At 40.5% G+C, this 119,567-nt stretch overlaps 1 protein-coding gene across 1 annotated transcript; it reads right to left on the reverse strand.

Annotated features, from left to right (window-relative positions):
• Positions 1-46,342: 46,342 nt before the first annotated feature.
• Positions 46,343-109,803, reverse strand: CD109 (CD109 molecule). Its single transcript, XM_009895767.1, has 32 exons — positions 109,796-109,803; positions 107,654-107,729; positions 103,829-104,059; positions 103,562-103,687; positions 94,225-94,264; positions 93,500-93,584; positions 90,561-90,657; positions 89,351-89,486; positions 88,361-88,470; positions 86,427-86,666; positions 85,968-86,069; positions 85,811-85,873; positions 84,179-84,355; positions 82,753-82,905; positions 81,923-81,997; positions 81,427-81,487; positions 80,737-80,872; positions 79,742-79,859; positions 76,871-76,984; positions 76,439-76,657; positions 74,706-74,850; positions 73,525-73,701; positions 69,328-69,409; positions 67,282-67,510; positions 66,580-66,745; positions 65,281-65,471; positions 62,121-62,276; positions 61,970-62,035; positions 55,345-55,481; positions 49,961-50,117; positions 49,438-49,540; positions 46,343-46,512 (listed from the first exon to the last, which is right to left on the reverse strand). Exons 1-32 carry the CDS (start codon positions 109,801-109,803, stop codon positions 46,343-46,345), a joined length of 4,146 nt encoding a protein of 1,381 aa, XP_009894069.1.
• Between the last annotated feature and the right edge of the window lie 9,764 nt (positions 109,804-119,567).

The raw sequence follows: 119,567 nt of genomic DNA on the forward strand, positions 1-119,567 counted from the left end.
CAGCCTGGGGAGAAAGACATCTCCTGCACACCATTCTTCTCTAGGAATAACCCAAAGCTCATGCCACCAATGCCACCTGAAGGTGCCCAGCACTATTAGGAGCATATTCTCCACTTTGCCTCGCAGAGAACTTTGTTTCAAGCATACCCCAGATTATTACTAAAACAACCCCAATTCATAACCCCATCAATTTAGCTGCATGCTACATGTTAGAATGAACAAATGTTCTTCTGCACAGGTCAAGGAGTAAAAGCTGGTGCTGAAACTGAGCTCCAGTGCTGTAATGTGTTTCAGGCAGAGGTTTCCTTAGAGCAAAACCTTGACTGACTTACTGTGCTGCCTTACTTGTATTAGCTGCTTTGCAATGAAGAGCAGAATGCCTGTTAGCGGTTTCTTCCCTTAGCAACACCGGATTTTGTTGTTCTTAATGCTATCAAATATCTCACTGCTTTTTGAAAGAGTTCCCAACTTCCATTTTACTCAAATGTGACAGATCTTGAAAGCTGTTTAAGCCAAGCCTATGTCAGAAAACAAGCCCAGCATTACTGAAAACTTTTTACTTTCTTCAGTCCAGCTATGTGCCATGACATCAGCTGAAAGCCTCAAAAAGGATTACTAGTCTGGAACTAATGCCAAGCTAGATGGGATCTGTGATCAGTTTAGCATACAGATTTATAGCAATGTTGAATCAAAAATACCAAAATGTCTGGGTGCACATCACAGTGTAAAGAGCCCCAACATTGAACTTTCTTCAGAGGCTTCATTTGACATTGTCCCACCACTAACAAAGGGATTGCCTCAGGCTTCATGTTTTTGTCTTTAGCTCATTCCAGCCAAATTCTGCCCAAACAGAAAAGCAAGTAGAGAAGTGCCTGTTGCCATTCTGTGATGATGCTCCAGCACAAGTAAGGGGACAACTGTTTTCCATTACTGTGAGTAACAAGGGAGCTGGCACTGGAGATCAGAGAGTGATCCTGCAGTCTTTCTGGAAGCTAAGCTCCCCCACGTAAGGAGAAGTGCTCACCCTTAATGCAGTTAAGAGATATTTTTTGCTGCTCACTCACACAAATTGTCTTGCATGGATTTGAGAATTAGTCCCCAGTCCTTTAAAGTATGTGCGACTGGCATAAATGTACAATTAGAGTCTTTCCCATAGATAAGTGTAATTTATATATCTTCTGCACAACAAGGAATGGAACAGCATTGCTTCCTAACAACTTTGTCATCACTCTTGAAAAAATCTGGATCAGTTTTCCAATGGACATGAAAGCATTTATGCGCTCCCCCCCTCTCCCCCCAAACCTTTTATGCAACCGGACTGGGAAAGTCTGAGCCTTCCTTATTGTACAGTTATTCCATAATTCTGTCCTCAGGTGTCAGAATCTTTTCTGGAGTTTCGTGAACAGACAGAGAAAGCTGAGGACATAGATCTTTCAATGAATTTTTATGGACACCTTTAAAAGGGCTATTTTGGTCATATGAAGGCTAAAGAATATGTGCCTTTCTGTGCAAAGAAGAAGGTGAAGTCCTTCTTGAGTGTACATCCTAAGCGACTGAAGATAGCATTTTGTGCTTGATTTCACCTATTTATGTTAACCACAAGCTTGACTAATATGTGGAAGCCCAAATGCTAACTGCAGCAAGCCATGAATTTACAAAAGTTTAAAAGTGGCTGTAGTAGGTAAGAGAGTATTTTTCTAGCCATTGGAGAAAATAAAAATGGTATAGAATATGTAAGATAAAGAATTTAAAAAAAAAGTATTTCCCTAACAATATTCTGTGAACTTCACAGAAATTATTTTTTCTAAACATGGAATTGTTTCTCTTTGTTCCATCTACAAGGATTTCTTCTGCATAATATTCCAAGTTGCTTGCAAGCTCCCAGTTCCTGCACCACAGTTGAACTTGGCTCCAGGTTCAAATACCTAAATTCAGATGTCTATGTGTAGACATTCACATGTGAGCCAGCTGTGTAAGCTTTCCACAGACAGAAGCGTTCTCTTCAACCTAGTCCGTGGAGCCTGCGGAGCTGTTCATCGTGCCCCAGAATAGATGCTAAGGGCTTGATTCATTTGCGTGAAATTAAACGCTCGCCACCTGTTGTATAATGTCAAGTAGGGCACACGACTTCACCAGGTCAGCTTAGTCTGCCACTCCAGAAGGACCCACATCTTCCATAGGGGTATTGCACTGTCTTGTCCTGTGTGGATGTCTCATACATCCTGTAGCACCTCAAGTAATGGTAGATAGCTCAGGCTAAGGCAATCACATTACGATGTTAGCAGCTAGTCTCAAAGCACCATTGATTCTATAACAGGAACTCCCAAGAACCTATATTTATGGGTCTAAATTTAGGTGTCTCAGTCTCAAATGAATCCTACCCTGAGAGATTGATCAGTCTCTTGTGAGGTCTCACTGACCATCCTTTTGACAAAATCTTTCACCTTTTTTACCATATGTTAATAACAGAAGTCAGTAAATTTGAAGCATCAGTATCATAACAACGTATTTTAGGCATTCAATGTCTAGGATGAACTGCTGGATTTTGCTAAAAAATGTGATAGTTATTTTGTAATGACAGTATTTTAATTCTACTCAAAATATGGTATTCCAGAATATCAGGTCAGAAAACTAAAGAAATGTAACACTACAATTAAATATGTTCTACACATGAGAACAGATGATGAATACATCATGTCTCAGTGGGCAGACTGTGCCTGTCACAGAGATAAAATTCTGTAATGATTCTACCAGTAACCATGTTAAGAATGCTGCTAACTAGATTCCATGTGAGAACAAAAGGTTTCAATCGAAATTAAATTGATACAGAAGAGATTAAAGCGGCTTTCCCACTTCCATTAAGACTCAGAAGCACACTCCCATTCCTACCAGAAATAAACATGAAATACATGGAATTTCTAAATGCATGCAAGACTAATTAATAAATCTAATCCAGAATGAAAAATAATTGTATTAGTCAAATTATAAGTTCTCGGAAGTTAATGCACTTAAGCAACTTGGTGGGGATCAGCATGCAATATCCACTGGGACTGATATAATGGAAAAATAATTACTGGATCTCCTGACTGTCCAAAACACTGCAGAAAAGGCCTTGAAAGTGCAGCTTTATTACATCAAAGCTCTTGGTCCAAGCATTTAGCCAACATTGTCTCTGCCAATTCCATTACCAAGTTAGTCACTCACATCACTCCCCAAAAAAGAAAGTCTGCATAACACTGTCTCAAATTATTCAGTACAGGTTTTGACAAATGATAAAGTGATCTTCTATATGCTTTGCTATGTGTGCATGCATAAGCCATTCTTTCCTATCAAAGTTAAACAGTGTAACTACCGCTAAAGCTAAAAGAATCACTGTGGCAAACAGAATAGTATTTAAGCTTTTGACACAACTCGTTCCCACATTTTCTCAGATGTCTCACACAAGCGTATTTAACAACTAACAAAATGCAGGTTTTATTCTGGGATCACAGGTCTGTGAATGCCTTACATTCCTACAGCTCAACAGAATCTCAAATTTATTAAAACTCGTGTGTCCTTTCAAGGTAACACCCGAAGAGATTTCAAAGAATGGTTCCCTGCTTGGTGGAAAAGGGAAGCTTACAACAGCATTAAAAGGTCAAAGGAGATTATGGTATTGCTGTGAGTGAGAAGAGAACAAGAATCCAGTCTAGAGAGAGGAAATGGCGGATGAAAGAGCAGAGACAACAGCTGGTTTGATTAAATTTACTCTGATGTCATTTCAAAGCCATCAACGTGAAGAGTTCATGGAGGGTAGTTGAGGCTCCAGAAGGCTGGTAAAGGGCAAATCAAGGGTGTCCCTTTGGAAACAAGGAAAATGGGAGTCAGAGTTTGGCTTGGACCAAAATCACAACCATGACTGTTTTAACAGTTCATAAATAGCACAAATGATGGAGTCTGAATCCCAGGATCGTTCCCTGACATGTTTAATTTTCTCACAGAAATGTGTCTACAGAGTAACTACCAGATAATAATTCATTGCCAAACTGGAAATCTCAAGCACCATCCAGAGGAATCTCTGCTGGATCTACAATTGTTGCCCTTATGATCTCAAGGTCAAAGAGATCACTCCCACTGAAACTGAACAAGATGCTGGAGTAGGGGAGAGCTGGGAAGGCACAAGAATGATGGTGTCAAGTTTGAGATGGGCAGAAGCTTGAATATAGGAAGTTCCATCTTAACATGAGGAGGGACTTCTTTACTTTGAGGGTAGTGGAGCACTGGAACAGGCTGCCCAGAGAGGTTGTGGAGTCTCCCACATTGGAGACATTCAAAACCCACCTGGATGCCGTCCTGTGCAACCTGTTGTAGGTGACCCTGGTCTGGCAGGGAGGTTGGACTAGATGATCTCCAGAGGTCCCTTCCAATCCTGACCATTCTGTGATTCTATGGGCAGAATGGGAATTCTGATTGACCTTCACAGAATTAAGAGCTGACCTTAAAAATATACAATGCACCTCAGTAAGAATACTGTTACGCTCTTGCTCAACTAGTCAGGGGTTATATCAAAAAGAAAGTGAAGGTTAAAATAACCCACTAATTATGCAAATTTATGTTCAGAGTCATCCACCCAGTAACTAGAAAAGACAGGGTCAGTCTCATGGAAATATCTCCACATTACTGCAGCCGGGACAGTGTGTCCTGATGCTCCATTGCGAGGGACCTTGGGGCAAAATGACCCAGTACAACATGGGTTGATACTACCAGGCTGGCTGAAGCACTCAGACCAGAGGTCCATCTGCTGGGCAGAAACACCCCATGCCACCTTTGTTCTCAACATAGTTACCTTTTCAAGGCATTTATTTTCCTACTACCCACCCACTGTTCTTTGATCCTTTTAATCCCTTTCAGGCATCTCTGCTTTTGAGCCAGTATCTCATGCCACTTTCCCAGGCCATCCTCAATGTGCAGCAGCTTTGTAGTTCCAGTAGACCCAGCTGGCTTTAAGACACCATAGCATTTGAACAAAAAAAGAAGGAAACTGAAGCGTAGGCAACTACAGACCAATACCAATAAGACCACTTCTGCACCAATAGCTGCTGGTAGAGGCACCATTAGTTCCTGGTTTGCCACAAAGTTACACCTTTTAGTGATTACACAGTATATTCCAAGCTATTTAGCAGACCTGTCATTAACAATTACTAAATAGCAGTTCAAAGCTCAAAGAATGTAGTTTTACTGATTCATTTGAGTAAAGAATTGGGTTGTCTGGGCTCCCGTCCTAATATATTTAGCACATCTCAATGCCTGACAATCCTTGCTCCCAGTCATCCATAGCTCCCTACCAAGCCACCATTTCCAATGAAAAGCAAGGTGAAGGAGCAATACCATTCATGCAGATCTTGTCCTAGATGGGGTTGGACCACAAGTGATGTCTACCTGCTGCTGGGAGCTATGAAGTACCTGGAGCTCCACACTTTAGCCATAGCCCCAATGACCCTCTGTTTTTGCACATGGGGAATATGCCTATACTCACAAAGCAAGTCAGGAATGAAATCCACATTCCTAGATCACTAAAGAACTCTCTAAGTCAGATGTAACTGTACCTAGACTCATTCACATACTCTTCAGATCATGAAGCAACAATGAATGCTTTTCTGTGGTGTACGAACCTCCAGGAGAAGACTGTCAGATGTTGCAAAAAATTATCCTACCAATTCATTCCAATTCTACCCATCTCAAACTTGACTCAATCAATTATGTTTTCTGTGGTAAAAATTTGCAGAACCTTCCATGGTCTTCACTGGTAACTACTCAAGTTTAGGAAAGTCCAATCTAAGAAGTATCTCTCTACCATCTTTCAGCAAGCTCTATCCTACTTGGATGCATCAGTTGAATGATATTGAGACATCACATAGATATAGTTTCGAACACAGTAAAAAGGTGTCTGTTTATACCATTTAGCATAGAAACAACACCTACAAATAATCATATATTTTGAGGTTACCAAAATCATTGGTTTCACTATGTCATTTGCAGCATAAGCTATATTTAAAATGGAGAATCCTGTGAATAAAATGAGCAACTATTGCAAGAACAACCATTTAAATTTTAAAGGCACCCATTCTGCCAGAAATGGTTAATACTGAATATTCGAACGCCTTAGCTGAAAAACACCACCATCACTGTTACCAAGCAAGTCCTGATACAAAATCCCTCTTCTTGCAAAGCGTGGTTTTGTATGAAACAAACCAAAAAAAAAAAAAAAAAAAAACAGGTGGAGGAAGGAGCAGAAAAAATCTTCAGTGACGGGCATATGCTGTGGCAATATACTTTAAAACTATTCTGGATTACTCTTTCTACTGTTCTACAGAATTCAGTGTTTTCTCTCTCTTTGTAAGATTACTATTTTACATCAAATAGGAAACACGTTCTTTCTTGTTTTATAAAAATAAGATTTTTGTATGACTAATAAATCCTGTAATTCATACAATATCCGGTAAACAAACAACTTTACACCTTTTCCTGTGGCCATTCAGAAAAAGTAACAGAATATTTTACAGATATCAGGACAACAACTACTGAGAATGTTTTCTTTTCTTGAAAAATAAATAGAAAGAAAAAAAAACGGACTGTGACAAAACAGGAATAAGCATTTCTTCAACACAGATGTCTCATTCAATGTATCAGACTCTTTCATCGTGGTTGAGAAATCTGCTGGAGAGGAATTCACTGATTCAGCAGTTAATTATTTCTTTCCATAGATGGAGCACACAGGCTGAGGACTCTGACCCATGTACATTTTGTTTTTGAAAACTTAGGAACATTTCTCATTGGATTCCTCGTTTTGTTTTTGGTTTTGTTTTTTTCCTAGAGTGAGGGATAAAATTGCCACTGCCCTTTTCTTGCAGCGACAGGACAATTTGTTCTACATGAGCAGAGAGGGGCCTCTGAGCACCAGGATCGGAAAATACCGCAGTGGCAAATCTGCCAGCAACATTGGTCAATGCACTGCAGACTGGAAAAAAAAAGAAAAAAAAAAAAAAGAAGAAAAAAAAAAGTCCAAGTTCAGGTCAGCTTCCCTGACAGCTCGATAGTAGAAGTGGCTCAACCATCAACCCCCTGAGCCACAGGAGCCTGCATTTGGCTTGCAAAGAGCACCTTTCTGACTGTAAGAACAAAATTCCACAAATACAGGTGATGGAGTGTCAGCAGTTCTTCAATAGCTTTTGCGAGTTTGTTACTGCACCCTATTTCTATTACATTCCCTTACAGTTGATCAGGTTTAAGCAACCCTCAGGATGCAACACTGTGAAAATAATGTTTGACATTAATTGACTTTACTTGTTGATATTTCCACTGTTCACAGCAGATAAAAAAACTTTCCAATAGCATTTACTTCAGATCTCACAGCAACATAAATGCAGCATTCAGTCCAGACGGGGTCTGTTACATCCCATTCAAATTGCTGTTGATCAAGAACAAACTCTGAAAAATCATGCCTAGACAAATGGCACACCAATATACCCAGAATTTAGGGAAAACCGGTGCTGATTCAGCATCCACAAATTCTTAGCTGTCTGATTAGTCAGATCATGAGGCCAATGAGACAATTAACATCTAACTCACAGCTTTCAAGCATACGCTTTGCAAAGACAGGACAATGCCTATAAAAAGACCTCCAATTTGAGTCTGGTTTAAAAGTCACCCACTTCCCACTCAATTCTCATAAATACAAAATCATCACTCGTGTAACTTGCAGCTATTTTCTTATAAGCACCAGTTATTTAAAGCATATTTTCTGGCATCACAAAGGTAGCTTTCTTCGTTACACACTGTTAAAACACAGAACATAGAGTAAGTATTTACGCTTTACAATATTTTTTTCATCCAAGGGGTTAACATGTTAAAGATCATACCCATCTGAGGGAAAAGGTGCTACAGAATGATTTACATGCTGAAAGAGAAAATGTCTCTGGGTTCTCTGTCCTTGGATACAAATCAGAATCAATTTTATCAGTTTAATAACCCTTTTTAAGTGTTTCATATGAGCAGCAATGTGTCAGAATAGTCACAGGACCAGATCTTCAGCAACTGCTGTTTCAGAAGACTTTTAGCTCCCCAGTGCGTCCGTGGCAGGCTGGCATGAGCAGAAGTCTTGGAAATACCAGGGCAGAACTGATGCAGCTATTTTTAGCATCATTTCAAGATAGGTTTTAGCTCCTTAGATTCCTGTTACTGTTGAGATACTGCAGAAATCTCTGAACATTTGGTCATGTACCTCGTGCTGATTTCAATAGCATGACATACCCTCTGCTGTATCTCAGGTAGATCCCAGCTGTGCTGTGCTGTGAACACACCATGGAGCTGGGATAACCCACAGAACCATAAGAAGAGAAAAGGAACTTGGGAAGGGGCACCCCAAAAAAATGGAAATCTAGTATATAATGCTCATGTAGGCTTCTTCTGTGGTCAAAGGAGAGCTGGCTACCTGGCTTATGGTGAGTTGAGGTGAAGTACTCTCTGGAACGGCCTCTGTCTCTCTAGCAACAATGTAGAGAGTCTGAACAACTAATTTGCAGTGGATATTTTTAGATGGCTGGAAATAGTGAGATGCATCTCACCTCCCAGGCTGATCATTTCTGGCACAGAAGAACTCACAACGACTCTAACCTTGCTCATTGAGTCTATGCAGGAGACACCTAGGAGAGAGCTCAGGAGTGTACAATGGGACCCTATCCTAAATTCAGGATCCAGCTGAGAAAGAGGAGTGAAAATGGAAGAACAATTAAGTCATATATTCCCTTCTGCCAATTATCTATTCCAAAGACAAAATACAACTCAAGAGCATCACCAAGTGACTGTAGATTAAAAGTGTATTTTAAACATAACTGCAGTGTATATTCAAAGATTTCCCTTTGGATATTTTCAGACATCCCCACCCATTCTCACTCTCTTTTTGATGCTTGGTATTCACACCAGTAGCAAAAATTCTCTACACCGATCCCACAGTAACTTCATTCCTCTAACAATATTTAAAATACAGATTTAAGACAAAAAGCTAGAACACAAGAATAGTTTTTCAGCCTGTCACAAAAACATTTTTCCTGGTCCTGCAAGACATTACAGCCCTGCATGCAGCACTGAGGCAGGTATCAGTTTATCTTGTTGTTGGCTGGGAAACTGGAAAAAAATTAAAGAGAAACTCCCAAATCTGAAGGAAACTCCCAGGATATTATTCTCTCACCTCTAACTAATTTTTCTTTTCTGTAATATTAGTTTGGCTGCTTTCAACAAGTAAAGAAAACTTCAGCAAACTGACAGAACATTTAATGGAAAATCTGTGGAGAGCTGTCTTATGTCTGTGGGTAGTTCAGTTTCCTCTCCGTTAATGCTACCTGAGGGAATCAGTTAGCTGCTTACTACGCTTAGACCTCAATGGATTCTCATGCGGTTGTGCTGTGAGACCCTCAAAATTTAACATTGCTATTCTTAATGGGAATAGCTTGTAGTATAGGTTTGTTGGTAAATAGCTACATGAAAAAACTAATATTACCACAGAGCTATAAAAAAGCTTCAATATCTCTCTAATGGGAAAAAAAGCAAATTTCGGTTTTGTCAAATTGCAGATCTCACTATCTCAGATAAAAATCTGAAGTATTTTTCATTTCTTATACAGTAAGATTTGCTAAATAATGTCATTTTAAATATATAAGCACCTGAAAAAAAAAAAAAAAAAGCTGTTAACAAAAACAAGTAAAAAAGGCAGAGTAAATTTAAGCTTGTAGGGTTCAAATCCTGCTGTCATTGCACAAAACAAACTCTTCCTTTCTTGGTTCTGCTAATAGCCTTTGTGAAACACATCACCTTTGCAGCCGTTCCCAGAGGGAAAAAATGGGGGTTTTGCTACAAAAACCTTTATCACAGTTATTTAGTAGCTGCTATGAGTCCTCACACAATTAAATCTGAGGTCTGATTAAGCAAGGTTGTACACAGGTGTGAGAGAGGAAAGCAGCCACAACAAGTGGCAGCAGAAAGGAAGACTGCTTAGAGGTAAAAACTGGGCTATTCAGGTCAGGCAGAAACAACCTCATGATGAAGCTTGACCTACTATTCGGTCTTAACAGTAGAAGGCATATTTGATAACCATTTCATAGCCGTATCATATGTATAGCCCTGATGCAAAATCTACCTTGTCCTTGTATTGTGACTCTCCCAGAAAACTAAGTACAGAAGACAACTCTTAATTTGGATGATACAGATCTCTCAGCCTGCAATAAAAGAGGTTGAAGCTGTAGTACTGTAACTTAGATTTGCCACGTGTTTAAAGCACATCCGCAGAATTTCTGTGGCTCAGCTGACCTGTAACAACTTGTCAAACTCCACCAATTTGGATGGTTGTCTGAACCCTAAGGCTGCTCTGCTGTGACTTATCTAGTCAGGCACAGAGATTGTTAGGAGCTGCCACACCTCTCCTGACAAAGACGGCACAGTTGGAAGGGCATTACTCATCACTCACACTAAAAATGGGAAGGGGAAATACAACGACATTGTGATTTTTCTTCCATGTTCCAAACAGAACACACTGAGAAAATCCCCTGAAAAAAAAAAAACCACACAACTGACATACTCTATGAAATCACTTGGTATCCTGCTCACTTCTGATTTAATTAACTCAGCTGGACTTTGCCATCCAAATATGAAAAATGTTGGCTTCAGTATGTTGGAAAGTGAGAAATGAATAAGCAATGATGAGAACTCGGCAAAGTGCAAGCAGATATGGTCCAAACCTCCCTGCACTGTCCCAGCGACACAGACTTGCAGCAGTGTGCCCCGAGGCTGCCAATAATGATGAATTTTGGCATTCCCCTGTTATTTTTATATGGGCAAAACAATCCCATTCATTTATTTTTGTGACCTTCTTAGAGCTTGTGTCACAGTCTCCCATTCTAAAAAATTTCAGAAGAAACTGCTGATTCCTAGAGTATTGTTCATAAAAGATAATGTTGCTAAACATTGCCCTGGCAGTGGAAAAGTCATCCTTAAACTCTTTGTTGCCATGGAGTACTATTATCAAATGATAATATATTCTTATTAAACATAATTGATATGGCTAATCAGTAATATGTATACTACACATCTCATTTCAGGCCGTATCTCGGACCTGAATGCTAACTTAAATTCACACCTTGAGTAAGAAACATATTTAGTCTGCCAAGCATTGCTCAGGGCAAGAACAATGTTTGAAAAAATCTCTTGACTTCGGCTTACATCTCTTAGGCATCTTTGATGTTCAGACACGAAATCTTTCCCTCTCAGCCTGGCTTCAACGGAAGGTTACTGCTAGTCAGCCCCTTTCATGTTTCTTTCCAGCTGTCTAAAGGCAGATTGTCCTGGCAGAGCAACTTGTTTCATTCTTAAACATCTATCCAGATATTTCCACCTCTTTTTCTCAGTAAATTCAAATTGAAAGGGGGGTTGCAGTTAATATCTTAGCACCACATTGCAGCTTTTGCATAAAATGTTCCACTCCACTCCCCCGCCTCTCCTTTCTGTCCCTGCAGTCTGCGATACCACAGTGTCTGCCTGCAGGTACACCGCATTTCCCTCACCTCAGCCAGCACTGACTTGTATTAGTCTGTCGAGCAGCTCTGGAGAGTGCTCTGCCATCGCACGCCCCCATCTTCCCTGTTTTTTGCACTCTCTTCCTGCTATCACGAATGAGCCAAGCAGTGCAAACACAGCACTGAGGACCTACTTGAGCTGATCAAGTGTTTTACTGTCATCTCTTTCAGCAGCTGCTTCAGCTCTTCGGTGATACCATCCCTGTGTTTCCACCCACCTCACATCTTTTTGCTAGGTCCTTTTTTTTTATGCGACTGTATTACTGCTTTTCTGTCTGGAGTTGATCTGAGGCGCAACTGCTTGTTGTGGCTGCTTTCCTCTCCACACACCTATGCATTGCTTTCCGTATTCAGACTCGAGATTTGATAATCCAGGGACTGGCAGCATTTTACTGCAGCAGTGTAACAACATCCATACAGTGTTTAGCGATATGGCCATTTTATTTATTGTCCTCAGATGGCCCATCACATCATTTCAGACAGCCCTGAAGTAGGGTCCTGACACTATGGCAAGATCTTCTAGAGTCCCTGAAGAAGTTCCACAGTTCCCCAAAAATACATAATGCAGCAAAGTGAAGATTACGTGTCCCCATTCAGGATGGGACTCAGTCTGTGCTTCGGGGATAGATCTGCCTCAGGCTTTCCTGGCCTCAAAAGAAGGGTCTGGTGGCCAGCAGCTTCTCCCTCAGGAGCCTTCTGTTGATCTAGTCTCTTCATTCACGTTGCCTTTCGGTGTGTAACATTTCCTAATTGCCATTTTCAAGAATGGTTTGATAATCTGCAGAGAAACAACTAGCTGCTAATTGGCTTCCACTGTAAAAGTGGCATTTATCTTTCAGGAGACAGAATTAATGTTCCTCTTTACAGATGCCTCCCTAGAATGATTGAAATATCTTCCTTTTTTTAGGCATTTTTTATCACCTTCAGCTGGCCACTTTTCCTCACTGCAAGGGCAGTACCATATCTTGGTTTTCATTCCTGGACCACTTTTGCTATTGCAGGCCTTGTATTAACAGTTTGGAGACCTATTCCTATCATTTGCAAGGGTTTGCTTTGTCTTAGACTTCTCAGTCTTTCCCCTACTTCCCAGTGCCTGTCCCAAAGAATTCTTCCACAACAGTAATTTTTAAATAAATCACTACCTGGGGACACTACATCCCTGGGCTGAAACACTTCTTGGGTTTCTGTACAAGAACATGATGATGGTTTATCTTTCTGTTCAGTTTGAAGGACCCCTGGGTCCTTCAAAGAAGGATCTTCACCTGACCCTTGTTCTTTCAACTGTCTAAGTTGAGGTGGCCTTAGCACAAGCAAAAATCCACATGTAAACCTTCCAGTTATTTCAAGGACACTCCTCAGGGAAAGGGGTATCAGAATAAATCCTAAAGATAGCTTACATGGAGGATTATTAGCAACACATTTTCTAGCAGATTCATTCCATGTGAGTGGTCAAAAAACACAAAAAAAAGACTCAGATTTTTTTCTGCTGTTTTTATTAAGGATTATTTTCAGAATAAAGTAAACTTTTCCGTACTTCCTAGCCCCAGAGCCAAATCTAAAATAAAAGGATGTAAAAGGAAGCAATACATTTTTGGTCAAAGGAAGAGCCCAAAGTACTTGTGTTGAGAAAGCCTTCTCCCAGATAACTTTACATGCAAAGCCTAACCTTGCCGTCTCGCTAAAAAGGAAATGTGGCTTTGCAGCGAGTTGAACAAACTTTGAAGCCAAAAGCACTATTATTTCCCATCTCCTGGAGGGTCCTGAACTATTATGTGAGATGAGTTAAAGCTTTCTCATGACCCTCTAAGCTAGGGCTCGTGCAACAGCAAAACTGCACAGGGATAGAGCAGAACTGGGTTGTCTCCCTTGTTGTTTTAACTGCTTGATTGCTGTGTGTTCCCAAAGACCTGGGAGAAATAATTGTCACCAGCAGACAGTCTAATGATCCTGAACCAGATCAAAAACAAAGACAACCCACCTGAGAGGTCACAGCTCATATAAACTGTTGCAGTTACAGGGAAAATCCCACTGATGGTTTGAAGGTAAGTGTTAGGCTAGAACAAATTAAACAACAGCTTTCCAGTGAACCTCTTTAAATACGAGTATGTTCCAACTTATGAATAACTACAGAGGACCAAAGGTGTTGTATCATATCTTCCAGCATACATCATGTGTTAAGTCTCAATAGGCAGATTTATCCAATTTTGTTTGATCTCTGCTGTCTGGAACACACTACACCTGTGAGACAGACCCCATGTGCAAAGCAAGACTTGTAAATGAAAGCCAAATGTGGCTGGAAATAGTGCTTGTGAGTCAGAACATGTATTTAGCTAGTGCTTTCTCCCAAACTTTTGCTGCTGATTTCTTTAGGCTCCTTTTGAGTGAGCTATGTGTGAATGGCTTCTTAGGTCTTGTTACTGACAATTTTCTCAGCACTAACCTCGAGTCAACCCCGAGAGACTCAATATATTAACTACCTCTCTGTTTATACCTCTCAGTTATGCCAGCCACTTCTCTTAGAAATAAAAAACTCATTTAATTTGTACAGCTCAGTCAAAGCAGCTTCTTGGGGGAAGATGAAGCTTCAGTATTTGTAATCAAATGTTTCCCTGTCATTACCAGCATAAGGCTGATGGCCACCCAAAACTGTCCCTTGATCTCTCCTGACACCACTACTATGAAGCATGGTATGATGCTCACCACCTAGCAGAAAAGTAAGGTATTTAATATGAGACGGTACATTTCTCAATTTTCATTCATGTATTCTGTAAGGGAGGCGAGTCTTTCAAGCTTTATGACTGAGGGCTCTTTTTTTCTTTCCTGTTTTTCCAAACTTGTAAACACAAATCTGATATACTCTTTTTCTTTACTTTTTTTTTTTTTTTTGCCAACAGATTATCTGTCTCCCAGTAATACAGTATTAAAAAGTGTGGGAGCTATGCAAGCCCATAAAATTCAGCTGCAAATACTGGGTGCAAATTAATTGTACCAAAAAAAAAAAACCCTCTTCAGAAACATTTTTATAACTTTTCTTAAGACTCAGAGTTTCTTTTGAGCATGAAGGAATTGCAACTGGTCATCAAGAAAAGGCTTAAACCCAGAAGCCATAGCAGATTTCGTACTTGAAATATTGCCCAGTTGCCTCTATGTGCTATTCAGAAAAGCTGACTTGTCGTATAGAAACCCCTGCAAATCTGAACTGCCCTTATTATTATTGTCATATGTGTATGTGAAAGGGAATCCCGGTCTTCTGAAAATTCAGGTTCCAATTGAGCAGGGGTACTATGTGTACAAGCCTCCTAAAAGTCTAATTTTGCAGCTAGGAAAGAAAGTACCATTCTGATCTGGGCTCCCAATAATTTCCCCTATTGCATTCCATGCCAGAGGTAAATCTTACATATTTTTCTAGGAACACACTCAATACTGAAGAAGGCAAAAACAATACTGCTGAAGACACATGGAGCAGAATGTAACAAAACAGCCTACTACCCAGACCACAGCATTTAGAAACAGATGACCACATTTTCTTGTGATGCAACTGCCACAAATTCTGCAGAAGTCAATTTGGGAATGAAAGTCAATGTAAGCAATTTACAGTATCACAGCATTGGGAAAGTGTAATGGGAAGAATATCCCAGTCATTATCTCCAATGGCTTTTTTGGCTTTTTCTTGGAACACCTGCAGCCCAAAAAGAATGATCGCTGAGAGCAGGATGATCACAGGAGTTTTTTTAAAATGCCATGTTTCGTGGAATACACTCCATTTGTCCATGTGTTGTTTTTCAGGAAGAAAGGCATTTACTTCAGCTATGCAAAATATTTCAGAAAGAAATTTTTTGCTGTGTTCACATACCTCAGCTACATAAGGTGGGTGTTTCTCTGTCTCTAGAAAATTAGGAACATCATGAACTGAAAGGGGAGGCGTGAGGGGTACAAGAGTTAGCGGGGAGGTTAAACTTTTCTTGTATGCTATTAAGATGTTGCTTAGAAATTTTTGAAGATCTGGTGAACTAAGGTCAGTCAGGGGTTAGATGTGGTAGTGGAAAAATATCTGGCTGGCATAGTCCATGGAATGTGTTGCAATTGCTTTGAAAAAATCTGGAAATCCAAAGCTGAGGAATTTTATAGAAATTAAGGAGTTATTGGCAACATTTATGACAGAAGACAGCTCAGTGGAAATATCCTCATCCTGAAAAACTCCTAATGACATTTCTGGCTCATTTGTTTTTATTGCATGGCAATAGACTGACATCTAGTGGATATGGTCCTCTCAGGAATGTTGGGCCTAACTAGGACTGGGAAGAAATTGTCTGATCTAATCTTTTTTTATTTTTTTTTTAATGGAAAGGAACATTTTTGACTAGGCAAAAACTTTTCTGGAAATTTTTTTCTTGCTTTTTCGTAGGAAACCAAAATTCTTTCATCATTGGCCTTTTTGAAGCATTTCCACCCAACATTTGACATTTTTGGCTGAAACCTAACCTGCAGTTTTCTTCTTTTTTTTTTTTTTTTTGCGTGAAGTTTTAATTTTTTTCAGTTTTGCATTGAAATTTTCCAAGCAGCTACATCCCCACAGTTCGGGGAAACAGAGCAAAGGTCTGCTCCGCATGGAGGAGTCATGGCTGTACAAATGATTGTTTGCCTTTGCTTATCCCTGCAGGCAATCTTAGTTAATATCCTTTTGGCTTGGACTGAGGACACAACTCCCAGCCTGGGTGCCTGTGAAGAGGCTGAGGACTTATCCCCCAGGCAGATTTTCACGGGCAAAATAGGACTACAAATCTCATTTCTTAGCAGCTGGTGTGTGGCAGAATGATGCTGGAGCACAGCATCCCCTGCACGATCTCTGCTTTGTGGCCGAAGAAAAACACATGAAAATTAAAGCCTCTGTTGTTCTCCCCCTCCCAGCAACATGTCCCTTCCCCAGGTACTGGGTTTCTCTCTGAGTGATGACTTTATAAATTCTCTTATAATCCAAGCCATCTTTTCCCCTTGTTCTGCACTTCTGATCTGCTATGTCCACCCTTAGGTGTGATTAATACCTTTGCTTACCAAAGGGTTTTCCTTCTCAAAGCCCTCTCCTGTGGCATGGCAGGGGAGCTTGGCTGAGCCCCACGGCCACCCCGCTGCAGCAAGGCCAGCCCAGCCCCACGGCAGCCCCTGGAAAGGAGCCGAAAGCACACCATGGGGGCGAAGCCTGGCTTCCCCGACATCTGCGAACAGGAACGGTTTGGGCATTCTTGTTTTCTGGCAAACACTTTGCTGTGTTAAACCATGAGAGAGACTAGGCAAGGGAAAGGAAGAGGAGTCAGCAGAGCTGCAAGGTAAAGCCTGGGAGGTCTGCGACCGGCCATGGGATGGCACTCAGTGTGGGACAGCGGGAAAGCACTCCTGGTCTCCATCCTCAGCTATAAAATGAGGACTGTAACTGGCTGCCAGCTGTCTATTGGTTTGATCTGCTGAGCTGGTGAGATACCTTTGTGCCTGACAGAAGAACAGACTAGTAATGGTCATCACTGAATGCCTGAGAAGGCCGCAAGTCCCTCTCCGTACCAGGGAAATGACACCAGCAATGACATCCAGCTATGGGGGTGGCTCAGCAACCCAGTTTGCAACAGTACAGGCCGTGAACCAGAAGACCCGAGTGCCTGGGTGTCAAGTCAGAGGAGGGCTGGTGGGGCTGAGAGCTGCCTGCCATCCCCTGCGCCAGAGCCGTGGGCTGCGAGGGCTGCATAGCTCGTGGAGAAACAAACTCGCAGGACGGCTCTTACTGGCTGCTTTACTCTTTTCCCATTGCAAATGCCAACAATCCAGTATTCAATTGCCTTTACTTCATTGGGATCTCTGCTTGAAAGAAATAATATATTTAATGCTGGGGTTGTAAAATATATACTCTATGGACTCAGCTGTTCACAAAGTCTGAGCAAAAGGGCTTTATTCAGATAGGAAACTGTGAAATACTGGTGAGAAGTTTCACTGAGTTTCTTTCATTCTTCAGATTTATTCAACTAATAATTTTATTCAGCAGACTGATTTGACTGTAAGCCTGTGTTGTTTAAGGGCAGCTGGGACAATAAATCACATCATTCATTACATGCAGTTACTGTTCCCTGCTTTAGAGGAGAGTACAAACAAGACCTGCCTTAGAAAAAAGCACACAAGCATTATACCAAATGACGTAGTAGTTCAACTGATGCATTAAAATGAGTCTGGAAGAAATAATATGTACACTCCCATCAAATTCGATTTGATTTGAGTACATACACATAACAATTGCTGTGGTTCGTGAGTCTTCTTTTCTCCTGGTTTCTGTACTACAGCAAATAGTCTTCCAGGCTTGTTTTGAAGCATTTTTTATAGTGTTATTTCATTCCTGGAACTAGAGGAAAAATGAATGAGGAGCAAATTTCCAGCACTGTTGCAGCTGGGAATTTCACCTTGACGGAGAAAAGCAGTTGGATCCAAGCTTAGACAGAGACCGGCAAGAGGTCTAACAGGTGCTTAGCCACAGTATTTGTAAACCTTCTTTTCTTCAGCCCAAAAAAAGAAACTGAATCTGTCCTGAATGAGTTTTAAACCATAAACAAAGTTGATAATACTATAACATTGCCATTTTCCCATTACTCATTGGTTCTGACAACTCAACTTAAACCATTCTATTCATTAGAATTTGTTGTGATTATTATCTTTAACACGGTAGCCGAAACAACAGTTTGGGTGTCTTTTAAATACTGAAAGATCAACAGTCTCGGTTGACAAACGTTCTTAAAATGTCCTGTCATTTCCCTGGGCAGAGGCAGGAGGTGGTGGCCAAGTGGCTTAGGGCAGGCTGGCACACTGCCCGGCCCCAGGACCAGACATCCCACTACCGCTCAAATTGTCCTCCTGGTGTTTCGCCCCCACCCCCCTTTGATTGCATCCAAAGGCAGATTGTCTTTTCTTCTTGGACCCAGTCCCTGCAGCAGCAGAGTATCCTAATTATTTTTGCAGGCTCAGAGCAGCGCTATTTTGCCATCACGGCAAGGCCTGATGTCAGGCTGTCTGAAGGGCAGCACACAGGTTAAATAAGGCTACTGTGCACGCCGTTTTCCTTTCTCATCCAGGAGTAACAGTGAATTTTTGCGGTCTCATACCCTCCCCGAAAGCTCAGTGGCCTCTTTACTGGTGGCAAATTCCTCAACACCAGTCTCATCAGGGTCGAACAGAAACAGAGCTTTCTGGGCTCGGAAAAAAAGTAGAGACCAAAGCCTTGCCAAATGCTGTGTCTGGTGCAGTTCCTCCCTAAATCCCCCATGGGAATAGGATGGGAAATCAGGGGAATATAATGCCAGTTTTTGCACTGTTGCTCCATCCTCCATAACTGTAAAATGCTAAGATCCGTGTTTAGAGAGATGTGTAAGAAGAAAACGCAGGAAAAGCAAATTTACTTTTCTTTGGTAAATTGAAAGTCTACAAACAGGATTTATCTCACTTTTTTTGCCTCCAATACATTTAACTCCTGACTTTTAAAAATATCCGCATCTGAGCTGGGCTTAAATCAGGCACCTATTTCTGGCAACCCAGTCTGACATCTGCTTTGCCTGTGGACACGCAGCCCTCTACAGAAAATGATCCCCTCCTGATTAAATATTCAGGCTTAGCAGGTGAGTCTCGTCTGCTGCACAGCTTTTCCCTGGGCCGTGCTTCCAGCAGGATGAAGCTCCGGAGGGCAAAGCCCTCAGCCAAGGACAGTACCAGACCCTGGTATGCAGCTCTGGGACAGCCAGCTCCAGCCCTGCCTCCTCCAGAGGGTCCACCCAGACTCAGCCTCAGGGAGCTTCACAGAGCTCTTGAGTTGCACCTTAAGTTGCAACAGAAGCCAAGGAGATCCAGGAGCTCCCACCTGCCAGCCCTGCTCCAAAGGCAGACCTCTCACTCAGACTTTGAAATGGGCCGGGTTGCTGTTACTATTGACTGGAACCAGCCTAGCATTGGTTTCTTGTCGATGGTGTGGACTGCAAATGGCGTTGGCTCTCAGGCAGGCCAGTCTATCCACCCCTCATCAGACAGGAACTAGATACGCATTTGGATCAAGTCCAGAGAGGGTCCAGGGTGCTCTGAGCCTCACAAGATATAAGGTTTAAGTGTCTGGCTTCAGATCACCACACAATCAATGCCTGAGGTGAACTAGGCACCTCAGGACAGGACTTTCCAAAAAAAACCCCAGCACTGAGTGGAAAACCAACAAATCTAACCAGTGCTTTCAGGTCAGGGCCTTCTGCTCTTCCACCGTTGCTTCTGGTACTGCACCATGGTTTTTAGGATTTTCCCCCATTCATTCAGGAGTCATAACCCAGACCCCTGCAGACAGGTGCCTAAATATTTCTTTCTGAAAAAGGAGCGATGGGTCATTCGCTCACCGCCTTTACCTCTGTTCCTCATTCCAACCCCTCTGCAGAGGTGGCAGAAATGAAACCCAGTTACCTCCTCTGCTATCCTCCCACCACACTGTCCCCCACTGAGGATAGGGCACTCGCAAAAGAGGGACTGAGATGTCACCTTGCCAGTGTTATTCTCAGATATATGGAGCACCCGCAGCTCTGAAGGCCTCCAGTTTGCAGTAATGAACAACTATGGGATGTGGCAAGGGCAATATACCAGTGACAGTCTGCTTTAAAATCTCTGTCTCCGCTGACCAGAGCTGTCAGTTGCATTACGTAGCATTTTGGGACACCACGGGGTTGGCTCCGGGTGGGTGATACTGGCTGCTTGTGCCGAGCAGTCGGAAGGGCCGCACTTGCTGCTCATTTCCTGACAGGTGTGTGCCTGCCTTCTGCTCTTCAGTTTTGCAGTTGGGGTGTCTGGTCAGCATCCCCGCCGCCAGGCAAAGATTAGCAACTGCTATAGCAAAATTTGCTTTTTTCCACTTACCAGATGGCTAAAGGATTGTGCGCTTTTTTTTTTGCTTTTTTTTTCTTTTTTTTTTTTTTAAATATGAACGAGCCAACTGTCTTTTTAAGCTTGTGTCATCTGGAGATGAGATGACGGTGCTGTGCTCTGTGCAAGGCAATGGTTCAGCTGCGTTTGGTGGCTGCAGCTAATCAGCTTGGCCTCCCACTTCTGATGAGGCATTTCCCTTCATGAAAGTACCAAATGTGGGATCTATGCAGACTTGGACCGGCAACAGGCTGTCTGCCAGACTGCATTTGTAAAACCAGTCTTAGGAAGCCGGGTCTTTCCTAAGAGGTGTCCTCTTTTCCCCGTGGAGGCTGGTCAGAGCCACCTTACCAATGTGCGATGCTGAGCCCCACTGCTGTGGGAGCAGGAGCACAGCAGGAAATTCTCTATTAGGGCTCAATGTCTTGGAAATTATTTTCACCACCCCCTGAGCCACATGCAGTCATTAGTCTCTGAGAGAGAATCGTGTTGCTCGCCTGCGAGGAGGTGGGTGGGGAACAGAGTGACACAGAACTCTGCAGACAGGAGAGGGCTGAACTCATTTCCTTCCTTCTGATCTAGCTGTGTTTTGGGGCTATGCTCAAGGAAATGCAAGGTGATCACTTTAATACAATTCAAAGTCTGTCAAAAGTGCCAAAGCATTGGGAGCGCTTTCTCTTACGAGCATCTATATAAATAGTCATAAATGGAAAAAAAAAAAAAAAAAGGAGAAGCAGGTTCTCAAGACTTTTGAAAAATGGTTTTCTACCCTCTCTGCTACTGAGATGGGCAAAATCAAACTGCTTCTGAATGCCCAGGTGGGAAATTGCAGCTCCAATTTGTGTCAGTTGGCTTTATAGAACGAAACTCTAGGGAGACATTTTTTATCCAGGAACAGCAAAACATATTCCCCAGTTTGAACTGTCGTCCCAACACTAATTTCATTAAGGCGACAGAAGGGGAATTTTGGGGAGTAAGAACTCCTGTTGTTAGGGAGCAGGAGTGGTAGGGGGATGGTTATTGAAGTGCAACATTAGTTTAGCTGTGAGACGAAAACAGCACAGTGGCTGACATGAAACTTTTCAGAACAGGTTAGACAAATAGCTGTCAGGCACGACCAGTGGTCATGGAAGTAATGGAAATAATGATCAGCAGCCCTGTTTTCTATCATTTCTGGGATGCTCTGTGATTCTTTAGTCAATCATATAGCGCACTTTTTGATTGTGACTGTTGCAAATCTCACAGAACCAATAAAACAGTTGGGATTGTAATATTAGAGCTGTTTGTATAGCAATTGGCTAGAGTAGGGCTGGGAAGATATGTGTGTAAGGGAAATATGTCATATGCCGGGTGGTCCTTGCTCATCCTCCAAAAATGCCTTATGTTCCTAATTTGTTGACTATCTTTATTAATTATCATATTTATTTGAAACCGTTTTAAAAGCATAAAGCATTATGTCAATGGAAAAAGCTACTAGAGGACTGCTGGAATCTTTCCATTTGTGCCTCATCTGTAAAAATTACATCAGAACGAGGAAAAGGAAAATGAGTCAAACAGAAAGGCATGCACAACAGGTGAGGAACAAACAGGGCAGCACACTACTGATCCCCTCTGTCAGCTACAGGACACACTGCAATGTGCCCTGAAGGTCTGTCCTCACTGATCTTGGACCACAGAGGGCAGCGGCACTGTCAAAAAGTCCTGATGGAAAATGCCTTTCCTTTTTATTTCCATGGGGCTCCTATCCACCTGTCCTCATTGCTTACATCTCCAACAGCATAGCAATAAATGGGGCAATGGTATTTCAGGTGGGATTGCTGAATGACTCTGAGCTACCTGAACTATTCTGGAGCTCATTTATTATCCCACTGTTATCTCTAAAGCACAGTTGATGGCATCTCCATGTTACAAATGTGTCTCTGCCTCTGAGCCGCTGCCTCTAGCAGGCACACTCCCATGTTCCCAAGGGCAGCTGTCCCACAGAAAGTGTGTTGCACTGAATTCACCCGTTGTTGGAATTGAGCTGATGAGATGGTATAAAGTAGTATCTTAAAAGAAGACTCACTTCTGGCTGAAAATCAAAAGAAGAAAGTCATCATGACAGACAGCATTGTTTAATTGGTTAGGAAAAACTAAGCATCCAAGACCTTTAAAAAAGCCAGTAAACCACACCATTGGTGATCACCTCTCCTTGGAGTTGTTTCTTCTGGATGCTTTCTGCAGCCCAGCCCATAAACACAAATGAGAAATTTAGGCTGGAACTTAGGAGAAGGTTTCTAACAAGCAGAACAATGCGGATGCAAATAAGATTCCCAACACAAGGACTAAATGGAGTGGTGGATGGCAAACGATGTGGGCTCCCAGACTGTTCTTGAAGGAGTCCAGTCAGCTACTGGAAGGGATTGTCTAATGCAGCTGGCCTCAGATCAATGATCTGGAGGTCCTCCTAGAGGGCTGTGTACCCAGCATCCTCTTGGTCTCAGCGGGATCACCAGGAAGACTCCCACTGCCGCGAGCCTCCATGTGACCGTCCCCAAGAAGACATGGATTGGGCCATCACCTCCTCCCATTCCAACCAAAAGCAGCAGGAGCTACAGCAGTTCAACACTTCTGGAAACCTTGCCTTGAAGTCACCTCCGTGACTTTAATTGCTCTGGAAGCCGGCAGGTGCAATGGCTTTCACCCCTTTCTCCTTCAGAAATTAATTATTCTGATTATGTCTTCCTTGAAAAAGGACTAACACTTATCCTCATGGGGTCTTCAAGCTGATTAGTGTTTAAAAAAAAACAAAAAACAAAACAAAAAAAAACCCCACTGCATAGCAGACAAGTATTAGAATAAATGGTGTGAACAGTAGAACAGCATGTGCTGGGAAAGACAAGCATCCAGGAGGTTTTTCTAGTTGGCAATTATGCAATTTAGCAGACGATGCTGGTGACAGCACAGTACTCATCTGCTCCTCTTCATAAAAACAAAAAGAAAAGCCCACACCATTTCAGCTGGACGAGGGAAAAGGAACAGAGATGTATACTGTCTATACTTTCCAAAACCATTCAATCTGAAGAGGATAGACAGAGCTCAATTGCTGTAGATGATAAAAGAAGGGAAGTGGAGAATTATTACAGATGTCTACTGCAAAATGCTAAGGCTTGCATTGTCTTTACCACAGATGGCAAAAAAAATGAGGAAGACAAAAACTGTATCTGGAAGAACCTAGAGAAAATAAGGACAATGGTCATCAAAGCACTGGTTACCCATTGTTATTTGTTCAGTCCTTCATATTTCCAGAGTAGCAAGATGAGTTACAGACCAAAAAAAAAAAAAAAGGCAGTGAAAGAGATAAACACAGATATGCTTTCCAATTATGTTCTAAAGAGAGTTAGAAAATCCACATGATGGAACTGAAAGGAAAGAAAGAGAAGAGAAGGAGAAAATAAGAAGTGCTGAGAGTATGCCAAAATATTAGTCATCCCTTGAGTCTACCCTGAAAGGTTAGTGTTATTTTTAAGAATACATTCCTTTAAGGAAAAGAATAATTTCCTAGCAGAGGTAATTTCTGGATGGTCATAAACTCTCTCAAGGGAAGCAGAAGCCCCAAAGATGAAGTCAACAAAAGCTAGGCAAAGGAGTAGGAGGAGGAAATCTGCACAGGAGTCCTCGGGGCAACCCCAAGAGTGAGCTGCTACTGGAAGGGAAGAGATACAGAACATCCTGGCAGAGACCAGCTGTTGTGTAGGTAAAGATCTGAGTGGGAAAACATCTGCAAGGAAAGGGAGTAGAAAACAGGTATGCGCTTCTTAGAAAATATCTCAGGTTAGATGGCAGTAGTGTTCTCATTGTGGTGACATGAAGAGAAGGCTGACACACTATTGTTTAGTTTTGGTTTGCTTCATTTGAACCATATGACATTTTAATGTGAGTGAAGGCAGGCCAAAATGTTGTCACCTACCCTGTAGCCTACAATACAGAATTTGTGGATTTTTCAGTTTTGAAAAATTTTCAGGGTATATCTAGCAACACTTAATGAACTAAGGGCTGTTATGGAGACACAAGAGTCACCCCCTCTGGTTCCATACCAGACTCCCAGGCCAGCATTTTCCCCAGGCAGCCTCAAGTTGCACTGGAACCTGACCAGCTCAGTAAAGGAAACATCACTGACTTTGCAAGTTGAAAACACCATTTTTTTTCACTTTTTAATTTGAAAGACTATGTGTTTCACTGCTCTGGAGTTGTAACTGGCAGTGTGTTCCCCTGGAGACAAACGAAAGCATGGTTCCTGAGCTAGATGGTAGGTCTTATCCATCTCAGAAAGGAAAGGAGCCCATGAGCAGAGCTCATCAGTCTGAGTAAGCACTATGCCAACACCTCATCTAGAAGCCTCCAAAGCGACAAGTTTCTGAGAGCTCCTAAGCCCCTCTGTCATGCCTGCAAGTTAAGGCTGCCCAGCATCTCTGGGTAAATCTCTAAGTACCATGACAATTTGATCCATTGTCATCTGGAGAACATACCGCTTTGGTGGCATACCACAGTGGCAAAGGCTGATACTTGGCTCACTGGGACCACTTAATATGTTAAACGCGTTCTATTGCTAGGCATTCTTTAAAATTGGAAAAAAATTAATAGTCTCAGTCATTTGATATGCTATGAGGTAAAGATGCTGTTTTTCAACGTAAGTGGTGACACTTCATATGAGTTCAGGAAGGAAGAAAAAAATCCTGTAATGTTAGTCTATAAATTCAGTTTATCAATTCTAAGTAATGGGTCATTGCTATAATCAATAGACATAGAAACTCTTGAAACAAAGTCATTGTCATCCATCCTAAGACTTGCAGCGAATTTTTTCTAATGTGGTCAAGTTTCTTTTGCTGTCTGCCTTCTCAATAGTTAGCCCTCTTTCAGTCTGTTGTTCAGTCTATAGACAGCTGAAGGGAGGGACTATTTTACCAGACAGTGCGCATAGTGCCACCAAGCCCATTTTCAGCACATTTTAAGTATATTCATATGGTGGGAAATGGTAAGAAAATCTTCTCTGTGCAAGGAAATACCGTTTGGAGCTCCATTGCTTTAGCTTAATCCATAGGGTTAGTCCTGAAATGTGATCCATGTGATTCCTAGCATGGATGGAAACATTTTGCTGTGCAGGGACTAACTTAGGTTAGAAGCTTTAATTTAACACTACCTCACTCACGTTCTTGAGAATCATAAAATCATAGAATACTTTGGGTTGGAAGTGACCTTTAAAGGTCATCTAGTCCAACTCCCCTGCAATGAGCAGGGACATCTTCAACTAGATCAGGTTGCTCAAAGCCCCATCCAACTTGACCTTGAATGTTTTCAGGGATGGCACATCTAGCACCTCTCTGAACAAACTGTGCCAATGTTTCACCACCCTCAATGCAAAAAATTTCTTCTTTCTATCTAGTCTAAGTCTTCCCTCTTTTAGTTTAAAGCCATTACCCCTTGTCCTACCACAACAGGCCCTGTTAAAAATTTGTCCCCATCTTTCCTGTAGGCCCTCTTTAAGTACTGAAAGGCTGTAAGGAGATCTCCCCAGAGCCTTCTCGTCTCCAGGCTGAACAACCCCAGCTGCCTCAGCCTGTCTTCATAGGAGAGGTGCACCAACCCTCTGATTGTTTTTGTGGCCTTCCTCTGGATCTGCTCCAACATGTCCATGTCTTTCCTGTGCTGAGGACTCCAGAGCTGGATGCAATATTCCAGGTGGGGTCTCACCAGAGCAAAGTAGAAGGGCAGAATCAACTCCCTCGACCTGTCTCCCATGCTTATTTAGATGCAGCCCAGGATGCAGTTGGCTTTCTGGGCTGCAGGTGAACATTGCTCACTCATGTCCAAGTTTTCGTCCACCAGTACTCCCAAGTCCTTCTCCTCAGGGCTGCTCTCAATCCCTTCATCCCCTGGCCTGCATTGACACCGGGGGTTGCCCTGACCCAGGTGCAGGACCCTGCACTTGACCATGTTGAACCTCAGGAGGTTCACATGAAGCCACTTCTCTAGCCTGTGGATGGCATGTCCCTCTGGATGGCATCCCATCCCTCAGGTGTGTCAACCGCACCACTCAGCTTGGTGTCTTCTGCAAACTTGCTAAGGGTGCACTCAATCCTACTGTCTATGTCATTGATGAAGATATTAAACAGTACTGGTCCCGATATGGACACCTGAGGGACACCACTTGTCACCAATCTCCATCTGGACATTGAGGGGATGTTATGGAGGGGAAAGAAGTCATATACTTCTGACTTCTTTTTCAGTATTATCAAAAGGGTTCAGGGAAGTGCAAATACTCCCCCACCCCCTGCCAACGTTCTGAAATATCAAAGATGAAATCAGTCTTGAGTTTAAGATATTTTTATTAAATGAGGTCAGGAAGATCATTTAAGGAAAACTATCACAACTCAGAGAATGTGGAATATTTGAATCAAATTTGAACCTCAGCCTACTGAAATTTCCAAGCTTCTGCTAGGTGAGTTAGACGTTGCAATTTTTCTACAATTCCAGCAACGTTTTATGGTCTTTTCCCTAACTTTACAGTGAATTACAACTTTTACAGAATGAAATCATTGCCATAAAGTGCTGAATGATGACATTGCAAAGATATGTAATACATTCATCGTGAAACACTGTCAAAATAAAAAAAAAAAACTGTCAGGAATATCTTGGTTTGAGAATTCACATTCAGCATCAAAACCAAAAAGAAGAGAAAGAGAAAACCACAAAATTCTGAGAAATTTCTGCAGGTATCTCCTGGAATTATATCACCACGATCAATACGCCTTCTTTTATCCCAATGCAGAGGCAATAATAAACCTCAGGCCAAATCAGCCATCTGAGCCATCTTGAACTCTTGAAACTGGGCACTCAGGAGGCCCTTGTGCTTGCGCCTCAGTCTGGCAGTTCTGCATATGTATGTCTGGGGATACACATCCACTTCTCCCTTATTTTCCTGTTGTTTCAAAATTCAGCCCTTGTAAACAAATACTCGGCTGTTGTAACACCTTCTACCTCTGGGCTTGTGAAAAAGTTCAAAATGGTTGTAGCACCAACTGTATCAGAAACTGTTTATCTGCTCGTTCTTGATATCCACACACATCACATACCACATACAGAGCAGTACATACAGCATTCTGAAGTACAGCCAGATGAGCACATGTCTTTTTTACCCATACAAGAATGTATGTTACCCTTCACTCAGACCCAGATATTTCCCAGTATAGTTGGCTGATAAAGATTTTCCCAGCCCTAAAACACTTTGCTTCCTAAGCCCTCACAATGAGGTCAATCTCTTGGAGGCGTAAAACTGTTGGCTTTATTACAGTACTCAGCAGCATGTGTGCTTAAGATGCAGGAGGTCTCTGGAGCTAGCTCTGGGTTGAGCTGCTTTATTATCTCTCCCCAAGCTGCAAAAAGTCAAGTATTAAACCACTGGAGAAATTGTACAGTTCTTATATTTCTAAATTTCAGGGCAGAAACTCGGAAACTTTAATGAAGCTCAGGTTTGATTCAAATTTTCCAATGTTGCTAAATCTGGAATCCTCCCTCTCTCCTCACCACCCTTATTGTTCTTCTGGACCTCCTCTATTTTTGAATCACCTTCTGCATGGCAAGGCAGTTCCAGAATACCGTGGTCATCCTTTCTATTTATGAAGACAGTATTTTCTGAACAGGAGACGGAGCCAGCAATTTTAGGGTGCTTGTAATTTCTTTCATTTCTCAGTTTCTTATGTGATTTTTTCCACACACTGGTTCTGCACATAGAGGTGGAGCAGCAGTCATCCAAAAGGAAGAAAAGCTAATCAGAGAATCATAACTTCTCTTTAATTAACTTTTTCTTTTAAAAAGCACAGCAATTACATCTGCAGTGCTTTGACATTCAGTTACATCAAAACCCTACTGTTTTCCATGGAGATAATTGAATGCAATAATGAAACTTCTCTTATGGGTGACATTTCTTTTTAATCCATTTTAATTATATTTCCAAAATAACTATTTAGCTACATGGGGGATTAATAAAAAAAAAAAGGAAGTTTGTTTGTTTGTTTTTTTAATTTAAACCAAGAGGCAATCTGTCACCCCAAAATTTGCAATCAATCACTTCAAAAGTTTATAGCTGAACCCACCCTGGTTCCTCCTCCTCTGATCCTTAAAATTGATCATGACACCACTAAGGGTCCTACTCAAAGCTATCCTAATGATCTTAACGTGCCCTTAAAGTACCAAACATGCAAAGCAATATACCCCATTTAATTACACCGTTAAAGTTTACAGTCGTTGATGCTTTGTAGCCTTAATGAGATTCAAAGAGAAGAAGATGTCCAGAGTGTTACCTACACCTGGCATCTATCAGACACATACTATGAATCAAGATTTATCTACCTGCTGCTTTCTAGTTGTCTCGCTGTTTCCTCATGTTCCTTCATCTCTCCGCATCCTTCTGTGTCTTCCCTGTTTCATTTGTTGGCAGTGAGTCTTCTGGAGTAGGGACCATATTTTTGTGCCATGATTGTACGAAGCCTGGCACAGGTGGGTCATGGCCACTGAGAAGGACTCCTTAGTTGTCCCAGCTAACAGTAACGATAGAGTCAGTGACAACCACATGTGCACCAAGTCCCGACCTACCTGAGCATGCTGAGGTGACAACCACTCCTCCACCACAGCTTTTAAAATTGGATATTGTGGGTGCATGCCTGAAGTTTCACACACCCCAGGAAAAAGAACATGAAGCAGCTGTTTAATGATCTGACTAGAATATTTTTGGCTGACAAGTCTTCAGTTAGGTTACACTCAGCTGAGGCTGCACACCATATTCCATTATTTTAGCACCTGAAAGACTGTCCAGAAGGTTGATCTGAAATAGAATCTGGTTTCAGAAAATCTGTTTAGGAAATCAGTTCATCATTTCCTATCTGTTACAGGAGGTTTTTCAAAACGGGAATTTGCTGCTCATAGCAGCTGGGGGCTAAACTGCTTCTTGAGTTTTTGAAAATATTCTCTTCGCAAAATCTTGTAGTGAATGTATCTGAAATACTTTAGCTGATATACTTCTATAAAACCAGCTATAAATTATATCTATAATTACATTTAAAGGAAAATCCTGTTTAAAAAATCTTTAGGTACTGAACTGCATATTCTTTCTTTAATTAAGGGATCTAATTTTGTATCAGGAGTCTACATGAGACTTAGTAAAATGCTGGTAAATCATCCAGAAGCTTGAAAGGAAACTTGGTAAGTTCCTGTGGCTTTGGGACTCTGTAATAAGACAGTTTGGGCACAGGATCCAGTGAAAATGGACTGTGGCTGAACGTACATTTTCTCTAAACTAGTGGCATTCCCCAAGTAATCTAAAAAAGTGGGATTTTCAGTCACAAATTTTATGTGAACCTCTTCTGCTTGAGCATCAGCCTCCTTCACAAAACATGATGGTACATAAGCTTTGTATGCTCTACTGTAAGTAATAAAAGGAAAAAAATTCTAACAGTGTAGTCATTTGAACTTTCTACCTCCTTTATTTTCTCTGCTTAACTTCATGTATGGAAACACTTGCACAAAAAATGCCTAGTCTAGTAAAACCAGATAAAATCCAATACAGCATGCTGAGGAGTAGAACTAGAGTTACACTGGGATGTTTGTTGGCATCAGGAGAACGAGGATTAAAAGTAACTTTTGTCACCTGGTTCTCAGACCCTGCCAGGCTCACTCACTAGGCATTATCCAAGTTTGATGATACTGAATGTGCAGATTTTTTCATTTTGACTATTGGCAATGCTTTTTTTTCCAATATGTGAACCAACCAGTAAGTTCTTACAATCGTAGTTAGCTCACTGGACAACACTGAGTTCATTTTCAAAGCAGCAGATCACTTACAGCTCCCTGGGACTCTGGGATTTTCAGAAACCAAGAACTGAAATTCATCTCCATTCCTGATTCTGAAATATTCAACATAAGTACTTGAAGATGGCCTAAAAAATCGAAATATGTGCAGCTGGCAGCTGAGCATTACATCCACACCTTGAGAAGGTGCCTCAGCTGAGACTCATTGGTGGCCTTCAAAGAAAATTCCATGCCTGGCTCTGTCTGTGTTTTAAGTGCTGCAAGGCATGCACCAATTTGTGCTAACGTTTAGATTACTGCTTTCACCAAGAAATAATAATTAAAAAAAAATAATAATAACACAGCGGTTGATTTTTAAAATGGATGCAATCAATTGTTTCCCAGATGGTAAAACAACAATGGCTCGAGGACAGCAATTCTGGTATTTGCTCTGGCCCAGCACTGTGGTTTCTTTCATGGGCATCTGCACCCCAGAAGAATGGAAATACAGAAAGTATCTGGTGAGCGTGCATACCTCATCAACACTCATTTGGGAGATGTTGAGTTGAACTCCTGCCAGGCTATAAGACCTACATCATGGGGGATTTCACAGATTTGGGAGGATTTCAAATGTGTTTATATATGCAGCTGCAAGCTGTAGAACAGAAAATAACAAACTGCTGTGCTTCTACTCAAGCTATACAAATGTGGATATGCAAAACTAGTAACTTGCAGAGGTCAAAAATCTCTCCCTACAGTTATCGCTGCTCCCACGTAATCCTGCACGTTGGTTTGATTTCTCCTCAACAAGTTTGTGCTACCAGCTGTGTTCTCTGTCGCTTTCTTAGTCAGTTGAAATGGTGACAAGCGGCTCTAGCAAGCAGTGCTGCTGAACAACCAGGATGGACTTTCTTCTGTAAATGTTAATGGGATATTCAAAAAGACGCAGAGCAGTGCCAAACAATGTTTTCAAGAGTTTAAAGTTTAAAGATGTCGGGACATCTCTATGTCCTTGCTCGTTCTCTCTCCAAGTTGCCTCTGTGGAGGTAGTGAGTATTCTCACCAGGAAAAGAGAAATTCCCTGTTTGTTTCATTACCCGTGTCATCAATCTCCATCTTGCAATTGTGTTGGCCTCCCAAGGAACAGGGGTTGTTTCTGTTTTGAATAATCAGGCCAACAGTTGTCAGCTGTCATTGCCAACAGCCACATCCAGCAACCAGTGTGTCCTACCGAGACTGATACCCTACAGTAGTCTGTTGCATGGTTGACCCCTTCAAGGTTCAATACTCAACACAGCCGCTCATGGAGAAGCAATTTGTTGATAAATATTAAACAAGCCCCCATTATACTGCACTTTCCAGCAGGCCAGTGAATGTATTACATGTGATAAATATTTAGTGACTTAAATAAGGGGAATTTTTTTCCCCACCACCTCAGTGCCAGGGAACACCAAGAACAGGGCTACTTGCTAAGGAAGTTCATGAGGACTGCTAAGCCTAAGACATCCTAGAAAGGCCCTGACTCTTGGGGTCTTGTGTAGTCCTGGATCCCTGAGGCCCTTGCACAGCCAGCTACTGCACTTAAAATAGGGCAAAACTGTAAGAACAGCAAGAAATATGATTATAGGAAGCATTGGAATGATGCCAGACTCATCTATAGATGTATTTTAAAGGTACTGGGTGTAGACTGGCGCTTCCACCTCACAGCCTGCCTTCAGCACACACTTAATTCAGCGATAAATAGTTCATTTGTTCAACATCTGCTTAGACAAGCAAACATGAGCTCTGGTTTCATGGAAAAGTGTAACTGAAAATCAAAATTGTTCTTGTTATCTTGCTTATCAATCTTGCTTTCTGTCAGTGTTATTATGTGCCCAAGGTATATTCAGTATCATTTTTCTGGTTTTGTAACCTCTAGCGTTTTGATTTTATCCTTGGGGAAGAAAATGGTGAAGAAGCAGGAAAGTTCAGCAGAAATATGATATGGAGGACAAAGCTTGGCACAGAATCGTAGCCACTAATGAAAACGCTCCCTGGGTTGCTTGCTCGTACTCTGTAAAGCTGAAACTGTACCCTGTAATCTAACGACACACTTGTAACCAGCACAAAGTTATCATTTAAATGCCTATAATAATGAGGAGCTTGGCTTTGAAACCTATAAAACCTATGATATGATTCGGCCTCACCTTACGAACAGCCTGGGAAAAAGATAGCCAGTGTATGTTTATGCAACTCAGATCTGTAGTTAGTTTGCCTGCTCATGTTTATTAGGCATAGAAAACCCCTGAAAGACTCAGAAATTCATATCACTGTATCTGATACCCCTTCTTATAGGATGACTGATCCTATACTTTCCAATAAGCCATTTTCAAGAGTGACTGTTTCATTCTGCAAGTACTGTGAACCCTGTTATAAATTAGAAGTCCCATGTCCCAGCAGTCCCACTGTGCTTTTAATAATCAGCATTGACTTATGGAGGGAATTAAGGGCTAGATTTTCATTTACACCACATAACCCCACTGTAACTCCAGTGAGTTCAAAGCAGTTCTTCAGCATTTACATTAGCATCGGCAGAAAGTTACGCCTCGCACATCTCAGTAGGTCTCTTAGAAAAGCCGTCCAATGCTGTGTCATTGCAGCAGAGCCTGTAGACATCAGCTCATAACAAAACAGCACCGGAAAGGACATCAAGAGATGACTTATTCCATCTCCACCACCTAGACAGACTCATATAGACCCAGGTGATCATTAGCAGATGTTTGTCTAACTTGCTCTTAAAGAGCATCTTGCTGAAGAAGCAGGCTGTCTCCCACAGCAGCCTATCCCACAGTTTGTTTGTCCTATTAGGAAAGTTCTCCCTGATGTTTAAACTGAATTCTTTTTTCTGCAATTTAATCACCTGCTTCTAATCTTACCTCACATGGTGACAGCAAACAGATTATTCTCCTCAGCTTTTCAAGATTTTTTGATGTAGCTAGACACAGTTGACAGAGAAATATCTTATCCCACACCCCTACCTCCAGGGGCTTCAAGCAACCCTAATTCATTTCCCTCCCTGTGGTGGCTGCGCTTTCTAGACAACCCTTGTTGTCTGCCCCTGGGAACTCCACAGCCAGACCTCTGGTTTCCTGTCACAGACCTCAACAAAACACGGCAGTGGCATTCCCAGTAGCTGAGAAGTGGAAGCACATCATGCGTCTCCCAAGCTGTATTCTTGTTTATATATCAGAGTCTGTTGTTTGCCTTTTTCCACTGCAGCTTGATGTTGTTGACTCTTGCTTGGTTTATTTATGCTAGCATGTCCTGTTCTTTGACGTCCTTCACAGAGTGACCTACATTACACATACACTGCACGTGAGGCAGAGCAAAAGATTCACGTTCAGGCCAATAAAATGCACCTTGAGTGTATGTAGGAATGTGTTTTGTGACCTTTTAAACAGGTCACGTAATGTCAGTCTGAAAAGTCAGTTTTTCTGCCACTAGCACACAATAAATACTGATCTGTACATTGATCTAGCACCAACAGTCCAACATGAGCCTGATTGAAGTTCTGCTCTTCCTCCCACTCTTGCTTTCCTTCTTCCACAGAGCCAGCCTTCCCTTTGTCTCTCAGACAGACTCACGTCCCATTGCCAAAGGTATATTTTTGGCCAGTGAGGAGGCACAGAGGCTGGCTGCTGCCCCGGCTGGGACATGGCCACTCTCTTGCCCGGACATTGGGGCAGGCCACCTTTGGTCACTGCCCCTCTTCTTGTCACCCCGTGCCTGCAGCTCCCCGGGCTTGAGGAGCACAGGGTGGTTCTTGGTTTTACTTGCAGCTCACACAACTTCTTTTCGACCGTCTCCAGTAAAAAGGGCCAGGTACGAACTTCCTGGGCGCCAGATATTCCCCACCAGTGGCCAGGTGAAATGTGGTAACCTAGAGGTACTTGGGGTTTAGGCTTGTGTTTGAGAAAGTTCTTATATTTGACCTTGTGGAGCATTATCCCAGTCCTACTTATTGCAAACGTAGAAGAATAAAGTCGTCATGAATAAGTGGAAAAAGAATGAAACTAGAGAAGCAGCTGAGGCAGAGCTGGGGAGGTCACACTAGGCTTTGTTTTCTCCATAATGCACTGTTAAATGTCTCATACTCCTTTGGTGAGAGGTACCATTTCGAGACCACACATTGTGCTTCCTCATGAAGAATTCACACCTTTTGGTTTTGGCTTTGCTTCTCCTGTATCCTGTAATAAAAGTCTTCTAGGCTGTGGTTGGTCTCTGTGTACTGGAAAAATGGTGGATGGAGTCTGGGTAGGAACCATGAAAGCTGTAGCATCCCATTTTAAACGGAACAGGCAGAATACATAGCAATGTCAAACCCTCTCCTTACAACTGTCTCAATATAATTTAACGTTGTTAAACATTAAAAGTGTTCACATAGTTATTATTCTAAGATCCAATTAAAACCAGGGAGGGAAAAACAACAGACCTAAGCTGAATGTGAACAACTGACCAAGGAAAATGCACAGGAACAAGACACATTAATCACATTGACTCTCATCTAACATCCAGCCAACCCATTCATCCTTAAATGATCGCTATGGTGATGATGCATAGTTCATTCCTGAAATCAAACTGCAAACTATAAAGGAAGAATCATATGGCACCTTGCTGATACATGCTCTTGTATTGAACTTAGAATACAATGTACAGAGAGATCTCTGGCTTAATTAGTTGCCCACTGAGCTAGAGTTGGCTGCTATCTTTTTTCCCCATATGAAACCACAGAGCTTTCTCGGTACATTATTTCCACATGTGCTTATATTACTATCCCTGCCCCTTGATCCAGCATTTTAATAAGCATTCATCTCTAAAAAAAATATAAAGAAATATCTATCCACTTACCCGAATTATCCCTCAGCCCAGTCCTCCCTTTCCATCAACATGAGCCAGAAGAACCCCCAGGGAAATCCACAGAGTCTCCCTGGTAGGCGGCTGTTGTGAATCAGATCAAGAGGCTCTTTTTCATATCATTTTATTCCTTTTTATTAGGGATAAAATTTCTCATTCTTTGCTCCAGACATATTAAAATCCTCTCTTGCCTAAGTAGCAGCGCCTAAGATCTCGGCTGGTTTCAAGACACCCTGCTAGTGCCAGATGGACATGTGCTACCACAGCGAAGGGAACAGGATCCTGAGGTGTGAAAGCACCAACTTGCACTTCCTCTGCAAGTGGTAACAGGTATTTTAAAGGTGTCCACAGGTCAGAAATAAAGAAACAAGTCAACACTTCTGTAGCACTTACACATGCTTCTGCCCGACACTTCCAGTATGCCGATGTAGGAAAAGATGGCAAGTTTACACCAATATTTACACTTAAACTCAAGTGCTGTTTGCTTCTACGTTTTATCTTGTAGCCTGCACCAAACCCACCTTTCTAGGAACTGGTCTGTAGTCTACATGCCTCATCTTCCCAATTTGATTTATTTAGAGGCAATATCAACAATGAAACCAAGAATTTTCAATATAATGCTTTGATTGACAGCCAAAGTTGATTAAAGATGTTGTTTCATGTTACATTTATACAATCTTGGTTTTGTTCATATTTAATACAAAAATATTTTGAAATTAAACAACTATTGACAAAACTGAAATTCAAATTTCCGTGTAAGTGACTTAGAATGGAGTACCAAGTATCTCCAATCAGACTGCAAAATTAACTTCCTGTTATCGACCACCCTACAAATTTTGAACTGTCTGAAAATCTAACTGTATACGAATTTCTTCTAATAATAAAATACATTGAACAGCATTGTAATAAACTCAGTGGGTTTTGCTTTTCTTACAGGCTTTCATGAACTGTGAATCAGTTTTATTGCATTCTCAATGACTGTAATAAAAGTGTTGGCCTAGAAGATACACTTCTTGGTTTATTAATCCGTTCATATATCAGCTACAGAGACTACAGACAATAGTGCATAAAACTACATAAAATATATTGTAAGGTAAAACTACAAAGCAATCCTTGTAGTCAGGTTGGAAGGAATCAGCGGTATGGATTTCATAAAAAGCTTAAAATTGAAGGCAAATGAAGAAAATAAAACAGGATACCAAATGCAACAAATTACCTAAAATACAAGACAAAACCTAAATGTAAATTGCGAGTAGGAATATAAACACACAGCAAGTTTTGCATCTAAATAAGCCTATTTCAGTATGCAAGTGTTTATTCAAGCACTTGCTATGGCCTTATGAAAGTAGAGTCAATGATAGGGTTCTGGACTTAAATAAATGTCAGAGACATTGAGACATCACATCCACATCCCAGGCAGGATTTACAACAGCTCCTCTGTGAACTGCCACAGTGTCTTGCGCCATTTTTTGGTAGTCTCCCAGTCTAGTACAGGCATTCCTTGCTTGTTTGTAACTAACTGCTTAAAAGCCCCACTGTCAGGCTTCGCACCCTTTCAGTTGCCCACCTACCACAGTAGGATTTCATACTTAGGCTTCTGTGATATTATTTAGCCTTCACGCTATTTTCAGAAACTTGAGTACTGAAGATCCTTTGACTCTTTTTGTTTACATCTACACTAAATGCTCCTTGCTGCTATTAAATCTCTTTATTATTTTTGCTATTATCATCACAACCTCTGTGATAAACTGTTATCCCATTAACCTCTGCTGTCTGTTCCGTACACTAAACCACTACTTTCTTTAACCCCTTCCTTATATATCTCATCAGCGAGGTCCCTGATCATTGTGGCTGCCATTTCCATTTGGAGCCCCTCATCACCGGAGTGCCGTGCCCACGTTGGAGCAGCCGTTCTGGCTGAGACTGCAGCAATGTTGGCTGGAGAAAGCATTGCTTTTCAGATAACACTCCTGTTTACACAACTCAGCATGTTTGCTTCTTTTGCAATAGCTTGATGAATGTTCTCAGAGGCAATAGCTTGGCCAGCGTTCAGGGAATGATCCGTTTGCATCCTGGGCTTTCTTCTGCAGAATTTCTACCTTGTTCATCATTCCCTGGTCCGTGTCTGTGCAGCTGAGCACTGTCTCTCCTGAGCACAGAGCTTTGCTGTTATCTCTGTTAAAGGGAACCGATGCTTTTAGACCGTTTCTGCATTTTGTCAAGGTCAACTTGAATTCTGGTCTCTGCAGTGCTGGAACTCCCTTCCCCAGTCTCGTGCTGCCTGCCTATTTAATAAAGCTCTTTTCTAGCTTTCCAGACAGGACCCCAACACACCCCTGGGAAACTTGACTCAATGTAACTTTCCCTTCTGGGGCTTCAAAAGATCTGCCAGACCTGTGTAATCCTTCCTCCACTGCAACTGTCCATTGTCTTAAGGCTTTCAAAGCCCAGAAGAGGATGGTGAGCAAGTGACTTACCCCATCCAGGGCTCCTTGCACTGGAAGGACTTAGGGTTTGCTCTACAGTGGATAACAGCCCAGTAGTGAGGATGAGGATGCTTCCAAAGACAGGTGTGAAAATTTAGCTGCACAATACTCTATATTACATCCAATTTATTCCTAATGTCTCAAAGTTCAAGGCTAGTTTAAACTCTAGTGCATAAGGTTTTAACTTCTCCTTTGCCCTGGATAAGTACAGCTGTACTCGGTCACAGTATACTCAGAGGTAAAATCAACCCTGGAAGTCATGGCTGTGTTAGATCCCTTTTTTTTTTTTCACATGGAAAATATCTTACCACAAAGGTGGTCACTGTACGAAGCAGCCCCGTGTCTCACAGGGCACATCTCGCGCAGGGGCTTCTCTACCTCTGACGGAGTCCTGGGACTTTCTGTATCATGCCGGGGACTTAAGTCATTCCCAAGAGAAGCCAAAGGGTGCACTGATGGTTCATAACTAACCCTTTCTTCCCCTTACAGTGATATCTCATCTTTCCCCTGAACTTCTTGAGCTTAATGACTCTTAAGGGACTTTCACTAGGATATCAGTTTCCTTAGGCTCCCTCTATAGCAGAAGCACAATAAAAAATAAATACATAAAAAAATAATAAATACATCAGGAGACAATTTAGGTGCTCTGACTTACCCTTTTCAGAAACCCATCTTGTTCCATCAGTTATTTAGACAGTAAAGGAAGATTTGCCTCCTCAGTTAGTCCCTAAGGCCACAGTCCTGTCACTCCTCAGGATGGTGCTGTGTTTACTGGGACTACAGCAACATGCCAGTGACAAGGAGCAAACTCAAATGATAGGAATCAAAGGCAAAACAAGCAAAGGATAATTTGAAAGCATGCAAAGCCTGCAAAGAGCATCCACCGTTTTATATTCAGCATATACTCCCCATTCAGCAGTCACAATCTGCTGCAATTCTTGTTGCTATTAAAAATTACCACTCCTCAATCCCTAATGTGCTAATAACGGGGAGAAAGGAAGCAGAAAGGGAGCAAGGACAAATGGCAGATGTCAGGCAAACATTATCTTGAGCGTAAGGGAAAATAGTTTCAGAAAACAGAAAACCCATGAAACCATCTTCCACTTTGGGAAGTGCTTTCCCATTAAAGGAACATCAGCATAAGTTATGCATTAAGGATAAGAACACACAACTAAAACATATGGCACTAAGATTAAGCAGAGTATTTTTATTGCTTTATTATCTTATCATACTGGGCAAAAAACAATATAAACCCACAAACCTGCAGTTCTTAAAGGAGTTACACATATGGGAGGAAAAAAGCAAGAAACAAGACTGAAAGATTCTGCATCTTTTATCACCTGTTGCCATCTGGAAAGAGGTGTATTTTCTACTATGTCTGGGGACTGCGGAGAGAAATCTAGGTGAGCAAAAACAAATGACAGAAGGCGATTTTTTTCGAAGCTAATTAATACAGTAATTTTACTTCAGTGGATTCTTGATCTGTATAACTGAGATATTTTTAATTCTATCAAAATAAAGCATTTCCAAATTTATACTCCTAGGCTTTACTGTATTTCCCCATAAAAGGATACACACTATTGGCACACACAGTGAGAGATCCTGTTGCAACAAACTTGTACGGACGCAGGAAAAGGCAGGCTTTACCTAGATGGCAAGAGGCTTGCAATCTCACTAGAAGGGAAGAGGCAGCAGCAGATACACACAGGCAGAGGACACAAGAAACAGTGAGGAGATGCTGGTCATCACAATAGCTCTCAGCTCCATGGGACCAATAAGGCTTGTCAGTGCCTACACATGCCATCACGCGAAAAATCACAGCAAAGGAGACCTGCCGGAGGGGTTTGCAGCTGTACTGATCTGGCTGGGAGGGAGTCCATTTTCTTCCTAGTAGCCCATATGGCGCTGTGTTTCAGATTTGTAACTAAAACAGTGTTGATGACAACACGCTGATGTTTCAGCTGCATCAAGGCCTTCTCATTTCTCGCACTGTTCTCCTAGCAAGTAGGCTCAGGGTGAGCAATAGGCTGGGAGGGAACACAGCCGGGACATCTGACCCCAACTGACCCAAGGGACAGTCCATAACTTGTAATGTCATGCTTAGCAATAAAACTGGAGGTACTTTCCTAAGCAGGTGTTGCTCAGAGACTGGCTGGGCATCTGTCTGCTGGCGGGAGGTGGGCAGTCGTTGCCTTTGCATCACTTCCTTTTTCTTTTTTTCCTCTTTTCCCCTTCCACTATTAAACTGTCTTTATCTCAACTCATGAGTTTTTCTCTCTTTGCCCTCCCAGTTCTCTCCCCCATTCTACTAGGGGTGGGAAACAAGTGGGTGCTTAGTTGCTGGCTGATGTCAACCCACCACAGCAGGAAAGCAGTGATGCAGCTTTGTAAGTGCATATAGGAGCATGCAAACATCATGCGTATCTTGACCCCTGGGGTATGCCACCAGTGACTGCTCTGCAGCTGGGCTTTGTGCTGTTGATCACAACCCCTTCAGTCCAGCTGTTCAGCCAGTTTTCAGTCCACCTCAGTGCCAACCCATTTAGCCCACAAGTCATCAGGTTTATCTATGAGGACGTTATAAGAGAAAGCCTTACTGAAGTCTATGTAAATATCCAGTTTCTCCTCATCCACGCAGCCAATCCTCTCATCGTAGAAAGCTGTCAGGTTGGTTAAACATGATTCCAGCTTCATAAATCTGTGCTGACAAGTCTCAAGTGTCCTTTATCCACCCTGAGTTTGAGTTGACAGCTATTTATCCATAAGTGAGACCAAAAAGGATTTTAGTCTCGACAGGCAACAACAGCTTTGAAGGGTCGATCTGTGAGACATCAGCACAGGGATGGTTGCTGAGCTCACGGGTGAAATCGCTGAGAGGTCAGGGTAAAAGAGGTGAGCAAGGCTGAGCAGATCCTGACCTCAAAGCTCAAACAGACCAGGAAGCTCTTCCAAGGGCAGGCAGGAGGAGCAGTGAGAGAATTGTGAGAATCAGGGAAAGATAGGGTCATGGGGGACAAACTTCTAAAGCACGAGAAACGACTGTTATAATAGTTCACCTGAAAAAAAAAATAATTTGCACATCAATTCAATTAGGTTTTTTATAAAATAGTTTGGTATAAAGATTACTTGGATCTCTGTTACTGCCACTGCAGGCCCCATAGAGCAATAAGCTCTGTATCTGAAAGGTTTGCTCCTGTTCACAGAAAGCACAGTTCCTGAGGTTCTCCATGACCACAAAGGGCCTGCCTTAGCTGAGTTCATCACATTATCTTAGGTACTACTTCTGGTGACGTTAACGGCAAAGCTTCCACTAACTTCACGTTGACTAAAATAATATGCTTTTAAAATGTGGTCACCTCTATTTGGAAAAGTCCTAAACAATGGTCACAGTTAGCAGCCTGACCGTTGAAGTCACCATTGCACCCCTTCAAATTATGAGCTTTAAAACACAGGCGAGGCAGCCTCTAAGATGTGCTGAGGATGGGCAGTAGCCCACACAGTACAGAAACTGAGGTCTGCTTACTACAGGTGGCTGTATTGTTAAACAAGCAAACACTAGACATATATTATTACAAGTCATCTTTAATAAATTTGAAAATAGCTATTGCAAACTTTATTAGAAGAAAAATAAATCACTGACAATTTTCCAAAATCCTGTGAAAGTCTAGTTCCTTAACATCGTTTTACTATTTGAAAAGACAGAAGCAATTTGCATAGCTAGCATGTTAGTTCACCTCTGTTTGCTCAAAACAGTTCATCAAAGCTTTCTTTTTCTACCATCTCTGATGTCACCAAAAGTGGAAACGTTTATGATGATCCTAAACTGGATCAAAATGGGTATCGGACTACCTTTCAAGGCAGCCAAGAATTTTAGTTCCAATTGCTTGAGGCCTGATATGGAAAAAGAAGAGATGCAATAGCCAGTAGGGCAGCTAGTGTATGGTACATTACACCTGCTTATATGATACTTCCTTTGAGCCAGTATTTTTTATATTTTCTTCCTCATATTAGTATCCCACCCAATCTAACAATACTAAAAACCAGAACAAAAAATCAATTCATAATATAACATCATAACATCTGAGCAAGGCTGACAAAGCTTTTGGGTAACCACTAGGAAATACAGAAATAAAATGCATTTGAAATCAGAGAAACCTTAACACCAGAGTTCTGGTGACTCAAATGTAGCACATAAGCAATTAATGCTCATACACATCTGAAAATAATGAGCTATCCATTAGGAAAAATAATCACTGGATTGATCTAACACAGCACACTGTCAGACTTTATTGCATAGAATACCATTAGTGCAATGATATTTTCAAGTGGCACGCAAAAATACAATAAACTGAGTTAGAAACAACACTGAAGTCAAATATTTTGACATGACGAAAAGGAGAATCTAATAATAACTCAAAGGACCTGATCACCTGATATTTTATGGATAAATTACTAGTGAAAACATCTAATTTCAAAATCTTCTATGTATTTAGAGGACTAAACACATAAGTATGGTTCACTGCATAAAGATTTATGGTAGAAGAAAGGCTATAACAGAAATATTATTGGCCATTAGAATGAAAATTGAATACTCTTTCTTAGTGTTTGAGATAGATAGAAAAATCATGCCATTAGGTACCATTTGCTTTCCAAACAATCTTTCCCAAAACCTAACTGTATATTTTGAAAAACAGAACATCACACAAGGTTGTTGGTTTGGGCACTTTGTGAAGATCTTGTATGTTTTTAATTGCACATACATTACACACTATAGTATGCTGGAGCCTATATAATGTCGATGAATATACATATGCTTTCTACGGGAATCTGCTTAAACCAAATATTGTCAATATTCATCCCAACTTGAACAACACATTTGGAGAAACATTGCTAGATAACATTTTGAAAACTGAATTAAAAAAATCTTAGGTTTGATTTTCAACAGTGACTTTCAAGGCAAAAGAGAGGCATGTTAACGTTGGACCTTGGCTCTTCTGTTTCTCCTGCACCAGCATGGCCACTTCCCCCTTTTATCACGTGCCACTGATGTGCACAAGCCACAAGCTCCTGCTTGTGAAGTACACAGGAGCATGGTGGTGCCACGCTGGGAACCAAACCAGCCACGGAGCTGGCCCAGCGTGCAGGCTCCGAGGTGCTGTAAACCTGTAAGGCAGCACTCGTTCCCTGTTCTGTATAACAGCATCTGGTATAGAAGGTTCCTAGATGACACCCATAGAGAAACCTGTAGAGAAAACCTCAGCTGAGATCATGGATGACAGCAAAAGTAGAATTTGGGGGGCAGATCCTTTAAAATGCATTACGTTTTTGTTTTAAACTCAGTCCTAAAGAAATGACTATTTCTTACTGATTTAATAGCATATTAATGGCCCTGCACAGACCATGTCCATTGGCAGCACGTGGCTGAAGAGGGCACGAGAAGTACGAAAGCATACTCAGATTTCAAAGAAACAGCAACCACACAGAAATGTTCAGGCAATGCAACATGAAGGCTCCATCACAAAATACCTTTTCCTGACTGCTTTTAGCATCACTCCTTAAAGCTCCTTAAAGACCTTGTTCCTAAAGAGTTCCTAAAGATTTTTTGCTAAAAGATTTCCTAGTAACTTCAGTGGGAGCATGGTCCCTCTAACATCAAAAACTGGCTTTACAGAGCAATGGAAAAATATATATATATGCTGAGCATTTGTATAAAGGTTGCTACATAACGATGTGGAAAGCAAAAAAAAAAGTCACTATGCCACATCATACTCCCTTTCCTCTGTTCCGTTCACTGCCAACACACAATACAAAATTTATCCTCTGCAACTCATTCAAAGCACTAACCACAACTGCAAAGTGACTGAAGGCATCGGTGTAGGAATGTTAAAGGCCACCTGGTGTAAACTTTTATTTAAAATCATATGATATACACTGTTCCTTTAAACTAGCTTAGTGCAGAGGCAGATTTGGATGTCCATAATGATATGCCTGCTGCATAGAAAGAACTAAAATCAAAGAGAATGTTTGTTCACTGACTCCGACAATTTCCGTGACATGGTGCATTATGACTGATGCTTCTTAGTAGGGTGTGCAAGGCAGCCAAGAGTCATTTAAAAACATGTGTTTGTCTCAAAAACAAATGTAAAGGAATACTAATAAGAGCTGCACTGTCTGAAATTAGGGTAAGCAGTTTAAATCCATTTTTCTGGAGGATATTCAGGAAGCTGGGACTGCCTGCAAAATAAAACTTGTTTATTCCTACTATCTCCTGCAAAGGAGTAGTTTATCTCCAGTACATCTTGTCTAGAAAATAAGCCTCTTTATCCTATGATTAATCAGGTATCAATGTTCCTCTTAGAAGCTCTACATATAGCAAAAATTGAAAGTATGTGAGCTTTGGGTCCTTGAAACTATACTAATATGACATGTCAAGGCTGCTGTCCCCAAAGGCAAAAGAAGAGCTGCTTTCATAGGTCACCAAGAAATCAAACCCACAGCAAAACACATCCCAGTTCAGAGTGTGAATGTTTTCCAGATCTTACACTTGGCACAATTCAACCTAATCTCCCATACTTGGGTAAAGGATTTGAGATGCAAAGATGTGTTTCAGTTTGCATCTTGCTTTCTACTAGCTTTGGACCCGTGTAACCAAGGGCATGACTTACAGAGGGTCAGACCCTGCACCCTATTGACTAAGTAGTGCTTTGGATTTCAAAAAATAGTGTTGTTTCATGTGGGTCAGAGCAGCACAGGCACTTAAGTTAAGGCACAAATCAATTATTCAAGGGGCTAGATCCAAAGTACACCAAAAGCAAGTGAAAAGCGTGAACTGGCTACAAAGAACCAGGCCTAAGCTCTGCCAGAGAGACTGAACAGAACCCCAAGTTTGTGAAAAACATTATAAATTCTAAATACAGCTAAAGTAAAACAAACACCCCACCTAATCTAGTTTTGCAGTTAAACACCTATACCTCAGTACTAGAAGGCACCCAGTTCAGGAAGTTCAGGCCGAATTTCCTTTGTGAACAGAAGTATAGATAAGCATAAAATACATAAATATACATTTTAAGCAGTAGCAAAATTTGGATAAAAATTAGAAATTGCTCAAGGAAAGTGACTGCCATATTATTCCATGTGCACACACGCACACTCCGTCTCAAAAAATTATGAAGGAATCAACAGCCTTAAAATTTCTACCTGTGTTAGTCAGCATGACAGCTATTAACTTCATTTTAGTAACTAGGAATGTTATCAGCTTGGCTTCCTTATCAAAAAGAAGTAAGCAATAGATATCACAGGCAGTATCCAAGAAGGATAAATCGGCTGCCAGACAGGGAAGACGTTCATGCACTCACGCAGGAGGGAAGAGCACCCAAGCTCTCACATTTCCACATTCTCCCCATGTGCAGGTTTGGGTGTAAAAAAGTGCCTGCTGCTGCTCTTCACCATCCTCCTCCTCCAGCCCACTTCAGCAAAGCCCTTCAGCATACAAGGATGTGCTTAAAGTTAAGCAAGCATGTCAATTGTTTTGCCGGACTGAATGCCTCTACAGCCCACACCTAAAAGCCTCTCCCACCAACCAACGACAGGACTTGTACATGCAGATGGCATTGAAGGCCCATCAGTGGACATGACACAGAAAGCAATTAACAGCTGTTTAGGGTTATGCCACTTAAATCGTTGACAAGACGACACTGCAAATGCAAGGCATAAATGATGCCCCAGAGTGACATTTCTAGAAGACTTGCAAAAAAACAGAAAAGGATCAAAGCAACCTCCGTCCTGCTGGTCATAAATATGCCAATGGACACCAGCATTCTCACATAGAAAGAGAATTAGGTTTGTTTCTAAATAACCCTGGAAAAATGAAGTCTCAAACACAGACTCCATCTTTGATACATTTACAGCAAAAACCTTTCAGAGTAAAATGCATGAGAACATCCTGAGGCCTTATTTTCAAATATGAATAGCTTATGAATTGGCAAAAAATCCACCTAGCTTCTCTGTAATGATAAAAAAAAAAAGACTGACAATTTTCTGGAGCACTCAGCAGTTTGTGAATGCAGCACTTTTTGGCTCTTGGATCTGCTCTGAAGCCAGCTCCTTTTATTTTTCATATTATTCCCCATGAGAGCATACAGCAAAATTCAATGTTAATGTTAAATGTCATGTCTGCAGAACAGAACACAGCGAGCCCTGATACCAAGCTCCCAGCACTCTGCTTACCAACACCCCAACGGTGAGGCAGATAGCATTTCAGAAAAGCACAGTAAACTAACATACATCCCTAAAATCAAGCACAATTGAAAGCTGGGGTAAAAAGGGAGTGGGAACATGGAGCTAGGTTTGTCTTTTCTCAGACTGCTTTCTCAGTAAGTCTGTGCTTCTTCAGAAAATAACTTCAGTATGAAACTAACACTTGGAAAGTTTTTCCAGCAGACAACTTAAAGAACTTTGTTTTCTGGCACAGCCAGAAATTTACCATATGGGCCAGCCCAGCTCTCCCTGAACGCAGCAGGAGTTTGGTCACTGTAATCACTAAAGACGGGCTGGTATCTGAACATAAAATTTTCTTTGGATAATTTATGGAAACCTCAGATGTGAAACATAATCTGTTTCCTTTTACAGCACCCAACTGCACAGCAAGTTTACATGAAGGACAAACAGCACGCAGAACAGGGAGGCCAATGAAGAGTGTTGAAGCAAGGCTGGAGAACCATCCCGGTGGCAAAGACTGCAATCACTTTCACAGAAGTCACAAGGGGTTATACTTTGCATTACTTCTGAATTTCAGCTTCTCACCACAGAAAGGTCAGTTAACATTAGTTAATGAACTTCTGAGAACTGACCAACAAATTAGCTTCACAAAGAAAGCATTTTAAAAGGATGCACTAAACTCTGATGCACACCTTGTTGTACATTGTAAAATACTTCCCCAAGTGGATGTTTAAGCCTACGCATTAATCTTTGTTCTTCTCCCAAAACATCAAAACGTTCTAAATATATTCAGGCAAATGCTTGGTGAAAGGCACACTTTCATAGATGCAATCTCAACTGTTAGACCCAATCTGTTCACAAACCCGGATCAAACATTTTAAAAGGAATTCTGCCCCTACCTACACAGCAACTCCCATGACAAAGGAATTCAGATGCTCTACCTGGCAGGTTACTGGCTATGACACTTAAGAGCTAGGTCTGTCATGACTTTCTCTCTCACTATTATGTTTGGGAGCTTCAGCTTCCCAAATCTGGGACTGCCCACCTCACCCAGCTCCTGCTCCTGTATTTTGCTCCCCCATTCCTTGAAGCATTGCTACAGAGCCAAGCAGACTAGAAGCCTGAAAAATTGTACTCATTTCAAAAACATGAATGCATGATAGTTGCTCACAGAACAAGCTTTTGCGAAGTTTCATTCCCATAGTGGGTTTTTTGGTTTAAGGGTTTTCATTCCAACTAGGGACACTGCAATTTCTTTTTTTATTAATATTATTTTTAAACTGAGATGATACTCAGTTTCCTTTCAAGCCTCAAGATATTAAAAAAGTTAAAATAAAAGATGCAACTTTATGGGCCAAAATGCTTGCCCAACAGTGACACTCAATTAGCTCTGAACAAAGTCAGGTAAGAGAAGCAGAAGTCATTTTGACTGTGCAGAGTAGCTCTGTGTAGTAACCCTGGCAGATCTCCTCGCTGGCACTGCTGTATTGGCATCTAAGCCAGTTTGTATACCTATGCCAGTTGTAATATCTGCCACACAGAAATACCTTTTTTGATAAATGCCAGAGCATAAGAATTCCTTAGACATCTCCTAGCTCTGAGTATAACAGGAATCTGACTGTTTCTATCACATAAATTATATACCTGCAGTTTGGGTCACCAACTATGAGAGCGATAGTAACAGATTAAAATAAAAGCACATTCCCGTATTGGATAGGAAGGCGTTCTCATAGGAGAACTCAGAATCATGACATACGTATATATGGTGCCCTATAACGTGTCTATGCTGCATAGTAATAGGAATGGTCTCTTGTAAAACAATATTTGAAGCAATCTTTTTCTTAAAGTCAAAGCTGTCTATTGCAGCACTGATTATGTCATATAAGTTTTAGTCCTTAAGGATATTAATTCATATCTTTAAATTAATATTGATCTATTAATTGAGAATATATGGATACTAAATGTATTTAAATAGAATAAAAATATTTACATGTGCATTTATATGTGACTTTTTATACACATATTCATTAGCCTATCTAACAGCATTATTATAGAAGACTAGGTCCTGAGCTGTTCTCCTAGGAATTGAAGCATGTAGAAATTCATTTTCATGGAATCATAGAATAGTTTGGTTTGGAAGGGACCTTTAAAGGTCATCTAGTCCAACCCCCTGCAATGAGCAGGAACATCTTCAACTAGATCAGGTTGCTCAGAGCCCCGTCCAACCTGACCTTGAAAGTCTCCTGGGATGGGGCATCTACCACCTCTCTGGGAAACCTGTGCCAGTGTTTCACCACCCTCATTGTACAAAATTTCTTCCTGCTCTCTAGTCTAAATGTACCCTCTTTCAGTTTAAAACCATTACCCCTTGTCCTATCACAACAGGCCCCGCTAAAAAGTTTGTCCCCATCTTTCCTGTAGGCCCCCTTTAAGTACTGAAAGGTCGCAATAAGGTGTCCCCAGAGCCTTCTCTTCTCCAGGCTGAACAACCCCAACCCTCTCAGCCTGTCCTCACAGAAGAACAGATTCTAAGTGTCATGTGTTTGTCTCAAATAAAAACTGTTCTAATGTGTTAAGCCACTAGGCCTTAAAAGATGCTCTAGGTTAATGGACAGTGTAGTTACATCCACCATTTTCCTATTTTAGTTTAAAATTCTTGTGATTCAACAAGCATTTCAGCCTACATAGACTAAATGTGATCTTCATTTAGCTAAAGTAGTACACATCATGGCATATTTGGTTGTCTTTTATCTTGTGCTAAAACAAACCAACATGAAGAAAATTGCCTATACATTCTATGCCTTATCTCAAATCAAGCCCAAATCTTTAATAACATTTCATCTGGCTGGTGTAATGAAAAACTCTCTAAGATCTTCTTCAGCAGCTTATAATCATTCTTTGCTTTTCATTTTGCCCAAGAGCTTTGTACATTGCTGCCTTTGTCTAAAACACGCTCTACACAAAAAAAAAAAAACCCAACCCCAAAAAATCAAAAACCCAACCCCAAACCAACCCAAACTAAAAAACTTTGAAACTGTTTTTCCCGTGTGCATCTTTTTTACATAACTATAGAAATCAAAACACTGGCATTTTCTCCAGTGAAGGACTCTTAGTTTAAACAAGAAACAGATGAAAAAGCTACTTGAAAGATAATCATTAACTTGGTAAGTGAACCACAGTGAAGTTCCTGCTTCATTTTGGCAGTTTTGGGAACACATTGGGCCAGACTGAAACCAATTTATACCAGCTGACAATTAAGTTATGACAATTCACACCAGCTGAGAAACCAACCCATTAGGACAGTAAACATATATATGGGAAAACACTACTATTTGTTAGAAAATTTAGCATGCCAATGTCCAGAAAAGCTGCAGTTCAATCCAAAAAGTAAATTTCAGTTCAATGTGGCTTTTTCTTCAATAAAATTTATCTTATTTCCATGAAAAGAAACTTTTAAACTTTTGAATCACTAAGATCCATTTGGAATGACTGACACTTACTAGGTTCATAGTAATCCACTACAGTCACTGAAGCATCTTGGATATTTGACACTTTGAAGTCTCTCACAGCCGGAATATCCACACAAACCTGTGTTTCATTTAGCTAGAAAAACAGAAAAGAAACATCCTGAGAACCCTGGTGATGGCAATTTCATGGAAGAGGTAAGGACTTCTAGCTCAGCAGTAGTCCCCTTCATTTCTAAAAACTTGGAGTCAGGATGCATATAGAGATGCTTATCTCATTTGTAGTTGCTTTGGCCAAATTACAGACTTCTTGAAATGTCTGCCTTCTTATATATGATTTTTAAGAGGCCTAATCTAGAAACCTTTTACAAATACAACTGAATTGTACCTATCCAATCAGTCTCACTAAAAAACAGTGGTACTATTAATTCAATGTGAATAGCAGATGTTGATTTCCCCAAGGAGTACAATCATAATGTCTTTCCACATTTAAACCAAACAATGGCAGAGTCAAGATTAACATCACTACAAACACATTTCTTTGTTATTTTCAACTTACAGAGTCTAAGTATAGGTTGACTTTTCCATTGTCCTTTTCCATCTTCTTGACTGTGTTGTCTAAAGGAGTGAAATCTGGTGACACAGAGAAACCACTGAGTAAGCCAACCTCCATGAGGACCATACCGCTACTGGGAGCTGTGCCAGAACCCAAGTACCTTTTCAAAACACAGAGACAAATAAACTTTTAGTAGAAATACAGCAGTGCACTCTCCAAAGAAACTGTTTGATCATTAAATCCCAACTATGGAAGCAATAATACTTAAGAAAGAAATGGAACAAAATGCCACCAAGAAAATTTCTAACCATGAAGAGATAATAATTGATTTCTCTATTATTCTGCCGGATAATTTCAACCACAGAGGCAGAAGCGGGTTTAGCACTGAGAAAACTACAGTACATAAATCATATGAGAAACTACACTGACACCACTAGGAGCTTTCCGTTGGCATCCATAAGTGCAGGTTTACATCACAAATATGCAGGAAATATTGCAATTGAACCCATGTTTCAAAAGAAATAATTAAGAAACCGCTGTATGAATTGAACTGAAATATACATATTTCCTTTTATGGATACATTGTTTCCCTTTTATTCATTTTTGGAGGGTGAAATAAAAGCATATACCAAAAAAGTCTCCCAAACCTTTTCATGTTTCTTTCATAGAGACTGATGGTTCCATTAACAAAGTCATCATCAGACTACTTCTCAAAGTTCCACTTTTAAAATGTATAGCCATGTTATTCACCCAGTTTTGGAAAAAGAAGAAGTCCTTCTTTTTTCATAAATAATGCTTATTATTACATCTTCTTCCAATGTGAGAATCTGATGCTGGACTAAAAAGCTTTACTCTGTTGAGCAAGCCTTACTATGGTGCACAATAGAACTATTAAAATATATTTATGGTGTTCTGTGCTACAAGTGATACCCAAATGACCTGCAAAATATTGTATTGCTTTAACAATCTGGACGAGGGGATGAAGTGCATCCTCAGTAAGGTGGCAGATGACACCAAGTTGGGCAGAAGTGTTGATCTGCTTGAGGGTAGGAAGGGTCTACAGAGGGATCTGGACAGGCTGGATCGATGAACCAAGGGCAATGGTATGATGTTCAACAAAGAAAGTCACGTGCCGGGTCCTGCACTTGCGTTGCAACAACCCCATGCAGCGCTACAGGCTTGGGGAAGAGTGGCTGGAAAGCTGCCTGGCAGAAAAGGATCTAGGGGTGTTGGTCAACAGCTGGCTGAATATGAGCCAGCAGTGTGCCCAGGTGGCCAAGAAGGCCAACAGCATCCTGGCCTGTATCAGAAATAGTGTGGCAAGCGGGACTAGGGAAGTGATTGTACCTTTGTACTCGGCACTGGTGAGGCCGCACCTCAAGTACTGTGTTTACTTTTGGGCCCCTCAATACATGAGGGACATTGAGGTACTGGACCATGTTCAGAGAAGGGCAACAAAGCTGGTGAGGGGTCTTGAGCACAAGTCTTATAAGGAGTGGCTGAGGAAACAGGGATTGTTTAGTCTGAAGAAAGGGAAGCTGAGGGGAGACCTTATTGCTCCCTACAGCTACATGAAAGGAGGCTGTAGCAAGGTGGGGGGTTGATCCCTTCACCCAAATAACAGGCAATGGGACAAAAGGAAATGACCTCAAGTTACGCCAGGGTAGGTTTAAATTGGATATTAGGAAAAATTTCTTCACTGAAAGGGTTAGCAAACATTCGAACAGGCTGCCCAGGGAAGTGGTCGAGTTGCCATCCCTGGAGGTATTTAAAAGATGTGTAGATGTAGTGCTGAGGAACACGGTTTAGTGGTAACTTGGCAATGTTATGTTAACAGTTGCACTTGAAGATCTTAAAGGTCTCTTCCAACCAAGAAGATTATATGATTCAGAATAAAGCAGGTAGCAGAAGAGTTTTCCCCCCCTTTGCATGCAGGGTAAATGATTATCATTATACTAGAACAGAAGTGTCTCCAGTCCTCATTTTGAAGGCCTGACAGTAGTTGAAAGTAATTGAATAAAACTATTTCTTTGTAGAGCTGGATGGTTTAAAAAAAGGGAAGACTTGCTTTCAAAGCAATGCTGTTAAGCCTGGCAGTATGGCTGATTGAACACAGATATGACTTTGAAAGAAACACAGCACAACTGCTGACTTCAGTTGGCTCATGAGATTAGAAACAAATGAAACCATCTGTTGGATGATGCGCTGTGCCAAAGTAGCTGCTATTGAAAACAAATAACTGAATTGGAACTGGATGTAATTATTTCTGCATAATTACCAATAAGAGGGGAGTAAAATACCCAAGCTGTCTAGCCAGCCTGGGGCACTACCAAAATACCAATGGGTAACCAAACCAGCTTGGTATTGTCAAAAGTCAAATAAGGTACATCCCTAGAAGTTAGGAGGAGCTGGCTCTCTTTACAAACAAGAGAGACAACCTTGGGGGTGGCTCCTGGTATCGTCACTTCAACTCCATGGTCTCTTAGAAAAGAAAAAAAAAAATCGCCATGCAAGAAGAACAACCAGAAAGAGAACGAAAGTAGACTTGAAACTTGTACCAGAAGAGAACTGAGAATGCTTTGAGTTGAATATAAAATTTCAGCTCTTCAGTAATATATCTGTGTCAGACCCTCTAATAGATGATGCAAAGAGGAAAAAACAACATCAAGCTAGTGTAGGCAGAAAGCATAAACAAGAGTGGGTATAACCATCAGCAATCAGTTTCCCATGCCTGGAAATGGTACACAGGCAACAAGACTGACCAGAAAGGAAAGTGGCAGCCGTGAGTGTTTGCCTCCCGTACATTGAGTTAGATCCTCTAACCAAGAATCAGTTCAATTTGAATGAGACATCATCGCTCCAATGTCATAAATGATATCCAGTTGAGAAGACCATGGCCAATCACTATCAAGCTGGTTGAAAGAAGGTGGAACATTCTGCAGATGAAAGAAAAGAATTGCAAAGCTGCAGCCTCCGTTACCTGACCATGCATACCCAGAGCTAGCTAAACTGGCTGAGATTTCAGCAGTCTTTCTGTATTTGCCTACTTTGGCTTCCCTACCAGAAAGCCACATCATGTTGTAAAGATTATAAGTAGGCCAACCTTAAACTAATTCCGGAATTTAATATAGACAACATATATATTATACACCATATATAGGGAAAAAAAGAAGAGGATGACTAGCCTATCAAGCCAAGTAACCGGAGATGAAGTTTCAGCCTAAAGAACAGAAACACAGACTTACTAGAACTTTTACCAGCTCACTTTCTGTGATAAGAGTTCATGGATCTTAATGTTCCAAATATTCTCCTGGGGCAGTTTTATAATGTCACTAGTTTTTCCCTCATCCTTTGAACACTTTGCAATTAAAACATCATCAATCTAGAGCCTTCCCAGAGAGACGGAGCCCTTCCTGTCTGTATTCCTGAGCCAAAGGTCTTAGCTAGAAAATCAAAATGATCAGCCAAGACTTATCCCAGACCCATCATGTAAACCCTTTACATATCAGCAGTTTGTGCTAGACTGTAGAAAGCTGTTGACACTTCATAGAAAACTTTAAAAGAAAACAAGCCCATTCTATTTCAAGAGCTCTCATGTATTCTAGTGTCCCTGCCCACCATCTGTATCACTGAATTAGTTACCAGAAACATAAAAACGGGGCTCTGGCTTTGTGCCTGCTTGCTGTTTCCCAAATTAAATCAATCCTCCCTGTACTGAAATCATATTCACTATAGCTGATTATTTATATGATGGTGTCACCTAGAGGCTCCATCGCCAGTCACAGCTCCCTTGTGGTAGGCAGAGCATAAAAATAGTTCTAGACATACGGTGTTTAAAGTTTAAATAAATAACAAAAAGGGGATGTGGAGGAAAGGAATGCAAGAGGAATCAAGGTGGATCAGGTGGTCCTTTGCAAATCTTGCATTTACATGGAACCCGTTATAATGTCACAAGAAGAAAACTGTTTCTAGAGGAAGTATTCACAAACAGATGAATTCCTAAAATACAAAGAACGCAGTCATCTCAACATCCTTGTAGATAATAGAAGATAAGAAGATTAAAAACATAAGTATATATAGTTAGATGCAATGTCCTATAGGGTTTTCTATGAAATATGCAGTGCTCTTTAACTACAGCAAGTGCATACTGAAGAAACTGCTAGAGAACAAGCATCTTCACATATTTCTTTTAAACACATGTATAAACACTTTCACAGCCTGTAAAAATGAGGCAGCAAAGTAGTCAAAGAAAAAACTTGGTTTAATGACTGGCTGATGCAGGAATATGCAATATGACTGTTCAATGTCACCTGTCCTCATGTGATGCAAATTCTATCCAGGTAACATCTGGTGGCTGTTCTGTGGTCTCTGAGACAATACTTCAGTAGCCTCAGCTCAGTTCTCAGTAGGAGTTTACGGAACAAGAAACATCATCCCAAATGTACCGCCCCCCCTCCCTTAATCAGCAAACAGAACAGAATTAGCCTGGCCAGAAAACTCATCACCTCTTTCACCTCTAGAATGATGCTTCCATTATATTATACTACCAAATTCATAACTATAAGAGATATTGGTAAATGAAAGACCACAAAGATACTTGCACAACAAGACAAAACCCCAGTCGAATTTATCATAGAATCATAGAATGGTTTAGGTTGGAAGGGACCTTAAAGACCCTAGACGGGGACATAGACAGGGACACCTCCCACAAGACCAGGTTGCCCAAGGCCACGTCCAGCCTGGCCTTGAACACCTCCAGGGATGGGGCCTCAACATGGATTTTGACTCCTGCCAAAATTATTCTGAGCAAAGTTTATTAATAGAGATGAACAAAGGATGATTACTTCTATTTCATGGTGTTTCCAGCACTTCAGAACTTCCTTCTTTTTTTACAAAAAAAAAGAGTATCTCCTTCTAGATCAGAAGCAAAGCATTCTGTTCATGAAAGGTAAGAGTAATGGGCAGTTGTCAGAGTCTGCTATGAGAAGTAAGAATGTGGAAGACATTGGTTCAATTTTCAAGTCTGCTCACAGTTCTCCATATAGCTAAGAAGCACCTGCACCAAAGAAGCCTTAGAGATTTTTCTTGTATTTCACACAAACTCTTCCATGTACCTCTAACATTTAGGGTACCACCCTCTTTATGCATACCAGTAAAAAAAAAAAAAAAACCTGGCCAGCAACAATTTTACACAAAAGATCTATCACTATTTATTGACTTATAAATTACTTCTCAGTTAAACTACTGTCATTTTTACTTCAGTTATACATTTATATCCCATACATTAGTAAATCCATACAAACAAATGGATAATTTAGCTTATATTTAATAATTGAAAAGCTGTACAGACAAAGAGGTATATGAGATGCTCCAATTGAATTACCTACCTTGTGCACACATTCAAGGTCAAATGGTTTTTATCGTCTTTGTCATCCTTCACATCAACATTCAAGTCAAAAGCTTCTTGTTTTTGGAAAGATCTGAGCCTCTGATCAGTGTGTTTTGTGTTGTAAATAACATTGAGCTGTGGATTACAAGTAGAGACATCAGATGACATACGTAAAGCAAGACTGTGTGGTTAAAACACTAAATTCCTAACAGTATAATGCCAGAGGAGTGCTCACATGAGACAGGATACATGGCCTTGTATCAGACAGTTGCACACACGAGATTCATAGGAATATCCTTTCTGAACACTCTGTAATGCAGCAGAACCAATGCAATTAGCAGGACACAATTGAGGCAAACACAAGGGAGCTCTAGGACAACCAGCAATTTTCACCCTAGTTGTTGTCTGCTGGTTTGTAATGTGCACAGTTACTTCCTGACAGCGTGAAATGGGATGAATAAAGGCAAACTTCAGAGACCGACACCCACTGGGTTAAGAGACAGGCTGCGTATGAAAGCAGAGCACAAGCAAACACATAACATATGTACAGAATTTGTCTTCAGTCTTCATGTCACAGCATTCATACACTCAAAACAGATGCATGTTACTCCAAGCTCAGAACAAGACAGTTTTCTTGCAGTTAAGTAAGTAGTTTCATCATCTGATTCATCTGTGCAAAGACAAAGTTACGGTCTTCAGCCTGCCTCAAGGACAGAGCTCTTGCCCTTTCTGCTCAACAACGGCCAAGTTCTGCTTAGTGAGCCACGTAAGGAAGTATGACAGGATGTCCACTGCAGGCCAGTAATAATATAAAATAAGCTTATCTGTTAAGCAGAGTTTGAAGAGTTTCCAATTCTTCTAGTGTAGACATGTATAAGATGCTTGAAACAGTCATGGAAGAGTGGTAAAACCAGAAGCCTTTGAAAGGGGTCTGAATAATTAGGAGATGGACTGATAGATTATCTCAATATCCTATAAAATTACTAATTCCAACAGCCAAAGCAGAAATGCTGGAGCTGGAATTAAGCAACCAGTGAGTACTCTCACGTTATCATCCATGACAGAAAATTAAGCAGTGAAAAAACAGGTTGTACTGCTTACAGAATTGAACTTGATGAGGTAAAGAAACAGCTGAATCATTACCTGCAGTGTTTCTTTAAAACTGCTTTAGTACCAGACTGGAGAATGACAAATGTGACAGCAATTTTTAGAAGAGTACCAGGGGTCCAGAAAACCGGATATCAAGTAAACTCAGTATCTGTGCCAGAAAACACAGTTGAAACTATAGTAAAGAGTCAAATTAGTGGACAAATGACTAATTATGACATGCTGGACAACAGGCTGTTGCTATAAACCCAGCAGCCACCTGAACCAAATGAAAAAACGTTGACAGCGGAGCTCTGTCTGGTATAAGCTACCTAGATGTTACATTGGCATGTAGCTAGTTAGGAAGATTACCAGCCAAAGGTACTGGAACAAAGAAACTGCCAAGGGACAAAGGGCTGTTAAAAGCCAGGAATAGAGGCGGGAATGAACATTCACACATGAAAGGAGTGGAGTCCTAAAGGAATCTGTGTTGGGTGACCACCATTAAACATATCCATATATCATGTCGAAAAAGAGAGTGAATCCTGATGTGATAAAGTTTGCTGATTATATTAATTTATTTGAGGTAGTGAAGACTAGAATTACTGCAAAGAGTTGCAGAATGAAAGAATTTTTATGTACATAATAATGGGGTTTGAGTCAATTACTACCAGATCTGTTTACAATTTATGAAATGGTAAAATAGATGAAAATTCAGCCATAAACAGGTAGGTTGAAAGAATGACAGAGTGAAGGTCTACAGAATAATGACTTGCATGGGAAAGACGAATAGAAAACAGTTCTTCGTGCAATGCAAGATTAAATTGTGGAATACCTTCCCACAAGATGCCGCAGATACTAAATTGCACAAGAGTTCAAGGGCAAAATAGACAACTTCATGGAACCAAAATTTTGTAAGCCCGCAGAAACTATCTCCAACTGAAGGTCTCAAATAATACATGGTAAGAGGTGGAAGACAGTCTGGTAACATATTACACGTATTTATCTTCTTATACTCTCTCCTGAGCATCTACCTCTGGCTGTTGTGGAAAACAACACTGGGCTAGACTGAGCTTTGCTCTGACCTAACACAGTCCCTCTTATGCTTTCTCTCCAAGTACAAGAACTAAGGGAGCAGATTCAAGAGCAGAAAGAGGCAGTCTTCATGCGATACACCATCAGCTGCAGAACTACTGGCTGCAAGAAGCTGTGGTTGTTAAAAGTTTAGAAATATTTAAGAATTTAGAAATATTTAAGGATAAGGAAAAAAATGTATCAAGAAAATAATTCCCAAGCCAGAGAGAGTGCACAGAGATGACCTGTGGATTGGGAAGGCCGTCTGTTGCAAATTGGTGAAGGGCAAGGGGGTATACCAGTAAGATATCACTTCACGCTTGCTACTTTTAGTAGCCTTCATTGGTCATCCTCTCTCCACTGGCCACTACAGGATATAGGATAATGAACACCATCAGTTGTCCCAGCACATCTGCTCTAGCATACTTGTGTATTTATACCAAATAAAAGACACCAAAACCGAAATTTAACTTTGAGAAAACATTCTGAGGTGCTTCAGTCTGATTAACACCCAATGAGATGCTGATGGTAATTGCAGCATCCCTTTGCTGTGGCACAAACAGGACACCACCTCTGACAGAGGAGAATGGGTTGCTGAGTTAGCACTTCAGTGTAATGAATCAGAAAGCTCAACTTTCAAAACCCCAGGATGACAAAATCAAATACAAGAAACTAAGAAAATATTTACTATCAATGAATAGTTGACATTATTTGGCAAAACAGTGATTTTTACCAACAACGGAACAGTAAGTTTGCACACAGTTTTTATATAAAAATTAATAATGATTATCTGTTCTCTTAGTCATCAAGATAAAACACATGGCAGGGCAGGGCAATCTTCTTTGATTTTGGTAGAAAAATAATCAGAAAGTGGCTCAAATAACCCCTTGCAAGACCCCAACATGCACTTTACTTGGTTAAGGAAAAGGGAATGAAGAGCATTTCTGGAAAATCATAGTCCTTTTACAAGAGTTTCTGGCAGCAAATGGAAAAATCTCAGTCCAAATTTAAAGGTATGAGAGGGAGTTGTCCAAGTTATAGGTTAGCAAGTCAGTTATAGGCTAGCAAGTCTGTGCAAACAGGGTCTTTAATTTCTGATTTTTGCTTTTGCTGCTACATCTCTCGCTCCTTGATAGGAAAGTTATGCTCTTTCTTTCAATCTACACACACGATTCCCGTCACCCTGCCCTGCATGGCTGGATTTAGCATGCTGTATGAGTACTGAGCCAATTCTGTACAGGCGCTGAGGACAACCATGGTGCAGCAGGGAAGATTTATTCTGTACAACTGCTCCGCAGGAGAAGGCAGTACCAAGGATGAAGCCAATCTAGAAAGCCTGCCAGTTAAAGGCATGCAGAAAGTTTGGTGAAGACAAGCTGGAGGTGCCTCAACGGTCTGTCATCACAGAAACAAAGCTGTTTAAACTTTTGCCAGAAAATGCTAATGAATGGGAATTTACTGCCAACGTAGGATGTCTGAAACCACATACTGAACAGGTCAATCAGCTAGTATTTTCATGGAATAAGTTATCGCTGTTACGGTCTGATTTTCCTTTCCCGATTTCTCATGACAATGAAGGAAAAATCTTTTTCACAACACAGAGTTTAATTAAAGCCTCCTTCTTTATACACTCTTACTTTGGGGACAGAACGCTGTTATACAGAAACTAGCATTAAATTAAAAAAACAAGCATTTCTTCTTAACCCTTTAAAGAAGCAGCTGACAAAGCTAAAGGCAGAACTGGTCCAGTCTTTTCATACTACAGCCAGTCCTGGTGAGAGGCCCAAGAAGAGAAAACTAAAAGCTAATCTTCTGCTTGACAGAGATCCTTGTAAGAGTATCTGACCCAATCAACTGCACTATGTTTCAAAAAATATTACTTATTTATAATGCCCTAAAAAACAAAAATGCTTGATCGAGGGCATGAATTCAATGAAATCATCTCCAATATTTTTCCATCCCTTTTTGACTACTTAGTGTTGACTCAAACTGTAACAGAGAAATATGTGTGCACTTCACAAGTGTACCTTTTGCAGTATCATCACACTGGGTAACATTCAGTCCCTTGCCTAAGTCTAGTAAGAACAAGCTGAGTGGAAAAAAAGGTCAGTGTTTTTCAGCAAAAAGTAACAGGTGATTCTCATTTTTTTCCTCACTCACTTTCTATACACGACCAAGGACACCTTGTTCATCTATCCACTTTGCCCACACCCATCCTCCTTGAGCCTGCCCACCCTCCCCTCATTGCTAGTCCTGGATTTCAGTGGCATTCTCCTTCCTTCCAGAAGGGATAGGCCAATGCCAAATTTCAGAGGCATTGGCCAAGCCCAGTTCACGGAGGTTCCAGACAGCACAGAGGTGTTTCTTCTAAGACTTTCAGCAAACCATCTAGGGAAGATCGCCTCTTCAACTCCTTTCTCTAGAGAGTGCCTTTCATATAACCCTACAATCATTCTCTCTTTGCTCTTGCAGAGTCAGTGTCTTAGGTCATCCATAATATGTGCCCACATAATGAAGGGATGAGCTAGGAGACACTGTTGACAGCAGGACCACAAAGCTACAAGTAAATGTCTGCTTTTGCAATTAGACTATCCAAAATAAATACATTTTATGAGATCCTGCAGGGTCAAGAGTGCATGCACTGCCAACTCGCACACACAGACAGTGAGATTTCACAAAAAAAATAAGGGGTTTTATTCTAAGAATCCATTCTGTTGGGAAAGCAGCCTTTTCCATTAATGGACCGAATCTTGTGTTTTGTGATATTTAAATGAATTACTGTTTTGACATGCTACATTTGGCCAAAAAGTCAAATCCCAGAACAGTGAATCTCACCACTGTACTTTGGCGGGCCTAAGACAATGAAACCCAGCTGAAGAAATGTGATCAAAATGTCATATGCTATCTGATTTATTAAATGCGACCCAGATCTAGCTTGTGTTTGGGAAAAAGAGAAATCTCATTCAAATGGCATCAGTGCTCTTTCTCTTAGAATACCAGACCTGCCAAAGGAAGCAGAAGGAAAGAATTGATCGCAGCAAAGAAAAGGTTTTGGAGAAGCTACTCCAGTGTGTTAAGTACAGTATTTTGAATCAAGTCACAGCGTTTCTGACTCAAAGCTGCAGGGAAAAAGGCAGCAGGAGAGTGACCTAAAGGAAGAAGATAATCTGGCATTGGTTCCTGAACACCAGTTACTTGGGAGCACATTTGCATGTTCATACAACAATCCAGGAACTTAAACCATGATGCTATATACCCTTAAGGAGCCCTCTAACCACGGAGTCAACTACTGGCTATTCTGGGTGGAAGACTTCTGCTCAGTCTTCACCAGACATGCTCGTCTGGATATGAAATTTTCCTGCTGGCAAAAACATAATTGGAACCAATGTGTTTCCACAAAAGGCATTCATTTCAACAAATCGGCATCTTCCAGCAAGAAACAATTTGCTGAAAAGTTTTTGATCAGCTCGCCTGACAAATTAGTTGACTTAGTAACAGGGAGTATTTCTCGAAAATGATTAAGGTTAAGTAGTCTTAACCGTTCTGGAGCCCCACTTTGTTACATTCCACACACACACACACAGACTGGAACCACAGACGTGTGAATGCAGTCCTGCTGAGAAATTCATTCCTATCTTGGCCTGCAGGTCTGAATCTAAATTATCCTCCAAAACTTTTGAACTTTGCTGTAATCATCATTTGCACTTCTGGGAATTAATAAACACAGGTCATTTATGGCACTGATTTATGGCACCGTGGGTTTTGCAGACTGGTGCTGAATGAACAAGGTGAATCTCCAGCTGTTCTTCACCACTGATAGGCAGCTATGAAGAATTCTTTGTAAAGGTCTTTCATCCAAAAGCATATTTACCAACCACAACCATGTTTTTTTCTTTCCCAGATGCATAAGAACACTGAAGTGAAGGTCAGGTTGGAAGGAACTTGAGATGGAGTCTGACCTGGCATAAAACTTTGAGATGATTAAAGGCAGCCCAAGTTCAGTTTTCCCAAGTACAACTAGAAGGAGTCTAATAGGAACTCTGTCTGGTCTTTAATGCACTCAGCAATTATGAGTTGGTAAGGCATGGTAAGGCACATGGTAAGTATGTGCCTTACCATGGTTTACCACAGGTTCCCAATGAGGCATTTCTGCCTGGTCCACATGCCTTTTTCACGCTGCAGGAGGACAGGGGTGCTTTAATATGGCTCTGGCCCATGAAGTACCACAAAACTGTGGATCATCCAGCAGTACTTAAAAGGCGAGGCCATCGGACATAAATCCACACATGAATATGTCCATTCACACAGTATTTGGTTCACAGCATTCTTCAGTTAGTAAACTGCTTTGGTACCGATTCAAGACCTTTCAGAAGATTGTTCATATTAACTTGTTTTATAAAGCTTCCAAAATATACCTTCCTTATAGAGAGCATATCTTTAGCAAGAATAACTGCATCGCGTACCTGAAAGACAGCAAATCCTGTTCCCTCTGCTGCCACTGTAACTGTCATTGGTTGTACTGGGGCAATCTGAAAGAAAGATAAGTAAAACAGTATTTTCAAAGTACTTTCAGTCAGCTGACTTTACGGAAGTATTCCTCGTTTTCTACAGTACCTCCTTGGTCTGAAGCAGGAAACGGTTTCGAGTGTCAATTGAAAATATTTCTGGCATTTTCCAAGAAGGTGCTGTCACTGTTATGTCCATTTCTGTTTTGCTTGCACTAGTGAGAGCCGCAAATAGACTCAAGGCTTGCAGAGCCACCACCGTGTCCTGTTGAGAGAAACAAATCCTTCTGTATTAAAAAGAAGATGACTGCACAGCGAACTGCCTGTGTATAGGCCGTGCCTCTGGGAGCTCACAGGCCCTGCATTGTCCCATTTGTTGATTATATTGGATTCTCCATGCAGCAACCTCCACACCTCTGTTGAGATTCCACTGGCATGAAGGATCCCAGTAGAGAAGAGGGATGGCAACACAGGACAACAAGTTAGCTACTGTGACATGCAATGGAGAATGAGGTGGGAGCCAGCTAAGGAAGTTTTCCTCTTGTGCAAAGTACGTGGAAGACCTGACACGCCGGTAGACACAACAGTCAGAATCACACACCACACTGACAGTGATGGGAAAGCCAATGAGGAAAGTAATGATCCTGCTACTTTCTACATTTGTTTAGTGACTATGCATTAAATATCCAGTACTGCACAGGAGTTATTCAGGGTACCTCGATCGCTGAAGCAAAAGCTATAGGTCTGAAAAATTATTAACATTTATTTTAAAAAAGCTTGAAATGAGTTTTTATTGGACCCCTGGCAACAATTTCAAAGCAGTTCAGCCCAGTTTTTATACCCTATATTTGATCAAAAGGTTTTGTGCAATTAACCACTGCAGAATATTTTTATAAACACGTTATCATCTCTCTCTCTCTCTCTCTCTCTCTCTCTAAAATTCTCTTTTGTTTGTGTTTGATTGCAGACAAGTGCCAAAGTTGCTGGTACGCTGAACCACTACAGCTGGGATCCCAACTCCAGGGCTTAATGTGGTATGAAAGAATAGATGCAACTAATGGGCATCCAGGGAGATTTAATAGTCTGGAGTAAGTGGCAGGCTTTTTCAGTAGGAGGCCAATATTTATCCTGAAAGAATGTCTTCGATTACATCTTTGCAGAAGACAGCAACAAGGCATCTGAATGACTCTGCCCTTACTCAGACTACTCGTATCAGTTTCTGATGAAGAACTATGGCGTGGAAGCCCAAACTTACAAAACTTCTTTCACACTGAAGTGAATGAAACTACAGTAACTTATAACATCTGTATATGTGATCTATCTTATAGACCTAAGGAGCTATATGATCTTGTTGGAGAACCCAGTTTTAATAATCTGAAAGCAGAAATATGCCTGCCCTTCTGTCAGTTGTGGAAACCAAGGAATACCTCAAAGCGCCTTTTCCAAGTCCTTACAATTACATTTCTCACATTTACATTTCTCACCCTAAATTCGGAGAAAGTTCAAGATGTCTAGAAATGCTATCTGCCATTGCTGAAGGTGACTTCAGAGCTCTTCCACGTTCTGGGCTCAAATGACTCTCAGAAACACAGGTGAAAAACAAAAGGGCAAAGAACCACCGACAGAGAAGACGAACATTCCCTTTGGCATGCTCTAAAGCAGAAGGCATACCCAAGGCTTTTCACCAGGCAACATTCGCAGCTGAAGCACGAGGTGCACAGCTCAGTATGACAATGCTGCGTCCAATATACAACCTGAAAAGTTAGGGAATATGGTCTCAAACCAGACCCATAGGCCCTTTTTGCCCAACAACACAGGCTTTGTAGAACTTGCTACTCTTCCTTAACTGTTTAAACTTACATTCATACCTATGCTATTTTTTGTACAAATTGTATTCCTGTATATATGAAATATGTCATTTTATGCCCAAATGTTACAAGCATTATAAAGCAAAATATACTGATTGCAAATTCATAGTAAGCTATACCAGATATACAAATCGCAGCAGGTTATACCCTAACTTACAAAACATCACATATGCAACTGATTACTTTCCTCCTTATTGTTTAACAATACATTAAGTTTCTAAAGTAATAAGCTCATGGAGGAAAACACTCCAAACGTGGGGTTTTTTATAAACAATCTTAGATGTTAACAAAAAGTCTGGGGTCATTTCCACAAATTAAAAAAGGCATCTAGAGAGACATTGGAGTGATTCTGAAAACAAAATAGTTTAGACTATGGAAGAACAAAAGGATTAAATTCATTTCTTCACCCTCAGGGGTAAATTGTACACTGCTGGATTTTCAAACTTTCAAGTAAAAATGGTTTCTGGAGAATAGAGAAAAGCTTTTTCAACTCATCTAGTGCTTCAATCAGCCTCTTCAAATAATAAGCAAGCATTAACACATTAGGAAAATACTAGAACCTCAGGGGAACCAGGCTGGTTCTTAAATTGCATTTTATTTAGTAGAACTAATTTCTTTCAGATTAATACTAACAAACATTTGTAAATAATGAAGGATAGCCTGTACAGCCTGGTACCAAGCAATATGATGAAATGTGACATTTTACTGTGACCAGCATTTGTAGTTAATTTAAAAGCTAGTTTAAACTAATGCAATCCAAAGTACTATATAAATTTTCTGGATGCCAGCACAGCTTACAAGATGTGGTTTCAATAACATGGAAACCTCCTGGAGATAATGAAGATCTTCCAAATTTCATGGCCCATCAAAAAGCTATGCAATAATGAGGACAAAGTACATTATTAAGGCCAACTGCCAACAGAGGCACTAGGTTAGGCTGTTTCTCTAAAACCTACTCCCCTTTCTTATCTTGGTTAATAGCCTTTCAGGGGTTTGAGGACCCACATATGGAAAGAATAGAAAGAGGTTTCTCTCCTTGGAAAGAAAGTAAGCACAGATATTTATCATACTTGCTTGGAAAATCTGATTAATTATTTTTCCATGGGCATCACTTCTTCTTCATTTAAGATCTTTTGTTATTAATATTTTATATAATCAAGGTGACCCTCTAATGCTGTTTTTTATTAATACTTGCCAAAATACTAAAACTGGTAGTCCAGGTTTAAGATGCCAATATTGCAAAGAATGCAAGCTTGCATATAACCAATGCTGTTACAGCAAAATAAAATTTACTAATTATTATGTAAAAAAAACAAATGGTCCCTTTTTTCTTTTTCTTTTTTTTAAATATACAGTGCTTATTTAGAAAACACAACCAAGACCCTTGAGACAAGATATTACCTGAGTAGATGAAAATCCCCCAAGGTGATTTCTTTGGTGACTTAACCATTTCATGATAGGGATCCCCTCTGCTAATCTATCTTGATGAAAGTGCGAGAGCAGAGCATATGCTGCAAGTTCAATATCGATGGACCGTGGCTGCCATGAATCAGAAATTTCAGAAGCAGGGGTTATCCAGAAACGAAATTCTCCTGCAAATGGAATCAATAATAACCTCAGATCCACAGACTTTGGACTTCTGGGAAAGACTTAAGGGAAACCTTTTAACTAATGTTTACATATGGGATCTAGCAAGGTTCTTTAAAATTGTGTTAATATTTAGGTGCGTGTCCCATAAAGGACATTAAGCACTTCCTCAGCAGTGACTGAATCTAGATACAAAAAAAGCTGGAGTGCAAATAGTCACTTCCATTGACTTCCGTGAACTTCACATTCCTTTTGCTGTCAGCCCGAAGGGCTCACATAAAGGAGCCCTTGTGAAAAGGCCACCTCATTGCTGGGGTGCTCCTTTCTCTTCAGGACTAGAGAAGGCACCGTAGGCTGCCCACTAGGCTTATTCTTGAGGGAAGCCTTCTAAAAAAGTGACTTCCTCCCTTCCCAAAAGTGACCATAAACACAGAGGGACACCCAAGAGGCTCCGTTTCTAGGCTACAGCATGAATTCCTTCAGATTTTTCAAGAGGACAGTTACTATTTAGAGCCAAAATTTTCCATATATTATACTCCACCATATGGTCTGTTCTTCCCCCAAAACAGGGAACAAAATTCAGTCACGCTGAACTCGGAAGAGGTCAAACATAATGAGATGATGGGACCCTACAGAAAATGCAACAGACCTCTGTATTGTCTTACAGAAAGTCCAACCCTTCAACTCTTCATTCTGATACTGATTTTAACTAATTGCCCCCAAACACCCTCCTGATCTAGTCAAACCCCTTTGGAATAGCTAACCTCATCCATCTCTCTTTAACCAGGCTGACCTTACAAATGCACACAATAACACACAAAAACTGACAGTTAATATCCTTCAACAGTGCTATGGTACTCCTTTCAGGAACACAGTAATTTAGACCGAAAGGCCTAGCTTTGTTGTGAATTGTCATTCACTTATGGAGACTTTTCATTAAGGTTTTCTTGGAAGTTCTTAACTTGTTCTCTATATGATACTCAAAACAGATTTGGATTCAGAAGAAGAATTCTCTTCATCTCTAATTCTTTATGCATCTGTAGATATATGATAGGTATTTTTCAATCTGACAAAAATCCATCGATACAACCGTGTAAGATAGTTGTGCAATACCTTGGTGTTCTGCTCTCTGGTTCAATATATTCAGAGCTTCCTTTGCTTTTGTACTTTTTGCCCAGGACAACGCATACGTCACAAGTGCCAAAGTGTAATTATCCGGAATGCCTTCTTCTAATTTATCTTCTAGAAAGTTTGTAGCACTCTTGATGACATAAGCATGCTAGAAATGAAGATCATATTGAAGAATGTACAGTGAATAAAATATATATTGAAATATTACAATTTAGAAGAAAAATTTGCACAAAAACAGAAACATTACTATCACCAAACAACAACCAAGAAATACAGAAAATCTCTTTCAGAGTCACAGGCACGAATCTCAAAGGCAAGCCTTTTGATCTGGCACTGTCTTTTATGAACTTGAGTAATCTCAATGAAATCAATTGGAATGATTTAACATCTCTAAGGATAGATCCCCCCATAAATTTCTTTGTAAGTTCTTGGACTAAAGCCGTGATGATATTCTTGCTAAAAGCAACTGTGTTTAGCTTTTGCGAAGGCATGTAAAATTGAAGGGCCTAACAGCACAACTTTGTATTCTCTTGGGTAGATAAGGGAAGTTTAACAAAATCAGGTTAAATTTTGTCTCTGTTCAGATGTCCCTCTATTTCCTTAAACTACCAAATGTTTGCCAGGTACTATGACAATTTATGAAGTGTTCCAGTGACTATGAATTCTGTTTATTAATTCCAATACCTGTTTATCTGGGAAGCCTAGGAGGGATGACATGATGTAAGCTGTGAGAGTGACTGGATTATTGGTGCCTCCTTGAAGATCACTGTGTAACACTTTCCCAGGCTCATGAAATTCTCCATTTAATTTCTGATGCCGAACAATCCATTTAGCTGTATCCCTGAGTACATCTTGGTCAATATCTATGAACGGACGAGCTTGAAGGAAACATCTTAATACAAAAGCTGATAACCTTGGGGAAAAGGTTAATCAAATATGACAAAATTAGCAACATATTACAGCTTCTTCTGTTTAGGATGATGTAAGAATACTGTGATGCATAAGTTGTTCTACACACCTCCCTAGCACAGAGGAAAATACATACCTCACCCAGACAAGCAAATAGACTAAGCTTAATCCACCAAAACATGAAGCTATGTCCTTGTTCCTAAAGATCACCACTTTTGCAGCTGTTACGTTTCAAAAATAAATACAGAGTATAGACTCCAAGTCTGCCAGCACGTGTATATCCTTATTCAAATGTAGTTCTCCTGCCTTCTACTGCTATCCTGAAGTGGCAAAAATCAGTTTACAAAGTTATGCAGTTACGAATATGATGTTAATTATCATGATTATCCCTGTAATGATATCATTGAAACAAATTTTGTTATTTTATTATTAATAATCCCAAGTTCTGCTTCGACTCCCTTCTTTGCCAAGCGAGCATTCCTGTAACCTGTCACTGCACTATTTAAAAAACAGAGTTGCCAGTACAGATAAATTATCTTCATTTTCCAATCCATCAATACTGAGTCTAAGGCAAATCCTGCTGATGTCAATGAAAGATGCTCACTGACTCCAGATGGAGCAACTCAGTCAGTGGCACAGTAACTGGGATGGTTCTATTTGAAGTGAGCAGTGTATACTGAAATACATAAGTATATTTAAACTAACTGAACATGGGTTAGCTGAACAACGTGCCACAACTTGTCTCTGTTATCTATCTAGCTTCCAATACTATGCTCACTATGCTTCTCAACATGAAATTCAGCACTGAAAAGGTATTTTTGGCTGTATGTACAGTCTCAGAAAAGGGAGGTGTGAGAGAGGTAAGTGGGACAAATTTTTACCACCAGTAATTCTGTTCACCCCCTATGAAATCATGGAACCATAGAATGGCTAGAGTTGGAAGGGACCACAAAAATCACCTAGTTCCAAATCCCCTGCCATAGGCAGGGACCCCTCCCACTAGACCAGGTTGCCCAAAGCCCCATCCAGCCTGGCCTTGAACACCTCCAGAGATGGGGCATCTATGCCCTCTCTGGGCAGCCTGTTCCAGTGTCTCACCACCCTCACAGTAAACAATTTCTTTCTAATACCTAACCTAAATTTACCCTCTTCCAGTTTAAAACCATTACCCCCCATCCTAACACTGCACTCCCTGATAAAGAGTCCCTCTTCATCTTTCCTGTAGGCCCCCTTTAAGTACTGGAAGGCTGCTATAAGGTCTCCCTGGAGCCTTCTCTTCTCCAGGCTGAACAACCCCAACTCTCCCAGCCTGTCTTCACAGGAGACTTTCCCCAGCCCTCTGATTATCTTCATGGCTCTGCTCTGGACTCACTCCAACAGGTCCGTGAAATGGAACATGAAATGGACCGTGAAACGCCTCAGTCAGTCTTCAGCCTCCGGTATGAAGAGAGCTGAAAATCTGTTTGAAGCAATGATGATCACATAGCCCTAAATGTTTTCAGTCAACTGGAAGAATAAGTCATTTAATTATTCTTCATTCCTTTGAGGAAAGCAACAGAAAAACTTTCAGACCAAGCTATTCCCCTGGCTAAAATAATTCATCATTCATCTTTTGCAAAATTAAAAAGCCTTGCCCTAATAATGGCTTTGACAGCATGTTATCCAGCAGAATGACCTTAGAGTTGGCCTAAACACCTAATGAAAACCAGGCAGAAGGCTAATACAGCTGGAAATTTTTACCAGCTTCACAAAAAATTTTTAGTCGCAGGGAAAATATCTAAAATACTCAAATTCCACAGTGAATCTGGCAGAAATACTTACCATGTGCTCCCAGAAGGATCTTCATTTCCAAAGGCACTAAAAGAGCCATCATCCCTCTGGAAAAGCAACTCTCTCTGGTAGCCTGAAGTGGAAAAGCAGAGACAGGTATTGAATGCTTTCCTCTTATGTGGGTTCCAGCACAAACTTTCTGCTGATGTGAAGCAAGGCACTTTTTAAGGCTAAGAAGGGCAGAACTTCAGCTCGTATTTCATAAAAAAAACCTCCCAGATATGTAGAAACACACAAAACTGCGCAGAAGGCGACGAGAAAGCGGGCAGCAGTAACACGAAGGATCCATCTACAAAAGCAGAACCAGAAGTTCCTGCTCCTGCTCATCTGCCACCCAAACACGACAGCGCGCCACAGAGAGACACACTCCCACATAACTCGGTGGCTCCAGGAGCACAGCAGCGAGCGCAGAGCAGAGAAGCAGCTATAGTTCAGTGCTTCGTCGCTTTGGGGAGCTGGAGTTCTGCACCTACAGAAACAATCTTTCTAGCAGAAGGAAGGACAAGCAAAAATGAAGTATTTTCCAACTGGAAGGGCAAGGGTACAGCAAAGCTACAAATGCTGTTGAAAAGCAAACGCTTTCAGCAACTTGCTTTTGCCAAATGAAAAGGACTAGCTAGCAGAAAAAGCATGCTGGAAGAAGCGTGTTCTGAAATGAGTGAAAAATTTCAAAAGACTTGAAGATCCTTAAATCCTGAGAAGAATCCATTTAAAATGTATCCAGAGATTTTTCAGTATCCAGAACAAGTGCAGCTTTCTCCTGACTGCTGAACATCTATAATAAAAGGGCCCCAAGGGCTCACTAGTTGCTCATGACCACCAGCAGCACCCTTACTCAATAACTGGCTTCAGTGCAGAACCAATATTGATTAACATTAAAAATGAAGAGCCTCCTATGATATGCTACTCACTGTAGTTTCTGATATTTAAAGCCTTCATTCCCTTACATTTTGCTTGCCACTTGTGTATCCAGAACAATAATCGTATCTATTTATAGCATTTCACAAAGCATCTTTTCTTCTTTCCCCCAATGTTGCCTTTTCCTTGGCTTTACTATTTTGGCTATTAATGAATATAATTTCTTAATTATAGTCTAACACCTGACATACATAGACAAAATATTGAACCAGCCAGGTAGAAGGAAAACCCTCAGGAAAACCATCATTAAGTCCTACACTAATGAATGAATTTACAAATAAGCTCCATGAGGTCCATGCAACCAAAACCATTCTGCTGAAATATGTTCCTTGCTTTCACTGATACAGGATTAATCACTCGCTTACATACTATCCTGAATATAGACACATAGTGAGTGAACCACAGCCTCAATTACTGAGGAACAAATGGCCTGGTCCCTCAATCTAAGTTACAGCGTAAGACGAAATCCTAGCCAGGTTCTCTCTATAATAAAAGAGATGTAAAGATGTGAATCTGAACTGCTACATTATACCAGTGTACGTTCCCATATATACTCTTATCCCAGTAGCATTAGGTTTAGTTTTTGTCTCTTTAGAAGAGTTTGAAATTGCAGTTTCCACTTAAACATAGAGGGGTTTTATGTATTTAGCACAATGACAGTGGTTAATTACATGATTAAAACTGGTGAATCTTCACCATACAGACAAATCTGTCATGTCAGTTAATGACCTTGAAAACTCAAGGACTCTTGAGTGGGAGGAAAACAGAAGGAATAAGTGGCATTTCTCACCAGAGAAAGCAAAAGTCACTGCCAAAGTTTAAGCCTCCAAATAATACGCTATGAGGAACACAAATATATGCATATATACAAATAGATTGCTTCCTCTTCAAAAGTGTTTGACTGCAAGGCCTGAAAACTGAGGTCTTCTGCTTCACAGGCAATATACAGCAATAAGTATTATAATCACCACCCCGCTGGTTGCATAAAAGCACAAAACTAAGCCCAGCAGCCTGCTTAACAAGGACTGCTGAGCAGTCCTTACACAGAGATAAATTCATCTCAGAATTTGTTAAGATTGGGAGGGATCAGAAAGATGAGCAGAACCAGAGGGAGGACGGAGTGATCACTCAGCTATTTCCTACGGTCTGCTTGCTTTCTTCTCAATGCCAGCCCCGTTGCAGTCACGCGAAAGTCTCCAAACACGAGTGTACCTCACACGGGGAAGGCTGCAGAAATGCTGGAACAGGAGACTTGGGGGCTGTGAAGCACCGTGTTTGTTCCAACGGACACTCAATCAGACATGAAAAACGATACTTCAAATGTCAACACATACAAGTGGAAAGACGAGGAAAAGAAGGATCCTATTATGAAGATGTACACTAGTACTCCCAGAGGACTGGCTGGAACCCAAGAGATGTAGGCTGAGTGAGGCTGAAAGAGGAGTGCATCAGGATGGAAAGGACTTCAGAAATATGTGAAAAACTAAAGGGTCTCACGTTTCAAACAGCTTGGAAAAACTGCTCAAACTCGTCGCTTGCTTTGGGCCTAGCACCAAAGTTTTCAGACCAACCAGGATGTTTTTTTATTTCTGAAGAAGTGAGTTCAAGATGGGATCTGTCATTCCCACAACTGAAGGAATTTTTTTTTTTAAAAAGGCAACTTTTCTTTTGCTTTGCCTTTGTTCTAAGTAAATAAAAACTGCTAAAAGAAAGATCATATAGCAGCCTCTGCTAGGTATATGATCCCTTCTTCTCACAAGCATTTAGCCTTAAAATTAATTATATTTACTTCAGATTATGAGATCACTTTTTCAAATATTTAGTGCATTCTGACATGTGAAATAAAGTCTGTTTAAAATTAAGCTTCATGTCAATCCTTTCAAAATCTGAGCTTATAAAAGTTACATCTCAAACTAAAGATACATTTCAACTTTAGGACTACATTTAAAAAATAGTGCAATAACTAAATCAATGGTTAAAATAAAGGAAAAAAAAAAGAAATGGTTTTTAGATTGTGGTTCTTTTCTATCTTACAGTTACAAATATTTCAGCACACTTACTGTTTTGGCTACTACAGTGTTAAAAACATATACCTACATTCAGAACCCAATGAACAAGTTAAGTAACACAATGCTTTGTATATAGTGGCATAATTTTCACTTGCTTTTAAATAACTTTAATAAACCTGTTACTGGAAAACTTCAGAAAATATGGTAGCACAAGTCAGGCTTCAAAGAGTGGTAGATTGTTTACAAACTTCAGAGCATCTGTTTACATAACACCTCTCTTCCTCCTCCCTTGCTTTTCAACTAAACCATGTAGTAGGAAGGGTTTAAAAAAATCATTTAACTACTTTTGAAAGAAAATTGATGAAAGGAAAATTTATTTTGAGCTGTGTTTTTTTCCAAGGGAAATGTCAACAACTTTAAAAAAAGATCAAACACACACACAAAAAAAGAAAAAAATAAAGACTTATAGAAAGTAAAGGAAATTTGAAAATGTCACCATGGTGCCTTAGTAGGGGTGTAGCTCGTATGAGGACGGTCTCATTCCTCTCCCTGAACCAGGCTCTCAGCATGCAGACTGACATGCGGCGAGTGTGGTACATCGCAGTTAGACACTGTCTGATCCAAAAGGCGCAGAGAAGCATAGTGCAACTATGTTCTCCACACTTTGTGATGCCCTGGAGTATTTCCCGATTAAAATATACAACAATTTCCAACTAAAATTTTCCAGCTTTTAATTTCCAGCACAGACTTCACTTCTGGCCAACTCTAAAACTCGGGCGGGCGAAAGCCAGCCACCAGAGCAAACGCCATTCCTTGAGCTCTACAAGGACATGGCAGGATGGGGGTTGTGTCAATGAAAACAGACACATACGTGGGATGAATATGGCTCATACTGTCCACTGACTAATTTACAACCTCTGTGACTCAAGCAGAGGTCAGAAATGTTTACTCACACACAGTTTTATCAAAGGAGAGATAACAACCACCAAGGAAAACCATATAAATTACCTTCTAAACCATGGTTTACCTGTGAAAATTAACTGCATTTTTTTCTAAGCAAACTTGCCCTTGTAAACAAAAATGTTTGCTCTTTAATTCTCTAAGAAGAAAGAGGGTGGAAAAAAAGAGGAAGATGGGATTTTCTTCCAGTTCTCATGACACCAACAGGGCAGTACGTCAAAAACCAAATGCACAGTCACAGATATCTTTTACTAGTAAGAGTTTTTAAAAATCTTAACATCTTTCTTTTAAGCATACAGACCTTTTCTCATAAATGACACAGCTTTTGATTTAATATCCTCTCTCAGCTGCCTGGTTTTAGTCAGGTATTGCAAAACATAAACATTTGGAGCAAAATTGATCATATTCTGTTCACCACATCCATAAGGCATCTTAATCAATGATGACAAACCATTGATGGAAGGCCCAAGTAAATCACCTGAAAGATAAAATTTAATGAAAATAAATTAAAGCCTATTGAAAATAAATGCATACCTAACACATAAAGGGTGGTATCATCTAAACTTGGCAAAAATATGATACATTGGGAACGTTTGTATTAAACACCACTAATCGGGCAGAAAACTGCATTAAACATGCATTCTTCATCTTCTTATGAGCTTTGTGTCCGCTGACCCATCTCCCCACAGATGTTTCCAACTACAGAGTAATTTCAAACAGTTGCCATTAAAAAAAAAAAAAGATATTTCATCCAGGAAAATGTTTCAGTAATGGTACATATTTGAAACTTCCTGTATTTCTTCTCTCACCCACAGTTATCAAAGTCTAGGTACCACAAGGAACAACAATCAGTAGAGTTTTAGGTTTTATTCTGCAGACAAGCAGAATTAAAACAGGACACTAGCAAACTATGCAGGATCTTCCTTATTAAAATCCAACTCCCTCTCTGAAAAAGGATAGTCAATACCATAATATTACAAATTAAATAAACAAAAGGAATAACACACTCCATCCATAAAGTCCTCCTGTGCTTAGTCCAATGCATGATGGTAAATGATTTTGAATTAATGAGTCAACCTATTATTACAGAGATTGAATAAAAATTAATGTAGTTCCCTAAAAATCTATAAAGCCACAGCCATACTGGGCAAAATCTTGTATGGGTCCTTCAAAAGAGACTCTGGGAAAAGCTGTGTCAAATCCTGCTAGGGTAGCTCAGGTTATTACACACCAGCCTCCCTGCCCTATTTGACAGTCTGCTACTACTGCTACTACTGGCAACTGAACCAAAATATAAAAACCACCTATGCCTGCAGTGCAGAAGATGCCAGCAGCTGGATTATGGACACACATATATATATCTTAGATATTGAGTTCAACAAAAGCCCAGCAGGCAGGAAACTATTAAAAAAAAAAACCAAAACCAACAATACAGCTGACCAGAAAATAATAAAGACGGAAACAGAATAAAATAGTCCTCACCAACAGCAGTGACCTGCACTCTCTCACTGCCACTTACAACATCAGGTGGAAAAGTGAAATCCAAAGTTTTTGACACTGGTTGTGGTTTACTCCCAGTTAAATCCAAAAGGACTGTCTGAGAATATGTCTGTTCCAATCCTTCAGCCTATCAAAATAAAGACAGGATTATTGTAATCTCCAACAGTGTGTTGCTTTAAGGACAGGGGTTGTGTGCTTAATAATATACTGAGGGATCTAAAACACTGCAGGTATTTTGTGCTGCTTGCTAACACATCGAGAACCTCAGTTATCAGACCATTCAAACTGACACAGAAATATTTTTCTTATAAAGACCTACCTCCGCTATTTGCCTCTTGAGACCGTGTGTTAATTACAGAAATACACACACAAAGTCAATGACAGCATCTCTGATTCCAGTGAGCTCCGTGCCAAACACAGAGCTCCATGACCGAGCACATGCCAAGGCCAGAGGTGGCACCTTTCATGATATCTGCAATCCTACAGCCTGTCATACAAGCAGATATCTGCAATCCTACAGCCTGTGATACAAGCAGGACTTAAACTGAAGTTAGGTACGGGTAAAGATTTCATTTCCTCACGCTTGCAAAATCTCTGGAGAAAAATTGTCCTTAAAGCAGAGAAAATAAATGAGTTTCCTCAGCCCAGACCTTAGGCCAACAAGCTTTTCTTCTCCTCTGCACAATAACTGAACTTCACCAGAAAGGGCAGTAAGTGGCTCCACTTGAAAACAGCTCCCAGCCCTGAAGGACAGTGGTCTAAGGAAAAGCTGAGAGATGGGACTGTTTAGCCTGGAGAAGAGAAGGCTCAGCGGGATCTCATCAATGTGTATAAATACCTGACAGGAGGGTGTAAAGAAGATGGAGCTAGGCTCTTCTCAGTGGTGCCCAGTAGCACAATAGAAAGCAAAACCCAAACCGAAATAAAGGGATTTCCTTTTAAACTTAAAAAAAACCCTTTTTTTAACTGGGAGGGTGTTCAAACACTGGAATAAGCTGCCAAGAGAGGCTGTGAAGTCCCTGTCCTTGGGGATATTAAAAACCTGACTGTACATGGTTCTGAGCATCCTGCTGTAGTTGATCCTGTTGTGAGCAGACACCTTGGACTACACCCTTCAGCCTCAACCAGTCTCCGATTCTATGATCTTAAGCATTTATTTTAGATGAGATGTACAAGTGTCTACCATCTTGCACTGAAAGGGAGCCTAACACAAATCAGACTTAGATGTCTTAGATGTTAGGCAACTCTTATCACAGTTTCTGGTTTATCAGAAAGTCTGGGGGCTAAATTACCACCACTAGCAAAATACAGAAATGTTCATATAAAATAGGTTTTGAACTAAAGCCAGGTATATGGCAAAACTGATTGAATTTATCCATAATACAATTATTCGGTCCACTCTCCAGATTCTTAAACTAGCCATAGCACCAAGGGTTCGCTGATGCACAAATAGTTTTCACCTTGCTTTCAGAAGCATTTGAAACATGGTCTGTTTTATAACAGATTTATGTGTTCATTCCTGGAAGGGGATATAAAGCATTTAAGAGTCGAAATTATTTTAAACGAAGCATTTTCTACTTAAAGCTACATAACCCAGCACCAACTTTACAGAGCAAGAGGCAGACAAGTAAATTGGTTTGCCTTTTTGCTGCACTCTGTTGTCTACTTTAACGAACAATTTATTTCAGGAACAAGCCAAGCTGCAGACTGCTTACCTTTACTAAAACTTTCTGAATGATAGCATCAGAAGCAGCAGACGATATTGCTGTCACTTTGATGGGAATCTCTCCCAGCTGTTTCGGCTTGATTGGGAATTGAACAGTTTTCCCATCTTCACTTGGTACAGATATAGACTGTTGATTTCCTGTAGCATTTATTTCATTGGATGTGAGAATAATTTCAAAAGCATCATTCATATCCAGGATCACAGTAACCTGTAAATACAGTAACATTTGCAATACAAAGTGTTAATTTGGAAAAACTGCTTTCAAAAGCTGCCACCATTTTTGTGTTTAGAGAAATAGCTTTATGGTCTGCCCACTGAAGGAAATACTTACGTTCTCACAAGAGAAAGATGTGGTCTCCATCAGTGATGAAAACCCTGCAGTGTCTAGTAACATTCAAGTACAAAGAGACTGTTATTTTACCTCAACTTCTTCTTTCAAATAATTAAAGATGTTCACTTCCAAAATGAACTCCTCTCCTCTGATGACGGAGTATGGAAGGTTCAGGAAAATAAAGAAAGGTTGAAAAGCTTCTAGCTGCAAAACAAAATGAGCAGTGAACCCCTTCAATCAGATACTAGCAATAAAATGACTATGCAACTTGTCTTCTGATCACTTTTAAATTCAGATGACAGGGTATGTTTACTTGTACCCTACAGCTGACAAAATGTATTACTGCAGGGCTGAAGCAGAAGCCAAAGATGCTTCTGGTCGTTAGCACCTTTGTGGAAATTCAGCGGTGCCATTCAGATGAGAGTTGCTGACAGCTTTGACAGGGCAAGTTCCAACAGAGGCACCTGAAGTGGGACTAAGAGTCTATCACTCGGCAAATTTGGAAGCTGTGATCTGTCCTGAGATCCCATTAAGGCAACTGTGAACTGTTTTGAGTACACAAGTAATGGATGACTAAGAATATGTCAGTTGCCCTATCTCCATGTCAAAACAGAAACGCATATTAGAACACACAATAACTAACTTTTCCAAATGTTGTAACTCACCAACACCTTAGAATGATGTGTTATTTTGTAAGATTAATCTCAGCATAAGTTCCTTAGTATATTTCTAAAAATACATCTTTTCTTAATTAAAAGAAAAACTGCAGAAATATACTAGCAAGCAGTTACTTTTATCTGCGAACAGAGGTTTTTGGATGAAGTCTTGGCTCTAAGAAGTCAGTGGTAAGCTCTCATCAAGCTGAATGGGATCAAAATTTCAGTGCTTATGAACATCTGTACAATAAGAATGGCTGAAGCATGATGTCCTTTATTATTGAAATGTCATCTAAAAATGGTTTTAATTTGGTTTTCATTAAAAAAATTCTTTCAAGTGTTTTGAGTTTCAGATCCAAACCCCCCTCAGATTTCTTTCTAGCTAGCAAATATTCCAGTGTTTTCTTTGTAAAACTTTGAGAAGTTGTTTGCTAAAGCCTTCAGTGTCAAAAATTTCTTTAGATATTGACATTAGAGAAGTTCTGATGGAGAATTTTTGGTTAGTCCTTAGTTGAGGTTTGTTTCCACGTACCTATTTTCTTCATCTTTTTTGATTTGCTTTTCTCTAAAACTCTTGCGATCCTAAAGTTTTACACTTAGGAATATCCCATTATATTACAGTAAAATCTGACAGGGTAAAATTATCAACACTCTGTGTAGTAGAAGTCAAATAAAACCAAGATGCAAGCAGTAAACTACATTAAGTGCACAGATGTCACTTATTTATTTCCCCATCATAGTTTTCATGCATTTCTTTTATTTGCCTCTCTGCACTGTACTGATTAACATGTTTCAGCCATATGGAACTCTATGCGCAATCTAAACATCCCAACAAGGGTGAAGCACTGAACAGTGCATGTGGGTGATTATAATTAAATAATAATCTCGACATCTGTTCTACTCACAGCCTTCTCAAATTTGAGGATGACAGGCCAAGTATATATTTTCATACAGTTTGAATCAGAAAACTATTCCTCTTTCTGTCTCATCTCTGCCAAGCCGAGTGAAAGAATCAAGAATCATGATTCCAGTCTCAAAGCAGCCTTAGCCGCAAAATCCAGATCGGGCTCCAAATTCTGTGATGGAGTTATGATCAGGATGTTTAAAGCACATGTTCTGTGTCTGGTGTAGTAGCCAACTATGAAATCTGGACACAGATCTCAGTTTGGAGTCCAAAAGTTGCCCCTCCCCAGGAACTGGAGGGCATGGGGACTTCTGTGGGTAAATGGTTGTCTCCAAGCTACGTTTGCACTAGTGCTGGCATCAAGTTGGAAATCTATGACCTAGTACTGCACAGTTTCAATCTCTCTAACTTTAGGGACTTAAGTGGAGTTGTTTCAGTTAGGAATGTAGTTTCTCTAGGATCTTTACATAATGAATGGAAGGAGATAACTACCTTCACAGAATTATTCAATGTATATAAAATACTAGCTAAATGAGACTTCAAAAACTAATTCCTATTTTAAACAGGCTAAACAACTCTCTCTGAGTAACTGTTTCCATGAATACAGAGTGAGCCTAGGACAACTGCACTTGTACGCTGGGAATCTCAGGTTTGAGATCTTATCTGAGGAGTGCTGAATTTAGCTTAAATTACTAAACTCCTCGAATACTTGGAAGCACAAAAAGAGGCTCGGGAGACAGGAACTTGGTAGCAAGAAGTATCTCATCCCACCACTGGCTCTCAGTGTCCACTCTGCTCCTCAAGCTAAGTTACTCAAAAAGTAGCACCTACGTTTAGTCCAAGACTGGTTTTGACAGGGAAATGAAAGCAAGGCCAGAATTTAGGCTTTAATCAATTCTCCCATCCTCTGTCCTGAGGTTAAGTGGTAGAGGAGCAGTGCAATGTCATGATCTTTCCAGCAGACAACGTGCCTCTCACATCCCAGCCCCCCTTTTCCCAGCTTCTCTGTGGAAACCTCCCAGCATGCACTATCAACTCATGGAAAGCCAAGAGCCAAGAGAACATGGAAATACACTGTCCTCAGGCAGTCATACCCCCTTTCTACAGATGAAGATTCTGAAGCCGGCACATCCTGAAAGTGCTTTAACAAAAAAACTGCTCCAACAGAAACAGGCACCCAAGTAACTGTGTAACCTCTGAGATATTTATATGAGCAGGAAGGGGAGGCAGATACAGTATCACATATATCTTCAGTGATGATTTCTTTACAGTTTGAATACATGTGGCCTCTCCATCACTTTATTAGTATAAGGAGATGGTTGCTATTAGAACTAAAATACAGCTTCTAGTTATAACCTACAGTGTTACCAGCGTTTAAAGAACTGTCTAGAGCCATGGTACCTCCACTGGAGCAGTGGTCACTCCAAGCCCGCTGTTTTCAGACATCACAAAAGCACTGGCTACCCAGGATGTGATGGTATCAGGTACAATGACTTCCATTGTGGTGTCTGTGTCAGATCTGAAGGGGAGAGCAGACTTTCAAAAGCATCCATCTACAGACATCAGTAAGTGGAGACGAATGTTCAAAATGCATCCAAAACTAAGTCCAAACTCTTGGCAAGATAAGCTGCTGATTATCTGTTTTTCTTTTCCTAATCATTTAGAAATATTCGTGATGAAATCAAAATGATTTTAAAAAAAAAATGAAATTATTTTAAATTACATGAATTGAAGGTAACTACATTGAATCACATTACATGTCATTGACTTTTACAGATCCTTTAAAACAATCCCAGATGATGGTTGCTTCCCAAACTTCTCAGCTGTGAAAGAATGCAACATCCAGCACCTAAAGGGGGCCTACAGGAGAGCTGGGGAAAGACTTTTTACTAGGGCATGTAGTGATAGGATGAGGGCGAATGGCTATAAACTGGAAGAGGGCAGGTTTAGATTAAACATTAGGAAGAAGTTTTTCACTTTAAGGGTGGTGAGGCACTGGAACAGGTTGCCTAGAGAGGTTGTTGAGGCGCCATCCCTGAAGGTGTTCAAGGCCAGGCTGGACCATCTTCTCATCTACTGTGGAGAAAAAACAATGGGTCTTCCTATCTGTTATCTCCCCATCTAAAAGGAAGAGAGTTTCTTTTGTCTCCAGGATTTTTATCTAGTTTCTATTGCAACTAAAAGGCCTTCAGTCAGGCATTTTCCTATTTTGTGCAGTTGGAACAAATGCCTCATTTGGTAAGTCTCCAATCTCACTTGTGGCCTCTAGGTGGTAGTAGAATATAAATAATACTTCATTTTTAAGGAGTGTTAAGTACCAGTGCAGAATGCTACTAAAGACCACAAAATAACAACAGCAGGTGTAAATTAGTTTCCATTTCCTTCTGATCTTATACCTAGTTTTAGTGTCGATCCAAAGCCAAGTCTCTGGAAAATGAGTCCTCACATAGAGATTGCTGAAATCAGGAGGTCCGTTTTTAGATACCGGCATATCATCACCGAAACCATCCTCTATGGGTATCATTCCACCATCTACAAAATAAAAAAAAATATTGTCCTACCTACAAATATCTAGGTTTAAGAAAAATCCAATTTATACAGTTAGGAAAAATCAAATTAATACAGTGTTTGAAGTATAATCTATAGCTTTGTTACATATGGTAACACTACTCCGTCACATTAGGGACTATTTTTTTTCTTTTTTTTTTTTTGTTAAGAATAAAAAAGCTTTTACACAAACTTAAATTTCTACATGGCCTTTCTGGAGCACTCACGCAACCAGTGTAATACGGATACACGTGACAAACTATTGCCACATACATCAACCAAAACTGCAAATAAAAACTCCATTCACCCTCAGGCTTTAACAGGTAGTATTGCTCAGGATTGCAGTAAAAAGGAAGTTTTTATAAAATACTGGTCATATGAATTTTGTATGTCTTGAACCTTGGAAATGGTGATGGTTTGCAAGGCTCGATGCAGCCTGCATGCAGTACAGTAAGAAAAAACTAGCAGGGGCTCTAACCCATGGAACTCCTTCCCAACTCAGTAGATTATATTTGGCTACATTTATTTTTATTACTTACAAAGAAAATGTTCCTTATCCTCCTCAAGAACTGCATCAGTTGATACCCAAAGGCTGCATTTCTGGATAAAATTTATACAGTGTATCTCAATACAGGACATTCAGGACATAACAGTGCTTATCTACTTTCTTTTTCTTTCCCTTAAGAAAATAAAGTCATCATAATAAAGCAATTATAGAACTAAAGCAAGTAATATACAGGAAGCAACAAAACTGAGATCATCTGAATCTGAATATTGCCTTAATGACTGGAAACTTTTCAAAGGGAAGACAATATCAAGCATAAAGCAATCCATACTTATGGAAGTATAAACATATTTCTTTGCATTCAGAGTATTTGCATATTGATAGATTTCACAATTCAAAACCTATATAAGCCATGAACACAGTACATTGTTTACAGTCTCAAACTTTTAAAAGGGGTTTTCTTCTAGCAAGTGATGTGCAAATCACTAAGCAGTAAAAAACTAACAGCTTAGAATTAAAAAAAAAAATACCTGAAAGACACCAAAAGAGCCTCTGACCAGAGGGAAATACTGCATTGTGCTGTATAAATTGAGCTCATGGAAGACCTAAGACAAGAAAAAGAAAATCATCCAGAGAGTGAATGTAAACTCACATTTTTCAGAACTTTCACTGTTGTAGATGCTAACTCATAGAGCTGTACCTCAAGCAGCTGCTTGCTTAGCTCTCATGTCAAACAGAAAAGAATGCATGACAGGATGAAGGGGATTAGGCTGCAATGTCTTTGTGATTAATAGAAGAGTGACAAAGACTATATAAGCCTAAAACAAGAACCTACAGCCCACTGATATTCTATGGCTCTTGGACGATGTCATTTGAGCACTTCAGGAATGATGTATATTGTCAGCTCTTTCAAATTGTTGATGCACTAGAGCTTCTGCAAGTATAAGGAATTAAAAAAGATGAATAATTTAATCCGTTCTTCAAAACATAAAAGTATTTCTTTATTTTATGTTACTAATTTTAAACAGCTCAAAGCACAAATCATTAGGGACTTTTTCTGACTTTTTTGTCTTTCCTGAAAAAAAGAAACTGCCAAGTGTTAACTGAGCAGTTTATCAAATGGAAGAACAATAAAGTATTAATTGGAATTAGAAATGCTGGGCCTGTTACTTTGTGAGCCTTACAGTCTTTTCCACTCATGTTGACAAACTACTTGCAGAAGTAAAAAATATTTGCATAATTAAGGACTAAAAATCCTGCCCAAAGATCATTACTTATTCAGCATATAAACTGTAACATTTCCATAAACACACATCTTTTATACACACAATAATGAAAACCCTTCTTCCCATCTACTCACAGAATCTTCTGTTATGTCACTACTTTCTCCTAGAAGCTTTGTACTTTTATCAACAACTGCAAGTCCGATTACTGATCCTGGTTCTGTTGTGCTGATTTTAAGGGAGACCTTCTCAGATGGCTTGACCTTATCTTTGCTCCAAGAGATTTTAATCTAGAAAAAAGTAAAAAACAGCACTGGTTTAAACTATACAGTGATATTTACAGCCACTAACAACTCCAAGGAAGCATTTCCTTAGCTTAACTGGCTATAATTAAGACCCTGGATTTGCTTTTCCTCGGACCTTTGGGAAAATACTATGGCATTCATTTTGCTGTCTTTGCTCTCCTAGCTGATCAGTTCTTGGACTGGTGGGAAGTTGGTATTAGGATCCATTACCATTTCAAGCAGATCTTAGTATACAAGTAACAATCTCTTAAGCCACAAGGATGCACCAAATTCTACAGCTGAGGGCAGTAAAAGAAACACATTCGCTGTTTATCAATGCACAATGCATCATGTAAATCATTTAGGGCAAGATTATTTTGGAAAAGACTTCAACCCTCAAAGATTACGCTTAAGTGTTCCACAGTGAGATCAGTACAGAAAAGGGATATATGTCATAGATGCATGGGTAAGACAGAAGGAACTAAATAGGCTAATACAGCATCAGTATGCCTTCCACCAAGGTACTGAAGACAGTAAGGGTCATCTGCTCTAAGGTATTTCTAATGTGTCCCATCCCTACTGCATCAGATGACAATGCTGAATGCCTGTTTAAAATTAACAACTTTATTCTTTTCCCTCATCAAAACACCACTGCTTTAAAGCCTAGAGGTAGAATTCACCTCCACATTAAAGTTACCTACATTTAGCTGTTTCAATTGAGTGTTTAAGCTCTCATCATGCACAGAGTCAAAAGAAATAATGGAGACTAGATAGCAGTTTGGCTCAGCGTGAAGCATAAAACCAAGTGGTGGCAATGAAAACAGTCCCACAGTCTCCTCAGAACACTGCTGTGTGCTGGGCTCCCTGTGGTCACACTACATACGATGTGACCGCTGACTGGGTAGAAGGTGGTCTTCGTAAACATTTGCAGTTCCACACTTAGAGCATTTATGAGTATCTTTCCACTATATTGGCCAAAGCAATCTTTGCCTCAGTAATTTACCAAACTATTAAAAACATGAGGAGATGCCATGTGCCTATTTATGTGGAAGGCATAGTGCTAGTAGAAATTTCTTTCAGATATAAAGTAGCCCTACATTTATAGCTGCACCCTAACTGTACTGGCATTATCAAAAGTCTTTCCGAGGACTTACACAAACCTCAGATTAGATCCTCAATGAGGAAGGTTTTACATGTACAATCCTATGATCTAAAACACTGCATACCACGCAACAAATAGACAAAAACATGGTCTCAGACTTGAGTTCAATATAGTTACCTTGTCATCCAAAACAGGTTGAATAGGAATAGTGAGAGCGTCATTTACAACCACTCCAAGTTCATCAACGTAGAACACAAGTATACATGCCAAAGGAGCCCAGGAGTTTTCTGCTGTTAAAGTGAATGTTTTTGCAGCCTTTGTGCCAAAAGCCACAATCTGTTCCTTAGATAACACCTGAAAGGCAAAAATTAAGCACTCAGTCTGGTGGTATCTCAATGTCATAAGCTCTGCAATTCCTTCTTCAAATAGCCATTAAAAGAAGCTGTGATTTTTTATTTTACTATGTGGTTGACCCATTCTATGAGACTGGGTACAGAAAAGGGGGAAACTGTAATATTTAAACATTATAAATAGATTTTTTTCATGTTTTAATTCCTGTACCACTATGGACAAGTAAAGAACTACAATGATGAGTGCACAGCACAAAAAGAACATAAAAATGCAACAGTAATACATCTGGGTCACATGGGTCATCTATAATAGCATTTGAGTTTGGATCAGGAATACAGTTTTAAAAGCAAATCTCCCAAACATCCCTACTTACCACACTTTAATTTGCACCATGGAGAATGTGAACCAAGGCCCACTAATGTGTTCCAGCTAAGAACAGGCATTCATTCCACTAGATCAGATTAGATCTGAAGCTACCTCAAAACACCTGGAGTTCAGGCCCACAGCATCAACTTTTTCAGACTAAATCTTTTCCTATTGGACCATACCACTTACTAATGAAGACAGAGCCATGAAGGGCAGTTCCCTGCCTTTGACTGTATGTACCTGATTTTTTAAAATCCTCTAGAGGGTGCTTCTATTTTAGCTAATATGCATGAATGCCCACATTCCCCATGTGGGTTTTCCTCATCCAGTTTACTATTAAAGACTCTGAAAGGAAAAGTATTAAGTTGTCATAATCATTATGGTGTAGACTGTGCATAAGACGAGCATGGACAGGATGGGAGACTGATGATGGTATGTATAATAAACCCTTCAACCCAGACGCTGTAAGATACAGTACAGCAGCTGAGCCATTAAACAAGTCATCAGCCAAAACCATGTATTTGAAAATGCTTCCTAGGAAGTTCCCTTGTTAACAATGCTACCCTGCCACTGGACCATCTGTTTTCTCAGCAGGCAGGTCTTCTCCTCGCTCTGTGCCTGCAGGCTCAGCCCTGACAGTCCTGAACTCACGTACAGGCTCCGCCAGCTTTCTGCTTCCGCCGGCACCTGCAGAACCTGCTGACAAGTCCCAGCTTGGGCCGCTCCTGGGACATCCCTGCCCCTTCTCCTGTCGTGGGTGCTCTGCACAGTCAGAGACAGTATCGCTCTCACAGTTGCGCCTGGTCTCACACATCCACAAGCAGAGATAACCCAACACCCAAATCAGAGATGCTCTTCTCCCAGAGAGCACCTCCTTACAGCGCCAGAGGCATTTCTGCTAGAGAGCAAAATGCAGCTCTTTGAAAAAGGACCATCCTAGTGGAATGGAAGTGTTTGGGCCACCTCTTTCACAAAGCTTGATAAAAAATGATGAATCTCTCTAACGTTCAATCACATTCCACTCACTGGAGTATTTCTCAGGTAGGTAAACATCATCTTGGACTGTCCCCGTGTGTAAAACCAGTAACTTACCAGATAGTGGAACTCTCTCACTGGCTTGTTGCTTGCAATACTCAGCTCAAAAGGCTTCCCAGCCTAGAAAAAGAATATGATTGATACAGATGAGCATGGACACATGATGAATAACTTGAACTGTTCTTATCTTGGCAAATTTTGTCTCAGACTGTACCTTTATATCCTGGCTCTTTGTTATAACCTGGAGGTAAGTCTGGCTGGGGGAGCTGAACACATCATAAACACCTATGTCGGTCCTGCTGCTGAGGAACTCTGCCTGTGAGACAATGTAAACCAAAGCTCTTAACAAAACAGCAACATCTGTGTGATATTCACATATATGTATGTTACTGTTCACAGGAGCACGGTAGCCTTAACGGCAGTAAAGGGTCACGTTACTGCTTGCTTTGTGTATCTGTTTTCTTTTTTCCCTTGCTGTCTTGGTGCAATTACTTATATTGCGTTTATACAGTATCCATCCCTTTCTTTCCAGCTCTAACATAAATACGACGCAAGGAAAATAACAGTAGGTGACATATCAGCTGCTGCAGATGGCAGGACCAGCTTACCATTGATCACAGCCCACTCAGTTTGGTGTGTTGCTGTTCCAAACTAACATATTACAAAGCAATACCTGAACTCTCAGAGTTTTTGTATTAGACAGGACTGGAAATTCAATATCAATAATTCCATTTTCTGGGACTGTGTAATTCAGGACGTGGACTGTCAGGTTTCTCTCCTCTGTTGCCTCATTCTCAAGGTGAGAAAGTGAAGAGTGGTGAAAAAGTAGGTCTGACTGTTGCGCAGTGATTGTGACAAGATTCTGCCTCTCCTCAGCTGTCAGCTGGTTGCTATCAGAACGTGTCACCTTTAGCTAAAAGCAAAAAGAAAGAAAACACCTATCAACAGTCTAAAACTAAAATTCACAACACAGGTAACAATATATTCGCACTCACATCATGTCAAGAAAACAAGGGAATCCTCAGATTTCTGACACATCAGTAACTTCATATTTAATCCCTTGACAGCACTGCAGGCAGGCAAGTCAGCCAAGAACAAAATTATTCATAACTCCAGGAAGTAAAAAAAGAGCAAAAGCAAAGCAGGTGGAACCGAAAAGGTGACCTGCCTTTCAGCTCTCTCGATTACTCTTCTTGTTGAAAACACTTGTCTCTCAGGCAAAATACGCATATCCTACCTAAAGCCTGAATATTTAATTCTATCATTTGTATGTCATCACCACCACAAAGGACAACCTAACATTACACCATGTGCAGGAAAATGTGTCAGATGAGCAGAGACGGTACCAAGTCAGGTGTCTTTATGGATATATCAGAATTCAGTCTGTAACTTCTTCTCTCCAGCATCCATCAATCAACCTACATCAATCCATCTACAACTTACATCAACCTTTATTCTCATATTCAAGCAGATTCTCATCCATAGTAAAACCATTCTCCTTCTGCATTACATACTCAAAAAAATCAACTTCTACATTTAAAAGCACTGAACCAATGTCTCCCTTTTCTTTTTCCATCCAGAGGTCTGTCACTCCAGTAGCTCTCCTCCTCTGCCATTATTTTCCTATCCCCTCTCTGTACAGCATACATAGACAGCAGCTGTTCCTTCACACTCCTCTGAGAGCATAACTGATACTTCCTTCTCTGCCAGCTACGAGCATTACTAAATGCTTCAGCTACCTCTCACTCAGCTCATCTTTGGAAGTGGAAGCAGGTCACAGCTGGAATCAAACTGGGATGCTGGCAAGGAAAATAAAAAGGAAAAAAACCAAAGACCCAAATGATCAGGCTAGCACAAAGCTACAGCTTGAGCCAATCTACTCTGAAAGTGCATATTCAACCTATTTTATTGCTATTTAGGTCTGATTTCTACAAAGCAAAGGCTCAAGAATTGTAAAGTCAATTCCTCTTTTCAAGCAAAATGCAGTGATGCAATATGCAACTTCCGCTAAATGTAGAAATACTGAACATAGACTACAGACAGCATGAAGAACATGAAATACTTCTACGAGAGGACTGCAGCTGGTATGAGAAAGACAGGACAGCAAGCAGAAAAGACACTTTCACTTGAGAGCAATGTGGTTTGATGAGTTTTACTGAATTTTGTAACAGTTGCTTAGTTTTATATATATATATGCATTATAAAAAGTATACATCTGTATGTGTATATATATACACACAATTCCATATACAAATATTATTAGGAGGGCCGGGACTCAATAACTACTCCATTGTTTTAAAGCGCAGTCACCTAATGGAAAACAATCAGCTAGACACTGAAAAGATCTCTCTTCCATAAGAATGCTGACAACTATACTCATATATATCCTGCCAACACTACAGCATTCCCTGTCACTTTATCCTTTCTAGAGCAAACACCTTTAAGTTTAGTATTTGACAACATGTATAATGAAAAAAGAGGTAATTTGCAAACCAATCTGTAAATTATACTTAAAAATCTGAGGCAAACTTTGAGATCTAAGCAAAAATACAGCTGAAGAAGTCACATTTGTTTATGCACAGATCATAATAAAACAAAAGAACTTACAGTAGCTATGAAGTTCAGAGAAGGTTTTATAACTCTAGAGTAGTCCATAAATTCAATAAAATAGTCACTTTGCTTTGGAAATATGATGGTACTTGAATTTTGGGAGACTCCTGTTGAATAATTGTATGTGTTTAGACAACATGCTTTTAACATACATTTTCCTTTAGCAGCAATACTATTTACTGTCCATGATTTTTAAGTAATTCTATCATATTTTTCTCCATTTCCAGTCCTATCTCTCTTCACCCTTCCAGCTAAGGATCAGTACAAAGGTGGTAAGTGCACTGGTACTGTCTTGCACAATGCCAAAGAAGCCATACCACATTGTGCCCGACTCCACACAGACTATGTCAGAATGACACAATGAAGGAACTTGAAAATCTCAAATCAGCCAACTTCATCTTGCCAGGGTTTCTACAGAAAGTCTGTAATGACACCTAGTTTCTGGGACAGGCAGAAATTTTGTACAAATGATTTTTTTCTAATACAAAGTGCAGTGGAACATGAACTCACAAAAAAGCCCAGTTTGCAAATCAGACGGTCTAGAAGAGTTTATGGGAAAGACAGTGGACAACAGGGAACTTTTTCTACTGATGTGGTTTACAAACAAACAAGTAAGGTTGTGATTAAACTTCAGTTTGTAAGACTCAGGCTGCTGCTAGCAATTCCTTATGCCTACTCTTCTCATGAAAAGTGATCAGTCATTGACTGTAAGCCCCCATCTGAACATATCTCTGGGTTATTTTAGAAATCATTTAGTGTAGAATTGTATTGAACTGAGTTAGCGGCAGGTTAAACTATTTAATATCAAGGCAAGGAACAGTTCAGATATTATATTTTTTAAGATAATATATTTGCATGTAGATGGTTCATACCACCATCAGGACACGATGCTTTTCTAGCACTCCAAGCCCTTCCACATAGTGGTAAGCTCTTCCTGCACCACCTACTCTTTGGATTTCTGTCCGAAGACATCACACAGCCACGTACCTGTGAGTGACTCAGTGACCACCGCAATAATTTCTATTGGCTCTGTGTAATCACTGTCACCTTGGTGCCATGACTGATCAGTGTTCAAGTTTTGCAACATAAGCTTGTTACAGGTTACATTCACAGATCCGTTTATCTGTAGGAAAAAAAAGTTGTTGAATGAGCAAAGCCAAGGACATCTCATCCACAACAGCTTATTGCTGGTTAAGTCCTGTAGCTCTCCCCACATACAAGTTCTGGAGTGTCAACACCAGAAAATTATGAATGCTGACCTTTATTTTTTGCTTTCAGTAACCATTTTTATTAAATCCAGTAGAAGTTCATTACTTTTTAGAGCCAACAATGCCTTATGGAGAAAGTTACTTTTTTTTTTTTTCTAATATCTAGAATTATCTACTTCTACATGGCCAGAGCAGTGGTGCACTATGCTTTACAGAAAAATACAACAAACAAGTCCCTGCCTGAGGAGGGGGGTATACCCTATCCAACATCCCTGAGCTCAAAGTTTCTTTAGGCTAAGTGCTGCTGAAGGCACTGAAGTCAGCCAACTGCTGGAGTCAGCCAACAGAAAATGAGTGACAGAAAATCACATCATTTAGCAGAAATTGTACCTGTTTTAAACATAGTCCACAGCTTGAAAGTAAAAGGCCTGATTTCACAAAAGGATGCCATGAATCTATCAACACTTTTAAGTCTTCAGATCAAAACTGTATGCCTTTTTAAATTTCATGCTCCATCTTACATCTAGTAAAGTAATTCCAATGTAATTACTAGGTAATTAGTAGGCACCGTGCTAGAGCTCCACCTGGACAATTGCAATGATCTCCTCTGGCCTTGTAACGCAGAGCTGAGCGTGCAGAGGGGCACACACCAGGCCAGGGAGCGTTCCCGGGCATGGGCTCCCCATCACCCACACTGCTACAGTGGCTCCCGGGAAGTTTTTCTACCTGGGCCAACTAGCATTCTCCAAAATAACTTCCAGGCACAGTTTAAGGGACCACCACAGCCAAGTATCATTCCCAACAGGCAGCCTGAATGTAGTCACTTTGTTCTGGAAATTAAAGAGAGTTTAACACTATCCATGCAAGTCACTCCATAGATCATGCCAGCTGAACTCAGCACTTGAGAATGGTCCCAGGCATATTTAACCTACAAAATGAGACACAGACCTAAAGTCTACGATGCTACAAACTTCTACCAGAAGTCTCACCTCCATTGTTGTTGTTATGTTTCTCTTATTTGTCCAGTAAGAGACAGAAAGGCAAGTGACCGTTACAGTTCCCTTCACTGGCTTTCCATACGTGTACCTGAAACACATCAGTCAAAGTCAAACAAGGCACTCCCTCCAGGACTTCGGCTCCCAAAGAGCTCTCAAGGCAAAGGATTCTACCGAAATATTTTTCCCTGGACTCAAACATGGCTAGAACACATTTGTACTTTGAAACATGGTGTCACAGTTTCAGTTGGGATGGAGTTAACTTTCTTGCTAGCAGCTGGTATAGTGCTATGTTTTGGATTTGGAATGAGAAATAGTGATGATAACACACTAATGTTTTTGGTTGTTGCTAGGCAGTCAAGGTCTTTTCTGCTCCTTGTACTGCCCTGCCAACGAGCAGGCTGGGAGGGCACAAGAAGTTGGGAGGAGACACAGCCGGGACGGCTGACCCCAACTGACCAAAGGGATATTCCATGCCATGAGACATCATGCTCAGGATATAAAACTGGGGGAAAAAGAAGGAAGGGGGAGACATTTGGAGATATGGCAGTTGTCTTCCCAAGTAACTGTTATGTGTGATGAAGTCCCGCTTTCCTGGAGATGGATGAACACTAATGGAAGTAGTGAATGAATTCCTTGCTTTGCTTTGCTTGCGTGAACAGTTTTTGCTTTACTTATTAAACTGTCTTTATTTCAACGCATGAGTTTTCTCGCTTTTACTTTTTCGATTCTCTCCCCCACTGCAACTGGGGAGACTAAGCACGTGGCTGCATGGTCCTAGCTGCCAACTGGGGTCAAACCATGACACATGGACTTTTCAATACTGAGAACCAGTTTATTGACGCTAAAGTCAGAAGCCCAAAACCTAAAGATGATGTACAGTGCTGGTCTTTTATAGACCTCACACGAGCTCTATAAACCTGTTACTATTATTATGAACTGAACAATGCAGAAAAATTTAACTATATTAAGCTAAGCTGGAAACAAGTTATTGAACAGAACACCAATGTAGCACCACAGCTAATATGCAGTAGAGTTAAAATGGGATGTGGGAAGTGCAAGTGTTATGCTTTCCAAATGCTGCTAATACAAAATGAGGGATCTCAAGATATTTGTACTCAAATTATTTAGTTACCACAATCCAAAGCAATCATAGCATTATTATATGGCAAACATAATTTGCATCTGTGGCACACCTGAAAACTGCAACATATTCACTTTTCAGAATGCCATTAGCAATCTGGAGTCGGTGAGCAGTAATGAAATAAAAATTCTGTATAAATGTTTCCAAGTTACACATAAAAGAAACCATGACATTATCAGAGTCAGACGGAGAAAGAGGAGGGAAAACAGCAAAATCATCATAGTCCATCAGCAGTAATACATTCAGATGTAATAACTTTAAGTACTTTAAATCATTATGGATTTGATTGGCAGCCACTTAAGAAATATCAAAGCTGAAAAGCAGAGGGAAAAAATAATCAAATAGCATAGTTACTGGAAGAACTCTGACAACACTGTCTTGCACCTGAACTCAGTCTATCCAAGCATACCTAATTACAGTAATAAGCTGCCATTAACCTTGAAATGATACTGCCATTGGGTGGCATCCCTGTACTTAATCTAATAATACTCCAGAGATGAGAAAGGAAAAGTGTTTTATGGCATCTATAAGTGTAAGGGACATATAAACTCTTTGTATACAGAGGCATTATGCCTATAAAAACAGTCACCAGGAATGAAGTCATTCCCTAGAAATAATTATGATGCATTGGTAAAATTTTGGCACTGCTGGGATTCAATCTTAGACAATTCACTGGCTTCCAAGTCTGGATTTATTGCAGCAGACAGGTACACTTCCAAACATCTTATGGGCCACTTCCAAACATCTTATGGGCATACCTAATGAAGGAGCCAAGCACCCTGTGGAAAACCAAAACGACTTAGAGAAACAAATTCACATTGACATATAATGGACTCCAAAAGGAAAGCAGAATGGGGGGAAAAAAATGAGGAAAACTTTTTCTTTAAAATTGCCCCTTATGAGAAACGTAGATGGTTTATAATATCAGGTTTGTACCTGATATTATATGGAAACTTTTTCTCAAAAGTCAAAACATTTAATTTCAATAGCTTGTTAATCAATCATTTCTGCATATCACTTATAAATGGAGTGCTTGTTTAGAAGGTAGGTATTTTATGGAATTAAATAAACCACAAAAGACCTTTTATTTCAGGTCGCCTCGAATGGATCTGTCAAGTAGCTGTATCTGCCTCTCATCTTCCCAACAGAAAATCAATTTCTATTTGAGATTAATGTATACTGAATTTTTTGTCTAGATATTTGCTCAGCTGAAAAATAAAAAAAAAAATTATACAATGGTATACAGTGAAGTCTCTTCCGAATTTCTCAAGAGCTTTTAATTCTTCACCCATTTACAGGTATAGGTATTTTGATAGGCAGAAGCAGCCTATATTTCAAATCCACAATGTGGATAAATTGGATCAAGAAGGATGTGGATAGAAGTTTGCATAATTCTCCAAGTGGCCTAATAAAATATAGTTAGTCTACCTACAGACCTTGACTTGATAAGTTGGAGAGCACCACAAAAGACCCATAAGAACAAAAAAAATGGCTCAAAATATACACTATAAGCAAAAGACTCAGGAAATTTTCTGAATAAGGTAGCTAAAAATGTCTTGGCTATAGTCTAGATATACATTTACTAGTCCAAAAAATTAACTAGAAGTCTGAAGATCTATCTAACATTGTTACAACAAAATCCAATAACTAGAAATGGATGCCAGCTAACTAATTTTGACTAGAAAGCACTTTTTCAGCATTCTAAATGTAAGTTTTCACTTTGACACTTGGAGACCCACAGCAATTTTCTTAAGAGCAAAGGTGACAATGGTATCAATGATTTACTTACTTTGCAGTGACAACACCAGTTACGTCTTCCTCTCTCAAAGAGTAGTATAATGGTGTTGTTATCATAACATCAAATTTGGGTAAAACTAAAAAAAAAAAAGTTACAGAAAGCATTACATTCACACAAGAAATAATACCTTTTTCTTTTTCTAAGTAATAAAGGTAGAACACGTAATATGGTACAGACTACTACAGTTTCCTAAGGAATATATGGTAAGATATACTTTTAAGCCAACCTTATGCATGCCTCAAACTAAGACTTTTTGTTGAAAGGATAACACCAAGCATCATAAAAGCAGCCTGCGCACAAGCTTGTAGGGCTCAAATGTAAAACATTTAGATTATTCAGGCTTTACAGAATCATCAACAAGCTTCATGATCAGATATTATACAGATATTTCGGGATAAACACATTGCCTGCGTGATCCTGGAAAAACAGGGACAATAACTGCATCTCATAGGCTTCAGATAAGTATTTTAAAGATTGCATGACATCCAGACACTACAGTAGTAGGTCATTAAAACTACCAAAGATAAAAAGGGAAGCTGATAAGACGATGGTTTTTTCCAGGACACAGCGTCAGTCTCAGAGAAGCAAGAGATTTGGAAATTAGACTTTCTGGGAGTATTCAAAAAGTTCATGCTAGCCAAGGTAAGCTAGTCCAAATTAACAGAAAATAAACTACCAATTTTGGTCACTACTGAATGCCCTTAAGTGACACTTACCATATTCCATCACTTTAAATCTTTGATAATGAACTTGACCCTATTGAAAAAAAATCATATGAGAAAATGTATACAATTGTGGTTAGATTAGCAAATTTAACATACCTTCTAGGCCAAATCCCACACATATTCAAGTTAAATTACAATTTCTGACATGATGTGATTTTAAATCATGGCCCAACCATTATCAGCTCCTGCTGTGGAGCTCCTGTAGGAACCAGTAGTATGTATTTGCACCACAGAAGGACACAGCTCACATGCAGCAGATTGTAAATACATATAATGAAGAGCTTGCGGAGCTTTTGATCTGCAAAAATCTACATACTGCTGGTTCTGTATAAAGAATCAAATATCCGAGCTAGCTAGCATAAAACTATCTAGCATAAGTACTCACAGTCGTCAGGATGAACCACGACTGACCTACCAGCAGTATCTTCAATAGCTCACTTAAAATTAACTCAAGTATCTCTAGACAAAAGGGAAGCTCCTACAGTGCCTATCTAGAGGACAAGACCATTTCAAAAGCATGTATAATCTTAAGGTTTTTCATTTACTCAAAAGGCAGCTAAAATTCTGTTACAGTCTACAGTGCACACTTACTTCAGCAGAGATATTCTTGGGTTATATCTTCCTGCCTTGTTTATTCGTTAGTTAAAAATAATGGAAGAAATAAACAACTATACAATATATTCTTAGTTGTGTTCTCTACTATTTTCCTATTTTGCTAATTTTTTTCACTTATTTTCTGATTTTCCTCAGGAGGGTATCTGAAAGCATATTCTGGCATACCTTTGAGATGTGGTGCATCAGGCCACATTGTTGTGGCAACATGGTACATTGTTGGAAATTAATTTTAAAATTTTTTTATACTCTCTGATCATTAAAAAAAATCAGCAGCTATTTTTGTTCTTAGGTTCAATGACAGTTGACCAAAAAGTCATGGTAGTCTGCCACATAAATTTTGCTTTTTATTGTCTTACACAATTGTTTTTCCTTGCTAAAGTGAGAGTAATTCAAGTTGCACCAGGGGAGGTTTAAATTGGATATTAGGAAAAAATTCTTCACTATAAGGGTTATCAAGCATTGGAACAGGCTGCCCAGGGAAACGGTTGAGTCACCATCCCTGGAGGTATTTAGATGTGTAGATGCGGTGCTTAGGGACATGGTTTAGTGGTGGACTTGGCAGTGTTAAGTTTACGGTTGGACTCGATGATCTTAAAGGTCTTTTCCAACCTAAATAATTCTATGATCTTATAATTCTAACCAAGCACGTATGTCATTTGTCTGGACACATATAACCCTCATTCAATGATTTTTTTACAGCATCACACCAAAAGCTGCCATCAGCAGGGCAATGGCATGAGGTGATTTACCAGCAGTGTCCAGAACTGGAGCTCTGAATCTCAGCTGATCTGCTTGACACAGGGATTAAACTGGAGCAATTATTTTCCAAGAGGAAAATCTGAGCTCATCTGGGCTGGAAGAATGGGCTGAGAAAACAAAGGAGTCTCCACTTCCCAAAGATGAGGAAGGGAGAGGCTCCTTTTGAAAGCCTATTTTGCCTCTTTGCTTAAGACTCTTCTGGGGGATAGGGAAAAGATCAAGACAGACAACAGTCTGTCACTAGGAGGTGGCTATTTTGAAATCTTAATATTGCCAGCTGCTGCTCAATTGCATGATGAGGTTATGTCGCTGTGGAGCTCAGAAGTCTGATTACTTTGATTATTCCTGAGAACAGTGACACCACGAAAAGTTACTGAGTGCTGGAGCATCTCAGTGAACATGGTTTGAAATGTGGGACAAAGGAGACCGAATACAAATAACCAATTGTCAGGTAGCATCAAGATATGCCAGATGGGAATGAGTGTCTGTGGCAAGACAGCATAAACTGAGAAGTCCTGTGGGAAAAACCTTAGGGCTAGGATCCAAGCTGGAAACAATTATAACAGATCCCTCTTCCCTGATCAACGACTATGCAGATTATACATCTCAGACCAGGCCCCTTATACCTCTATATTTAAACTTTTCCTAGCAAAAGACTTTTACCAAAGTGAAAATCAGACTGCTACTGATTTCATGATTAAGTCACTGACCACCAAAATAATCACCATATTTGTATTCCTAGTTTTGAAAAAATATATGCAGAATTGGCTATTTTCACAACATTTGTGCAGATCATAGAATCATAGAATGGTTTAGGCGGGAAGGAACCTTGAAGATCATCGAGTTCCACCCCCCCTGCCATGGGCAGGGACACCTCCCACTAGACCAGGTTGCTCAAAGACCCATCCAGCCTGGCCTTGAACACCTTCAGGGATGGGACCTCCACAACTTCCCTGGGCAATTTGTTCCAGTGCCTCACCACCCTCAGAGTGAAAAAATTTCTTCCTAATATCTAATCTAAATCTACTCTCTTCCAGTTTAAAGCTGTCCCCCCTCGTCCTATCACTACATGCCCTTGTAAGAATTTCTTCCCCAGCTTTCTTGTAGGCACTCTTCAGATACTGGAAAGCTGCTATAAGGTCTCCCCGGAGCCTTCTCTTCTTCAGGCTGAACAGCCCCAACTCTCTCACCCTCTCCTCATAGGAGAGGTGCTCCAACCCTCTGATCATAATCCTTACAACACCAAATGCTACAGCACCGACACACAGGTATCTCAGGAAAATGACCTGTAGTGAATTTATCTTATGCCTAGTTCTCTGTACATCTTTTATTTCCAACGTTAAACATATACATGTTACTCTTGCCATTAAGCAAACCATGAACAGAACATTACCCCAGCTGGCAGGATGAAAACACATCTGCCTTGTAAATGAGATTTTGTTTCACATTACCTTAGAAGTCCAAAAAAAAAAAAAAAAATTAAAAGCTAAGAGAACTGTAAGTCATAGAAAACAGACATTAAAGTGAGACTAGTGCTCTTGGCTGCACCTTCTCTAAAATGACAACCTTTATGACAGAAAGCAAGCCGTGCTTCACAGAGCAAGGAAAGGAAAATACCCTACTAGATCATCTTGATAATTTGAACACCAAGCCAGATTTCCCACTAACACATGCTTTTCTGCCAAACTGGTTTGGAATAGGACAACTAACAGCACTTCAACCGCTCTGTATCATTTAAGTTCCCCAGGGCATGGCTGTCTCTCTGGCAAATATTGTTCAAATATTTCGGAATGGAAGTTGTTAAACCAGTTTCCAGGAGTGGTGGCTTTAGAGACAAGCAGTTAGTTATATATATAGCCCAAGAGATTTTTATTTTTTTTTTTTAAAGATAGGAAAACAGCATCATGCCCGTTCCACTTGTTTCCAGCGCTGCTTTATTCTAGTATGGTTTTTGCCTTTCATGCCTTTTCCTTCTTCTTAAACACACTCACCCTTCCAGACTATTAGTATTTTGCTTTAAATCAGTATTTCTTAAGCTGCAAAACATCTATTACATTCTGTGCACATTGCCTAGAGTATTAAGAAAACAGTGCCAAAAAGAGATCCATGTAAGTACCGTGAGGATGATGGAGCCTTTCTGCAGTTGACCCTTAAGATGCTGTGGACCCTGACATCTAAGAATCACTAACAACTACAGAACAAACTTTGCTCTGCTGTGATGAACCAGTCCTGTTTGAAGTCATTTGGGTCTAATCCAATAAGTGAGATCTCAGAAATTTTTTTTCTCCCTAAATTTTTTCTTTTTCTTTGGTAATCGAAAGTCCCTGAAATGAATCTGGTCCAGGTCCATTTTCTTATTTGTTTCTGACATTTACGTGCGTCACCACTTATAGCATTAGGAAAGACTCCAGGCGTGGTCTCAGGGCTCTGCCCTGACAAAGCGCAGTTCTGGCCCCGGCCGTATTCCCGTGACTACACCGCCATCTCACGGCCCGCGTCAGACACACGCCTCCACTTCTGCTTTGCAGCTAGAGAAAATAGATTTTTATCTAGACAGAATTAACAGAAGGATTTAATGATCATTTTTGTGCTTTATTTTCACACAGAGGAAATAAACCCCGAAATAAAACTCTGTAGGAATTCCCAAACTTCTGTTCAAATCCACCAGCACCATCTCCAGAAAGTAAGCAGAGTCCTATCAGTGTCACCAGTATTCACACTATCAGATCTTGATTAAATATCAGTGCTCATTTGCAAACTACCAAATACACAGCCAATTCCAAAGGTTTTATGTACGGTCTGGTTTTGAAGGAGCGTTACTTTTTTTAAGTAATGATATAACCTCAAACTCAATTGATCAAATGTGTAATCTGCAGTTGATCTATCAGTAAAACATCACAGAATTCACTGTGGACACACTGTAACATACATAGAGCCTCAAAAGTTTAAAAATTCAAAGTGTAAAGTGTATCATCAACCCCAGTTAATTTTGAAAGTTGCTTCATAGCTGAAGCTTTTAAAAAAATATAATACACTTCAAAAATATTTTAGAAATCCCTCATTGCACCTGAGACTTTACTGCTCTTCAATATTTGATCATAAATTTCCAAATAACAACTTCCATAAATTAGATTACAAAATGCCTTATAACTAAGAACAACTTCTGGTTGGAGATGCCTACTACTAAAACTCAGCAAGTAAAAGCCTTTCAGCACCAGGCTCCACAACAGGAAATATAAGATATCCAACTAAAATACAAGGTGGAGACTTGGGAACCAGACTGTAATTACTCTGTCTTGAGTTTTCTTGGAACAGCTGTGCTAACACCTGAACTCTTATTAAAAAGTACTACAGGATGTTTAACAGCAGCAAGCAGCCAGAACCTGATTTAAAACAGGATTCAGAGGCAGTACTTCCAGGAATCCAAACTTGGTACACTTGGGAACTGATCTGTAACCACTGGAAGGGAAATGTTATTTACCGACTTAACAACACTCTTTAAAGACAAGAGGGAAACTCAAGATAGAAAGGCTGGGCAGCTGACTATTTAACCAGAAAGCTCAGGTCGTGGCATCAGGATAGCTAAGTCACGTGGAGATCAGGCTGGGTTTGCCATCTGAAGATGTTCCTACATCCCTGAATAGGTCCATAAGCTGCACCGGATTCCACGTAGACCCAGGGCTAGCAATGCTAGTTAAGGACAGACGTATCTATTAAAAATGTCAGACATATACTAAGTATTCTTTAGCATTTAATCCAAGTTCTCAGTGACCTCTGCTATCAGAAGGGGATTGGTGCACCCATAAAACTTTATATATGACACAGAAAAAAACTGTACCTCCCTTGGACAGCAGAACAGTGAGGAATATCCAGGCAATAGCTAGAAATATCCACTCAGAGTGACCCAGGTTTCACTGAACACCAACTAAATCTCCACCACATCATCTACATACAGACAACCACTCGTCTTAAACCTCAAACTGAATTGCATCCGTATGACCTGGTATTTCAGGGCACAAGCTCACTTGTAACCAAGAGAATCAAAAAGATTCCCATCAGAAAAGTCTTCCTTTATTCTGCAAGGTTTCTTGCAGGTTTCATTAACCCAATGACATAAAATCAGAAAAATAACAGTACGTGAGACAACCCACTAGACAGACCTAGTGTAATTGAGTGAATATTACAATAGTTATTTAATATATTCTGCACATAATAGCCTTATCCAACACAAGATGCTGTGTAGGCACATGCTACAAAAATAATGCATATTGCTTTGTAATTATATTCTTTTAACATAGAATTTGAAAATTAAAGCAGACCAGGCGTGAATGATGGAGAAAAAGGAGTCTGAAAGCAAACAACATAAGCTTGTATGCGTGGGGTTTGGGGTTGCTGTTTTATTCCCACAAGATAAGCACTGTAAGAATATCCAGGTTTTCCTGGACTCCAAAGCCTACTATGGTGTTTTTTTCATATGTATAATATACTGTTCTTTTTCTCCTCTATTTTAATTTTCAATTCAAAGCGTTTCATGACAGAGGAACCATTTAGTCTGACCTGCTTTTACCTCAGGTTTGGTTACTCAAGTATTCAGCTACTCCAGCAACCTGCATTGTTATAATGCATCTTCCAAAAAGGCAACCATTCCTGATGCTAAAACACTGAGTAAGAAAGAAGCCCTTACTCCTTTTTTTAATTTTTTCTTTTGTTCCAGACCCTTGATGGTGAAAGACATGTACATGCCAAAGATCATATCTTTGGCTTAGTTTTCTATTGGTTGGTTCATACTATGCCTTTCTCCACTAGATTAAAAAGCCTTTTGAAACCTGTAACGGCACTCACAGACTGTAATCAATAAATCCATTAATTCATTTGATCCGTTGATATACAGTCAACAGATGGAACTTCTGCAGTCTCCCTCCACAATGCTTTCTTCTCCGGCTCCATCTGCAAACTTTGTCATTAGTTTATATTAGAAATGTCCTGGGAGAGTGTCGATTGCCCAAAAATCAATCCACTCTTCTTTGACAGATTTCACATACATTGCTGGTTTTCATTAGGATTTTGTACAATGAAAAGCCTCTACAAAAATCTGTTACATCAGTAAATCTACCTTATTAACCAAACCCATAAAAGCCTTAAAGAATTTAATTCTTTATCAGGGGTATCCCAAATCACCTTTGTCACTGTTTTCCTCATGCCAGATGACAGGTCTAGAGTTTCCCATGTTACCTCACTTACTCCTTCCCGTTAAAGGCATTCATCTTCCACTGGTCTTCTCAAATCTCCCCACACTGAAGTTCACTTAGCCACACAGAACCAGAACCCCTATTAAATGCTTCCATCTCTGCCACATAATTACTGTTTCCTCATGTTACTGGGCTCTGCCACCACTGGATTTTCTTTTGTTCCTAGCAAACTTTAAAAAAATTCATACTTTTAACAACTATCAAGTTTTCCTTGAGATCTTTAGTTTTTCTACAAATATGCAAGAGTTCAGCCTTTCATTTATATTGATATCTATCTCCTAGTTCCCCTTTCTTCCACTTACTAAATGCAGTATTTCTTAAATATTAACCATTTCCTCTGCCAATGAAAAAAAGAATCTCATTTTTGTCCCATACCAAGAGAACATTTTGTTAAATATATCAAAAGCTTTTTGCAGTACTTTCCACCTTGAACTGTCTCCTGTAACAATGGTGAATAGAGAAAGATAGCCTAGTGTGACGGGCATTATCCCAGCCCCTGCATATTCTTCATGCCGCTGAAGCATTTAGAGGTCTGTAAGAACCCCAAACACTGCATTCAATGTCACACTTAATGCTAAATCCCTCAGCTTTAAAAATGTAATAGTAGGGAAAATGAGACAGGATAAAGACAACCTATTGAAGAGTGCACCCCGGTAGATCTAACGTGAAGGTCAATGTCCAGTCTTTGGCAGAAGTCAAAGTTCAACACCTTGGTTCAACCTTAGGTTCTCTAAACTTCATCAATCAAGGTAGCCAGCAGGGGCACTGTGCCAGCCTGAGCCTCGGGGCTTTCCAGTTAGCAGTTCTTAATGGATTGTACTTCTGTGAATTTGTCCAGACGTTTTTCGATCCCACCTGAGTTTTCAGTATTCACAACACCCACCAGTGCTGCGCTCTACAGTCCAGTTATGCTGTGTTAATCGTTTTGAAATTGCTCTTTACCTCCTTCACCTGGTGCCCTCTAGCTATGCATTGGAAGAGACAGTGAAAAAAAATGTTCCCTATTTGTCTTCTCCCCATTACCAATGACCCGAGAGATATTCCCACCCTGTCATGTGTTTTCTATGCTCATTAACCTTCCGTAGTACATACTAGACAGCTAAAATTTAGAATACCATCTCCTATGGTCTACTAACATTTCACTTCACTTGTCTGTTTTCTCACAGCTGTTCCACTAGCCCAGATGAATCTAAGGTATTTTTCTTTCAATTTTAGAGTTATATTTTTTCCTTTTCTTTTTGTTTTAGCTTCCAGACGGAGTAGCATTCATATTCAGATCCTGAAAATAGCTGCAGTTCCTTCAGCAGCGTCCTCCTGACTTACAGATTACTCAAGACTTCGCAGAAAGCCCAAGAAAAATTTCCCAAACACTTTTTTTTGCCCGGCAAGTGAGCTGTTGAAGCAGCCCACCACTGTCACCAGCCTTTGTTCCCACGTCTGAGCCACACTTCCCCACCTCCTGCAAAGCACCTATGCAGCTGTGAGCGGGGCTGTGCTGTCAACCAGATCAGTGAACCAGTCTAGGTCAGGCAAAGAAAAACACAGAGACGCTTTTCAATCTGGGTCACTTCCCTGGCGCACTTTAGATGTCAGCCTCACTACAGCTGCCTCAGCTTGACTGAGAAGCTATTGAAAGCAGCGCAGCGATGGGAAGGAGCGGCCACGCACAGGGACAACTTAAAACATTTTTTCCATCAAAGACAATGGTAATGACTCCACACCCACATGTGAACGTGTTTGAAAAATCCAGTCCTGACACTCACTTGAGCACCGCCCTCACCTATCTCAGCCTATAGAAATCTATCAAGCATATAACTGGTACTGGCAAATACTACTCCCAAGTAATACAGGATCACATGAGTTTTTCTGCTTTCTACCCCATCATCTCCCTTATTAGGGAACATTAATCAGTCCTGTTTATACTTGCTAAATGTCTCTGAACGGCCACTGCGAGCCAAGTCGGAAATGCAGCTCCCAAATTACAGGCATTTAAAGCAGCCTGAATAAATCTGACACACAGAGTTTTGAACAGCTAAACCTTCAGTTATTTTTGCAACATGTTCCACAGTGTATGAGGAGTGTACAGCTTAAAGGATTGGACTGATAGAACTACTGCCAATAGCAACGTGCAAATTAGATCATAACAGTTTTGTTATGCAATAGTTCTGCGTTACTATTCATCCTTTCTATTTTGCATAGATATTTTTTCCTCAGTAACACCCCAGTCATTGTGAATTGCTGAAACACCCCTAAAACTAGGCAGAGATTTGTAAATAGTCTTTGATTCCAAAACCCTTGAGACAGTGACTGGCTGCACAGCAGGGCACAATGAATTTCTCTATATTCACTTACAAAATAAACATAAGGGCGTTTCACTTTGAAAAAAAATAGTACTGCATAAGATTTTTCTTTTATATTAATACCCCTCACTTTTTAAGTAACATTTGTATTTTATAACCAAAGCACAGACCTTAGGATAAAATATACATGCTTTTTTTTTAATATCTTTTCTTAAAAAAAAACCTTATACTACTGAAAATCTTGTGAGGTTTGCATAATACCTTGTGTTTGCCACGAGGGAAGGATTTCCTCATCTTATTTCTCGTGCTTTTTTCTGGTTTTGCTCCACCAAAGTAAACACAATTTTATTCACATGTATCAGGATAAATGAAAGCTCTCTGTGATTTGGCAATGTTAATACTCACATTCACTTCCACCTCTATGGACCAGTCTCCAAGTGGAGGGTTCATTGATAACTGAAATTTTTTGGAAACTACGCCCAAATCACCCTCCTCCATCAACCACTGCTGAATCAACTTCTTCCGAGGGTCCTAGGAGAAAAGTCAGACTGCATGTTAAATGTGCATGGTCTTACTAGCAAGATTTAGGTAGCAATACATATGATCTTTGTCACATAAAGTTGGAACATATGACAAATTCCAATATATAACTAGGTTCCTGTGGATACTTACTCGGACATATATATTCAGAGATGCTTTGTAAGGTTTGAGATCAGGATAGATGGTGACAATCCGAAACATCACATCTTGTCCCGGTTTATACATAGATTTATCGCTCTGGATGAATACGGAGATGCTCTTTGCCATGTACATCAAGCTGGTACGGTTAGAGAAGATGTGCTGGCCATCTGCATGGCCTTCCACCAGTAATTCGTAATTCCCAGAAGCACTGTTCAAAGGCAGCTAAAAGGAAAATAGTGACTCTCTGTTAACTATCCAAAATATTACTTAAGATATTATTATTCCAAAAACATTTGACATAAAGATCTGAAATATTCCTGAACTTGGCAACTTATGTAAATTCTCAAAAAGAGAAAGGGGATTTCAGGGCTTTAAAGTGAAAACGTGTTAGCAGAAGCATCTTTTCAACATATTTGCATCTAATTTTCAGTAGTAAACTGTTTTCAACAATGTATCTATGTAGTCATACACCATTCATAGACACACACACACACACACACACATTGTGCTCTCTCTTTTCACAGTATGATTCTATGATCCTATGATTTAGAAATTTCCTGAATTTGATTTTGGGGGCTAATTTTTTTCTGACTTCATCACTTTTTGGTAATAAATTTTCCAAAAATAAAAGAGCTGAAGAAGATATATGCAGGCAAGATGAGCAGGACAGTAAGAATACTTTGCACTTATTTTTACAAGCTCTAGCTTCATGTCCTATGGGGTAGAAAAATCAAATTCAGAGTGAAGATCACATGAGGTGAGGTACTGTTTTTCAATAGAAACCTCACTGATTTTGTCTCATTTCAGTTTAGTGATTCATAATTACAGCATGTACTGCGACTCATCTAGAAAGTAAAATAATTATTCTTCCCAATATTAAGGAATAAAGGAAGAGACATTTTATATGGTTAACTTATTTAGGATAGACATTGAAGGCTCCTTCAGTGCTGGCAGTAAACACAGACAGACATCACTGGCAAGGAAATTTAGACCACGTAAGATCAGAATAAGCATGCACAGGTCTCTCTCTCCATCTCTCCAGTGGACAGAGGAAATCCAGAGCTCATAATTCAGTTCATTTCCTAAAGTTAGGTGGGAGGAATCCCAGCCACAGAGGTCGAAAGGCTCAAAGAAGAGCTGCTGCAGCACACAGGAATTTCACCTCGAGCAGAGCCTACACAGACAAGGAGTGACCCCAGGGACATCCCAGCCCAGATGTTGGCTTCTGTACTGCCGTCTGCTTAGGAGTGTCTCTTTGAAGAAGGAAAAGGGTTTTAACACAACACACAGCTCCTTCCAACAAGTAGCCCTGCTAAAAAGCTTAAAAGTCACATGCTTCTGTTTGCAGTTAAAACAGTAAATCTAGAGTAAAACCTCTGAAGTCAAGACAACTAAAACTCGCATTTTGCAGCAGAACATATGGAAATGAAGTACTCCTCTTGCACTGCTAATGAAAATTACAGCTGTTAACTCACCAGGCACAGCACTTCAAAAGTATCCTACCAAGCTCTATAATGGAAGGCTGTCATGTTGTCAAAACTCATTTTAAGAGCACACAGTGAGGTAACAGAAATTTTTAAACAAGGAAAAATGTCAGAGGGTGACAAATGAGGTAGATGCAAATGTCTGTATCGAATATGTTTCCTTCTCTAGGTGTTTACCTATAAAGAGGAATCAACTACCATTTCATCCCTCTCTGTTTTTTAAAAAAAGCCAAGGAAAAAAAAAGGAAAAGGAAAAATAAACAGGCTCTCTTTTTCACCCGTGAGACAGAAAGACACAGAATGAAGGGTTGCCCCTTTAAAATCTGGACTTATATAACAAAATTTTAGGTGCAAAGCTCTGCACTGAAATAGATTCTGCATTTTCTTCAACTGCAGGTTTTTGTATACACATTGCCAAGAACATATGATTCACATATTTCAACACTCTCCAGCTTTCATGCCAAGTATTCTGGAATATATTAAATAGGAGGAACAGCCTTCGTTACTGCATCTGTCAAATACTACCTCGAAATTTACAAATATTACCATTTATTAAAGAAGGTGTATCCCCTAAAAAGCAGAGAAGATTCCCTACAGGAAGTCTAAGAAACTTAAAATCAAAAGGGGGGAAAAATAAGCTTGTTTTATTTTATCATAGCAGTGAATTGTGCTCTTACAGCATTATTGTAACATACTTGCAAGGATGGTCTGATTTCTTTAAAAGTATGTAAATGCCACTTAGAGACCTCATATATTTTTCTGTATCTTTTTCCTATCATGAATAATGATAGATAGCATGGGTTACTCCCGTGATTTTTATACTTTTTATATTTCAAAAGATCTTTCCTTCCTGCAACATGGTGACAGAACTGCCTGTTGTACCTTTCTTGATGTAAAAGCCAGAGGCAATGAAGTTTGCATTATTATTATTGTATTAGGACAGCTGAGGTGCAAAGTAACCCACTTTCTGGTTCACGCATCTATGCTAACAGAGACTGCACTAATACAACACTTCCAGAAGGTCACTGCTAAAATAATGGTAACTATTTACCTCAGCCCCACCACCTCCTTCTCTAAAGGGTCGTTTCTCAACCCAGATGCGAGCCAGGCAGCTTTTAACAGTAGGTAGTAGGAACTTGCTGTGAAAATATTTTATCTTAGTCAATACATCCTCCAAGTGTATTACTATCCCCATTTTGGCATCCCTGACCTAAGAGAGGAAAAGGCCATCTCACGTACTTCTCCTGACCACACCAGCCACCGTCACGAGCACCTCAGACAAGGAAGCTACTGTTTTCTCTGGAAAAGATGACAGCTGAAACCAGAAACTCATTACCACCTTCTGCTACCACCCAACTACACTTTGGGCAAAACATAAGTCTACCATGGCTACATGAACGAAAAAAACCCACAACTTACTATTAAAAAATGAGTCAGTTTTCATCACTTCAGATAGTGGCGAGAGAGGGAGGAATTCACCTCGCCTAGTTTCAGCCGATTGAACACTTTAAGACCTGGCCAGATTATATGAAGGAACTCGTTAATTTAATCTTTTTGTTAAAACAGAATTTTCTATGTTTGCTAATTTACAGTTCACACAGATGCATTTCAACCTTCATAATTTTGAGCTGCTCATTGTTATTGATTATCCAGCAATCAAACATTTCCAGACTATTTAATCAGATATACAGTTTATTTGAGATCAGAATTTAAGCCCACAGGTTTTAGGGACATTCAGACTAACAGATGTTTAAAAAAAATAAAGACTCCGGTAAAACTTTTTTCCTGACACAAATACAGAATTCTTTGGATCAGGTTTTCAAGATGAGCATCCAGGATTATAAATTCAGGATCCATATTCAACACACAATTTGATATTACTCATTTTTTTACCACTTAGCTTACTATGTACTTTGACTGAACGTGCATTTCCAGATCCTTAAGAAGTCTGTGTATAAATACACTTTTATTTTAATATTTCTCAATTATTGCACTGCACAATTCTTTCAGCTCTAGTTAGCCCCCATGGTATGTCTGAAATAGAGATGTAGGGTATCAGCCATTCAAAAAAACCACAAAACAAAGTTGTGTTCAAGTTTTATGATAGCTTGTGCTGATGCTGGAAGTCAGCTCCCAAGTCCTGTAATTACTTATTACAAGCTGTAGTGCACTTGATCTGAAAACTCCTTGGTTTACTGGTCAGTAAATATGCTCATTTGTGAATGTGAAAATAGCTAAGATCATATACAAAATACATCATCTCATCAACACCAACTGATGAAAAGTTACAGAGAGTCAACATTTTCTGAGGAAGGAGGAAAGAAATACTTACTACTGGAAGAACAAGAGTCCCAAAGGAATCTGAATAAAAAAGAAGAAATACCACACTGTCAGAAACCTTATTAAAACTTACCAAAACATCAACATTATCAGGTTAATTAGAAGACCAGTGCTCCTCCCCCATTTCCACACTGCTCCTAACACCCATTGGACAACCAAATTCCCTTGATGTGACTACTCTGGAGCTCATGGCTCGTGGACTGTCCGGTCAACACACATGCAATGGCTGCGACCGGCTGGCCAGCGTGTATACACTTATCGGCCAGCTGACTGCTGCCAAACATCGTCTGGACATGAAACTAAAAAATAAACAGCCTGGAGTAAGTGCTGCATTAGTCAGTATTGACATACTGTGTTTATACTTCATTCAACATCTCATTCCCTGCATTTACTCCTCCCAAGTCCTGTCAAGGCCACTGTCCACCACCAGTAGGTCAAGGGAGGTCATTCTTCCCCTCTACTCGGCACTGGTGAGGCCACAACTGGAATACTGTGTCCAGTTTTGGGCTCCCCAGTTCAGGAGGGACAGGGAGCTGCTGGAACGAGTCCAACGAAGGGCAACCAAGATGATTGAGGGATTGGAGCATCTCCCTTATGAGGAAAGGCTGAGAGAGCTGGGACTCTTTAGCCTGGAGAAGAAAAGGCTGAGGGGAGACCTTATTATTGCTTACAAATATCTAAAGGGTGGGTTGAAGGAGGATGGAGCCAGACTCTTTTCAGTGGTTCCCAGTGACAGGACGAGGGGCAATGGGCGCAAGCTGGAACACAGGAAATTCCGTTCCAATACACGGAAAAACTTCTTTACAGTTCGGGTGACAGAGCACTGGCACAGGCTGCCCAGGGAGGTTGTGGAGTCCCCTTCTCTGGAGATTTTCAAGACCCGCCTGGATGCAGTCCGGAGTAATGTGCTCTGGGCAATCCTGCTTTAGCAGGGGAGTTGGACTAGATGATCTCTCAAGGTCCCTTCCAACTCTGAAAATTCTGTGACCCTGTGATTAGGTTATAGGATAAGCAGCTCATGTCCACAGACACAGGGAGCACAAAGGAAGGATGCAGGTGGACAACCCCAGTAAGATCCAGCCCCATCCCAGTGGAGCGCTCAGCCCATCACACACCCATCACAAGCCCAGAGGCACACCAGCAGGGGGGAACCCCAATACCCCAGTCAAAGACACAATATCCCCACCATCAGGCTACCAGATTCAGGAACTCCCTAACAAACACTGTCATGCTAAATCTGCTAAAAGAACCAGCCAGAGCAGAACAGCCCAGAAAAACAGAAATGCAGTGCTCCACTTAAATAATGGTCTGACGGTACCAACAGTGTCCCAGCTGGGAGCTACCTGAAAAAGAAGGGTATGGTTTTGCGCTATGGTCCTTGAGAATGACCCCCCTCTTAGGTACCACTGCCCTAAGACCAAAGCATCCCCCTGCTTCTGCAAAGTTGAATCTGCAACTCCTTCACATGTAAGAGAAACCCAGGATATTTTGTATTAATGTCCTCTGCAGTTTAGTAGGCAAATACTTTTTGTAGTAATTTTTATCAAGATTAACAACTTTTCTAGATGGAATAAAAAAAAAAAAAAAGGAAAAGACTTTAAACTACATTTTATTAGAGAAAGGCAAAACAGAAAAAAAACTGCCTTAATACTGGCCATTCTGTCTAGCGGTAACATCCTACCTGCTGGTTTCACTGATACGAAACAAAGCCAGCAATGTGGCAGTATGTCTATGCCGAGACATTGCCTCTATGACAATCTAAAGCTGCTTCTTCACTGGGCACTGGCTCTCAGCCTCCTCTTCACCAGATACACCCACTCCACCCGTTCCTTCCTCACATGGTTGATGAAGATGTACGATAACTTTTGCGGGGCTGCAAAATTATGAATTCTAGTCTACAGCAACATTACTTCTCTGTTTGGTGGGACATCCATGTTCTCCACTCGAACATTTTCCTTTACTCTCACATAAACTGAAACAGCTTTACAATCTATTCAATCCTCTACTCTGTCCAAGTTATTATTTTCCATGGATTCCGCAGCTCAGATAAAGGCTTAAATTTTCAAAACCATGCACAGGATTTACCACCCTTAAGCAGAAGAGCACCCAGAATTAATCGTCCTCACTGCATTACATCGCCATGGGAGTAAGTAACCAACATATTAATGTATGTGGGTTAATATAGCTTATTATTTTAAGTATTTTAGATAGTGTGGCCTCAGATACTTTTAGAATCCAAATAAATGTGCTGTTAAGCTCCTGGATATCATTACATTACAGAGCCTTAAGTGCTACAGCTTTTATTTTAATTATGTAATGTATTTTAGAATAGCATAGCATAGCATAGTATAGAATAGAACAGAACAGAGCTATTTCAGTTGGAAGGGACCAACAATGATCATCTAGTCCAACTGCCTGACCACTTCAGAGCTCACCAAGTTAAAGCATGTTATTAAGGGCATTGTCCAAATGCCTCTTAAACACTGACAAGCTTGGGGCATCTCTAGGAAGATGTTCTTCTCTAGAAAGCCTGTTCCAGTGTTTGACCACCCTCTCAGTAAAGAAATGCTTCCTAATGTCCAGTCTAAACCTCTCCTGGCACAGCTTTGAACCATTCCCACGTGTCCTATCCCTGGGTACAAGGGAGAAGAGATCAGCACCCCCTCTCCGCTTCCCCGCCTCAGGAAGCTGTAGAGAGCAATGAGGTCACCCCTCAGCCTCCTTTTCTCCAAACTAGACAAGCCTGAACTCCTTGGCTGCTCCTCATAGGACATTCCTTCCAGCCCTTTCACCAGCTTTGTTGCCTTCCACTGGATGCATTCAAGGACCTTCACACCCTTCTTAAACTGTGGGGCCCAAAACTGCACACAGTACTCAAGGTGAGGTTGCACAAATACTAAATATATCGGGATAATCCACTCTCTTGACCGGCTGGTTATACTGTGTTTGTGGCATCCCAGGATGCGGGTTGCCCTCTTGGCTGCCAGGGCACACTGCTGACTCGTATTAACTCATATTTTCTTTTGCTGATTCCATTCAGTTAGGCCTTTTAAAATCTCTTAAAAAGCAATGGTTTATACCAGTCTTTCACTCAGCTATTTCATGGAGTAAGCAAAAAACATCTAATTACTTTATTTAATTTATGTCCTTCTTGATCCTGGACATAAAACCATTGCAAGATGTAGCAACCGCTTGACCTTTTAACTCCAATAAATGTTAATTTTAAAAGTCAAAGAATTCTTTCTTTTGACAGTGGGAAACAGAAGGAAGTCTCGATGGACTGAACACAGGTTGTCCTGGCTGCTGCCAGAGCACTAAAGGAAAAACCCCGTCCGGCATGTACCATCTATTCAAATTATAACCTGGGTTAAACCAAATGACTCACATCCCACAAATGAAGTTTGTGGGTAGAACACTCCAGTATTTCATTCTGGTATTCAAAAGCTTAACGGGGACGGGTGGCATTGGGCCCTAAGCAACACAGTTCTTTCCACAACATGTTTATGCTACCGTTAAAGCCACAATTTTTTTCTTATCGTCCCTCTCTCCTCTTCACTCAAGAAGCAGCCCATGCAGGCGCTGACTCTGAGAAACCCCACTGGCCTTTAAGGTTTTCCAATCAGAAGTCTCAGGCAAAATACACACTTCTTTTCCCAGTAGCCAGCGGAGAGGGCACCCTGCCCCACTGCAGGGTGGCAGGGAGCCCCACGCTCTGCCAAGCTTGCTTGGCACACAGGGCTACAGGACAGCCACCATCTACAGAGGAGGAGTTACACAGTCCCGTAGAGTATCCCATTCGCAGGCAATGTAAACCCCTCTATATTTATTCCCAACATCTATCCAAACAACTCCACGCCCAAATAATCACACTAAAAGAGACATCATTTTAGCTAACGGAAACTTACGTCTTCCTAACTCAGGAGAGATGGAGTTACTGTTAAGTAGGAAGAATATTTTTTTAAGGGATTGTGATATTTCACTGGGGAAGGAGGCTGGATGTAGGGTAACTAGCAACAGCAGAGATGGTATAAAGCTACCTCCTGAAATTTCACAGTTGTATACTAAAAGCCTAACTCTTCTCTAGTTCCCATCCCTCTGTGAAATAAGGCTGTGCTAAAGCTGGGTTTCGTATAACCACAACCCATGACGCTGTTGTCACCAGAAAACAAAAAAAAAAAACAACACCACACCACCTTTGTCATTGCTGATAATTGGTTATTAACAAGGAACAGGAACTTAGCTTTATTTACCACATGCATCTGTGTGAATATGCACGTGGTAAGTAATTGCTACAGTAGCTTTAATCCAACACACCTAATTATAGCAGTGGCTATAGCAGTGACTTCAGGATGTTGGGAGACACCAAGCACAAATCTGATATTCATACCGTAGCCCACACCACGGGGTTTCTATTTCCATCTTTACCCACGCCAATGCAAACATACTAGCACACATGCAATCTTAAGGTAGAAATACTGTGTTTCTTCCATGTTTCCAGGCCTGGGAGACCTAATATCAGGTCCGAGCTAAATACAGCTGTGATACAGAAGGGAAAGCAGTTGGGGAGGAGGGAGATTTAAATCACAGTCACTTATCCTTTGTGCAACTCAAGAGTGTTTACCTCCTGAAGCGCTGTTGGGGAGCTACAGCCTCCCTGGCTGCCTTGATAAAGCCCAGAGCGCCGTCTCATTCCCAGCCAGTGAAAATCATAAAAGAGGCTCCGGGGCATGAGGTAATCTTTCAATCCATGTCACTACATAATTATTTTGTTAGGAACTGAGCAGCCTGGGCAGATCCGAAACTCTTTGGCGTTGCAGTGAATTTCTCTGTCATGCAAGATTTTCCCATGTTCTCAGAGACTACCAAGCTGTAATCAGTCCCCCAGAGCTCTGCTCAGCTACGCCCAGGGATGGCTTCGGATGTGCTCAAGCAGAGCTGTAGGCAAAATATTTTATTTATGCCAACGCTGAATTGCTGAAATTCACCACATTTTCCTGTCCACTTGATGAATTAAGAGTTAAATTTAATCATACAGCAATCTCAGCTTTATAAGGAGTTCACCATGGTCCAACAGCTAGCAAGTGGCACCGCTCTGCTGGAAGCCCTGCTATCATGCAGCTGGATACTTTTACCCACGTGCAGTGTGTAACACTTCCACATGATTTATACATGACATCAAGTTGGACACAACTTTTGGACACATTTATACATGGGCACAAGTTGGAACACAGGAAATTCCGTTCTAATACACGGAAAAACTTCTTTACGGTTCGGGTGACAGAGCACTGGCACAGGCTGCCCAGGGAGGTTGTGGAGTCCCCTTCTCTGGAGATTTTCAAGACCCGCCTGGATGCAGTCCTGAGTAATGTGCTCTGGGCAATCCTGCTTTAGCAGGGGAGTTGGACGAGATGATCTCTAGAGGTCCCTTCCAACTCTGAAAATTCTGTGATTCTGTGATCAGTTGGGTCCACTGTCCCCACAAATAGCAACAGTGGTCACCCTCCATCCCTGCAAGCAATTCCTTCAGTTATTAAATACAGATTCCAACAATTACAAGTAACTAACTCCAGGCAGCAGAAGTAGGTTTAGAAAGGAGCCCAGAACAGCTACATCACCTGCACCAAGCAACGCAGACCACAAAACGCTTCCTCCTGACTCTGCGACAGCAGACTAACCACCACGGGCCACGGAGGGGAAAGCCCAGGCAAGAGTCTGGGTCCCTGCTACTGCATGGGATTCGTTAAAGAAAACTCCCAGCTGGGAGCCATGCCCTAGCTGCAGGGGCAGGCAGGAAAAATTCAGTGGACTGTTCCAGACTAATCTTGAGGAAAGTCAAAAAAACAAACAACCGAAAAAATCCCCACAGAAGTCACATGATCCTTCAAGAAAAAATATCCTTCCTCGTCACTCACAAAATCATTTCTCTCACAGAATTCCTGAAGCTTGTACTGTATTCATTCAATAAATACTGCATTGAGGAAATATATGGAAACACTGCGGAAACAAATGCTACATTGTCCTGCCTCCTTTTCCTCAGTACTTGGCATTTAGGACAGTCCAGCAGAAGAACCAAAGGCAATGTGGTAGGGACATGTCACCAGTAGAGACAGCAGTGGGAAATTAAGTCATCTTTTTAATGTACCTTGCCACCATGCCATTTTTTGGAGGTCTGATAGTCTTGTTATCAGCAAAGCAAATAGGAAAAAACTCTACAGAGCCAAATACATGCATCTTTTTTTAGACTTACAGAGAGCTGCACAAACGATGGCATCTTACATTTTCCCCTTGCACAGGCCTGACCCAAACCCAGAAACTTACGCTATCCCTTCTTGAGCTGACACGACCAGCACTAGGACTCGACATAAACGTTTCAGCTTCCACTCCCCAAAAAGGACAGAGGTTCCAGAAAAATGACTGTATGGCTTGGCACAGTGAACTAGAGCTTGTGCCAATATAAATCAGTACAGCAGCACTTCAGTCTCTAATTTACACAAACTCAGGTCTTGACTCTATATTCTACCTCATATGACACGTATCGCTACAAACGAACTTTCTCACTTAACTGTGTCTACCTATGTTCTCGTTCCTTCTTAGTCCTGTGTGAGAACAGAAAAATGTAACTGGAATCACTTCAGACTGATTTACTGAAATGATGCCACATCTTTCTTCTGGCAGCTGTGTTCACATATCCATGCTTAGAAAATGTTTACAGAAAAGCATAATCTTGCAGCAGTAAATGGAATTTTTCCTACCATGGAGTCTATTTGAAAAACTCATTTTAACATCAAAGAAATTAAAAAATATTGTTCTTCAATGTCCTTTCAGTTTTTTCTTCCTATCCAAAATATATACTATTTTGTGTTAAAAAAATAATTTAGAAAAAAAGTAAGCATAAATACCAAGGCCTAAAGTGTCCAGGGAGTGAAAAGTATTTTTTCTTCATAAAAGGCGGCCTGCAAATCTGTTGAGTTTGCAGTTTTCTTTAAATATGTTACACTCCTCATCTACTATTCTAAAATTAGCACCCAAATTAGCACTGGTTAGTTACACAAGTAGCCCAAAATACATAGTGTGAGCCACTGCTGTTAAGTTATGGCTAAATTTGGGCCAGACGATAGAAGGAGGGACAACACAGCACTCAAACACACGTAATAGGGATTGCTAGTGGACTTCGGTAAACGGGCTGATATCCAAAGCCAAATGAAGCCAACAGGCCTGTAGTAAAGAGGTATATACTTGCTCCACAAAGCCTCCTAAACCCTGCCTGACTGCCAGCACTACGTACACTTCCCTCCACAGCCACCCATTACTCTGCTCCCTATTTCCACCGCCCCCTTATCCTTTTCAGTCCTTTTTGCAATTTTGGAGGCTAAAAACACTCAGAAATCATAAAGGGAGAGAGAGAGGCAGGGTAGCAGCGCTGCCTGTGGAGAAATGCGTAAAGGGACAGGAGGAATAATCTGAACTGGACCAGAATTTATCACCCGAGGGTCGGGCCAAGAGACAGGGCACCGCAGCTCTGAGGACAGGAGAAAGGCAACATGCACAGATGTTTTTGTGATTAAAGCCATGTTTTACCAAAATCTGCAGTCGCTAGCAAGTTCTAGCTTCAGTCTGCAGTGCAGAGTGTAGGGATATTTTCCTGACAACCAAGACAATTCATGACAAAAAAAAACCCAACAGAAAAACAACCTTCTCCAACTAAATCCAAAGGTTTTCCCCAATCTGCTTTTACCCCACAATCAGAAGAGTGGTGGAAACCCAACCATAGAAGGCAAAACTAGAAACATTCACAGCCAGGACAGAATAGATGGAGATTTACTCGAAGGTATGAAGAGAGGAGTGCTGTCCTTCCTCTCCTCTACCCCCCTACCATGGCATTCCCGGTGTCTTTCTCCTTCACACGGCAGAGGAGTTGTCGTACCTCCCTGCTTGTCCCTTTTACATGTTCAGCCCTTCTTCTCTCACCAGCACTCTGCCAGATCCACCCCTGAGGACAACGACCACCTCCCACCCCACAGAGGTGACACTGCCAATGCGGGGCGACCCTTCCCTTGCCCTGCCGCATCCATGATCCCTTCGACAAGCAAACACAAAGTCTCCTGAAGACTGTTCCTTCTACCTTCTTTTCAGACTTAGATGATGATTCAGATATTTAATTCTCCACTCAGTCTTCTAAAGTAAAACAACCAACTCTATGGATTCTACTATTATTACCACTTTCAGCTGAGTGGTCAGAGAACAGCGAGTTGCAGGAACACCATACTTAAAATGCTCTGTGGTTTATCTGAGACACTGCGTGCCGGGTAGGAAAACAAAATGGCTTCATATTTCTAAAACTAAAACCTCTCTTTTATCAGAGACCTTCTGACAGCTGTCCAGCAGCTACCATCCCAGACACCTAAACACAAGTACAGGCTCTTTTCAGCTTTTCCCCAAGACCAGCCTCTAAGAGCCATCCAGGGGCTTTTTGTCATGCACGTGACATTATCAGTGCTTACCATGTATAAACAACTGTATTCCTGAGAATTATATATTTACAGCTGTTAGCAACACAAGTTTTGAAAACTACAGAGAAAACTTTCTTGACATCCGATCCAGTCTATGAAACTACGCAGACAATTCAGAATAATCTCAAACTTAAGCCTTTTACACAACTAAATGGGAAATTCATTTCATTCACTTAGTTTTCCCTTGGTGACTATACACAAACACACAAACACACAGGCATCTGCACATCCTGCTTTCAAGGCACTATTGGCCATCATTATTATCCATTCTGTTGTCCATTAAATAAACACAGACAAAGCCACTATTACTGCAATTTAAAGCAGCTGCAGTTTTTATTCCGACTTAAAACATAGGGAAATCATATGAGGACAAAATGTGACTAAGCCTGTCTATGCCAGAGATTTGGCGGTATTAATACCACCCTCATCGCATCAATTGCTGCAACTAGAGCAAAATTCCAAAGTCAAGTCACCTCTTAAACTCATTCACTGCAAATATAACATTCAGGCACTATTTAAGTTTCCTCTTAGAGGGAGCAAAAGAAGGTTTGTTTTCATATTGGTTTTCTTCCATTTTCTGGAATGCATTCAGAGTCTGCGATGACGAAGCCACATAATTTTTCTGAGTTCACAAAATTATTTAGATATATAAAAATACTACCAGAAACTTCCTTCATTGGTAAACAAAGGCAATATAATTCCCTAACCATACAAAATGAGCACCTGGACCTCACAGCTGCCCCTCCCGGAGATGGAGAAGTGGGGGAGAAGGGGTCTGTCACTCTGGCCACGTTTCCTACTCGCATACTTATTTGGACTGCAGTGAATCTGGGTGAACCAGCATCAGCTCTTGCCATGTGCTATTCAGCTTCTGCAGATAAGATCTCAACTCTGCCTTTACAAACAGGTAGTCAGGGATGGTAGAGCACAGAAACCAGCAATGCTGCCAATGCAGATAGTCCTAAGAGCCTCATGAAAAGAGAAGTCACCTGTGTATGACTGGAGACCCACGAATTTCCCAATTGCTTCCTGCCTCTGCAGGTGCTTATATAACCCTCAACACTTCAGCATGGATCTCTTTCTAATTAGACACCACTAAGGACATTACCCTTGACCCCTCTGGAGATTCACTGTTAGCTCCCACCCCTTTTTCTTTAAAGCTACCTTTTATGTACCTGCAGGGTAACAACCAGGTGCATAGTAGACTTCTCCTGAGCCTTCACCCCAGTTCCTCCCATCTCTCCTGAAATGCTTTCCAGAATGTAGAAGAGATTCCCAGGGTCAAACCAAGAGTCTGTTTAGCCCAAGGTCCCGTCTCCAGCAATGGTCAAGGACAGACAACCGAACAGCATAATAACAGAACAAGTATACAGTGACCCTTCCTTGGGTGCCTGTCCCAACCTATGCAGTCTGAGGCCTGGGGCTTGAAAAGCCACAATTAGTGTCTTTATACTGGATCTGCCCTTGATGGACTTTTGTCGCATAAATTTGTGCAATCACATTTTCCATCCACAATACCTGGGACACAGAGTTCCACAATTTATTTCCATCTCACGTGAAGGCCCACCTTCTTCTGTCTGGTTTGAACTTGTCTCCTGAGAGATCTCCAATCTTTCCCTCTGCTCTCCCTGGAATTTCTCCAGTTGGTTCCCGGCCTCCATGAGGAGTGCCCCACATCAGACACAGCATTCCCCATGATGCCTATTTGGAGCTGTGAAGGTTACTAGAATACTTTCTCATGGCTTACAGAAAATATTTCTGTGTATACATTCAAGTACAGTATTTGCCTTCTTTTTTGAGCACCATAGTATTACTTACAAGCTTTCACCTTTTCGTACATTTAAACTATCACCCACACACACCACACACCCCCTCTTTTCTGCAGGACTGCTGCCTCACCTTGTTCCCCACCCAGTAAATGTGCACTTTTATTCCTCAACAAGAGCAGAACTGTGAAGTTGCTCTAGTGAATCACACCCCATTTTTCCCTCTAATCATTTCCTGTATTGCCAAAATGAGTTCAAAATCTAATCCTTCCTCCCAGCATCCTTGCCACCCTTCACTAATCCAATAAACATTCTCCCTTTTTCATCCATGTCAGTCATACTGAACAATAGTTTCAGGGCAATCCATTTCCAGTTTGAGAATGAACCACTTAAACCTACTTCGTGAATATTATTTTCCATCCAGCCACAAATGTATTTAATAAGAGTTCCATGCTGTCCCCGCTTCCCCAGCTGGCTTGTCAGAGTGCCACACCAGACTATCAAAAGCCTTACTAAAGTCAAAATATAACAATATCCTGCTTCTTCTCCCCCTACAACCCCTGCCAGCCCATGGTAGAACACATTTTATTTGCAGGTTTTCTAATCTTCCAGAACTTCTCTCTTCACTCACGCTCTCAAAGCTTCACCAGCAGTTTTAAAATTATTTCAATCAATTCCCTAAATATTCTACAGGCAATTTTATCAGGCCTAAACATCTACTTTATCAAAGCCCTCTTTAGCCTGTTCCTCCCTTTTTGTTGCCTTAATTCTTAGCCCTTTTCCATGGCAGTCAGTTGATCCTCTTATTGAAGACTGAACACTTACTGACTCTCAGCATCACTGACCAATGCCCTTCTCATCTCATCTTTGCTAGCTTTCTTGCTATCGATATGATATTTAAAAATCATGCCTTATTAGAGTGAGTAGCAAGTCACATCCTTTGCTAGCTTTCTTGCTATCAATATGATATTTAAAAATCATGCCTTATTACCCCTCACATTCCTTCTTACGCATGGTTTGGCCTTTCCAGTTTTGTCCTTTCTTACCCATGCTACTCCTTTAAGCTCAATCTTTGTAATCTGTTCTCATTTTCATTTTATACACACAGTTTTCCTTTAATCTGTTATTTTTAGCCAGTGACAAGTTTGTGCTTAGTTACTTAATTTTTTACCCTTCTGCTATGTTAGGGTAATGTGTGCTTATCCCTTTAATATGAATCCCTCAAGAGCGTTCTCCCTTTGCTTCCCTTCCTTCTTGTTTCTGATAGCTTCCTACCTCCCAATTCCTGTTATTTATAGGCATCTTTTTTTTTTTTCCCAAATTCAGAGTCTTTACTTTGTTTTTCTCTCTCCTCCCTTTCCTAAAAGCTGTAAATCCCATCCAGTTCACAGCAGCAACAGGGAATCCCACACTGGTGCATGTAATATTCCCTCCTCTGTAAAAGTTGCCCCACTGCCACCATTTCTGGTATGAGTGAATTATTCCACCCTTCTCAAGGTACTGTGAAACGGCCTGTAGTGCTCAAGCTGCCACATTCTCCTGAATGGAGAATCCTGGCTGGATATCGGTGAAGAACATGGTGATCGGAACAACCTCATATACAAACACATAAGCCTTGAGCCACAGAAGG

Source organism: Charadrius vociferus, unplaced genomic scaffold (genome assembly GCF_000708025.1).
Source record: "Charadrius vociferus isolate BGI_N301 unplaced genomic scaffold, ASM70802v2 scaffold362, whole genome shotgun sequence".
In the NCBI taxonomy this organism is placed as follows: domain Eukaryota; kingdom Metazoa; phylum Chordata; class Aves; order Charadriiformes; family Charadriidae; genus Charadrius; species Charadrius vociferus.

Bases quoted from the DNA above. Each gene is read 5' to 3' on its own strand.
- CD109 (XM_009895767.1), bottom strand. The intron at 90,658-93,499 runs GTAAGTAAATCA...GATGTGTTTCAG, and splicing joins ACTGGTGTTGTCACTGCAAA to GTACACGTATGGAAAGCCAG. The intron at 62,277-65,280 runs GTAATATCTTGT...TTCTCTCAACAG, and splicing joins GGGGATTTTCATCTACTCAG to GACACGGTGGTGGCTCTGCA.